Consider the following 144,179-nt stretch of genomic DNA (forward strand, 5'->3'; position numbering starts at 1 on the left):
AACCCCTTCCCAGCCAGTGTCTTTAGTACAATGACAGTGCATATTTTTAGCATTAATCACTGTATTAGTATCTGTTGGAATGCAACATGATTTAATATAATATTTCTGGTATTTCACTTCCTGGTTGATACAGCCATTTAGCTTCAATTGGAATGAAACACATCAAAGCTTTGATGTATTTCATTCCAACTGAGGCTAAATGGCTGTATCAACCAGAAAGTGAAATACCAGAAGTATTATATTTATTCATGTTGCATTCCATCATTTACATCAGTATCACTGGTTCCCACAATGTGTCAGTTAGTGTCAGACTGACTACCGCAATATCGCAGTTCCGCTATAAGTCGCTGATCGATGCCATTACTAGTATATGAAAAAATAATAATTCAAGTATGTATACCATAGCTTGTAGATGCTATAACTTGTGTGCAAACCAATCAATATGCACTTATTAGGATTTTTTTTACCAAAAACATGTAGCAGAATGCATATTGGCCTAAATTTATGAAGTCATTTGATTTTTTTTTATGGCAGAAAGTAAAATATATATATATATATTTTTTTTTTCTAAATTGTCGGCCATTTTTCTTTGTTTGTAGACCAAAAAAAAAGGAGAGGTGATCAAATACCACCAAAAGTAAGCTATATTTATGGGGGAAAAAAATGACATAATTTGGTTACAGTGTTGCATGACCACGCAATTGTCAGTGGTCATGTTGAAGAGGGGTAAATCTTCTAGAGGGCAGGTGGTTAAATGAGCCACCAGTATAAATCATAAATACTCATGCTAAGTGTAAGGTAGATGACAGTTGCTGTACAAAACGCTACATCTGTTTACTGTATATGATCAATATACTTCAAAATACAGCCCTTATTCCCATAGGTTCCAAAAACAACAGTACTACTGTGCATCAATTACAACACATAATTGGATCACAATACACCATACTGTGATACTACTACCCACTGTAATAAATCACATCACTTAAAATACCATCAACTAAATTAAAGTGCTACAGTGCATAAATTGCATTGTTAGTGCCCAATACCTCACCACTTTTGGGTGTCTCCACAGAAACAGAACGACTCTACATCCTGTAGCTCTGCCCCTTGATAGGATCCAATTAACCTACCAGCATGTAGTGCACAGTTTTGTAGGTCATGATTGGATAGTGTTATTGTAATAATGTGAATGCACTTTGTAATATATTTTTATTTAGATATTTTTGCACTTTTTGCAATGTATGCACTGTAATGCCCTATACACATGGTCGGAAATTCAGACGACAAAATCTGATGGATTTTTTTAGACGGATTTTGGCCTAAACTTGTCTTGCATACACATGGTCGCACAAAGTTGTCGGAAAATCCAATCGTTCAGAACAAGGTGACATAAAAACACGTACGACGGGACTATAAAGAGGGCAGTAGCCAATAGCTTTTGTCTCATAATTTATTCTGAGCACGCGTGGCACTTTGTCCATCGGAATTGTCTACACACGATCAGAATGTAAACAATTGGATTTTGTTGTCGGAAAATTTTAGATCCAGCTCTCAAACTTTGTGTGTTGGAAATTCAGATCGAAAAAGTCAGATGGAGCCCACACACGATCAGATTTTCCGATAGCACGATCCGATTGCACATTTTCCTTCAGAAAGTCCGACCGTGTGTACAGGGCATTACACTTTTTTTTAGTTGAGTGGATAGTGGTATATGCACTTTGTGATCCAATTATGTGTTGTAATTAATGCACAGAAAAATGGAGAAACCCCCTAGATGTGGGACTTTATAGGTACTACCATATTCGTTAAAATATTTGAACCAGGAATCTAAATCTGGTTCCCCTTGTTGGGGATGTACATCCCACCTCAAACTTCTAGGGACCATGTGTTCAACAATGTACTGCTGTAAAAACACCAGGTCCCACTGTAAATGGAGTTCTGTTGACATGATGTTTTTCAACCTCATAAATAGTCCTCCAATCTCGGTGTTACTACCAGTAGCGATAAACACACCATCAGTATTGGCATTGTGTGTTGCTCGGTACTCAAATATATCCATCTTTAAAAAAAGATCAAAATCAAGGACTGCAGAAATGTTAATCCAATGAAACAGGATAATATATGCAAAAAATGTGACACTGCGCTATCCAAACAGAGCAGCTAACACGCTAAACATGAATATTTTAGCACAAACGTAGTGAAAATTATATATAAAGTGTAGCGCTATATAATAGTGTGTGAATCTGTGCACACATTAAATTAGTGACAAGAAAAAATACAAACAATTTTCCAATATTTCAATGAAGTGAGCTCCAATATTACTGTGTATTAGTGCTTATTGATATAGGTTCTACAATAAATAAAGTGAACAATATATATAGAAAAAAGGAAAACACTCTAAAAATCTAAGCACAGAAAGTCCATTTGTGAGAGTGAAGTCCCAAATATATAGTGAAGATTTGAAGGAGCAATCCAAAAATGGTTCTACCGAACAGTGCCAATACCACCACCTTAACAGATGTAGGCTTACCGGATGCTATTGACCCAAATGAACTTATATTCAAAAGGGTCATATGTGCTTAACACTCTGGTTGTGGAGAACAGACTCCCAGATCTCAAATCAGTCACTCACACCATGGAAATTGCCTTCCTAAGTATACTTGATCTTTACCACTTAAAAGAGATCTCCGACACCAACCAAAGTCCACATAATGCAAAAAGATATGGCCAAAATAGCGTGATACTGTTTAAAATAAAATTTATTAAAAATAGGAACAAACTTACATTTATGTAGTTATTCAAGCGATTATCAATAAAAAATAGGCAGTAGCGGAGTCCTTCCGACTCGTTTCGTCCGCTTGGACTTCATCTGGGGTGTACTACCACTGCTGCCACACTCCATTATATAAGGTACAAGATGTAAATGAGCCAGATTCCATCTCCTTGATTATTTATATTTTTTTGTGATATTGTAACTATGTATTTCTTTGTATAATACATTTTTTACATATTTTCCTACGTATGTGAATATGGTAGTACCTATAAAGTCCCACATCTAGGGGGTTTCTCCATTTTTCTATCTTTCTGGGGATGTGGTACACCTTTATAGCAGATTTTTTCAGATAGCTCTGTTTCATTAATTAATGCACAGTAGCACTTTATTGTAGTTTATGGAACCTATGGGAAAGAGTGCTGTATTTTAAAGTATATTAATAAACTCCCAGAAAGCAGTAAAATGTTTTGGCTGGACTTGCACCTTTACTGACTGTCTATGGCACCAATACTTTCCCCTCAACACTCCTTAAAGGGAATTTTTTAATACTGCAAAATGTAACCCCCTCAGGGTGATCCATGTTCATTGCAAGGATTTAGGCTGGGTTCACACTGGTACGACAAATGCTCCAACATTGGCAGTTCATATCGCATGACATGTGAAAATCCATGTTTCCCTATGGGAGCCGTCTTATCTGGTCCGACACAAGTCAGTCCGACTTTGAAAATGATCCCTGCACTACTTCGGTTCGACTTTGATCCTACTTCAGCCCATTGAATATCACTGAAGTTAGATCAAAGTCAGATGGCTGTCTTGACTGATCTGACTTTGGCATGCAACTTGTGCTCTGATGATCTTGAAGGGGAACTCCATGGCAAATAAAAAAAAAAAACTTCATGGGTTCAATCCCTCGGTCTGGTATGGATTTTAAAGGGAACCCTCACGCCAAAAACCCCAAAATCCATACCAGACCCTTATCCGAGTACACATCCGGGCAGGTCAGGAAAGGGGTGGGGACGAGCGAGCGTCCCCCTCCCGAACCATACCAGGCCACATGCCCTCAACATGGGGGTGGGTTCTTTGGGGCAGGGGGCCCTGCGCCCCCCACCCCAAAGCACCTTGTCCCCATGTTGATTGGGACAAGTGGTCTGCTGGTGGGAGAGGGGGCTTATCAGAATCTGGAAGCCCCCTTCAACAAGGGGGCCCTCTAGAGCCCGGCCCCCCACCCTATGTGAATGAGTATGGGGTACATTGTACCCCTACCCATTCACCTAAAAAAAAGTGTAAAAAATAAAAGCACACAGGGTGTTAATTTATTAAGGCAGCTCCAGAGTCTTTTCTGACTTCTCCCCTCTCTGGGTCTTCTCTGCTGATATCTTCTAGCCCTCTCCACTCTCTCTTCAGTTCTTCTCCCTCTGTCTGCTGTCTTCTGCCGGGCCGTCTCCTGCTGTCTTCACACTCTTTTGCTCGATCTTCTCCGCTGACTTCTCCCTCTGTTCTTCTTCCGATGTTGACTCCATGCTCTCTCCCGCTCTAATGCCAGGTGCGCGGTGTGCCACTACTTATATTGGCATGGGGCGGGATCACCACGTGACGTCATCTGGATGCCCCACCCCTTATGACCTCATCACCCAGGGCATGATGGCCCCGCCCCATGCCAATATAAGTAGTGGCACACCGCGCACCCTGCATTTTCCTCGGTTTCCTATTCTTCCTTTGAACAAGTGGTAGTCAAAATCAGATTCTTTGGCCATGGAGTTTTAATGGCAAAGACTGATATTAAGCCTGCATTTAGATAGCTTCCAGTTTCCCATAGCTCTTATAGTTTCTTAGGTTTTTTCTTTGATTCATTTTTCTTTTATGATATGTGTTTGCCAATGGGTTGTTCACTGTGCTGTTTTTATTTTGAGATATTTTCCACATTTTTACACTGGGTGTTGAATCTGGCTTTGACAATATTATCCACTATTTAGATGATTTTTTGTTCGTTGGTCCGGAAGATTCCCTCATTTGTTTTTATTTGAAACTTTTTTCTTATTATGAGCCATTTGGTGTTCCCATAACAGAGGAGAAAACCATTTTTCCTTTTTCTTCTTTAAAGTTCCTGAGGATTCACATAGACACTGTTTTGTCAGAATTGAATTTGCCCATGAAGAAGATTGTGAAGGCAGATTAGGAGAAAAAAAGTTTTGCTTAACCACTTGCTTACTGGGCACTTAAACCCCCCTCAGTCCCAGACCAATTTTCAGCTTTCAGCGCTGATGCACTTTGAATGACAATTGCGCGGGCATACAACACTGTACCCAAATGAAATTTTTATCATTTTTTCCCCACAAATAGAGCTTTCTTTTGGTGGTATTTAGTTACAGCTCGGAGTTTTATTTTTTTCTAAACAAACAAAAAAAGATGCAAAAAAAAAAAAATCATGTTTTAATAGTTTGTTCTAAAATTTTGCAAACGGGTCATTTTTCTCCTTCATTGAAGTGCGCTGATTAGGCGGCACTGATAGGCTGCATTGGTGGGCACTGATGGGCTGCATTGGTGGGCACTGATGGGCTGCATTGGTGGGCACTGATGGGCTGCACTGGTGGGCACTGATAGGCTGCACTGGTGGGCACTGATAGGCATAGTTAAGGCGGCACTAATAGGCACAGATAAGGCGGCACCGATGGGCACAGATAAGGCGGCACAGATAAGATGGGCACAGATAAGATGGCACGGATGGGTGGCACGGATGGGTGGCACGGTTGGGTGGCACGGATGGGTGGCACGGATGGGTGGCACTGATAGATGGGACTGATGGGCACTGATAGGTGGCACTGATAGGTGGCTCTGATAGGTGGCACTGCTGGGCACTGATGGGCGGCACTGCTGGGCGGCACTGCTGGGCACTGATGGGCGGCACTGGGGTGCAGCACCTTTTAGGCAGATTGTGGGCACTGTGGGTGGCACTGTGGGTGGCACTGCTGGGTGGCACTGTGGGTGGCACTGCTGGGTGGCACTGTGGGCACTGCTGGGTGGCACTGTGGGCACTGCTGGGTGGCACTGACAGGGGCACTAACTTTTATTAAACTGGCACTGCAGGGGGCAGGTGGGCACTGGCAGGGGGCAGGTGAGCGCTTAGATTATTGGCCGTGATCGGGACTGATGTCCCGATCACGGCCGCCGGTGATCGGCTTTTTTTTTTCTCCTCGCGCTGTCAGCGCGAGGAGGAATAATAGCCGATTACCGGCTCCGTTCTATCACATGATCAGCTGTCATTGGCTGACAGCTGATCACGTGATAAGGGGTCGGGATCGACCCCTTTCACGGATCGGTGATCAGGCGAGTCTCATGGACTCGCCGATCACAGAGCGCGCCGCGCGCGCCCCTCAGGGGGCGCGCAGGCCGCTCGTACACGGGACGACGTCAATAGACGTAGTCCCGGAAATTGAGATCCTCGCTGTAGACGTCTTTTTACTATAGCGCGGATCTCAAGTGGTTAAAGAGCTTCAGTCCTTGTTAGGGTATTAGCTTTTGTCTGAATTATGCCTGTTGGCAGGATTTTTTCTAGAAGACTTTATTTAGTGACAACAGTTTTAAAGGTCCCCCTTTTCCCGCATTCGACTAAATAATGACCTTAAGGCAGACGTGCTGATTTGGTCGCAGTTTTTGGATTCTTATAATAGAAGGTCTTTTTTCCAGGAGGAATTTTTTCAGGCAGCAGGTTCAAGGTTTTAAGACAATTTGGCACACCCATTGGTGCTGCGGTGAGTGGCCACCCTCTTAAATATATAGGAAGGCTGTTAGAAATATTTTTTTACTGGAGCTTTTTCCAGTTAAAGCAGCCCTGGAAATTACAGGAACATTTTTCATTAATAAGCGTAATATTATTCAGACAATAAAAGAGTCGTTTTTGCCATTTACTGCCTTTCTCCTAGATCCCCTCCCGTAATTAAACTTCTTCATGAATTAATGTCTTTATGCCTGCCTTTTGAACATTTGGGTAAAAGAGTTATGTACCTGGGATTCAAAATGCTATCGCAGATGCTCGGTCTCAGTTACAGATGGCCTGTTTCTGCACTTTACTTCCCGGGGCAGATCCTTGTGGCTTTCTGTGTCTGGACCATCTGTGGGTGTCGATCTGAATCCATTGGTATCACTGTTAAGAGTTCTGTTACCCTTAAAACATGGGCTGAATATTCAGCTGCATGGAAGAGATGGAGATTTTTCAATGATACTCTGGGTTTTAGATTTGATTCACCTTCTGGGCAATCTATTTTAGCATTTTATGTAGTCTATTTTAGGTGATACATCCTATAGCCAGTGTTGGGCGATTAACTTCAAGTAGAGAGTTCTCAGAGAGCTAATCCAGCCATGTGCAATGTTAAGGGTTTCCTGCCCATGTTTATTTGGTCAGCAAGTACAGCAAAAGAAAAGGCTTCCCACGCAGTGGTAGAAAACATAGTCCCAAAGTAAAAGTCCACCAAACAAAATGTAAGCCTCCTGGCTAATAAATAGACCTGACTTAGTCTACTTCAGTCCTACAGGCATGGTTCCCTCACTGCCTGCTTCCTTCTCTCTCAGCACCTCCACTTATTATACTCAGGTAAGTCAAAATTATAATCCAGGTGGGGGAGCAAGGTGTGGCCAGTGCTTGCTGCCTACAGATCTTTCACTGTCACTCATTTATCTTAAAAACCTCAATATACTGTGTGGTAGATACGTCCCATCTATCACTGACAGGGGCTGCCTGTCACATACCTCCCCCCTCTGTTTGAACCCGTGGTTTCGAACACCGGCTATTAAACAGTGGGTTCTAGAAAGGGCATCTGTGTTTTTCTGGTTACAACCTTCCCTGTGCTCCACTTTAAAAGAGAAATCTTGGAGTGCCAGGAACTAACAGGTAACCCATGCATTACAGTCCTTAGCTTGGGCCATTCATTTTAAGGGAGTATGGTCTGTTATGAGTCGGAAGTGGTGCCTCAGCTAGTAGTACTGTAGAACATCTAAGGCCCACTTAATGGCCAAACACTCTCGCTCCACAATATAATTTACCTTTGCCGTGCTCAGCTTCCGACTCAAATAGACCACCGGTGTTCTTCTCCGACTACCACTTGTGACAAGACAGCCCCCAGACCTATACTTGAGGCATCGGTTTGGACCACAAACTCTTTGTTAAAATCTGGGGCCACCAACACAGGACCTTCAGGTTTTGGAAAGCTGTTTCCGCCTCAGGATTCCACCTAATTGCTACCGAGGAGCTTTTGCCTTTGGTGAGGTCAGTTAAGGGTGCTGCCATTGTGGAAAAGTTTGGGATGAACCTCCAAAAATAATACACAATCATGTCTTGGAAAGTTCTCACTTGTTTCCTGGTGGCCGGAGCAGGCCAGTCTTTAATGACTTCTACCTTATGGACCTGGGGTTTGATTAGGCCCTGCCCTATGGTATATCACAGATACCGGGCCTCTTCTAACCCTATGGCACACTTCTTTGAGTTTGCGGTCAAGCCGGCATTTCTGATGGAGTTTTGACAGCCTGGACTCTGGGTAGGTGACTGTCCCAATCTGTGCTCCAGATAATGATGTGGGCTAAGGATCTCATCCATCATCTGCTGGAATGTAGCAGGAGCTCCATTTAGCCCAAAAGGCATCCGCACACACTGCTATAATCCCTCAGGTGTTGCAAACGCGTTTTTTTTTTCTTTTGCTTCCTCTGTCAGGGGAACCTGCCAATACCCTCTAGTAAGATCAAAAGTGGTTATGTACCTGGCGGGGCCCAAATTCTCCACTAATTCATATGGGATATGTATCAAACTTTGACACCTCATTTAGCTTATGGAAGTCATTGCAAAATCTTAAGGACCCATCTGATTAGGGAACCAAGACTATAGGACTACACCACTCACTTTTGGACTTCTCTATCACCCCAAGGTCCTCTGGTCCTCTGGTCCTTCCTGCCTGTCTGCTGGCCTCTGGAATACAATAAGGCTGAAGGCACACTCATTGGTGTCAGTGACAAATGTCATTTTTTAATACATTTGTGCAACCGGGCAAGTCTGAGAAGAATCCAAGAAAAAAACCAAGCTTACTTACCAGGGTGCTCTGGTGAGGCTCTATGGCTTACGCATGCATTTGCAAATGCGTGCAGACTAAACCCCTGCTTTTAACACCTACTGCTAGACTCAGGTATCTGAACCTCACTGGCAATTTGATCAAAGGGAATCTCAATTTACAGGCAAAGGCATCAGTGGGCTACAGTAATGGGGCATAGGGGCTGCCCTTTGACACTCTGGGCATAACTCACAATAGTTTTTGTCAGGAAAGGTTCCCTCCGCTGGTAATATCAATCATTTGGCATGCAGTACTGCAATCCACCAGCAGGTGTCTCCTGCTGGAATTATGTCATCTTTGGTCCTCAGTACTGGTGTCCACCAGCGGAGGGATCCTGGCAGTATGGAGCAGGTATTGCCTTCTGCAGTCAGGCGTCACATGACTGACAGCAGCCATTATAAATACCCGGCAGGTGCACACACACCTCGCCTTGGTATTGTTCCTTGTGCCCTGACCTGCTGCTTGCGATCCTGATTCTGTACCTATTCCTGTGCCCTGAACCTGTGACCCGTGGTTCTTATCCTGTTTCCCTGTCCTGGTCCCTACCCTGTCCCACCTGTTACCATTATCCCTGTCCTGCAGTCTGATCCGTCCATCCTCTCCCTGTCCTGTGTTCCACACCCCATTTGCTGATCTCCCGTGTATGACCTTGGCCTGGCTTGTGACTCTGATTCTGGACTGCCCTTGTTTATCTGCTGATCTCCCTGTGTATGACCCTGGCCTGCCTATCGTTTATGGTCCTTGCATTTCCCATTTATTGTACATATCTGTCTGTTGTTGTTTGGGGGTCTTTGTTGGTTGGTTTATTGCACTGTGTGGTTGTGTGGTTGTATTTATATTATTCACTTTCTTTAATAAATCATATTTCACTTATACACGTTTGGGTTTCCTCTGTTGCAGTCCACACAGTTCTGGTCTTATCTGATACTTAATAGCATGTATCCCAGGCCAAAAGAAACACTGTACAATATGTTCTTTGGTCTTTTCATAGGGGATACACAGGGGATGTGTATGGGCCAGGTTCAGCACTGTCCTCCTATAGGGGCCAGGCAGCATGAGATGTTCCACAACCTCACTCTTAAAGGGGTTGTAAAGGTAAGGTAAATGTTTTTTCACCTTAATGCATTCTATGCATTAGGGTGAAAAAACATCTGACGGTGCCTGCACCCCCAGCCCCCCCGTTTTACTTACCTGACTCCTCGAAAGTCCCGCGGTTGTCCCCCGACGTCCTTTCCACCGTTCAGCCTGGCCGCTGATTGGCTGGAGTGGCTGGATGGAAAGCAGCGCAGCCATTGGCTTGCGCTGCTGTCAATCACATCCACTGACGCGGAGCGCCGGGGGGTCCGGGGCCATGTGATACAGCGAGCGGCTATAGTCGCTGGCTGTATCACGGGAGTGCGCCCACAGATGCTTATCACCATGCGAGGGAGCTCGCATGAACGTGAGAAGCACCTGCGGGTGGAAGCCGAGACAGCCGCTAAGGGACCCCAGAAGAGCAGGTTCGGGGCCACTCTGTGCAAAACAAGCTGCACAGTGGAGGTAAGTATAACATGTTTGTTTTAAAAAAAAAATCACTTTACAATCCCTTTAATTTTGTCAACCTGATACAACATGTCATGGTTAACATACAGGGAATTAGTAGACCAGACTGTGTGGACTGCACAGAGAAAACCCAGAACAATATAGGTGAATAATAATGGTGCTTATTATATAAATACATTTATTATATATTATTATTATAGGTGACAAGTAAGTGAAAACCAAGCACAAGACCCACAAACAACAAATAATATGTACAATAAATGGGAAGTACCGGAATCGTAAACAAAAGCCAGGCCAAGGTCATACACAGGGAGATCAGCAGATGGGTAAGGAGGGGAAACCAATAGGACAGGGAGAGGGTGGATGGATGGGCTGCAGAGCAGAGATCCAAGGCAAACAGGAGACAGGAGGGACAGGTCCAGGATGGGCTTGGGATAGGGATTGGGAGAGATCAGGTCGGGTCAGATGCAGGCTCAGGGTCAGAATACAGGCAACAAGGTCAGGGCACAGGGAGAGAGATACCAAGGCAAGCATGTGAGGGCTTGCCGGGTATTTATGAGACTGCAGTAATTGTCTTCATGTAACACCTGAGCGCAGGAAGTGTTGTCTGCTCCATACTGCCAGGATCCATCCACTGGTGGACACCAGTACTGCGGCCCAATGATGACATAACACCAGCAGGGAAAGTTTCCCCTGACAGTTACAAACTGCTAGGAGACACCTGCTGGTGGACCTCAGTACTGCACGCCAAATGATGGATCTTACCAGCAGATGGACCCTTTCCTGACACCCGGGGCCCCATTGTTTACCATAACATTTTTCTAGGCTTGTATAAGAGTAGGATCTTGTAACTGGGCAGTCCTGAAGTTGTCCTGAGAATCCTCTATCTCAGCCCCCCTGGGCAACTCTAGGATCTCAGGGGTCACCTCCGGTTCACCCACACAGACTTCTAGGGGATCAGGTTAAATAGGTTAAATAGAAATCACTATCTGATTTTTGGCAGACAGAAAAAAAGCAATGCATGTGTGCACTAATGCAGCTGGTTGCCACATATGTTGTGTGGGAACTAACCTGTATTATAGTATTGAGTACATGCAATCTGTGTGTGGACCGTCTCCTCCAAACGCTGGGGATCATTGGTAGATCTTCAGACGTTTGGGATTTCTATGGATATACCAAATTAGGCACAATTAGCTGCAGGTGCCAAGCAGTCTCTCACCCCCATCGCTGGATGCGCTGACCTCATGGTGGTGCACGTGACACCCTCTGCGTTCTGGAAGGCAGAAACCCTGGCCACAGACGTCACTTCCACCACAACGGCGAGATGTAGTGACATCACGGGCACGCGAGATATCAGACATCCCAAAAGTGATCCAGGACGCTGCCAACAAGGGGTAGCTCCACCCTGCAGGCGGAAAGGCAAATTCCACCCGCCTATGGGAGCATAAGGAGAGCGATGAGCGCCCCCCCCCCCCCCCCCCCGCTGGGTAAGCACTTAGGCTGGAATCACCACAAGGAGAAGCAGGACAGCCTGAAAACACGGGAGTCTTAAAAACATTATAAGGAACACAAACAAATGAAATCAAACTTTTTGTGCAAGGCAACAATAAATTACATATGTCTTCATAACAATATACCAAAACAGGCAAGTTACCTGTAATTAGATAATCAATTGGTTGTATTCATAGCTATACAGCAATATTAGTGTTTATCTATTTTGAAAAAAAATGCAATGCATTATATTAAAAACAATAATTATACTAGGCTAGGCTAGGCCTATAATAAAAGAAAATGGGAAACTACGACAGATAACTCTGTTGTAGTATAACTTTTTCACTGGGTCTTGCCTGATGAGAAGCCCTTTAGAAAGGGTGCAAAGGAAATGGAATTATTCAGGCCTGGAGGCATAGTAGCCTGGAGTCTGAAGATCCACCTTAGCTCGAACTGGAGCAAGATCTTATTCCAGTATTATTCTCCCATGGAGTGTGTGGGGCACGCATGTATGTGATCATCTGACAGACTTTTAGAAGAACACTGATCAGGAGATTGTCCATTTACACCCTTCATTGGTAACTATACATCATAAATTCTACTTTTCCTTGTGAACACAATGGATTTAGTTTGGGTATATTTTTTGTGTTAACATATATAAACAATGCATACGTATTTTTTGACAGCAAATTAATCCCCTGAGGAAGACTTTGACCACACACGTTGAAACGTGTTGGAAATTTGCATACCAGATGTATGACCAAATATCATGTACTGTTCTATGGTTATACATTGTTGTAGAATTTTGAATGGTGTCATATATCTCCAACCAGAGCTCATATTTTAAATGTTTATGTGCCTATGCTATGTTGCCATTTTTCAAATAAAAATGTTTTAAAATTATTTTCTCAATGAATGGAATTCCACTGGGGAGACTTTCCCATATTGAGAACAGGGTACCTTTTAATACAAGTACATGGTACAGCAGGGACATATCAGAAATATTAAATGCTGGGGTAACAAACACTTTAAGTTTGTGATACTGACCTAGCTTTGGTTGGCTTTATTTTTTGGTTTGTCCTTCGGCTTGGAGCAAAATGATTGCAAGTCTTCAATAACAATTTTTCACAATAAAACCATTTACTAAATGTTCCATTTTGTTCTTTTGATATCGGTCGTCTCCATTTCCTGCATTTCTAAAAGAGGGCACTAGTTTCTGACAACACTGCCAATTTGGCTGTTGATACTTGTGTCATGGAGTGCCAGTAGCTAAGCAGCATGTGGCTATAAATAAATCCATTATGTTAAATAATTTATTACATTTCTTTTGGTCAGCAGTGCTGGAGAATACTTGCTGCACCCCAGTATAATAAATTGGCCTTTAAAGAAGCTGTGGGTTGCCCAGTTACAGCAGGATGCTAACCCCTGGCCTAATGCATAGAATTTATTGTGTAGTCTGGTACAACCTAATTCCTAACCACAGTTTTTCGGTGTGACTATTCTATTTTATGAAGCATTTAAGGAAAATATGCTAATGAACAATACCGAAATACCAGACTTATCTGCTATTATTAAGATGGCACAATTGTTATTCTCATTCCTGACATTATAGTATGACACATGCATAAACCATTCAGACATTAATTTATATTTAACCAGAAAAACCCACAGCGAAGCAAAGGATGGCTGGCTATTTATATGTTCAAATACGCATCTTACAAAAAGGGAAATTCCCAAGTTAAAGTGAAACTATTCTAAATGGTTTTTAGTAGAGCAAGGGTGGAGCCCTATTAAAATATTACAGTAGTGCCCACATTATGGAGGATTTTATGTCTCTCCATGTTTACTGGGTGTCTGAAATGCCATATATAACTGTAATGATATATTATCATCCATTTAAACTAAGCCTAATTAATCAACTGTAAATTAAACACTGCAGTATCAGAACATAATTTTGTGCATCCCAATTTAAACAAAACAAAGACATTTGTGTTCATACTATTAAACTTTATGAATGTCACCCCCCCCCCCCCTTATATTCCACTTTGATAAAATCAAGCAAAATGGTGGCCACTTACCTCATCACTACGTGACCATCCAGGCACTTGTGGAGGACTGAGTACAAAGGGAGTACTCTCCTGGGCTCTTCAAGTCCTGATATTCATTGAACCTGAGGAAACTCAGCCAACCTACCAGTTAACAGGAGGGGGGGACAGAGGGGGAGTAGAGTGGTTAAAATTCCAACAATAAACCAGAACTCTGTGTTTACTGGAATTTTGTTTGAGCCAACTTGGTTTAAATGATTGACTACTGTGACAGAACAGTCTGGCTGTTGGGAAGGTGTACTACAGTGTATTAGCCTGTGCTGCATACAGTAGACTGTGCTGTCTTCCTGGTCGAGTCTTACCTTTGGTCACTTCAGAGCCAAGAGCTTTCCAAACACCCAGTGGGATACCACCTTCAAAAGGTGACTGGCCATGGGGGGAGAGTCTGTCCCACATCCCTTTTTTTACAAATTAAGCATGGAAATGAACAGTGTAATTCTGGAACTTGTTCTAAACAAGGCAGTTACTGTATTTCCAGTGTGCTCCCACCAACAGGATAAAATGATACTGCCCAAATGGTAAAGTTTATTTCTACTTCTCTTCCATTTTTATTTGATAGCACATAGCCAATATCTCTGCATGTAAATTTCAATGCATCAGCCGTCTAGGCATATTACATATAAAAATACCGTATTTATCAGTGAATAACACACACCCTAATTTTAAGAGGGACGTTTCAGGATAAAAACATATTTTTTAACTAAACAACTTCAAATTAAAATAAGGGTCAGTGCCCATCAATGCAGCCTGTTTAGTGCCCATGTGCAGCCTCATCTCCCATAAATGTGGCCTGAACAATGCCCACCTGCAGCCTCAATGCAGCCTGATCAATGCCCATCCATCTGCAGCCCATCTCATCAATGCAGCCTGATCAATGCCCCTTTTAGCCTCAATGCTCATCTGCAGCCTCACCATCGATGCAGCCTGGACAGTGCAGGAAATCACTGAGCTGTCATCGCCTGTTTACTCGGCTCTCACACACACACACAATCCTGCCTCCACCATCGGCATTGGACCAGCTCCTGTGATAAAACACTGGTCCAATGCCAGTGGCAGGACTGTGTGTGATGTGGGAGCTGAGTGGGAGCCGAGTTAGAGCCAAGTAAACAGGAGGCTCGTGAATTCCGGCAGCGTTCACCCCCCTCCTTCCCCTCCGAGGTACGCTGTCAGCGTTTAACCCACACCCGTGATTTGCCCCCTATTTTCATTGGGAAAAGGTGTGTGTTATACGCTGGTAAATAAGTTAGCCTCCTGAGTACTATACAAAGAATTTTCAACTCCTAAAGAGACTTTTGTATTGTATTACCAAGTGCCTGGATGCTTGGTTGTAAGTTTGATGAGATTGCATTGTGTGGCTTCGCCCTCGTGTTCTCTGTAATTGTAGTGGTTGGCTGACAGAGAATGAGATGGCCAAGCTGATTGCATGCAGATTAGTGCCCATGTGTGGAAGCTATTTTAACTTCCATAGACAGGGGCAGGTTATATTGCCACCATCATGGATCTGTGTGTATGTTTTTGTGTGTGGTCAGTCAGCTGACACACTTCTGGTGTGTTATAGTGCCTTCAGGGCGTGCATATGTCCTCCTGATGGCCTAGTTAGTCTTGTCTATTTGCTGCATGTTACGCACGTGTGCTGCATTGTGGCCTTTCAGCTTTGGTGGCTTGCGTGAGTAAGCATGGGCCTGTGCGTGTTCCTGTGCATCCATTAGCATACGTGCACTAGTGTGCACTGGCATGAATCTCTGATACTGAGCTTGCACAAAGGCTTTGGAGGGTGGTTATATGTCGATCAGTGCTGTATCTCCTTGCTAGGTTTCTTGTGTGTTAGATTGCTGTTGTTTCTGCTTTACCTATTGCTAACCCTAGTTACCTGACTCCCGCCCATTGCCAACTATACCCATTCCTGTCACTCTTCTACTTCAACCTCTGCATGGATTCTAACTACTCTCTTGCCTGTCACCTGACTTGATCTCTGCTTGGACAACAACCATTGATCTTCCACTTTATCATACCCTGCCACCACAACATAGCCATTCTGTTCCTGCAACCCCTTGGCAGGGAGAGCCTGAAGGCCACTACCTGGTATCAGTTTGCACGAAATAGCACGAGGCCACTAATGTCACCAGTCCATCCCTCCTTGTAGGGTGTTCTATTGAAAACCAAGTTGTAACTTAAAATCCAGTCTTTGGATGAGCCCATGGCACCTGCAAGGGGTGTCAAACATGACGAGGTGGTGGAAGTCTATCCAGACTCATACGTCTGGTGTGTATGTAGTGGAAACGGTACTGCACAAAAGATTCCAGCTCACAAGATAGCTTGGTAAATCTCAAAAGTGTGTAGGAATCTCCCACCTGCTACACAACCCCTAGAGTGCCCCAGATGTGTACTAAACTAACATTTTGCCAACTACATATTGAGTAGTCTTGCTCTAGTGTTGTCTGATGGTATTACAGAATGTGATCACAGCTTTTCCTGCATGTATTGGTGGTCAGGGACAGTGCTGTTAAACCCCCTGCATTGGTGGTCAGTGGCAGTACTGAGCTAACCCCTGCATGCTGCTGCAATGCTGGTCAGTGGCAGTGCTGTTAACCCCCCCTGAATTGGTAGTCAGTGGCAGTGCTGGTAACCCCCCCCCCCCCCGCATGGTGGTCAGTGCCAGTGCTGAGTTAACTCCTACAGGCCCCCGCAATGATGGTCAGTGGCAGCGCTGTTAACCCCCCCCCCCCCCCCCGCATTGGTGGTTGGAGCCAATGCTGTTAACCCCCTTCCTATATTGGTGGTTTGTGGCAATGCTGTTAATCCTCTTCTTCCTGTTGTATTGGTAACCAATGCTTACTTAGCTGATCACACACATCTGTGCCCCTGCATTGGCATTAGTAGAAACAATAGTTTCTACTCATAGCAGAGGGGAGACATTTGACAGATAAGTATACATGCAGGAGGCATGTATATCCTTTTAGATAACCAATATTGCAGTCATTTAGAAAGGATGCGAGTTTGTTTACATCCACTTTAAGGATTCCTTTAATTTTATATTAGTAAAGTTTGATGAGCAAACTGGCCTATATTAGGCTCATAAACTTCCTTACAGACTGAATGGAGAGAACCTGAACAATGGTAAATATTAAATAAAATGCTCTGTGCAATAAACTAGCCTCAGTTTCCTATAAACCTGTCCTTGTTTCAAGTAACAGTTCCGCTGGAGAAGGTGACACTTGTTACAAAGTAAGCTACTTTCAGCCAGAGGATTATGTCAGGCCAACTTTAACAAGCTTAAACTCTTCTGCAGAAAATGCTGCAAGATGATCTCTAAGATGGTCTCTACGTAAATACACGTAAATTAAAATCACTGTACATTTATAAATGGCATATTGTATTTATCAGGCAAAACAGTTCATACTCATTCTGCCCTATATAAAGAAGAGGTTAACACCGATCACAACACAGATGTACACAGAAAGTTATAAACATCTGGATTTTTCAAACTATTCCTTTATCTTCAGTTATAGGCCCAAATTGTGTTTTTTTTGTATTTGTCATTCTTCTAAATTCTTTACAACAAAGCCAAATTTTACACGGCTTGTCAGGTTACCTAAAACTCACATGGAAACTAAATCTAAAATTAAATCTAAATCTAAAATTAATAAAAACACCTATTAGTAAAGTACGGTAAATTACCTAACAAAATACAAAAAATAATTCTATGGTGTATTAGAAAATGAGCCTAATGCCGCGTACACATGACCGGACTTTCTGGCAGACTAGGTCCGATGGTCTTTCCGAGGATTTCCAACAGACTTTCCAAACTAACGGACTCGGCCACACACTAACGGACAAAGTCCATTCCTTTTGAACGTGATGATGTAAGACGGGACTAAAAAAGGAAGTTCAATAGCCATTAGCCAATAGCTTCCCTTGTGTCGTATTTGTTCTGTCGGACCAGCATACAGACAAACAGTTTTCCTGATAGGAACTGAGTCTGTCGGACAAATTTGAAACATGTTCTTTTTCTAAGTCAGTCTCATTTTTTTTTAATGAAAAACGATTGGATTAGCCCACACACGATCGGATTGTCCGACGGAGTAATTCTGTCGAACCTAATCTGCCAGAAAGTCTGGCCGTGTGTACACGGCATAATATTCATATTTTCTCTTTACAATGTTTCCTACCAAATCATTCATTGATATGTTCTTATTTGAAGCATGATCTAATTGCACATTCTGATTTTGCTAAATATAATGACAGTTTGGTATAAATAATAATTAGATAATGTTAGCTTAGACTAATTCCCATTGTGCAGATTTTTTCTGATTAAATATGACCAGCTGTTTTCCTACACTGTTATTATATTTTACCAGTTAATGTAAAGAGTACTAAAAAAAAAATACAGAGATGCAGAAAGGATTTTAACATTTCATGCTGTTCTGATTATTTTAAACCCTTAAACTGAAGAAATATATATATTTTTCACACCACTTGAAGACTGGCATATTAAGCACCCAATCCTGTCCAGGCTTTTTTTCAAATTTCAGCACTGTCATAATTTAAGTGACAATGTACCCAATCAAATGTTACATCTTTTTTGGGACAAGATAGAGCTTTCTTTTGGTGGTATTTAATCATCCCCGGAGGACACTGATGATCACAGATTGAGGTAAAGAGCCAATCAGCCACGTGATCAGCTGTGTCCAATCACAGCTGATCATGGATGTAAATAGAAGCTGGTGATTGCCACTGTCATGCTGAGAGCATGAGGAGAAGAGAGCCGATAGCCAGCTTCTCTAAAAGGGACAGCTACAATGATAATCAGGGCACTGATTATCAATGTCTTTATTATCAATGCAGTCAGAACAGTGGCCACCAGTGCTGCCAATCAGTGCCCATCAGTGCTGCACATCAGTACCCACCAGTGCCACCTACCAATGCCGGCTCCCAGTGCCAATCAGTGCTGTCTATCTTTGCCGCCTCATCAGTGCCCATCAATGCCACTTCATTAGTGCCCATCGGTGGAACCTGTCAGCGCACATCAGTGAAGAAGAAAAATTACCTGTTTTCAAAATTTCATAACAAACTATGAAAAGCTTTTTGGTTTTGTTTCAAAAATTTCAATCTTTATTTAGCAAAAAAAAAACAGTGGTTATTAAATACCACCAAAAGAAAGTTCTATTTGTGTGAAAAAAATTATCAAACTTTAGATGGGTATAGCGTTGCATGACCGTGCAATCGTCAATTTAAAATGTGACAGAGCTGAAAGCTGAAAATTGTGCTGGTCAGGAAGGGGGTAAAAGTGCCCAGTAGGCAAGTGGTAAAAGAAGAGCTGCTTTAAAAGAATTCTAAATTTGTCTGTATAAAGTGAAATACTTCACAAAATCCAAACAGGCATTGATTTCACCAAGTTCAAACATATTAGTAGTGACACAACTGAGCACGCACAGACTATGAAACCAAAAATGTGCCTTCACTCTGTTGTTTTTTGGGATGTGCTATAATTAATTTGTGGACTTACTGGTATCCCCTCTGGTTTATAAAGTCATAAACTATAAATGAAAAATTGAGATGCCTTTTTTCACACCACAGCTGTGCGGTCACGTGGTCCCCCTCCCCTTTCCTTTCCTGATCTAAAGAGAGCTGCAGGAGGGGCAGAGATTCCCTCTGACATGAGCCAGCCAGTCAGCAGAGGGAGATCACATGACCACACAGCAATGGTGTGAGAAGGTATTTAGCATTATCATTTAAAAAAAAAAACACACCCACTGTAGTTTCTGACTTTAAAAAACCAGAGGAGATACAAGTCTTCTGCAAAATATTGTAGCGGAATAGTGGCGGTGAGGAGATCAGGTCTCACACTGACTAAGAAAAGACAGGCAGGCAGGGAGAGAGGGGGAGAGGGGAGAGATTCAGAACACACAGCAGGATGAAGTAGGCATGTAGACTAACCACGGGATCATGGATCAGCAGGCGTCAGCAGGAAAGCACCGCTATTTTTAGCGGTGCTTATCAGCCGATAGCGGGACGCTTTTAACCCCCCCTAGCAGCCGAAAAAGGGTTAAAAGCTCCCGCAAATCATTTTGTGGGCGCTTCGGCAGGGCTGGCTATTGATTACAATGGCAGGGGCATTTTACTGCTCCCGCAACGCCCCAAAGATGCTGCTTGCAGGACTTTTTTTTCCAAAAAAAAAAGTTTTGAAATGATTTATTTTTGTCTCATTTTTTTTTTTAGTAAGAGGCATGATGGATTTTTTGAAGTTGTATTTTTTTTTGCAACTTTTTTTGGGAAAATTCACAAAGTTGTCATTTTAATACATTATTTCTCATCCACAGCATGGGCATACTTATAATTACACACCAAAACACATTATTCTACTTGTTTTTTCTAGACTTTTTACTGCGTAGATGCATAGCAGTGATCAAAATCCAAGAAGCACATTTAGATTTTCAAGGGGCATAAATGATGCATCTGATTTCCTGAATATCTATTACATTTCTTGAGGCCCTGAAGTTCCAGAAGAGGAGAATTGCCCCCAAAATGACCTCATTTTGCAAGGTAGACCCTCAAATGTTTTTAATTAGAGGCATGGTGAGGCCAATAAAAATAAATGATCTTCCTTAACACTGCCTTATCACAACAAACAGTAAAGCACATGCATACCTTAAAAAGTAACTTCACTTTTCTCTGGGTGATCAATGTACAGTATATTGCCATGATTTTAGCATACTTTGTTCCTACTTGTTTCTGCTATCTGTATGTTTGATTATGTCAAAGTGAATCTGAATTGAAGTACAGTTTTCATTATTAAGCGGCTGATGCACTTGCAGTGTTCTAATGAGTAAAGTTAAAGTGCCAATATACCTTTAGAAGTAATTAACCCTTTGGGGGTATCTCACCAAAAATACATTCTGGTTGCAGATGATGCCTAAAATCGGACTTGTATCTTAGTGCAGAGTTCTAGGAAAATCAATGAGCCAATCATACAAGCAGGAAAGGCCATTTCTGGGCAAGATCTGTACACCTAACGTGTACAGATGGCCTCCAGGTTTCCATATTGCATAGAATTTTACAGAAAAAGGTATACTTTTAAAATAAATTTAAAGTACAATATGACTTGTGTAGCAATTGTATATGTTAACCACTTAAGGACCGCCGCATGCCAATGTACGTCATCACAATGGCATGTACAGGCACAAGCACGTACATGTACGTGCTTGCCTTCCAGCGGGTGGGCGGTCCGTTTCCCTTCAGGAGTGATCCGGGATGAGGGGATGGCCGTTGGTTTCTGGCCATCCCCTCTCGATCGCTCCTGGCGAATGAGAAGCTTCCTCCCACTGTGTATAGTAAACACAGGCAGGGAGGAAGTGATGTCATTCTCCTCGGGGCGGTCTTATTGACCGGACTACGAGGAGAAGTGAAAGTGTGCACCAACACTACACTGACATGTAGGCACACACAGGCACACAAAGTTAGTTAACCCTTTCACCCCCTTTTGCCAGTGTCACTAAGTGATCATTTTTCTGATCGCTGCATTAGTGTCACTAGTGTCGCTAGGTAGCTAGTTATTTTTTAGGTTCACTGCCAGGTTTTTATAGCGCTAGGTACCCCCATATACTACCCAATAATGGTTTTAACCCCCTGATTGCCCCTAGTTAACCCTTTCACCAGCGATCACAGTATAAGTGTCACTGGTGACGCTGATTAGCCAGTTAGTTATTTAGGTTCCCCGTCAGGTTTTTATATAGCGCCAGGGAGCTCCATATACTACCTAATAAAAATTTGAACCCCCTGATTTCCCCTAGAGTTAACCCTTTCACCAGTGATCACTGTATAAGTGTTACGGGGGACTCTGGTTAGTTTGCTTTTTATAGCATCAGGGCACCCACCATTTATTACCCAATAAAGGTTTAACCCGCTGATCACCCGGCGGGTGATATCAATTAGGTTTTAGGGTCAGGGTCTGCGTCGCCCCAGGCAGCGCTAGGTTAGTGCCAGTACCGCTAACACCCACACGCAAAGCATAAACCTACCGTAGTGGTATAGAATCTGAACAGATTAATATCTGACTGATCAGATCTATACTAGCGTCCCCAGCAGTTTTGGGTTCCAAAAAAACGCATTGTTAGCAGGATCAGCCCAGATACCTGCTAGCACCTGCGTTTTGCCCCTCCGCCCAGCCCAGCCAAGTGCAGTATCGATCGATCACTGTCACTTACAAAACACTAAACACATAACTGCAGCGATCGCAGAGTCAGGCCTGATCCATGCGATCACTAACAGTTTTTTTGGTAGCGTTTTATATTTAAATCCGCAAGGCAGTGCTTGGTTTTCGGGGTCCCGTATGTGGCTAGGCTCCCAAAAAGTCCCCCACATGTGGTATCCCCGTACTTGGGAGAATCAGCAGAATTTATTTTGGGGTGTAATTTGACTTATGCCCATAGCATGTGTGAGCAATATATCATTTAGTGACAACTTTGTGCAAAAAAATTTTTTTTTAATATTCCTGCAACTTTTAGCAAAATATAAAACATTTCATGGACTCAACATGCCTCTCAGTAAATAGCTTGTGGTGTCTACTTTCCAAAATGGGGTCATTTGGGGGGGTTTTGTGCTATTTTATGGCCTTCAAAACTGTGATAGGTAGTGAGGAGTGAAATCAAAAATTTGCACCCTTAGAAACCCTGAAGGCAATAATTGGTTTTCGGGGTGCCGTACGCAGCTAGACTCCCAAAAAGTCCCACATATGTGGTATCCTCGTACTCAGGAGAAGCAGCAGAATATATTTTGGGGTGCAATTCCACATATAACTATGGCATGTGTGAGCAATATATCATTTAGTGACAACTTTTTGTAAACTTTTTTTTTTGTGTCATTATTCAATCACTTGGGACAAAAAAAAAATTCAATGGGCTCAACATGCCCCTCAGCAATTTCCTTGGGGTGTCTACTTTCCAAAATGGGGTCATTTGGGGGGGTTTTGTGTTATTTTGGCATTTTATGGCCTTCGAAACTGTGATAGGTAGTGAGGAGTGAAATCAAAAATTTGCACCCTTAGAAATCCTGAAGGCAGTGATTGATTTTCGGGGTGCCGTACGCGGCTAAACTCCCAAAAAGTCCCACATATGTGGGATCCCCGTACTCAGGAGAAGCAGCAGAATATATTTTGGGGTGCAATTCCACATATAACTATGGCATGTGTGAGCAATATATCATTTAGTGACAACTTTTTGTAAACTTTTTTTTTTTTGTCATTATTCAATCACTTGGGACAAAAAAAAATATTCAATTTGCTCAACATGCCCCTCAGCAATTTCCGTGGGGTGTCTATTTTCCAAAATGGGGTAATTTGTGGGGGGTTTGTACTGCCCTGCCATTTTAGCACCTCAAGAAATGAGATAGGCAGTCGTAAATTAAAAGCTGTGTAAATTCCAGAAAATGTACTCTAGTTTGTAGACGCTATAACTTTTGCGCAAACCAATAAATATACGCTTATTGACATTTTTTTTTACTAAAGACATGTGGCTGAATAAATTTTGCCCTAAATGTATGAGTAAAATTGAGTTTATTCGATTTTTCTTATAACAAAAAGTAGAAAATATCTTTTTTTCTCAAAATTTTCGGTCTTTTTCCATTTATATCGCAAAAAATAAAAATCGCAGAGGCAATCAAATACCATCAAAAGAAAGCTCTATTTGTGGGAAGAAAAGGACGCAAATTTAGTTTGGGTGCATGACCGCGCAATCACCAGTTAAAGCAGTGCAGTGCGAAATTGTAAAAAGACCTCTGGTCCCTAGGCTGAAAATTGGTCCGGGGCTGAAGTGGTTAATTTATCCCCCCCCCCCCCCCCAGCTCATTCCATCGGTCTCCTCATGCATCCCTAATTTACTGACAGAGATAGCATAGGATGTCACACCACTTCCTCAAATTCAATCTATCCAAAATTGAGCTCATAATATTTTCATCCCAAGTGCCCCTTCCACTGACCTTTATGTCAAGATTGACGGTACAATTATCAGTCTGTCCCCACATGCCAGGGTGCTAGGTGTAATTGTGGACTCTGAACTCTCTCTTTGGCCCCACATCTATTCACTGTCCAAATCTTGCAACCTCAACCTCCAAATCATCTGCAAATATGCCCCTTCTAAACCAATGACACCACAAAGCTTTTATTTCACTCCCTGATTATTTCTCACCTTGACTACTGCAACTCCATCCTCATTGGATTACCCTTAAATAGGTTACTCTGACTTCAGTCCATCATTAATGCTTGTTGCCAGACCCATCTACCTTACCAACTGTTCAATGTCTGTTACTCCTCTCTGCCAATCCCTCCACTGGCTTCTGCTCACCCAACAAATACAATTCGAAATACTAACAACTTACAAAGCTATCTACAACTCTACCACTCCCTCCCATTGCTAACCTAGTCTGAAAATACCAGCAAAATCTTTCATTCCTCCCAAGGCCTTCTTCTGTCTAGCTCCATTGTCATCTCCTCCCATGCTCACCTCCTGGACTTCTCCAGAGCCTCTACCATCCTCTGGAACTCCCTACCCAATCTATCTCCTACTCTGTCCACTTTTAGGTGATACCTGAAAAGCTTTCTTTTTAGAGACGCCTATCCTGTTTCCACCTAACAACTGCACTTTTTTTTTCCTCCATCAGTCCTTACCCTACAGTTATTACTGTTTGTATTACTAGGGCCTTCCTTTTAGATTCCTATTGTAATTAGGGATGCACCGAATGGGTTTTTTGGTGCCGAAACCGATACCGAAAATGAAAAATGCACTAGGACGAAAACCGAAACCGATACCGAAACAGCACCGATACCGAAAATGACTGTTGTAAAAAAATATTTTTATACAGGAGGTGGTCAGAGACTGGGGACATGGTACAGGAGGTGGTCAGAGACTGGGGACATGGTACAGGAGATGGTCAGAGACTGGGGACATGGTATAGGAGGTGGTCAGAGACTGGGGACATGGTACAGGAGATGGTCAGAGACTGGGGACATGGTACAGGAGGTGGTCAGAGACTGGGGACATGGTACAGGAGGTGGTCAGAGACTGGGGACATGGTACAGGAGGTGGTCAGAGACTGGGGACATGGTACAGGAGGTGGTCAGAGACTGGGGACATGGTACAGGAGGTGGTCAGAGACTGGGGACATGGTACAGGAGGTGGTCAGAGACTGGGGACATGGTACAGGAGGTGGTCAGAGACTGGGGACATGGTACAGGAGATGGTCAGAGACTGGGGACATGGTACAGGAGGTGGTCAGAGACTGGGGACACGGTACAGGAGGTGGTCAGAGACTGGGGACACGGTACAGGAGATGGTCAGAGACTGGGGACACGGTACAGGAGGTGGTCAGAGACTGGGGACACGGTACAGGAGGTGGTCAGAGACTGGGGACACGGTACAGGAGGTGGTCAGAGACTGGGGACACGGTACAGGAGATGGTCAGAGACTGGGAACACGGTACAGGAGATGGTCAGAGACTGGGGACACGGTACAGGAGATGGTCAGAGACTGGGGACACGGTACAGGAGATGGTCAGAGACTGGGGACACGGTACAGGAGGTGGTCAGAGACTGGGGACACGGTACAGGAGGTGGTCAGAGACTGGGGACACGGTACAGGAGGTGGTCAGAGACTGGGGACACGGTACAGGAGGTGGTCAGAGACTGGGGACACGGTACAGGAGGTGGTCAGAGACTGGAGACATGGTACAGGAGGTGGTCAGAGACTGGGGACATGGTACAGGAGATGGTCATAGACTGGGGACATGGTACAGGAGGTGGTCAGAGACTGGGGACATGGTACAGGAGGTGGTCAGAGACTGGGGACATGGTACAGGAGATGGTCAGAGACTGGGGACATGGTACAGGAGGTGGTCAGAGACTGGGGACATGGTACAGGAGGTGGTCAGAGACTGGGGACATGGTACAGGAGGTGGTCAGAGACTGGGGACATGGTACAGGAGGTGGTCAGAGACTGGGGACATGGTACAGGAGGTGGTCAGAGACTGGGGACATGGTACAGGAGGTGGTCAGAGACTGGGGACATGGTACAGGAGATGGTCAGAGACTGGGGACATGGTACAGGAGGTGGTCAGAGACTGGGGACATGGTACAGGAGGTGGTCAGAGACTGGGGACATGGTACAGGAGATGGTCAGAGACTAGGGACATGGTACAGGAGGTGGTCAGAGACTGGGGACACGGTACAGGAGGTGGTCAGAGACTGGGGACACGGTACAGGAGGTGGTCAGAGACTGGGGACACGGTACAGGAGGTGGTCAGAGACTGGGGACACGGTACAGGAGGTGGTCAGAGACTGGAGACATGGTACAGGAGGTGGTCAGAGACTGGGGACATGGTACAGGAGATGGTCATAGACTGGGGACATGGTACAGGAGGTGGTCAGAGACTGGGGACATGGTACAGGAGGTGGTCAGAGACTGGGGACATGGTACAGGAGATGGTCAGAGACTGGGGACATGGTACAGGAGGTGGTCAGAGACTGGGGACATGGTACAGGAGGTGGTCAGAGACTGGGGACATGGTACAGGAGGTGGTCAGAGACTGGGGACATGGTACAGGAGGTGGTCAGAGACTGGGGACATGGTACAGGAGGTGGTCAGAGACTGGGGACATGGTACAGGAGGTGGTCAGAGACTGGGGACATGGTACAGGAGGTGGTCAGAGACTGGGGACATGGTACAGGAGATGGTCAGAGACTGGGGACATGGTACAGGAGGTGGTCAGAGACTGGGGACATGGTACAGGAGGTGGTCAGAGACTGGGGACATGGTACAGGAGATGGTCAGAGACTAGGGACATGGTACAGGAGGTGGTCAGAGACTGGGGACACGGTACAGGAGGTGGTCAGAGACTGGGGACACGGTACAGGAGGTGGTCAGAGACTGGGAACACGGTACAGGAGATGGTCAGAGACTGGGGACACGGTACAGGAGATGGTCAGAGACTGGGGACACGGTACAGGAGATGGTCAGAGACTGGGGACACGGTACAGGAGATGGTCAGAGACTGGAGACACGGTAAAGGAGATGGTCAGACTGGGGACACGGTACAGGAGATGGTCAGACTGGGGACACGGTATAGGAGATGGTCAGAGACAGAGGACGTAGTACAGGAGATGGTCAGAGACTGGGGACATGGTACAGGAGGTGGTCAGAGACTGCATGCATGGTACAGGAGGTGGTCAGAGACTGGGGACACGGTACAGGAGATGGTCAGAGACTGGGGGCACGGTACAGGAGATGGTCAGAGACTGGGGACACGGTACAGGAGATGGTCAGACTGGGGACACGGTATAGGAGATGGTCAGAGACAGAGGACGTGGTACAGGAGATGGTCAGAGACTGGGGACATGGTACAGAAGATGGTCAGACTGGGGACATGGTACAGGAGATGGTCAGAGACAGAGCACGTGGTACAGGAGGCATCCCCCAATTGCAGCCAGTGTGCCCCATTGCAGCTTGTGTGCCATTTTGCAGCCAGCCTGTGCACTGTGTGCAGGGAAGAGAGCCGCCTCCGCCGCCTGTTTGATAACAGCGCCGGGAACATCACAGCTTTCATTTCAATAGCTGTGTGTTCCCGGCCGCGCGCCGTCACATGCAGCCCCTCCCCCTTGTCCGGGCACTTTGATAGACAGATCATCCGTCCAATCCTGCGGATGATCTGTCTATCTAAGTGCCCGGACAAGGGGGAGGGGCTGTGTGTGATGGCGCGCGGCCGGGAACACACAGCTATTGAAATGAAAGCTGTGATGTTCCCCGCACTGTGATCAAACAGGCGGTGGAGGTGGCTCTCCTGCGCTATACACCCCCCATGATGGGCGTCATCAGGGGCGGGGGCGGAGCCCCGTCCCCCACCCAGGCCACGCCCCATTTTCGGCTCCATTATCGGCCGTTTTTCTCTTTCGGCAAATTGCTGAAAAGGGCATTTTCGGCCGATATGTTTCGGCGGCCGAAATTTCGGTGCATCACTAATTGTAATAAACTGTATTGTAACTGAACTGTATGCTCTCATGTTATAAAGCGCTGAAAAAATTGTTGACGCAATATAAATCCTGTATAATAATAAACATATGCTATTTTTGTGATTTTTTTTTTTCCATGAAAGTGGAGTCACCCTTTAATTTTATAGCTACCCTCATAAACAAAAAAAAAAAAGTAACACACCACTAAAAGGTCAGAGAGTGCTGTTTGCCCCTGGATTATATTGAAAAACAACACAGGGGGGACCACATGCGGTCGGTCATTATGGCGACCATGGCGAACAAACGGAGGGCTGGGTGGGGCCCGCCTGTGGCAATTTGGAAGCTGACACAGCTGGGTAACAATCAGGTATATATTATATATACTCCACCCTTAGGGAGGATAATTTATCGCTCCCGTTATAGGAGATTATACTTACTGACTTCTTGCTACGCAAAGGGTAAGTCACCTCTTTGATTTCACAGGCACTTTAGCCTATACCATAGATTATTATGCTCACTATTGCCTATTTATATTTATCCACAGACTAAGGCCTCCTGTGCCCCATCGGATTATATAGGAGCGCAGGGTGGGAGTCCTTAGGACCCCTAAGGCTGGGACTATAAGTTTTATTTTTTCACGCTTAATACTTTCCGGCCTATCTTTCAAGGAATTCTCATTCACTTGGAAGACGTATATAGGTAATATTTCTTCCACTTTAATAATTTGCACAGCTATGTCTTTTTAGTGTTCACTTATGTATGTGGGTGCTTTTCTTCTTTTTCACTCACTACCTTATTTCCTCACTAAGTGGGATGGTATCAGGGTTTCTTATTTACATTCACTCATTATCACTTCCTCTTCTTTCCCTTACCTCATGCACTTTATTGGATTCACTAGTACACTACCTTTCCCTTCTTTTCGGCACTAATTGTCAGTCTCTAATTACCTTTTCACATATTACTAGGGTGGGGCCCTCTCCACTACTTATGGAGTGGGCAGTACCTAATTAGCTGTTTTGCGTCCTATTCCGCTGCAGGTGCGTCCCATCTGATCCTTGGTTGTTGACACCTATATCCCCCTCCGTGTATCACACTAGAGGTGGATTTATGTATGTGATCCCTCGTAAGCCACACCTCTGGACTCCGTTCCCTTCCCTTCCTTTTTGGTTGGTTACAGCGATAAATGTCAACTTTATGATTCTTGGCACATATATACAGGGTGGGAGAAAAGTGGCTTGGACTACCTGTGTCTCCTAAAGAGGATCTCCACTGTGGACCATATTTTTATCGTCTGTGATGCACATCAATTGGTAATTATATAACATTGTGATGCCATATATATATTTTGCTTACAGCAAACTGTTCTTGGCATATCATGATGAACAATTTTATGTATATCTATTTATAGTTGTTTTTTTCTTCTATAATAGACAAACCTTCTGAAGAAGACCCCTGTGAGGGTCGTAACGCGTCAGAGTCACTTTCTCACTGTGTATACAGGTGTACAGTGTCCATGTGATATAACCATTTTTTGTCTATATATGTACATTCATATTATGTTTTTTATTGCCAAGTGGAGTTCAATTCTTCACTATTGTGTCATTTATTCAATTCTCTTTTTCTATACTAATAAACATTTATATAATAACTAATTCGCTCCATTTTTCTGCTTTCTCAGTAGTTAACTCCTACTGTGCACAAATATACGCTTTTATAGATATTATATTGCTGCCTAAAAACCCCATCCCAGGGGATAGCTTTCTCTTTATAGCTACCCTCATTTACCAGGACTCCATTCAGCTGCTAGGAATAAAGAAAGAGATATCTGTGTCAGTAAGAGATTACTGTGTGTGAGAGGGCTGGACCAATCAACCGACACCAGTCCTGTCACATGGAGTAAGTCACAAGCCCCTCCATAACCAAAGGTCTTTGTGTTTTCTTTGTTGAATAGAGCAGAAGCAAAGGCAAGGTGAGTACATGCTGTTGCCTTCTCATGCATAGAAAAAAAAAATAAGGCTGTCACTACTAATCTTTTCTTCTGAAATGTCTAGTTTTCTGGCTATCATGCTGATCCATTGGCTTCAATATTTTCTAAGTCATTGACCTGGAATAAATAAGCATATCTGGAATTTTGAATTCACTGGTTGTATCCTTGCTCTAGGTAAGTGACTCAAAAAATACAAAATCCAGAGTAAGACAGGCAACTATAATTTTCGGGAACAGGTCATAAATAGTAGCCTTCACATCTTAGTATAATCGACTTTAGCACTGAAATGCATAAAGTAAGTGCAGCCTGCCTAGTCAGTACTTTAGGTATTCATAAAGACATTGCTTCACCTTCCAGAGCACCTAGTCCCTATTGTTGGTAATCTGGTGATCTGTCTGTGATGCTGGAATACACCTGAGGCTGTAAGGATTCTAGTTTATACATCCATGGCTGGCAAGTTCTAGGAGCCCTGTGGACCATAAATGACTTCATGGCCACATTATTGCCAGAGAAGCGTTACTCGGTGTCTCTATCCTACAAATAGTTAGTCTGGCACCAGGTAGGTTGATTGTCCCTTGAGAAAGGATTTTTTGGCCCCTGAAATATTGTACTCTCCTTCTCCCATCTATTCACAAGGGTAATACTCTTGTAGCACATGATTTTTTAAGACATGTTATGGTGGGGTTGCTTGGTGTTGTAAAATAAAAGTATGGGATTTATTTTTTTGTTGGAATCATACCTAGATGTTTGCAGAATTTGTCTAATGCTGCATCTGTCCCCCGCCAGCTCTAACACTGAGAACCAAGCGATCAAACACCACTGATCGGTTCTCAAAGCTCAGTAAACAGAGAACTGGTGAATGCCAGTCACCGGCTCTCTGCTCTGCCCCCCCCTCGCGCTCACTGGAGCACTGGACTGTGGAGGGGGCTGGAGCGGCCAGCTCGGGCTCTCAGCCTCTTGCTGAGAGGCTGAGCCAATCCAGGCATGTGGGCAGATCCTGACCATATGGTTGTGATTCTTCCTGAGCCTGGATCAGCTCTGTGATATCAGCCGACAGCGGGCTTCAGCCCGCTGTCTGCTGAAAATGAGTCACGGGGTGCAGAATGAACTGCACTCCTGTGATCCACAGGAGAAGTACAGCCAAACAAGCTTTGTCTGTAATTTTCCTTTAAGAAAGAACAGATTCTCAGCTGCAGAAGGAAACCAGTGCAGGCATATCTCCATGCACATTACAATGCCCATGCCTCTCTGAATAAGGGAAATGCTGGATGTGTTAGCTTGCACAAAAAATAGAGTACATGTTCCGCACTGGCTTTGGTGCTTAGTGCCCTATGTAAATTAAAGCACTGTGGAAGGAATTTTCTGAGTGGTCATCAACTTGTCCTTGTTTACCTAAGACCTGCTGATTCTGCCTCACTATGTGTGACCCAGCTTTCCTTTTGCTGGACTCGTCTGGACACTGTCTTGTATCTTATCTGCCCAGCTGTTACTGTCCTTGGCTTGTTTCCTGGACTCTGTCTTTGTCTCCTGATCTGGTACCATGTTGTTCCTGTGCCCAGTAATCTTCAACTCCCAGTTCCACTCATCTGGCTGCAACACTGATCTGGCTCGGGCTGCAAACTCTGGCACTTGTGCCACTTTGTGTCCTCATACTCTTTGTCACTATCTTCAGGAGTGTTGGGCAGGATGCAAGAGGTGCCCCCTTAGCTACTCAGCCTTCACCAGGCATGTGGCAGATATTTGCCTTGTCACTTTCTTGCTTTCCCCCTGCGAGGTGCTCACTGATCTATTGTTTTGATGTACTTTGACACATTGCAACCTGTGGATCATTGTATGATAAACACCATCTAAATGTATGATGATGTAAGAGATTTTTATTTACATAAAGAAAATATGCAATTGCATTTATATGGAGTGCTCCCTCATTCAGTATATGATATTACTGGTACAGGAGGATAGACTGGTAAAGTGTTCAAGAACCCAGTTGGTTATTTAAATTTGCATGCTGTGTTACACTTTATGATGTGTGCTGATCTGATACGTTTAACTTTTAGATCTTGATAAATCCAGAGATATAGCCAGCTGAAGATATATGCAGATCTTGACTTTTCCTTCATAGGTTGACCATCCAATTTTCTGTCTAATTTGGTAGAGGGCTTCATTGATCAACAGGGTTCTGCTGGAGCTGAGAGTGGCACTATAGCCAACATTTCCTGTATATAACCTCAGTTGCCTATAACAATACAGACAGCTGCTTATGATCTGCCAATCATTTTGAGCTTTCACTCAAGGTAACTTCAACATCTTCCCCCATGTACTAGATTTGAATATGCAAAGGTTTGTGACAGTTTTACTTTCAAGTTTAAGGGGTGCGGGGAGAGCCAAACCATCATCCCCAATTCTCGAATAATGATCCTATAATTCTATAGGCTCACTTGACCTGTGTGCTTATATATTCAATTTAAATTAAATACTTTGCCCACACCCTGCTTTCCGCTTGAATACCCCCAGCTATATGTAGTGATGACCTCCTGGCTGGACCATTAGGGAACCTCCTGATTCCTTCTTTTCTATTCTCCCAGGCAAACCTTCTCTACCGCTCTCATTGTCCCGTTTCTCTCTTGGCTTTCTCGATATGCTTCAATCAAATCTATCTCTCTTCCTTCTCTTTTTGCTCATTATTCCAGTGAACAGCAACCCCCCCTTGGGCCATTATGCTACACATGATGTCCCCAACATGATTGCTAATCACTGCAACCTTGTTATACCATGTAGCTCTTTTCTGTTGGTGCTCCTTATTGTAATAACGGAATTCCTTCCTATTGTACGCCTCACCCTGACTCTGTACTTGCATTTTTTTTTTTCACTTTACCTTCACTTCTGTACATTTTTCTTGTATTTTCTGTATTTCTTTGAAACATCCAATAAGTTGTTTGTGAAATAAATTCAATAGTTTAGATGTTTTTTTCCCCTCTAGACATGCATATGAAAGAACAGCACCATGCAAACAATAATATCAGTGTTTGTTAATACTTTATATAGCTTGTATCTTTGTTATATATGCATGGGCATAGTCATAGTTCCTCATTACATATAAAAGCTCTGCTTTGTGGTTTGCAGTGCTACATAACACATGTGCTTTACTTTTTATTTTCTCCGTGCAAGTCTATGGATCTGGTCAGAGCCACTAAAAACACCACAATTTCTGGATAAATATGGATAAACAGGCAGGCTGAGCTATTGCAGTGGATCATAATGATCTTTTGACTTTGCTGATAGGCATACTTGCTTTAGGTCTGTTACCAAGGGCTCTTCACACTTGCGTTAAATTTTAAAGCAGCCTAAAAGAGCATTAATGCACCTATACCTATAGGGTTAATGACCATTTAGGACAGGGATATGCAATTAGCGGACCTCCAGCTGTTGCAGAACTGCAAGTCCCATGAGGCATAGCAAGACTCTGATGGCCACAAGCATGACACCCAGAGTCAGAGGCATGATGGGACTTGTAGTTTTGCAACAGCTGGAGGTCCGCTAATTGCATATCCCTGATTTAGGATGTGTTATACAGGTGTTCATGTTGCGTCAGGCTACACTTCTCAATTGCCCTGTGCGTGTTTTTCTTTTTTTTTCTACAAGGGTAAAATGGGACACTTTGTATCTGCACTGTACAGGCACTGTAAGCGCCATAGGCGCATTTTAGATGTGGTTGTGGTGCATTTCAATAGAAGTAAATGGAGGCAGTTGCAAAGCACCAACGCTTGCTAAACTCTGCAGGCAGCATTATTGTTGCCTCGCAGCAAATCTAACACTGCAGTGTGAACACCTCCATCCGCTCCCAATTGTAACAATTTTGAGTGGCACTGATAGGCGTTCAGGAAGCATTAAAAATGCAATCCAACTGACTATTTCCAATGACTGTGTAAAAGAGCCCTAACAATTATTTGAAGCCAGTGGGTCAACAGAAGTATCTGTCAAAATAGAAGCCCCATATTTGATGCTTTGCGACTGCACTGTACATGCACTGTAAGCGCCATAGGCACATTTAAGGTGTGGTTGTGGTGTGTTTCAGAAGTATTAAAAATGGGATCCAATGGGCTATTTTCAATGACTGTGTAAAAGAGCCTTAAAAATTATTTGAAGCCACAGGAGTGTCAGTCAACTAACATTTTAAGGAGGAGGTCACAATGGAAGCCACCATATTTTTATTAAAAAGGTTTCCTTTAAAATATGTATTAAAAAAGAATGCACTATGCTTTGCATTGCTTTCAATTTCAGTTATTCATGATGTATCAAAGAGACAGCATGCATGACAAAACCAGAGCAGGCAGTTTTCATGGAATTTTCATCTATCACAGTAACTGGATCATATGATGAAACACATTGATATATCTATGCAACAACCTCTTTTCTGAATCCCATCATTCCTGTTCCATAACTTGTATGTGAAAAGAGGACTGTACTCCAAATGAAACACAAGAATATGAAGAATAGTTTGGAAATTTTGTTGATAGAAAAGAAAGCAAAGGAAATCTCTAAAACAGTTGGAAATGCAGCATTATTATGCTAAAAAGTGGTTGTACATAAAAAGGTACCTGCGTCCCAATACACTAAAAAGTGTGGCTGAGGCAGAATGGACTTTCATGGTACCACCATAGACATAGCAACACTTTGTAAATAAAATACATTGGTTTTAATCTATACAAACAGTATAACATATTTTATTGTAGATTGTATTGTAGATTCATGCCTAAAAAAAATAAAAATCCTATTTATGACTCTCTCAGAGCTGAACTGATATATGATAATGAGACTTATATTGCCCTCAATCAGATGATGTAATCGTGACAATAATTAGCCAGTTCTTCGCTACATGTTTCGCAGGATTACAGCTTCTTCTTCAAATACTTCTGAAGATGCAGTAATCCTGTGAAACATGTAGGCATGAACTGTTTGTCTACAAGAATTTATACTGTTTGTAAATAAAATATGTTGGTTTTAATCTATACAAAGTGTTGTTACCTTTTAAGACAATGTCAATGCTCAACATAAGGACATATAGAAAATGGAATGCTCAATGGAATGAGTAGAAAAAGGCAAGAGTGGTGACATATTTATTTTCACTTCAGCACAGACAGCAATAACCACACCCCACAGTTTGAAGTCAACTAAACAGCTGCTGAGATGGGTTAACAATCTTGAAAAGCAAATGCTGTAATTCTCCATATTTGTTCAAAGTTATAATATGTAATCAAATGGTAAACATATTTCATAAAAACTATATATTTTTGTATGTTGTGTGCATTTTTTGCTGTATATAGAATTGTTTAGGCACGGTTCCCTGCTCACAGTAGCTTACAGTCTATTTTTTTATGGTGCCAGAGAGATAGATCACAAATCCTTAAAGGTCATCATATATACACTGGAGGAGGGTGATCATCAAAAGTTGGCTAACCATCAAAATATTGTTTATACGTTTACAAATATCCAAATAGGATGCAAAGTTGTGTATCTGCTTGCACTACAAAAAAGCAATTGCCTGGAATTTCCAACCAATTCTCAACTTTTCCCCCAAATAAATATCCAACTTTGATAATAACCATCTAATGTGTAAGAGCATCAAGAACTAAGATTTCTCTGAAACATCACAAAGCCATTATTAGAATGCTGACGTATTTTACAGCTTACCACTGTTAAAACTATAATACAAATTCATAACTCTAAAAACACAAATATACCATAAACTATGCTTTAAATTTGGAATGCAAAAACAAAGGTTTTGATTTACTAAAGGCAAACAGGCTGTTCACTTTGTATGGGAATTTTCCCTTAGCTTAGTGAATGAGGTGAAGCTTTGGTGACTTCCATCATTCAATCATGTGCAAGCACATCCTTGCACGTTAATGTGTATTCTTTGCAAAGTGAATTTTGACCACATTCACTAGGCTAAGGAAAAATTCCGTTGCAAAGTGAAGACTTCCTTCCAAATTGAACAGCTCATAAGCCTTTAGTAAATCAACCACAAAAGTCCAAATATGTGTTTAGGATCTTTTGTCTGGAATTAATGGAAACAAAAGGTTTTCTAAATAAGTTAAGGTTTTCATTATTCACAAAACTGACCCTGGTCCTACCAGCATTGTTGTAAATATGCATGTCTTAATGCAGACCCATGTTTTCTACTCAACTGCAGCTATATCCCCCCATCTGCTGCTCTTTAAAGAGTACCTCTAGACAAACTGATCTTTTTGTTTGTTTGTTTTAGATAGAATGAGGAAGGGTTAGTTGCTATATCCGGTTTTTATTGCTGTCTGGGGTCCCACTGAGGAGATTCTCCCCTCTATCTGTGCTGGGATATCACAGAGAAACAAAGTGAGTGGAAATCCAAAATTTTAGAGTTGTCTCCATAACAAAAGGTAAGGGTACAACTGTTTTGGGGAAGATTGTTTAAGCTGGAATTTCCCTAATTTGTGGAGAATTCCTCTTAACTTCTTGTTGAATATCTGGAACCGGATGTGAAGGAAAATATTCCCACAGACAGCAAAGAAAAAAAGAAAAACACACAATTTGGTTTATAGTTGGCCCTGCACTATGCAATCTGATTGTATAATCTTCTTTAGATCTGCTAACAACTATGTAATATAGGGGTCTGTGAGATTGAATAGAAATTGATTGGATTGTATAGGCTTGTTCTCATATTTCATAATGTTGGTAAATGGCACCCCTTTGACAAATGTTTCCACCATACATCTGAGTTAAATTTTATTCACTGTAACTTTGCTAAAATATGATCTGACATGGGAGGAGTAATCTGAAATACTGCATGCCCAAAAAAATATATATTGTTGCTGTAATTTGTATTGCAAATACAATCTGTGACCACTTTATATGAGAAGGGAAAAATACCTATTTTTACAAGCCAGGACAATAGAGCTCAATGTGCCAGAATTTTGCTGATTCACTTCAGCCCCCATTTATCAAATGTAACATGCATACCACCCATCTAACATAGGCTTGATCATAGCAATTCCTATCATCAAAGTTTGTGTCTGACAGCGCCAATACGTTATATTTATCTTTTTTCTGTATCTCAGAATTCTCTCAAAATGTGTTTCCAGACAAGAGATTCTACATCTGCGTAGCATTAAACTGCTATTAGTTTAACAGGAACATAATATATATCATCCAAATATGTTACATACTAAGTGTTGCTTAACCATTGATGTAAGAGAATTCCTCCAAACAGCATCATATTGTAAACAGTTGAATCCAAATTACACTGGAAAAAAATACACTTTTGTTGTAAACGTTGGGTATTGACTCTTTGAATTACGAAAAAAAAAGCTAATCTATGTTTTAATTTCTAAAAGTATTGCTCCAAATCCTCTCTGAGTCTGGGGGAATGGGGAACTGGTACAGCTGCCTAACATCCTTTTTTTTAATAGATTTTGTGCTGTTCTTTCAGCTGGCTTCCTCCAGCTGTTATGGTCCAGGTAAGCTGACATTCTGAGAACAATATAGGGATCGACATGCTATACAGTATACACTCATTGTTTATGATCCCTGACAGATTTATGGATATGGGTAAATGTCCATACTCAAAATATCTAAACTCTTTTACTTGACTGCCAAGAATCCAGTACTCAGATGCGGGTAATGCTTAGAGAATTTGTGACCTAATTTCTTCCTGGAATTGTATATTTCTACTCCAGCTGTGAAAACTGTGTTCCTTTAACCAGATTATGTTTTTTTTTTCTTAAATTGGATGTGAACATAAAAAAATGTTACTTGTAAGGGTCTGGAAAAATTAAATTACAACATTAAACAAAACCGCAGGGATGAGTGAATCAATTTATGTGCTTCAAAACTCACAGTGAATCCAGCGGTATATTTTCAGTTGTGTTAAAATCAGCAATTCACTTTTTTTTAGCTAATTGATTGACTCGATGTACTGTTTAAATTGATTGAAAGGGCCACTTACTAGTTCACACCTGGCACAGCACAATGGCACATAAATTGTAGGACATCACTTCCCTAATAGGGAAATCAGATAACTTTTACTGCAATTCGGTCAATAAAGCAGGAAATATCAACCCATAACCCCTTTCAGCATTAAAAGTGGTATCTCTGAGGGTGGTAAGTGGATTAGTTTGCTTATGTCAACTAGCATTTGAATCTTAATGTTGGATTTTGAATATCTAGCTGCTAACCATTCATGTCTTTTCTTTCCCACTATGATATGGCATTATACCTTGGAAATGTGCAATGAAAAATGTCCTCTCATGGCTCTGGTACATCAAGAACCATAAAAAGTTATCTCTATAGGAACAAATCCTTTTACGAACTGAATTCAAATGCAATCACGTTGCAATCTGGCAAACAGAGACAAAGAACAAGCACAACACATTTTTACCAACCAACATCAATTTGGTATGGCAGGCCATACAATTGTGGGGTCATTGCCATTGATTTCTATTGATTAAATTGGACCTATACTTAAAATTGGAAACGCGGCTATCTAACAGGGATCAATCACTGCAATTTAATGTGACAAAGCAACCAGTAAGAAGAAAATGTATCTTTAAATTACGATTCCTCATGGCACCAAAGCAGTGCCATTCAGGTGACAAGGTCTAGACACACACTGTTCTTCCAGAGTTTTATTCTATCCACTCCTGTTTCCAATTGATGGATGACACTAAAAGTATCATCCATAGTTGGGTCTAAGAATTGGAAATGCTGGTCAGTGTTAACTTGTTCTTGGCCACCTCACAGTCACACAGTGATGTGGACTACAAGACAATGTGGACTTAAGCAGAAGAACAAGTGCTGGATGCTTACTCTAAATGCTATACCATTCAATCTTCACTTGCACTGTTTGCATTGGGCTGCTTTAAATAGAGATAAGCCATGACTCACATACTTATTTACTTATTTATGTGGAAATAATTTATAAGCACTATCCATATTGGTTGAAAAAAAAACCTGTCAAATATTTTCTGATGATATGTTCAGGACTTATGTACAGTATGGTACCTAGAGACTACCAAAATGGTACTTACTGCTGTGACAAAAATTGTCTCATGACTTCTTATCAAAAAATGTAATTTTCTTTAGACACGGTAAAGATGCTAGTGCTAGAGACCGTGTAATAAAGCAATACATTTAATTTTGTTGGTTTCCTCACAGACTACAAAAAAAAAAAAAAAAAGATGGTGAATGCATACATCTTTAATCCAATATCATACCGAGTAGCAATCAATATCAAATATCAACTCTCATACCATATGAATAAAATAAACTATTTTGATTTATCGCAAACATATGTGTGGATCAGTAGACTGTCCTCACAAAGGTTGTAAGCTGTGTGTGATTGGCTCCTTTGGCAAAACCATTAAGGAATCCCCTGCTTCTAATCAATATATTGAAGGCAATTCCTTTCTTGATACAGCAATTGTAGAGATTCATAAAAGCCTTTGTCATATATATTAGGATAATGCAACCGTAGATAAAAGCTATTACCTTCTGGGCCCTACAGCAGTCCAATTGTTTGGGAAAGTTATAACCGTACCCTTGGCGGCAACAAGAAAAGACTGTTTTGGAAATACAACTGACAAGATTGTTTCAGGATGTTAATTTCAATTACGATAATTAAATGCTTTCTTCTAGGGCTGTTCTCAAACCTATTAATTGTCAAAAGCACATCAAACCCTCCCACTGTAAACACATATCGTGTGATTTTATGTACTTTAGCATAAATATGAAAAAAGTAAAAGCTTGGGGTGCAAAACCCCTGTAAACATGGCATATAAGGGGTACATGGAAGGTGATATGTGCAAATCTAAGTCAAAAGTGCCTATTGTTACACAGATTTTTGTTTAGCTTGTTCTAAAATCTCAGTGCAAGTGGTGATGGATTGTTCCAAAAAAGGAACAAATATTTTTCAATACACAACATTCACTCATTGGCTGATTGGTAGAGACGGTAGTGGCAGGTCTCTTCAGCATGGTATGTGATCCAAAACAGGTAGATGTTTCATCATTCGATTTTCCCAGGAAAAAAATCGAAATCTAAATTAATTGAGGCTCGATTCACATTGGTGCGTTGTCTGACATCACATGTGATTCGCACCGCTGCGATGCAATGTCTGTGTGATGCAAATTCAACCTTACAGATTGTATGGCTGAATTTGCATTACATTCAGACCAAAGTCGTGCAGGACCATTTTTTTTGGTCCACACTAGAATCGTATTGCATGGGTGTTCACACCCATACGATCCAATTCCTGTCCGAAATGACAGTTCGTACTGCGATAAGAGAACCGATCTGGGGGTGCCATTATCTTTGTATTGACAATCCCAGCAGTTTGCATAATGCTGCGTACACATGACCGGACTTTTTGATGGACTTGGTCCGGCGGACTGAATCCGACAGACAATTCGTGTGTGGGCACCGGCGGACTTTTTCTGTTTGTCTGTGTACTAGTCCAACGGACTAAAACCGATGCTAGGGCAGCTATTGGCAACTGGCTATGAACTTCCTTATTCTACGTCATCACGTTCGAATCCGCCAGACTTTTGGAGTGATTGCCTGTGGCCAAGTCCGTTCGTTTGAAAGTCCGGCGGACCTCAGCTGCAAAGTTCGTCGGATTGTCTGCCAGACCAAGTCAGTCGAAAAGTCCGGTCGTGTGTATGCGGCATAAGGCAGTGTGAATTGCCTGCGAGTCAGGTGCGATGCGGGAACTCGCAGTGGATTCGCAGGGTTTCCTGCATAGCACCAATTTGAACTGAGCCTGAAAGTCACCTGAAAAAAATGTGCAAAAATGTATATTATAAAATATGCATCTTTAAAATGTGCTGGTGTGAATGGGCGCTCAATTCAGGGGCATTACAGTTTGCCTCAACCACCATAGCTTAAATTTTTGTGGTGCAGGTGGCAGTTTTTATTCAGGCAAAAATCATTGTAAATACATTGTGACATCTATAAGCCCGTTTATAGAAAATAAACTTTTTAAATTATGCAAATAGAATTAACACTACCTATGTTAAATATGAGCTCAATATGTACTAGCCTAATGTCATTTTTAAAATAGATGCTTTTTGACCTGTTCTACATTACCTTTTATCTACCGAGAAATGATTTAGAACTTCTATCCTGGTTTGAGACACCACATTTATGACTGCTAAGCTTCAGTATATTACATTCTTGTTTTTGGGTTTAGTTATCCTTAATTCACTTGCAAATAAGGCTCTAATGCCCCGTACACACGATCGGGTTTTCTAACAACAAATGTTGGATGTGAGATTGTGGACTGAAAGTCCGACCGTGTGTATGCTCCATCGAACATTTGTTGTCGGACTTTCCTCCAACAAATGTTTGCTAGCAGGTTCTCAAATTTTCTGCCAACAAAACTTTGTTGTCGGAATTTCCGATCATGTGTACACAAGTCCGACGCACAAAAGTTCACGCATGCATGGAATCAAGCAGAAGGAGACGCACTGGTTATTGAACTTCCCTTTTCTCGGCTCGTCGTACGTCTTGTACGTCACCACGCTCCCACATTCATAATTGTTGCCCAAAATTTGTGTGGCTGTGTGTATGCAAGACAAGTTGGAGCCAACAACCTTCGAACAAAATTCCACGATTTTGTTGTCGGAAAGTCCGATCTTGTGTACAGGACATAACATGCCTCTTTCTCTGCATGTTCTGCAATTCTCTCTGCAAGAACACAGACAAATCTAAAGATTATGTGGATCAGTGGTCAAGTTGTCTGAGTCCCTGAAAGTAAACCTACAAAATTTGTCCTGTTAATAGGATTTCATTATAAATTTTAGAACCTTGCTTTTAAACAAAGAAGGAAAAAGTAACCTAACCCAGCTCTTCTTTGGATAGTAGGTATCTTTGTGTGCCTGTACATGTTTTTTTTTTTATCTTCTTACTAAAGTGACCCAGTAGCCTGGGTGCTTTAAAAAGCAATTAGCAGCCATATCCCATCACATCTCCCGTGCCTATCTGCCAGGAATGTGACAGGTAGCATCAATGGCTTATAGGCACAGGTATTTGAAAGTGGCAAGAGAGCTCTACAACCATACACCAGTGCAGTTTTCTAAAGCCTCATACACACAATCTGATTTTCTGCAGATTTTTTCCTTCAGATTTACCATAACCATATAATATGAGGTCAAACTTTAGGAGTTTCAATGTGTATGCAATCAGGCAGGCCCTTGCACTACATGTTTTTTGGTAAATCTGAAGACAAAAATCAGCAGAAAATCTTATAGTGTGTATGGGGCTTAAGAGAGAACTTTTAGGTTTTAGGCAACTGGGGCATTCTGCAAAGAGGCCATAAATGTATCTAGGCACCTGCTACCCAGAGAAGGAGTCTGACTATGGTCCTAGAGCTGGCCATCAATGGGTTGTTTTTTTCAGTCACAGGACTGAGCAAAGAAACCCCCCAAAAAAACAAAAAACAAAACAGATTCCCCCCCATCAACACAAGCAAATCAGATGAAGGAATCCTTTCTGCTGTACTATTGTTTTCTAACAGTGAGGACTCCTCCAAGTGGCTGCAGCTGCGGATCAAATTAAAATTTCCAACATCCCATTTGACAAAAATTGATCCTAAAGCCCCATACATACTATAAGATTTTCTGATGATTTTTGTCTTCAGATTTACCAAAACCATGCATGTAGTGCAAGGGCTAAATTGAAACTCCTAAGGTTGGACCTCATATTATATGGTTTTGGAAAATCTGAAGGAACCAATCAGCAGAAAATCTGATAGTGTGTATGGGGCTTTAGATTGACTTTTGTCGAGCAGGAGTAGTCTAAAAATTTGAAATTGGTGGCTTAAGAGTGCAAAATCTTGTCTGAATTCAAATTTCTTCTGCAGCCTATGTTTTTTTTTTTCTTTGCAATACCCAAGGTAGCCATAGAAACTGGGAAAATGTCTCTGCCTTTGTCCCATAGATCTCCTATATAGCTTTGAGCTCCAATGTTTCCTGCCTCCTCCCCCCTTTCCCCAACATGAGAGTCCCTAAGAGATATACGCAGCCAACTGTACATTCAATGCTCTGGCAACCATTCAAAACATTTTTCTGCTTCTAATAGACTAGCCATTTATCTAAACTGTAATGTTTTAGTTCATTTTCCTTTAGTAGGTATTGACATCTGTTAAAAAGCTGCAACTTTTTCACATATCCTAAAGCTAGTGGAAAACGAAATCTCACCAATGACAAATCTGAGGCAAACATATTAAAGCTGGCTAAACACTGATCAACATTCGAACAGCTCAACAAGGACCGGCTGAATTTTTGTGTGTGGCAATCCCTGCTTGACAGAAGAAAATGTTTTGATCGGCTTCTTTTGAAGAGTTATCCTGGGAAACTTCTCAATCAGCAGCTACAGCCACTTATCATTGTATTCCGACAGTGGCAGTTCACACTATCAGAATACAGTGTCTCGGCAGGTAGAGATTCCTTCTTCAACCTCATTTGTGTGGATGGAGGAAACTGCTAGTTTTTTTCCTTCAGCCTGCTTGCTGAACAAAGAGAAACTAACTGTTTATGGCCAGCTTAAAAGCTGCTCATTCTCTATAGGCACAGAATGCTGAAAGCTGAAGTGCTTGGTAACTGACATATCAATTGTGACTAGAGGAACAGGAAAATCATTTTTTTGGTGTCTCACATGAGTGCCCACTTCAAAAACTTTGGTGGAGTTCTCATTAAAGAGGATATCTGAAGAGGGATAATAATTTGGCTTGGGATTCCCATAAACAGAGATCTGCATAAGCAATGCCATTATCATTGCCTAGGAAAAATATGCAGAAATGTAGCACTGACCCCATGAGTCTACTCAGCAGCTGTCAGACAAGGTACACACAACAGAAACATAACTTTCATTTTTTTTTTTATGGTTCTCTTAAAAAGGCTACGAGACAGACATTCAATGGCTAAATTCCCTTAATTATCAACAGATGATTGCACTGCCCTGACAGTATGACTGATCACTTTGTCTCATACAAATCACACAAACGCTTGTATATGATCCTCCAAGATCCACTACTACTACTATTACAATAGAGAATATAATTAGGAGTGAAACAGCAACTTGTAAAGCTATCAAAATACTACTGCTCTTTAAAGTGTGTTACTACTAAAAAGCGTGGTAAGAGGTGTACAAGCTCAAAGAGTGATCTCAAGCACAACACAAGTGGCAAAATAGTTCTTAACATCTACTACATTAACACATTGATTTTACTCACCAAATTTAAGAGATAACAAAATTACACCATAGGTAAACATAGAGTGAGCCAGGGAGGAGTATAGAAAGCATCACAAGCCACTGTATATTTCCATTAAAAAACACACGCACACACATACACAACATTGAATACAAAAACGTTTCTTTCATAACACCATTGTGCGAAAAAGAACCTATGTATCATGAAAGAACACAAAACATGTCTAACTTCCCTTTGTTTGTGTAGCATAGTACAGATATCACAATTACACAATATCCTAGCTCACAACAAGAAATCTCCCAAAGAAGGGAACTAATGTTGGCAATTTCAATTTCAAATGATGACTGCAAGAAATGTCATCACATCTTCTGCAATAAATACACATTTTATTTTCCCCCAAATGCCTACAATAAAACAAAGTGTGATCAAAAAGAGTTGTGAGCCCTTAACCTTTCACCTTTTTTTTAAAGTACTGCTTTGTAATCTAAAGGACATACAGTACTGCACAGCAAACTGGAATGTACACATTACAAAAGAGGTACCAGAGGCAAAAAGAGGTACCACTTGTTCCTCTCTTATAAAGTTAGCCTATTAAAACAAATTTATTACAAAAATAGATGTCTCGACTTAAACCCAAAAAAGTCGAAGTTTCAATAAATAAATAGAATTTCAATGCCCACAGCATAAAAGGAAAATAACTCAAAAGGCAGTTGGAATAAGCTAAGGGAACTCAAAGCTATTTTTCTTAATACTCAAGTTATTCCCTCTCATTCTATGGGCATTTACGTCTCAATTGCAAATTGAATACAATGTGCAATGTCCACATAGCTTTTTATATACATACACATTTCCATTCTAGCAAAAATACAATGACATTTATATTTAGAAAATAAATATATAGCATGAAAACGTATCCCATTTCAGAGTGTTTAAAACTATTCCAGATAAAATTGGAATAGGTGTAGGTCAGGGGAACCTAACATTTTCTGGGTAGTAATTATACTCATGTGTTTTAAATACTGCTATCTATAAATTAATTAAAATATGAGAAAATATACCATATAAAACTACACGAATCTAGAATTTCTACAATGCTCAATGAAATGGAATGGTGTTGCAATGGATGTTCTTTGGCCTGACCCACGTTTTAAAATTCCCTGTTTTAATTAACTGATCTATGCACTCTGGATTAAAGCATAGGTTTGTGTTATGTGCACTTGCACAAATACTAGAATCTGTCTGCATACATTTTAGAAGTAAACATTTATATTACAAACGTTCTTTCAGTACTTTAAAATAGAATTTTGATCTCAAACTCATGTGCTTAAACCCACATTTTACTCACAGACAGAAAAATAACAATATGGTCCCCTGTTTTCTAAATTAAATAAACATTAAATAAATTGATTGGCAAGTAATACACATCACTTAAGTATACAAAATACATTTAGTGCAATATCCAGAAAGCTTAAGACCAAAAAAATACTCAGTGTCTTGCTTAGGACTGATAGCAATAAATAAAATATAGGTTTCAGTCTAAGCGCTATCTATTATCCCAATAACTTTCAAATTCATTTCTGAAAAGCATTCATTATTATGCTTGGAAAAAAATATCTGGTTTCTCTTTGTTGTATAACAACATGTAAGTGCATTAGCACTTATCTCTATTTAACCATCCAGACATGCATTTAAATCATAATTACATACACCCAGTCCATTTTTTTTATTTCATAGCATGTCACTGTGTTACTTTTTGCCAAACTTTTTATTACTCATATCTGCTGGTATTAGTGAAGGTATGATATACATTTGCCTGAAATGGGGTTTAATGTTACCATTGTCATGAGTCAAATTATGATTTGCCAATGACCTATATACCATATCTTTGTTATAGACTCACAGATGTGAGGATTTTGCAGAATATTGGTATGGCTGTTTTACATTTGTGCAACCAAAAGTTTAGAGTGCATGTTAACCATTTTCAAATGAATGCTTTAAAAGAAAATTAAAACATAATCATAAAACTTCACTGCACTACAAAACCAGGCAGTTCTTAAAAGTGAATTTCTCTGGTAATGTACGCTGCTTTTTCAAAATACCTTATAGCTGATTTGAACCTAACAAAAACGTTGTGGCACTGCACAATAAAATTAAGTTTGCATAAGCAATAACTCCATTTACATTCCACATTTCCAGTCAAACCCAGGCTTCAAAGAAGTGGACTTGATATTGTTTTTCAAAAACCAAACAAGAAATGGCTTATTGATCGCCCTAATAAACCTTATTTATATCCCTTTTTATTCTTGTATAGAGTTCAGAGTTGCTCTGTTTGTAAAGAAACACATCCAAACAGGTCCAGCAGGTTAAAGTCTGGGTGGAAGGGAGGGGTTGTCTAAGCTCATTCTTACAGGTTTAATGTCACTCTATTATTGAAAAATGATTGTAATCCTTTGATTATTTTGCTGCTTATCGCAAACATACCCTTGCAACAGATTGTAGGTCTCCTTTTTTCATAAAATTCCATGCTAGAAGAAAAATAAAATCATTCAGTACACAGTAAACTTGGTGACAACTCTTTAGTGGCCCTTGAGGTTGCAGACCAGAGGATAAATCAACATAAAGCCTTGTCGTAAGGCATATGCATCTGCTGTGTGCAATTCTAGTATTCCATCAAAATGACTTCACTTGCTAGTGACCACATTTTTCATCTCAATCATCCTGCCTTGGGAAAAGAAACAAAAATAGAACAAGGCAAGTTATCCAGATTAAGGAAATTCTGTAACCCACTCTTCACAAGACTAGCTCCGCTGTTACTGCTTGAGTATATCTCTGGCATTGGTAGAATATTTTTTTTTTTTTAATTTCTCCTCAACTTTTTCAGCAGCTTGAGCTGTCATCAGCTTTTGAACCAGGTGAAGCCTTGGCCACAGCTATCTGGCAGCCATTAGTGACATGGCTCATGACTTTATGCTTGAGCTGAGACACTTGCTCTCTCAGGAGACTGGCAGTAGAGGCTAAGTCAGAGTTCTGAGACTTTAGCATTTTAACTTTCTCTTCAAGACGTGCAATACGTTCTAGTTTCCTCTTCCGGCACTTAGAGGCAGCAATTCGGTTTCTCAACCTTTTCCTTTCTGCTTTGATCCTCTCTTGAGTCTCTAGGTCGATTGGTGAAAGTGAAGGCGGTGTGTTTGCATCACCGCCGCCAGCTGCAGAAGCCCCAGACTGTGATACATCAGGTACTGTTTGTGGTTCATCCAGAGGACCTCTTACTGTATGTAAGCGATTGAGTCCAGGAAAGTGAAGTTGTACTGTGGGTGTGGCACTGGCAGAACTACCAGTATAGGATGCAGGAGGAGGTGGCTGTGGGAGTGGAGGACTAAGCTGCGTGGCAGCTGCTGTAGGGTTGAAGTTGCTAAGATTGGTGTAGACTGGCACCTCTCCAGCTGGGTGTAATGAGCGAGATGGGTAAGGTGGGGAACATGTGGCAAGAGCAGATGGAGAAATTGGTGCTCCCAGGAGCTGATTTTGTTTGTGTAGGTCTGCTAATGCTTTAACAAAGCCATCTGCAAAGCCCTCTTGCTCTTGCGTGATCATTTGTTGGTTGCGGTACAGAAAGGGATGTGAAACTGCGGTAGCTGGCACATTTGTACCCTGCTGTGAAAGGGCATTAGGAGCAAGACTGGGATTGTTGCTAAATGTAGCTGTTAGGCCAGAGCCGGCAGCTTGAATTAAAAGGTGCTCTAGTTCTGGTGGAGAAAGTTTAAGTAAACTCAATGCAGCCGAAGAAGCTGAGGGAAGTAGAGACACATCGGTTCCAGTGTTACCGGTGTTATTGTTAGCTGTACTGTTGCCAGCTGCCAACACTATGGCACCACCTTCAGAAGCTGGTACTGGACTGAGGTTATTCCCAACCACAACTTCACGACTGCCCCCGGCAGAATCGGACAGTCTACCGCTCCCAGTTTGCATTAATTTCAGTGCATCAGTGCCTCGAGTTATCACCTCAGAGAAACCATCAGGGATGACAGGTGGGGGAACTGAAGCTGTTGCAACAACACCCAGGCCTTTCTTTTTTAGGTGAGTAGCTTGAATTATTATGTTAGCACTCATCAATTTATGTTCTGGAGTATAGGGGACAGCAGTTTCTGGTCCACTAGTTTGGTGATTTGTTGGGGGCTCCCCAGGAGAACTTCCACTGTATCCTGAAATCTGGGCAAAATCTTGCAAATTTAGAGTATCCTCATGATAAAATGGGGGCTCCATTTTTACATGGTCGGTGGTAGTGCTGGTCATCATCATTCTTTTACCTCCTTATAGGCAGGAGGCTTTTAGCAATATAGAAATTATATTTTGCAACAATACTTTATTATTTTTTTACTTTCCTGACTCAATATCCATTTACAATCCAGTAGCTGTTCAAAGATAAGGAAATGGTGGGTTGCAACTGCAACAGAGGAAACCTTGCAAAACAAGATACTCCGTAATGAATAACGTTGGCAATGGCATACAAATGAGTGACTCCAGAAGCTGATCCTTTGACTATCTGGAACAACCTATGAAAGAGAAATATAGACTGTATTATATGCAGTGTATATAAGAATAATGTGTCAACACAAAGCAGAATGTTATTAACATGGTAACATGTAGATGCTCCCAGGAAGACAACAGTTTAGAATTGAATAGAATCTGACAGCTTCTTAGCTACTAATATTATATATTTATAATAGCATAAAGGCAGATGACAACATTGTAAAATTGTGCATAACTTCTGTACATACGAAATTGGATGTGTGTGTGCTCAAGTGTAAAACACAACACCACAAAAGGTTTCTGGCACACTTTTAAACTAGCCAGCAAAAACCCAACTAAACAGTTTAACCACTCACGTTAAAAAAGTTTTTGTTGCGTATATTTGCAAATACATGCAGAAGCCACAATGCTGTGTCAAGACACCTCTGATAAGTGTGTGGTCCGTAACGCTAAACTGAGTTCCCAGCTGTGGGACATATATAGCAAGCTCAAACAGAGAGCAGGCTGCAGGTAGCCATTTCCACCTTTTAAGGTACAGCAAAACACCAGAAGCCAAGACATAGACTTTGCATGGCAGTCAAATACTTTCAGTGTGTGTCTGCCTCCAATCTGAAAAAGAAACAATGGCAGCCACTGTGATCTATTTGAAACTAGCAAAAAAGGGAAGGGTGCACATAACCACAAAACAATTACAAAAGCAGCTTGTTTACCCCTTTTCTTCCAATGTATGTCTGTTTTCTAAATGCACTAATCCACTATGTGATACCAAATACAGTAATGAATGTGGTCCCAACTAGAGCCATACTTGCAGCCAAATATGAGCTAGTAAAGAGCATCCAATTGGAGTCCAGTTTTCAGTCATCAACAGGCAAGTGATTGCTGACTGGTTGGCAGTTTAGGCTGGTAAAAATGTGATGGATACTTACCGTACATGCTGCTGCAAGGTGTTATAGGAAGGCGGGTGGCAAAGGGATGGCTAGCTAAGGCTTGCTACTGCAGAGTGCTGTTTTAGGAAGGCACTGAGAATCTTCCCCTGGGCTATCAACATAATGAGCGTTGCTAGGTGTCCATTTATACTGCCGCTTCTACTTGTATAGAGTTTATACCATCACACTACTCAGATGAAAGGCATTGATCTTTTGAGGTATTCTTTAAACATTCCATACATGCATCAAATAAGGCTGCTGCTATCACCTTGGAATGCTCTCTTTATATTTCCCAAGAAAAAGAATGCATCTCAGTATTTTACTTTAGATAACTATTAAAAAGACATAACTGAAAGATGCTACATTTTGTGCATTTGCTTTGCATATTTTATATTTAATGTCTAAAGAAAAAATAATCTTTAAAGAGAACCTGTAATAGCGGCTTGTTACTCTTTATATAGCACGTTAAAGTGGTTGTAAAGGCAGAAGGTTTTTTATCTCGATGGATTCTATGCTTTATGCATAGCCCTCCTTAGCCCCCCTAATACTTACCTGACCTCATCTTGATCCAGTAATGCTGCATGAGAGACTCAGCTGTCCGGGACTTTCCCTCCTTATTGGCTAAGACACACAGTGGGTCCATTGGCTCCTGCTGCTGTCAATCAAAGTCAGTGAGCCAATGAGGAGAAAGAGGGGGTGGGGCAGAACCACAACTGTGTCTGAATGGACACATGGAGTTGCGGCTCTGCTTGGGTGCCCAGTAGGAAGCTGCTTGCTGCAGGGGCACTTGGCAGGAGGGAGGGGCCAGGAGCTCTGAAGAGGGATCCAGGCTGCTCTGTGCAAAATCACTGCAACAGAGCAGGTAAGGAGAATATGTTTGTTATTTTTAAATAAATAAAAAAAAGTAGACTTTAGTATCACTTTAAGTTGGAAGTGAATCAAATTAATACATTTCTGATATAGTAAAAAATGACAGTACAACTAAAAATAAAAACTTGTATAATTAAAGTGCAGTCCTTTGGCTCCAGGACAATGATTGTGTCTAGGCTGAAAGGTACAATGTAGGATAATGATATCACCTTTCTGCTGCAGGCTTAAGATTTTAACGCAAGAGGAAGCAGGGGGCTGATCTATGTAATACAACAATGCTCAGAACAGATGTCTGCATAGGTACCAAAATTAGACTGGCGAGGAGATCGACTTGTACTACAATTAGTCTGCCAATGTCCACCATATAGGAAAGAAAACTTGGTGCATCAACTGCACAGTAAACGAGGCAGACTAGTATGTATATGAAAAGCAAATTTTTTTTATTGACACCATAAAAGCATTAAACAATACAAAAAAAGTACAAATTTTATTATATTATTATACTGCTACTAGGGATATGGAGGGGTCCTGTTATGGTACTTGATTCCTCCTCCTCTTTCGTTACGCACATTTCCTTATGTTTTCTCTCCTTTCATCACTGAAAAAGGACACAAGTCCATCTAATTCAACCATAAAGAAGAAAAAATATCATACAATCCCATATACACAATCCTATTCCTATAGTTGATCCAAAGGAAGGCGAAAAACCCCAGCAAAGCATGATTCAATTTACTACAGCAAGGGAAAAAATTCCTTCATCATCCCCCGAGAGGCAATTGGATTTTCCCTGGATCAATTTTACCTATAAATGTTAGTACCCAGTTATATTATGTACATTTAAGAAAGAATCCAGGCCTTTCTTAACGCAATCTACTGAGCTGGACAGAACCACCTCTGGATTTTCACAGCTCCTAGTGTGAAAAAACCTTTCTGTATTTGGAGATGAAATCTCTTTTCCTCTAGGCCTAAAGAGTGCCCCCTTGTCCTCTGTCTTGACCTTAAAGTGAATAAGGGCTTTTTCACACAGATATGTCCGTCTTTCATTTACCCGTTAATGGATGAAAAACTGACATACATGTATTCCTATGGGATAGCGGATGTCAGCGAATGATCATCCGCTGACATCCAATGACATCCGTCTCCGCTATGCTTCATTTATCATGGCTTAAGATACGTGGTAAGCAGTTTGGGGGGATGGGGGATTGGGTGGCATGGTGAGACTTGTAGCACACCCATATGTGAATTAGGCCTCATGCACACAGGATCTTAAAGCGGGAGTCCACCGGGACTCCGCGTTTTTTGTTTTTTTTTTAAAAGCCAGCAGCTACAAATACTGCAGCTGCTGACTTTTAAATAGTGACACTTACCTGTCCAGCGCGCCCGCGATGTCGGCACCCGAAGCCGATTGCTCGCTCGTCTATCGGGTCCTGCCGCCGCCATCTTGGGTATGGGAATCAGGAAATGGAGCCTTTCGGCTTCATTTCCCGGTTCCCTACTGCGCATGCGCGAGCCGCGCAATCCGGACGGTCCCCGCTGCCTCTGGGAGCTGTGTGTTTCCCAGCAGGCAGCGGGGCACTTGCTGAAGGGGGTGGGCGCTTGCGGAAAGGGGCGTAACGTACGCCCCTTTCCGCAGAGAGCTAGCCCGGAAGTGGGTGCAGTTACCTGGATTATCCAGGTAACTGCACCCCCCTCCCCCCTGAAAGGTGCCGATTGTGGCGCCGGAGGGGGGGGGGATTCCGATGAGCGGAGGTCCATTTTAGGGTGGACCTCCGCTTTAAAAAAAGTCTAAAAATGTATTATATTGTACCTGAACACAGAAGATAACGTGATGGGGAGTTTATTGGCTGTAGAAAAAAAAACATCTGAAGCCAAAAACAGCAGCTGTAAAAATGTCAAAAAACGTCCTGTGTGCATGAGGTCTTAGCATTCTGACCTTTGTAGGCTGGTCCCTAACCCTATCCCTAAATTCACTGCCTAATGGAAAACAAGGGCATCATTCAGGTAGAAGCAGAGTCAGATGCATGGTAAGCAGTTAAGGGGAATGGGGGTGAGGTGGCATGGTGAGACTTGTAGTACACGCTTACGTCACTATTAGCATCCTGATACTTGTAGTGCACCCACTAGTAACATGCCAAGACGTGTATTCCACATACGGGTTACAAATAGTATACCTAATTTTTTCAGGTTAACTTTGTCTACTTTTCCTATGCAGTGAAAAAAAAATTGTGATGCGTTGGACATCCATAAGGGATCGCTTCAGGCGTGAATTGAATGATGAAGCAGAACAAAATAGAAGTGGTGCAGCAACGAGTCAAAAAAGAAGAAGCCCTTTCTATGAAATGTTAGGGTTTTTAAGAACTGTTATGGACTTAAGACTGTAAGTAAATAACTCAATACCTTTTTGCTCCCCAAAATTAAATTAGTTGACCAAGTATACCAAATTATAAACTCATTTGGAACAGTAATGGCACACATGGCTCTATGTATTGTAATAAATCAACTGTGCTGTCCTGTAATCCATCGATCAACATATCTTTTACAGTACAAACACCAAGATTTCTGAGACAGAAGAGGAGGTGAATATAGTGCAAGCGGCAGAGGAAGAGATACCAGCAGAGCATGGTGGCGAACAACCCGCGTCATCCCAACCATCCCCAAATCAAGGTTTATCAAGAATAATCACCCAGGAAAGACAACGTGTGCCTGTAAAAATCCCATACAAAATGCCCCATTTTAAAATGTTTAAATTGATAAATGTTCTAAAAAAAATTCTCCCTTAACAGAATCATTCTGTTCACATCACAATGGCAAGAAGTAGACAATGCGGAGGACAATCCAGGCCAGACATGGACAGAGCAATGTTAAAGTTTATGGAAGACATGAGGGCAATGAAGGAGGGGTGACACAAGGAATCCTTTTGCTGGCCCCTCAAATCAGGATGCAGTTTTCCTAAGGAGCCTGTACCACCAACTAGCACAGGTCCCCACGCATCAAAAAGTGGAGGTGCAAATGTCCCTATTCAATTACACTGTTGTGTGTGTAAGGGCCGCAATTTCTGGTGACCCCATGCTGCTGCTCATAAGTGAGCAACAACGTCCCTACTAGGGTTATGCACTGGACCCTGCTCCACTAAACCTATCATCACAGAAGATGTATCAGCATCATTATCCTCCAAGTATTACCCCCCCCCATCAGCAACATCAACCAACCACCAGTGTCCACAATGTATTGACCCCACCTCAAGTGGCGCCTCTTATGCCCCGTACACACGAGCGGACTTTTCAACATCCAAAGTCCGAAGGACCGAGTCCGTCAGACTATCCGATCGTGTGTGGGCTGCAACGGACTTTTGATTCGCCAAAGTCTGACGGACTTTAGAAATGAAGCATGCTTCAAATTTTCCCGAAGGAACTCCGCCGGACCCGGTCCCCTTCGAAAACTCCGCTCGTGTGTATGCTACTCCGACGGACTAAAACCGACGCTAGGGCAGCTATTGGCTACTGGCTATGAACTTCCTTATTCGAGTCAGGTCGTACGTCATCACGTTCGAATCCGTCTGAGTTTAGTGTGATCGTGTGTGGCCAAGTCCGTTCGGCCGAAAAGTCTGTCAGAACTCCGTCGGAACTCCGTCGGAACTCCGGCGGAACTCCTTTGGAAGTCTGTCGGACATAAGTCCTCTCGTGTGTACGGGGCATTAGCCAGCCTATCTCCAGTTCATATGAGGCATCCAGGTCTCAGATGCACTCCTTTGCTAGTTCATCCCAATCCACCAATCTATATTCCAATTCTCCCAAAGAGCCTTATTACCAGGATCTTTAAAATAGCACTGTGTATTGCATGAGGGGGGGGGGGGGGTAATAAGTATTATACCCATGCTGAAACCATAACATTTTATTTTTTTGCAAAAGTTGACAATCACAGAGGTCAGACATTTCTTGTAGTTGGCCACCAAGTTTGCACACATCTCAGAAAGGATTTTGGCCCACTCTTTTTCTCAGATCCTCTCCAAGTCAATGTTTCGAGGCTGACATTTGGTAATTAGGAAGTATAGAGGAGACGTTGCTGGAAGTGGCAGCAGAGGAGCCACTATTAGAAAAAGTTCTTTGGATCGCTGAACGAGGGATATGTTTATGGGAACGCTGCCATTCATGATTTGTATACAAGGCTTTTGATTAAGCTTCCATCTGGTATGCATATTCACTTCTTGGTGATGGGCACTTGTTTGCTGTTTTGAGTGGATTCACCGTGGTGTCCTGGAAAGAATTGTGACAGAGGACTTCTTTATGAACTGTTTGCTTTTTCTTTTTAATTTGATGAATTACAATTTATGTTATTTTATTCACTTATTTTGTATGTAAAGTGATTTAAAAAAAAATATTTTTATTTATTATACTATTATATTTTTTATCGTGTAGGTAGTATATTTTGGTTTTTGGCGCAGCTTTTGACATTTTTTCTAGTATGCTTGACTAAGACCACAGGACACGGTTGCAATAATCCATGTCCTTAGTCTGCTTGTCTGAAAATGTGAGGGGTTTACTCAATTTTGTGAGATACTAAAAGTAATTTTCGGTAGGTCCAATTGGAAGACTGTTCTGAACTCCCATCTCTGCCTCTGGCTCTTGATCTGTTATCCTCTGACCATGCTTCCCCACTCCTCTTCTGTTCCTGAAATGTGGGAATGGTATACATGTGTGCTTTTCAAAGGAGTCTATATTCAGACTATTTTGTTCAACTGATTTAATTTTGTGGACTTTATTTGTTTTGGTCTTAAGTCCATCACTTTTCTAAAATTTACAAAAAGGGGCTTTAAGTTAGTGAGAATCGCTCCTGCAACAGCTTAATGTTTGAGCTCCTGCCTATAGAGTCAGTGTGATCTTTTTTTGAGATATATATTGTGGTCACTTATTTTCTATGACATGAATAAAAAAATATTTGACTGTATGGAAAACTGCATTTTATTTTTATACTCTCTATACACTACATATAAAATTTTGAGACACAGTAGATGATGGATTATATAAGCAGCCATTAGCAATGTTGGCACTGCTTAAACATGAGCATACTGCCATGGAACCTTTCCAACAGGGGACACAAAATGGTCTGCAAACTGGTCACGCAGAGCAAGGACAGAGTTGCTTGGGTGCAGTCCACAAAGATTGACAGAGGGCAAATGGATTTTATCTTCCTCTTCCATGCTGATGTCTTCCTTCTCACGAATTATGTTGTGCAGCACACATCATGCTTGGATAACACCTTCAGCATTGGTCAGTTTCAGTTGTAAGGCGCTGTGGAATATACGCCATTTGCTACTTAGTATGCCCAATGTGCATTCAATGTACCTCTTTGCTCTACTGAGTCAGTAGTTGAAGATTCTCTTTTTGCTTTTTGTTGTTTAAATTATGTTTTGCATATGGCCTTAAAAGGTGCCTTGAGAGCGCAAAAGCCTCATCAGCCATGAGGCATATCAGGTCCAGATGTTCCAGCAAGTGGTTTGTCAGCCAGTAAGTTCATCCTGCCCTCTAGAAGTATTCTCCTCATTCTGGATGCCCTGAACACTCAGGAGTCAGCAGTACTGCCATACACACCAATATCCACTGCAACAAATTTATAGTTGCTATCACGGATTGCCAGCAGAACCAAGGAAAAATATTTTTGGTAGTTGTAATAGCTTGAACCAGATCCAGGAGGCATTGTAATTCAAATGTGTTTGCCATCCAAGGTTCCAATGCAGTCTGGGAATTGTGCGTTCTTCAGGAATCCACCTGTGATTTCTAATCACATTTGTATGTCAGGAACTGGCATCACAAGCGGACTTAGCTCCTCCCATATAGCCTTGCAGGTGTCATGTACAATTTCTGATATTGCTGCTAAACCCAGCAAAAATTAAACTGCAAAAGGTGGAGGTTTGACCCATGGCAAGAAACCTAAGATGAATATAACAAATGTTAGACTAGACTGTACACAATGGTATATGTTCATGAGCTCTATACATCCAATACCAGGGGAGGGGGAGAGGAGCAAGGCAATGGGAGGACGAATAACTGGACTGCGGGACAAGTAATTGGTTGTAGAGGTCGACCGATATATCGGCCGGCCGATATATCGGCCGATATTTGCAGTTTTTTAAATAATCGGCATCGGCCGATTGTGCTGATAAAAAGCCGATTTAGAACTACAGCGGGACTTTGAAATGACTTCTGTATAGAAGTCAGTGTGAGTTGCCTGAGTCGTCATAGCAACACTTTCCTCCTCTCTGGGCAGATTGCCAAGAAAATAACTAAATGATACAATGTTTACACTTGAATGAATGAAGTCATCTCAGTGTGTAGAAGTTTTCAGTTTAACCATTTAAAGACTAAATCTTTTCTGACACTTGTTGCTTACAAGTAAAAATCCTGTATTTTCTGCCAGAAAATCACTTAGACCCCCCAAAAATTATATATATTTTTTTAGTAGAGATCCTAGGGAATAAAATAGCGGTTGTTGCAATATTTTATGTCACACAGTATTTGCGCAGAGGTCTTTCAAATGCATTTTTTGGGGAAAAAAATACACTATTTAAAAATAAAATAAAAACAGTAAAGTTAGCCCATTTTTTTTTTGTTCCAAAAGTTTTGACTACCTGTTTTTATTTAATACATAGGTTTTTTTTTTTTTTTTATCTAAATCATACATACAAGTAAACTGATTGGAGGTTTATTTTGTTTAATAAATGTTTAAATGTAAGAAATTTTCTGTATCACTTATGAAGGCTGCTTTCACACTGGAGCGTTGATGGTAAAACACAAGTTTTAGCGGCTCTTTACCATCATTTTAGCGGTGTTATTTGGCTGCTAGTGGGGCACATATAACCCAGCTAGCGGCCAAGGAAGAGGTTAAATGCGCCCATGAAGCACTGCTGCCAAATCGCATTGCATGCGCTTCGGCAGTGGTGCCCATTCATATCAATGGGCAGGAGTGGTGGAGGAGCAGTATACACCACTCCAAAAGTGCTGCTTGCAGGACTTTTTTTTAACATCCTGCCAGCGCATCGCCTCAGTGTGAAAGCACTCTGTCTTTCACACAGACTGCAGGGGAGCCATTTTGCAGGCACTTTACAGGCGCTATTTTTAGTCGAAAAGCGCCTGAAAAACGCCCCAATGGGAAAGGTGTGTTAGATCAAGGGGGATTAAAAAAAAATAATAATAAATAAAAAAGGAAAAAAATAAATAAATAAAATAAAAATCGGCCTAACATATCGGCCCAAAAAAATCGGCATCATATATCGGCTATCGGCTGCCATGATTTCTAAATATCGGCATCGGCATCGGCCAGAGAAAAACCCATATCGGTCGACCTCTAATTGGTTGTTTATTAAAAGTCAGCAGCTACACTTTTTGTAGCTGCTGACTTTTAATAGGGTGGAACTCTGCTTTAAGGGGGATTTAGGTGGCAGTTGAGAGGGGTCTAGGTGAGTGGCGGGGGGGGGAGGGGGGGTATGTATATGCCTGGGTAAATATCCAAGGCTTTGACTATTGGCTCAGGGTAGTAAGGGGGCTCATAATCTAAAATGAACAACAGCAACAACAAGGCTGGTGTACCTGGGAGTAAGTGGGAGATGCTCCACAGAGGGCATGCAACATCTCATGTTTGTGTCCAAATGATGCAGACATGGTTAAAGTTTTTCATCAAACGTGGGGATAGTCCTCCTGGTAAAATTGTAGAATTTTGGTGGGTATCTTCGCAAATCGGCAAAATGCAGAGCAACGAAACCCTCATAGGGCCTCTTTAGCAGCAAGAGATGTGCCCAATAGGTGTGACGTTTTTGCTGCAATCTTCTCCTCCTCCAACTCTCCACTCTCCTCGCATACTCCATAAGGACAACACATGGCTTCCCAAAATCGGGTAGAAAACATCGCTACAAATGCTGCAAATGCACAGAGACAGCTAACAGTACATAAAAAAATATGTCTGCACACTATCACTGGGACCACAAAGCAGCATGGAAAACACAATGCATGCTGGGGAATGACAAAAGTCTCATGGGAGATTTGGAAAAAAAAAAAGGGATGAAAAAAGGATGAAAAACTGATGAGAAACTGACGAAAAAGCAATAGAAAAAGATGAAAAATGGACGTCAGTTAAAAAACCCAGATGTCTGCTGATGGAAAAACAGATATTCGCGGCTGTAAAACGGACATTCGCAGACCTGAAAACAATTTTGACATCCGCATCCGTTTTTTCACTCAAAAAAAGGAACTGAACTGAACTGAACGGAAAGAAAAAAAGGAACGTCCATGTGAAAGAGCCCTAACTCAACACAAATTCAGTATATGGACCGCTATGTATTTTTTACATGTTGATTATATCCCCCTTAATCTCCTTTTCTCAAGACTGAATACATTCTGTTCCTCTTATCTTTCCTCATAGCTGAGCTCATCCATGCCTTTGCACTTTCTCCAGTTCCCCAATATCCTTTTTGTGAACCGGTGCCCAAAACTGAACTGCATATTCCAGATGAGGTCTTACTAATGATTTGTACAGGGGAAATAATGATATCTCTCTCTCTGGAGTCCAAACCTCTCTTAATACAAGAAAGGACTTTGCTCGCTTTGGAAACCACAGCTTGGCATTGTATGCCATTATTAAGCTTATGATCTACCAAAACCCCCCAGATCCTTCTCCACTATGGATCACCCCAGTTTTACTCCCCCTAGTAAGTATGATGTATGCATATTCTTAGCCCCCAAGTGCATAACTTTACATTTATCTATATTAAACCTCATCTGCCACAGTTGCCCACTTATGGACTGCACACCGTCTTTTTACATCACTACTTTGAAGAGGAATATCATTGTTGTGGCAGCAGGTAGCTGCCATAACCCTGGTATCCTCTTCTTCAGCGGGCGGTCCGCTTCAAGATAAAAGTGGTCTCTGCGGCGCATTCACCCCCCCTCCCGCCACTCTCCGGTGTCCTCTGCCGCTTACCGGCACGTCCGTTCCCTAGCTTGGCATGGAGGCAAGTGAGGGGAAGATGGCCCCCACCCATCTCCATATCATTGCAGGGCGGAAGTGACATCAAAACATCACTTCCGCCCATAGCTCTTAAAAGGGACATTTTTTTTTCAAAATGAATTGACATTAAATTATTATTATTTTTTATTGCATTTTAGTCTAAATATGACATCTGAGGTCTTTTTGACCCCAGATCTCATATTTAAAAGGTCCTGTCATGCTTTTTATCTATTACAAGGGATGTGACATGTTGGGTATCAATTTACTGGGCGTAACATCTCATCTTTCACAATATAAATATATGGGATAATTTTACTGTTGTCTTATTTTTTAATTCAAAAATGTGAATTCTTTCCAAAAAATGTTTGCTTGTAAGACCGCTGCGCAAATATGGTGTGACAAAAAGTATTGCAACGACCGCCATTTTATTCTCTAGTGTGTTAGAAAAAAAATACATAATGTTTGGGGGTTCTAAGTAATTTTCTAGCAAAAAAAAAAGGTTTTTAACTTGTAAACACCAAATCTCAGAAAGAGGTTCGGTCCTTAAATGGTTAAACAGTGCATTGAGGTCGGCGTGTAAATTGGAGACATCCTGTAAGGACGTTATTCCACTGCATATCTCTGTGTCATCTGCAAAGACAGAAATTGTACTTTTAATCCTAGACCCTATATAATTTATAAAGATATTAAAAAGTAAGGGTCTCAACACTGACCCTTGGGGTATACCCCTGATAACCTTAGATCATTCAAAGTAAGAATCATTAACCGCTCTCTGAATTCAGTCTTCTTCTATCCATTTAAAAAATGATATTTCGAAGCCTTTACCTCATACATGAGCCGTGTGTGGGGAACTGTGTCAAATGCTTTTGCAAAATCCAAGTATACCATGTTCCCTGCCACCCCTCTGTCCAAGGTTTTACTTACCTCTTCATAAAAAGAAATCAGATTTGTTTGACAACTTCGGTCTTTCATGAATTCATGCTGTCTGTTGCTTAAAATATTTTTTTCCAGCGAGAACTCGTCTATATGTGGTCTTTTATTAAACTCTCCAGTATCTTCCTGACTATAGAAGTTAAACTAACAGGTCTATAGTTACTTGGTAAAGACTTTGACCCCTTTTTAAATATGGGAACCAAATTGGCCTACGCCAATCCAGTGGTATTATTATGGTCATTAAAGAGTCCCTAAATATTAGATACAAATCTGCACATATCTTTAATGAAAAACTTCTTTGATAATTATAGTTCAGCATCTATATGACTTGTTCAATGAATTACAGAGTTTGCGACTGAGTGATGCCTCTATCGTGGCTTTTGCCCTGTCCTGGTCCTTGTGTATGCGAGTCTGACCCTATCTTGGCAATCCCTGAGTCTTTCCACCATGGAGCTTATGTGCGTACCATCATTCTTGCAGGAACCACTATACTATGTAATACTATGATGTTACACATTCTTATTTAAACAAATTCTTTTGTAAGTATACCCCCTTTTTTTCGCAGCCTATGTAATGTAATAGCTAAAAGATTAGTATTATACCAATATTGTTAGCAATATGCTTCACAAATGGTACAACATGTTTTTTATTCATTTAATGTAATTTATGTTTTAGAAGAAGTGTTGCACATATGAATAACCTCTGAAGAAGGACTTATATTAGTCTGAAACATGTCAGGTTTCTATGCAAATCTCCATGGTAGCTAGCTCAAAATGTTGTATGGGTAGCTCTTTGTATGCCATGTTCCTGTGTTGTTTATGGGTATCAGATGCCATCTTAATATTTGTATGTTTTTTGTATTGTTTAATGCTTTTATGATGTCGTTTAAAAAAACGTTTTCTATATACATACTAGTCTGCCTCTAAAGTCCATAACGAGTTTACTGTCCATTTGATCCACCACGTTTTCCTTCCTATTCTGCATAGGTACCAGGATTTCAATAAATCTGACATCTGAGGAGAAAGATTTTAGTTCAGGAAGTAAAAGCTGACCTTGGGTGATACCAGAACAAAGATGCAAGTGGCCTTCTGGGAAAATAATTATGAAGACATAGTCAGGAGGAACACTGTGGTCACTAAGGCCCCTTTTACACATGCGGAACGTATGTCCATATTTCATCCATGCGTTTGCGGATGAAATACGGACATACATGCATCCCTATGGGATAGCGGGTGTCTGTGGATAAACATCCGCAGAAACCCAATATGGTCCGTCTCCGCTATGGTACGATTCTGCAGACGGAGGAAAATACTATTATTCTATCCATCTGCAGAGCAGATCGGATGAACGCGGACAGACAGTCCGTGTTCATCCGATCCCCCATAGAGGAGAGCAGAGATCTGACAGGGCGGTCCCTGCACTGTGTGCAGGGACTGCCCTGTCATCCACCGGCTCAGCGGGGATAAACGGAGCGATCCTCGCTGAGCAAGCAGATCATCACGGGATGGATCATTACGGATCCGTCCCGTGTGAAAGGGGCCTTAGAGGTAGTAAGTGTCACACATTATCTAGATTGTAGTGAAAACTGCCATAAAAATTATCTTCTGCTAAGCCATCCTTTTAACCATTTGACCCCGGAAGATTTACCCCCCGTCATGAGCAGGCCATTCTTTACGATTTACGCATTGTGTTACTTCAACTGACAATTGCGCAGTCATGCAACGCTGTACACACATAAAATTTATGTCATTTTTTCCCCACAAATAGAGCTTTCCTTTGGTGGTATTTGATCACCAATGCATTTTTTATTTTTTTCTTCATTTTTTTATTTTTTCATAAATGTAGACCAATAGGTATTCTTCTACATGTTTTTGGTAAAAAAAATCATCAATCAATCATGCTATAAGCATATATGGATTGGTTTATGCGAACGTTATAGTGTCTGCAAACTATGGGATATCTTTATGGATTTTTTATGTAAAAATCAGGGGCCACGTAATAAAGCAGCAACAAATGTTTAGGCTCCATGCACACTGGAGCTCATAAACTGCAGTTTAATGGAGTTTGGATGTTTTTTTTAAAAACCCATAAACTCCACTCTATGTTAGCACATGGACATTTTTTAGCTTTAATGAGCAGTGGAGTTTATGGGCTTTTTTCTGAACGCCAGAAATTTGTCGTTTTTTGGCAGTGAAAAAATGCATTTTGAACGCAAACGCTCATAAACATGCGTTAATTAATGTTCGGCGTTCTATTTTTTCAATGCATTGTGGGAGTTTGGAATGCACTGTGGGATTTTTGGAGTGTCCTCTGTGTACTTTTATTAAAAACGCTCATAAACGCTAGTAGAAAACGCTGTTAAAAGCAGGTTTTTCAACCAGCATTTTCTGCCAGCAATCTGGCGTCCAGAAAAAGCTTTTTTGAGCTTTCCTGTGCATGGAGCCTTACAGTGTTTTTGTTTGCTTCACAAATTAGCAGGCATTTAAATGAACGAATGGGGAAAAGCATATCTGAGAAGCAAGCCTGGTCAGATAACCCGTTGAAGTCATGTGTCCAGGCTCTATATCAATTATGAAGCACTCATATCCCGTGAACAGGACACTACAGACTTCACACCATGACCTATATTTTATGAATGGAATGTGGAATGCAGGCACAGTGTGGAGTCAATACTGTGGTGTTCATCTGGGAGCAGATAGAATAAACATAGGGGGTTATTTACGAAAGGCAAATACACTTTGCACTGCAAGTGCACTTGGATGTGCAGTCACTCTAAATCTAAGGGGTAGGTCTGAAATTAGTGGAAGCTCTGCTGATTTTATCATCCAATCATGTGCAAGCTAAAATGCTGTTTTTTATTTTCCTTGCATGTCCCCCTCGGATCTACAGCGACTTTACTTCCAAGTGCACTTGCAGTGCAAAGTGGATTTTCCTTTAGTAAATAACCCCCATAGTGCCCCTAGTGCATTTTATACCTATTTATTGTTTACTTCAGCTACGAAATTGCAATTTGAAATAACATATAAACATTTAACTTTTTTAGTTTTTAGTTACTGACTAATTAGGTAATACAGTTTCATACGGTACATGTATCAGAAGTATAGCCACAACAGGTACACTGATATAAAAGTGGTCGAGCAGGTTTTTTTTCTTCCCCTCCCTTACTCTCTCCCACACACACACAGACAAGCTAACAAAATTACTTTCTGTAAAACAAACCCACAAAATATTTCCCTGCACCAAACCATGCAGTTATGAGCCAAATCACAGACCTTGCTTTCTTTCACCCATAACACAGATGATTTCTAAAACTACTAGAAGACAAATCAATTTTGTAGGTTTCCCAGAGGGTACCGAGGATTTAAAACTACCATCCTCGCTTGAAAATGGCTTAACCACTTGAGCTTCAGAAGGTTTACCCCCCTCCTTTATGACCAGGCCATTTTTTTCCAATAGGGCACAGCGTTATGTTAACTCACAATTGCGCGGTCATGCGATGCTGTACACAAATAAAATGAATGTATTTTTTTCCCACAGATAGCGGCTTCTTTTTGTGATATTTGATCTGCATTTTTTTTGCGCTATATAAAAAAAAAAAAGACCAACAATTTTGAAGAAAAAAAATAAAAAAATTTTACGTTTTGCTATAAAACATTCCTAAAAAAATGTAAAAAAATCGAATTTCTGTATAAATTTAGGCCAATATGTATTCTGCTACATGTTTTTGATTAAAAAAAAAATCCCAACAAGCGTATATTGATTGGTTTGAATGGAATTTAACTTTTTTTTTTTTTACTAGTAAAGGCGGCATTCAGCGACTTATAGCAGGACTGCGACATTGCGGTGGACAAATGGGACACTAAGTGACACTTTTGATACTTTTTTGGGAATCAGTGACACCACTACAGCAATACAATTAGTTCTAAAAAAATATGCACGGTCACTGTACTAATGTCACTGGCAGGGAAGGGGTTAACATCTAGGGCGATCAAAGGATTTAATGTGTTTCTAGGGAGTGCTTTCTAACTGTGGGATGACAGAGATCCGTGTTCCTGCTTAGCAGAAACACAGGATCTCTGTCTTCCCTACTAACAGAATTGGCGAGCTGCCCTGTTTACATAGGCAGATCGTCGTTCTGCCTCCGTCCGATTGGCAGGTCCCAGCGGACATCCGGTCCGCCGGGCCCGCCGATTGGCTCCCGTTCTGTCTAATCACAGCAGGTCGCCAGCAGCACACGTAATCACCCGGAAATGTAAAATCACGTACCTGTACGTGATTTTGTACAGAGAAGCCGCCACCGTGCAGTATATGTATGTGGGGCAGTAGGCAAGAGGTTAAAAAAGTCACTGTGTAAATAGGCCTCATGCACACTGGACATTACAAAAACGGCAGTAGCTTTAGCTGTAGAATGCTGCATTAAAAACTTGAGTTTTGCTGCATTTTTCTATTCGCGTTTTTTTAGCAAAACTATACTTCCACAAAAGCTTATGGCTCAAAAAAGCTGAATTGCTGCGTTTTTCAGCACTTAGAGTGTCTTTACAGCTGAAAAACTCATCTTCAGACCCATTAGTTCTGGGTTTTATTTCCAGACAGAAAATGCCTGGACACATAGGATAACATGCTGGGGAATTTACTGGCTGCAGAAAAAATGCCAGAAGCAAAAAACAGCAGCTGTAAAACCTCCAGTGTGCATGAAGCCCTAATGGTGTCCCAAAGAACACATACGGTGCCCACCAGGATTTTTCCCCTTGAAGCACCAACTAGAACTTCCATACCCAAAATAAATAAAGTCTTATCATCCCGACAAGAGCCAGACTGGCTAGTGACTTTGTTCTTAAACAGACCATTGCAAGGTTTCCCTATTTATAGGCCCATCACCCCACATGCAAAAATGCATAAAAGAGGTGACTTCACTCATCCTTCCCATGATCTTCTGGAAGCCATGGATCCCAAATATTGGGAAAATGCATTCCAGCCCTCTGCACTGTGCTGGAGCACATACTCATGTGATTTGGAGCCCTCAGCATTCTAATAATCCCATGGGAAATCCAAGTGACATCACCATGCGAACCAGTAGGAAGCTGTGATTTAAAGTGGTATTAAACCCAAAACCAAAAATGTAATATATTGCAGCTTACCAATCATTAGATGCGGTGGCTGCATCAGTTTTCTTTTGGCTTTTATCCCTCTGTTTTCACCTGGTGATCTGGCCAGTAACACACCTCCTGTATTAGTGAAACGCAACTCCAGTGGAATGAGCACAGGAGGCGCAGCGGACCGCAGTATTGTCAGGCTAGGGGGAGGGGAGTGTTAAATGTATTAGCAGATTTAGAACCACTAACAAATTAAGCCAAACTTCAGCTCACACTTCATAATCAGTTACAGCAAATATTTTTTTCCTCCTTTTGTGATAAAAGTTTTGCATGAATAAATAAAATCTGATCATTTTAATCGCCCCCTGTCAGTGTTAAGTGGTTTGTCTCATCCATGTAAACAGATAAATTCTGCTAGAGAGTTTGTGCTGTGGAAAAACAATAACGACTTGCTGGCTGGATTACCAGGTGACAATTGTTTCCTTTTTTAGGCTTGCTTTCTTCTAATACAGCCATCACATCTGAGTGTTGCCTATGGACAGTTTTAAGCAGTGTAAGGTTTTGCCATTTTACTGGTGCACAACATTTTAAAGAGGGATTCCACCTGCAAAAAAAATATTAAAAGCCAGCAGCTATAAATACTACAACTGCTGACTTTTAATAAATAGACACTCACCTGTCCCAGGGTCCAGCGATGTCAGCAGCCGAGACCGATCGATTGCTCGGGTCTCGGCTGCTGCCGCCGCCATTCTAGGTGAGGGAATCAGGAAGTGAAGCGTTGCGGCTTCACTTCCCGGTTCCCTACTGCGCATGTGCGAGTTGCGCAGCGCACTAGGAGTGGTCCGTGCTGTCTCTGGGACCCGTGTGTGTCCCAGCAGACAGCACAGCAGGACAGGAAACGGCATAGATTCCCGTGGGAGTCTATGCCCGGAAGTGGGTGCAAATACCTGTCCCCCTGTACCCCTCCCCCTGAAAGGTGCCAAATGTGACACCGGAGGGGGGAAGGTTCCGATTAGCGGAAGTTCCACTTTAGGGTGGAACCCCGCTTTAAGTCTTGATCAAATGAAATGGAATCAGTATATACTTCTTTTTTTCTGAGAGATAAGTGATTTGAAGTGGTCATGGTGGTGGGAGTCATTATGTGCAGTGTTTCTGCTTTAAACAGGTGGGGGGGGGGGGGCTAAGAGAGAGAGGTGGGGCTGAGAGAGATAGCGGACTGACAGACAGGGGGAGCTGACAGAAAGAGGGTGGTTGAGAGAGAGGGGGGCTGAGAGAGAGAGAGCAAGGACAAAAAGGGTGGCTGAGAGAGAGGGGGGATGTCATAGAAGGGGGGGCTAAGCGAGAGAGAGGCCTGACAGAGAGAGAGGGGGACTGACAGAGAGAGAGGAGATATGAGGGGGGGGCTGACACAGAGAAGAGAGAGAAAGACCCCTAGCCCTGTCCCTATTCACAGTCCCTTCTCTGCCCCCCCATCCCAGTCTGTATCTGCAGGTAGGTCTGTATCAGTGTATGATGCAGGAGGGCACAGCACAGGGGAAAGATAAGTGGGCACAGCACAGGGGGGTACAGAACAGGGGGAGGGTAAGTGGTCAGAGCACAGGGGGAGGGTAAGTGGGCACAGTACAGGAAGCAGGAGGGCACAGCACAGGGGAAGGGTAAGTGGGCACAGTAGAGGAAGCAGGAGGGCACAGCACAGGGGGAGGGTAAATGGGCACAGTACAGGGGTGAGCAGGAGGGCAGAAGGGAGGAAGAATGGCCCTTACATCAGAGTATTCACTGGGAGGCAGGAGGGACTGCATAGATGAATGGATCAGGCTGCAGGGCTAGTTGGGTTTCATAATTCCCACCCACACATCTCCTTCTGGTAGGCAGAACACACTGTCTAGGAGTGTGGGTGGGGCAGACACAGGAGGAGAGGACAGGGAGGAGGAGTAGAAGCAGCTCTCTCTGCTCTCCTGTCTGACTGTGCAAGCAGCAGGGAGGTGGGGGGAAGTGTCAGCGCTGGCTCTGCTGAGCGGCTCTCCTGAGATCGGCCCTGCAGCCGGGATATCGCACAGCAGTTACAGGTGTCAGGGAGCTGCAGCCGGAATTTGGGAGACTAACGCATCTTGCGGGAGACTTGGGATGTCTGCTATGCTATTTACTCAGCTTTGTCTTTTACATTTTACGTGAATTATATTGTGTTTGTGTTCACTAAAATCTACTAGAAAAAAAAATAGCTTTACACTTAACCACTTCAGCCCCGAAAGATTTGGCTGCTCAATGACCAGGCCATTTTTTGCGATTATGGCGCTTTGCCGCTTTAACTGACAATTAAGTGGTCGTGTGACGCCGTACCCAAACAAAATTGATGTCCTTTTTTTCCCACAAACAGAGCTTTCTTTTGGTGGTATTTGATCACTTTTTATTGTCTGCGATGTAAACAAACGAAGAGCGTCAATTAAAAAAAACAAAAAAACAATATCTTTTACTTGTTGCTATAATAAATATCCCATTTAAAATAAAATATATATTTTTTTTCCTATTTATGTAATCTTCTACATATTTTTGGTAAAAAAAACAAACAAAAAAAAATGCAATAAGCGTATATTGATTGGACACTTTTGACACATTTTTGGGACCATTGACCATTACACAGCGATCAGTGCTATTTATAAAATGCGCTGATTACTGTATAAATGTCACTGGCAGGGAAGGGGTTAACACTAGAGGGCAATCAAGGGGTTAACTGTGTTCCCTAGGTGTCTTCTAACTGTGAGGGGGTGGGGCTGACAAGAGACGGAGAGAGATCGGTGTTCATACTTGGTATGAACACACGATCTGTCTCCTCTCCCCTGAGAGAACTAGGATTTGTGTGTTTACACACACAGATCCCGGTTCCCTCTCTGTCACGAGCGATCACGGGTGCCTGGCGGTCATGGCACCCGCCGGGCACTCGCAACGGCTCTGGGCATATGCTGCGGGTGCGTGCATGCCTCCTAAAGTGCCTTTAAGGGCCAACGTACAGTTTCGGTGACTCACTCAGGGGAGCCAACCTGCCGCAGTGTAACTGCGGTGGCTGGTTGGGAACCGATTAAAGGTATACGTTTAAAAAAACTGTTCCAAAAATATCGTACAACATAAAAAATTGCAACTGCAAGTTCACTGCTTTCAGAAGGTATATAATGTTTTAAATAATTTTCAGGCCTAAAACTTACATTTTAGCCTGTGTTCTGGGCATCTCTTCCTGAACGCATAGGGCCCTAAACACGAGTAACATTCGATATAGTGTTCTGCTTTGCCTTGCAGCAACGTATTTTAGCCTACTATAGACTGACAGGCTGCAGTCAGTAGGGCTGGATGCTGCACTTGTGCCTCTTGGCTACCCTTATAGGCTGGACGCACAGGGGCCTCAGTAATGTAGCCTGGTCTAGGACATGCCCTAGCTCATGTGCCATGCCTGTGCTCTCCCCAGCTGTAAGCATGTACACAAGACTGCTGCAGGATGCTAACATGCAGTCATATTTCGAAAATTTGTGCTAGTTTTTTTTTTGTAAAAATAAATTTAATGAATAGATAAACCAAACAAAATGAGTATTTTTTATACCCTGCCTGGAGTTCAGCTTTAGGGAAAGTACCGACGTCAATAATATAATTTAAGAAAAACGGCAGGCTATAATGCGATAACATGGTTCTGATGTAATGCAATTTACAGTCAGGGGTAAGTAAGAAAATTTAGAAATACCCTATGGGCATAATAGCTGTTGTTCTTACTCATATAGTTATGCATTTGTATGTTTGTTAGTGTAAGTTGGTTTCAAATCTGCTTTCAAGATGAGACAGTATAATTTCCAGCTTTTATTTTTTTGTAATATCATAACTTACAAGGCTTTTTTTTTTTTCAGTATTGCACGGTGACCATTGTATTGTTCTATTCAGTTTTATATAACTGCTTGTCATAGTTCAATTACAGTATGATTTACAATTTGTAAAGCACTTTTAGAGCATTTGATTACCTGGAAATGTATTTAGCCAGATACCAAAATGTGTATGCTTTGTGTTAAAATCTGAACACAATGTATGGAATCTAGTGCTCTTCTACCAATAGCAACACTATACAGCGGTTAGTGCAGTAGTATGCTTAAAGTTGAACTCCAGGCACAGGCAATTTTGTAAACTACAAAGTGTATTAAAGTTACCTGTGGGCAGGAGAGTTAACAGGGCTGATCGTTCCTATTTGTGTGCTGAAATTCATTAATTTGTATGTGCCATATACTTCCAGCACTGCGACTCTCATACAGGAAATCAATCCCATTGTTGGATTTGAATGGTTCAAAGAATACACTGCGCTCTGTAAATGGACAAAGAAGGGGGGGGGGGGGGGGTGGTAAATGAAAGGATCACTTCCTGGTATGAGAGCCGCAACGATTAAAAGTACCGTATTTCACATACAATAATAATGTATTTATCAAATCTCTCTTGTGATGCCTGCAAGAGAGATCTGTGGGATTTAGAGCCAACCAAACAATGGTTCTGTGTAATCATGGATCTTCCTTTCAGGCAACGGCCACATGATCGGTGCTCTGGATTATATGACCAGCTAACAGACATGACCGTATTCCTGGTTTCACAGCAGGTACATTATTAACCTTTCCTACCTACATTTACGTATACAGTAGCATAAGGATTAACCACATTCAGACGATAAATCACATCCAAGATGGCAGGTGCCAGGCAACAGTCTCTAGGCTTTTGGGTGTCTACACAAGGGGGCTGTTATTTAAATAAAATATGTTAAAGGCACATATAATCTTTGGGGAAGATTCTTGTTGAAATGAAAGATCTAGCAACAAGGTTTCTTCAAAGAGACTGTTGCGCAAAGGATTGGCACCTTCAGAGTGGCTTCAGTGAAGCCGATTTCTCAAGGATTCCTGAAGCCAGAAAAACTTGAATGAAATATCTGCTAACAACACTCCACAATGCTCAAATTCCCAGTGCAGATTATATGGATGGAGATATTTTATTCATGTTATGCTTGTACAAAGCCCCACTCACTTACTTCACTATGTTTTGGCTGGTGAACATTCCAAGAGATGTAAATTGGTGTTCTTGTTGAATCTTAAAGCGGAAATAAACCTTTTGATTTAACAGTTTCAGAAAACATGTGGGGATTGCTAAGAGCCGGTTCACACAGGGGATGACCTGGGATCCAACTTCAAGTCGCCCCAAGTTGCCCCAAGTCACGCGGTTGAGAAAATCAATGGAAGTGAATGGAGCCGTCTTAATGCACACTACTGAAGTCGCTCCGACTTCAGAAAAGATTCCTGTACGACTTCAATTTAACTTCTAGGGAACTTGTACCCATTGATTTCAATTGAAGTTGCCTCCAAGTCGGATCCCCTGTCTTTACTGAAGCAACTTTCCAGGAAGTAAAAATTGTTTTCTAGGCAAACCCCTGCCTCCCACAGAGCTGATTATTATGTGATTGGCCACTGGCAATGTCCCCTGTCCTGGAGGCAACTTCAAGTTGCCTTGTAAGTTGCCTCAAGTCGTGCTGTGATTCATACTCAAGTCGTGTCCAAGTTGCCTCTCAAAGTCGTGCTGGAAGTCGTGTTGCACCTGTGTGAACCAGCTCTAACAGTCACATTGGCTTGTACTGTAAATCAAACTGTCAAACCATCCAATGGCTGGCGTCATAACTGATCACATGTGCAGCATCATGGCAGTTGAAGATTAAACAGAGGCCAAGATGGCAGCTTCCTTGGCTGAAAAGGATAGGAGGATTTACTTCCACTTGAAACTGGCAGATAGAGTAGGGTGTGCACCTGGCTTAGCAGTACAACTCACTGGGGCTACTGGGTGTGCAGAAAGCAAGAGGTATGGGTTGGAAGGAGTGAAGATCTCCAGGTAAGACGGGGTACACCAAAATCTCTGTGCCCAGTTAAGTGCAAGGGGATATTTACAATCAACTGTAAGGATTGATGGCAACGAGTGACAGCTCACCATTAAATCTGCATTCTCAGCTTGACCTTGTGCACTATTCATGCTTATCTTTGCCAGTTGTTTCTTCTTTCAAAAGGACTGTTCCATATTCTGAAGATTTACCCCTGGACAATTTTCTCCAGAACACATTGTTGCAATGTTAAAATTGCTGTTTAAGGCTGGGATGACACCACAGCATGGAGCAGCTCACAGTAGGGTCTAGTGCATACCCGTTCACTGTTTCAGGTCCAATTTCAGTCCGAAATTTTTGGTTGAATTTGGACCTGAAATGGACCAGAAGACACACAGGACTCCTGTGCAATTTGCACCGGAGCTGTTCCGGAGATGTGCGAGCCAGCTCTATAGAGCCAGACACAATCTCCTGACATGGGAATTGGATGCCGGTTAACCCGCATCCAATTCCCAATAGTGTGAACCCAGCTTTAAGGACAGGGTTGATTAGGACATGCTCAATTTGCAAAGTAAATTTCATTTAACTTAAATGAGGTAAAGCCAAGAATACCCAATTATGTGCAAGGAAAAAAAAAAAGGAAACCGGATTTTTGTTCACACTTGATTAGATGATTAAAGATAGCACAGTTTTACCCTACCAAACATTTTAAAAATTCACTTGCCAAGACTACATTTACATTTTAGTTGTGGTTTGGGGCAGCTGCCGGAAAGAATCAGTAGGTTCTTGCTGGCGGTTTTAAATGCTGCCCGCACAAAACAGTTGCTGCTGTCAGATTTGTACTCTGTACAAATCAATGGCAGGAGCCACTGCTGTTTGCATGTATCCATTCATCTGAACGGTTACACGTGGAGAGGGACCAACCGTTGACACAGCCAATGTGCGCCCAGGGTCCGTGTTTCTGCAGGGTTTTGGCTACACACAATGTTGCTGCACCCGGAAGCAGCTTCTAGCAGCCTCTGAGCGCAGTAAACTATCCACCACTAGACTGCTGTGTGAATGTAGTCAAAGTATTTTTCGGACCATAAGACGCACCTTTTTCCCCCAGAAATATGGGGGAAAATGTGCCTGCATCTTATGGTGCGAATATACGATTGGCACTACCCCCGCCACGCTCCGGAGCGCTCCGTGGCCTCGGCCTTAGGAAAGGCAGCGGCTTCGGTCTAGTCCGGAGCGGTGGCCATTTTGGTGCACCCGGCGGTTTGCAATGCGATCGCTCCTTCAAATGACGGAGCGATCGGTTGTAAACACACCGGCGCCATGATGACGTTGGTTCCTCTCCCCCTTCTGTGTACAGATCTGTACACAGAGGGGAGAGATTGGATGGCAGCAGTGCTGTGGGCTGCATCTGTAGTGCCCATAGCGCTGCTCTGTGACAAGTGCAGTCACAGCCATCCCTCCATTCCCTGCCAATATTCTGCAATTCCCTGCCAATACTCTGCAATACCCTGCCATACCCTGCCAATACTCTGTCATACCCTGCCAATACTCTGCCATACCCTGCCAATACTCTGCCATACCCTGCTAATACTCTGCAATACCCTGCCAATACTTTCTATGGTAATGGTCACTCTGCATTTTCTATGGTAATGGTCACTCTGCATTTTCTATGGTAATGGTCACTCTGCATTTCATGGGCACTGGAAAATATTTTAGTACACCATTTGGTTCAGAATATTATTTTTTCTTGTTTTCAACCTCTAAAACCTAGGTGCGTCTTATGGTCAGGTGCGTCTTATGGAGCGAAAAATACAGCCTATACACTATATCCACCCCAGTGTGTTTGCTACTACACACCAGTACACTCTGGAACCTACAGGCCAGTATGCATAGTCCAGGCGTCTCCACTCTGTACGATGTTGTATACACTGTACTGCACACTGATTCAGTCTGATGTGCTGTGGTGTACACTCCTTAATGAACACACTTCACTCAACACATTCTACACGACATACTCTGTACACTATATACTATTCTCTGCTCCACTCTCTACACTATAGAGTGCATTCTTTACTGCACACCACTCTGTACATACTGTAGTGCTATTCTTACTATACAGCACGCCATTTAGCACTGCACAGTTTAATATACATTCAGTACTCGATGTGGTGTTCGATGTTTATACATTCTGCTGTGTGTTGAACAAAATACCCCCCCCCCCCAGACTCACTACATCAGCCTTTCGGGGGAATCAGGGCTCGGGGAATACCTGCTTTATCTTACCACTACCACCCCTTGGTGGATAGTGAGAAGAATGCCCCCCTTTATTATAGTGTTCAAAACGCGGCCTTTATAGACAGCTAAAAAGATCAATGGCTTCATGCAGTTGGCTCTGCCAAATGGCGTTGACCCCACAACTATGCAGGCACCATCAGATGAAAGATCAGTTAGCCAAAGCTCAAGGAACCCCATAGCAACCTCTGGAGGAACCTTGGTTAAGACTGGTACACTAGATAGTAGAGCGCCTTCATTTTTACTGACCCTTCTTTGCCCAATTGACACACTTTTCCTGCTAAATAATGACAGGATTCTGTATAATCATTACAGGTATCATTCATGGGCAGTTATCAACCTACAATATTTTTGTGACAGTGGTCCATTAAGTAGAACAATGTGCATAGATATGTGCAAAGGGTAGTAAACTATAACAACCAATCAGCTTTCACTGTCATGTAAGCAAACCAAGTCAAGGTAACATCTGGTAGCTATGAGTCAAAGCCCTTTGTACACAACCACTGAACGTTTTCCTTATTAACCACTTGCTTACTGGGTAACTAAACCTCCCTCCTGCCCAGACTATTTTTCAGCTTTTATCGCTGTCACTCTTTGAATGACAATTGAGCGGTCATACAACACTGTACCCAAATTAAATTTTTATCTTTTTTCCCCACAAATAGAGCTTTCTTTTGGTGGTATTTGATCACCTCTGGGTCTTTTTTTTTTTTTTTTTTAAATGTAAAAATACAGATTAACCACTACAGCCCCGGACCAATAAACACCTTAAGGACCAGAGGTCTTTTTCCAATTTTGCACTGCGCTGCTTTAACTGGTAATTGCGCGGTCATGCAATATTGCACCCAAACGAAATTTGCGTCCTTTTCTTCCCACAAATAGAGCTTTCTTTTGATGGTATTTGATTGCCTCTGCGATTTTTATTTTTTGCGATATAAATGGAAAAAGAGCGAAAATTTTGAAAAAAAAAGATATTTTCTTCTTTTTGTTATAAGAAAAATCGAATAAACTAAATTTTAGTCATACATTGAGGGCAAAATTTATTCAGCCACATATCTTTAGTAAAAAAAATGTCAATAAGCATATATTTTTTGGTTTGCGCAAAAGTTATAGCGTCTACAAACTAGAGTACATTTTCTGGAATTTACACAGCTTTTAATTTATGACTGCCTATCTCATTTCTTGAGGTGCTAAAATGGCAGGGCAGTACAAACCCCCCCAAATGACCCCATTTTGGAAAGTAGACACCCCAAGGAAATTGCTGATGGGTATGTTGAGCCCATTGAATATTTATTTTTTTTATCCTAAGGGATTGAATAATGACAAAAAAAAAAAAAAAAATTTACAAAAAGTTGTCACTAAATGATATATTGCTCACACATGCCATGGTTATATGTGGAATTGCACCCCAAAATATATTCCGCTACTTCTCCCGAGTATGGGGATACCACATGTGTGGGACTTTTTGGGAGTCTAGTCGCGCACGGCACCCCGAAAACCAATCACCACCTTCAGGATTTCTAAGGGTGCAAATTTTTGATTTCACTCCTCACTACCTATCACAGTTTCGAAGGCCATAAAATGCCAAAATAGCACAAAACCCCCCAAAATTACCCCATTTTGGAAAGTAGACACCCCAAGCTATTTTCTGAGAGGCATGTTGAGTCCATGGAATATTTTATATTTTGCCACAAGTTGCGGGAATATTACAAACTTTTTTTTTTTTTGCACAAAGTTGTCACTAAATGATATATTGCTCACACATGCTATGGGCATAAGTCAAATTACACCCCAAAATAAATTCTGCTGCTTCTCCCGAGTACGGGGATACCACATGTGGGGGACTTTTTGGGAGCCTAGCCACGTACGGGACCCCGAAAACCAAGCACTGCCTTCCGGATTTAAATATAAAATGCTACCAAAAAAACTGTTAGCGATCGCAGGGATCAGGCCTGACTCTGCGATCGCTGCAGTTATGTGTTTTGTAAGTGAAAGTGATCGATCGATACTGCACTTGGGTGGGCTGGGCAGAGGGGCAAAACGCAGGTGCTAGCAGGTATCTGGGCTGATCCCGCTAACAATGCGTTTTTTTGGAACCCTGAACTGCTGGGGACGCTAGTATAGATCTGATCAGATCAGATATTGATCTGTTCAGATTCTATACCACTACAGGAGGTTTATGCTTTGCGTGTGGGTGTTAGCGGTACTGGCACTAACCTAGCGCTGCCTGGGACGACGCAGACCCTGACCCTAAAACCTAACTGATATCACCCGCCGGGTGATCAGGGGGTTAAACCTTTATTGGGTAATAAATGGTGGGTGCCCTGATGCTATAAAAAGCAATAACCAGAGTCACCCGTAACACTTATACGGTGATCAGTGGTGAAAGGGTTAACTAGGGGCAATCAGGGGGTTCAAATTTTTATTAGGTAGTATATGGGGGTCCCTGGCGCTATATAAAAACCTGACGGGGAACCTAAATAACTAACTGGCTAACCAGCGTCACCAGTGACACTTATACTGTGATCGCTGGTGAAAGGGTTAACTAGGGGCAATCAGGGGGTTAAAACCATTATTGGGTAGTATATGGGGGTACCTAACGCTATAAAAACCTGGCAGTGAACCTAAAAAAATAACTAGCTACCTAACGACACTAGTGACACTAATGCAGCGATCAGAAAAACGATCGCTTAGTGACACTGGCAAAAGGGGGTGAAAGGGTTAACTAGGGGCAATCAGGGGGTTAAAACCATTATTGGGTAGTATATCGGGGTACCTAGTGCTATAAAAACCTGGCGGTGAACCTAAAAAAAAAACTAGCTACCTAGCGACACTAATGCAGCGATCAGAAAAATGATCGCTTAGTGACACTGGCAAAAGGGGGTGAAAGGGTTAACTAGGGGCAATCAGGGGGTTAAAACCATTATTGGGTAGTATATCAGGGTACCTAGCGCTATAAAAACCTGGCGGTGAACCTAAAAAAATAACTAGCTACCTAGCGACACTAATGCAGCGATCAGAAAAATGATCGCTTAGTGACAGTGGCAAAAGGGGGTGAAAGGGTTAACTAGGGGCAATCAAGGGGTTAAAACCATTATTGGGTAGTATATCGGGGTACCTAGCGCTATAAAAACCTGGCGGTGAACCTAAAGAAATAACTAGCTACCTAGCGACAGTAGCGACACTAATGCAGCGATCAGAAAAATGATCGCTTAGTGACAGTGGCAAAAGGGGGTGAAAGGGTTAACTAGGGGCAATCAGGGGGTTAAAACCATTATTGGGTAGTATATCGGGGTACCTAGCGCTATAAAAACCTGGCGGTGAACCTAAAAAAATAACTAGCTACCTAGCGACAGTAGAGACACTAATGCAGCGATCAGAAAAATGATCGCTTAGTGACACTGGCAAAAGGGGGTGAAAGGGTTAACTAGGGGCAATCAGGGGGTTAAAACCATTATTGGGTAGTATATCGGGGTACCTAGCGCTATAAAAACCAGGCGGTGAACCTAAAAAAATAACTAGCTACCTAGCGACAGTAGCAAAACTAATGCAGCGATCAGAAAAATGATCGCTTAGTGACACTGGCAAAAGGGGGTGAAAGGGTTAACTAGGGGCAATCAGGGGGTTAAAACCATTATTGGGTAGTATATCGGGGTACCTAGCGATATAAAAACCTGGCGGTGAACCTAAAAAAATAACTAGCTACCTAGCGACAGTAGCGACACTGATGCAGCGATCAGAAAAATGAACGCTTAGTGACACTGGCAAAAGGGGGTGAAAGGGTTAACTCTAGGGGCAATCAGGGAGTTAAATCTTTATTGGGGGGTGATAGGGGGCTACCCTGGACCTAACACTAACTGCCCTGACAGTTTTAACTGTTACAACTGACACTGAATGCAGTGATCAGTAAAGAAATGATCAATGCAATCAGTGACACTGTGACTGGGGGGGAGGGGGGGTCGATCGGTCAAAAAGACCGCCCCGAGGAGAATGACATCACTTCCTCCTTCCTGTGTAAATAATACACAGTGGGAGGAAGCTTGTCATTGGCCAGGAGCGATCCAGAGGGGGTGGCCAGAAACCAACGGCCATCCCCTCATCACGGATCGCTCCTGGATCCGATCGGACCCCCCACCCGCTGGAAGGCAGGCACGTACATGTACGTGCTTGTGCCTGCCTGTGCCATTGTGATGACGTACAATGGCAATACGGTGGTCCTTAAGTGGTTAAAAAACAAAACAAAACCGTTTTATATTTTGTTAATACATTTTGCAAACAGGTAATTTTTCTCCTTGATTTTTTTCTCCTTGATTGATGAACGCTGATGAGGCTACACTGATGGGCACTGATAGGTTACACTGATGGGCACTGATAAGGCGGCACTGATAAGATGGCATTGATGGGCACTATTAGGCAGCACTGGTGGGCACTGATGAGGTGGCACTGGTGGGCAATAGGTGGCATTGGTGGGCACTGAGACGTGGCACTGATGGGCATTGATAGGTGGCCCTGAAGGGCACTAATAAGTGGCACTGATAGGCGGCACTGATAGGTGGCACTGATAGGCATTGATGGGTGGCAGTGATGGGCATTGATGGGTGGTAGTGATGTGCACCGATCGGCACTCTTCCTCTTCATGACCGATGTTCCTTCAACAGAAGCCAGTTATCGACTTTCATTTCTCCTCACACTGTCAGCATGAGAAGAAAAAAAACTATTACCGATCTTCTGTTTACATCACATGATCAGCTGTCATTGGCTGACAGCTGATCACATGGTAAGGGGCCGGGATAGAACCCTTACTCCGATCTGTAATCACCCCAGGTCTCATTGACTCGTGATCACAGCACACGCTGCACACGCCCTGTTGGGGGCATGTGGGAAGCGTGCAAAGGGGGGGACGTCTATTGGCAAAGTAGATCCGTGCTATAGCCGTCATTCAGGTATAGTGCGGATCTGAAGGGGTTAAACCAACACACAATGCATTTATGCGATTACATTGGTATGCTCTGCTATGGTTTCTTTATCTTTCCAGTTCTTTTTCTGGCAGATATGCAATAGGAATGCCCATGTTTGTATTTAGTAAATTTAGCTACTCAGGGCCTGACTAACCTCTTTCATTTGCTATGGTATGTTAAGTATCTCCACTAGTGACGTTAGCCTGCATTTCCTGAAGCTGCTCCCGATGATGGTAACTGTACTCTGTAAACCTAACTCTGGTTGCCTCTTTTAAACCAATAGCTACATTGTCAACATTTGCATTTTCCTTTTTTGTAAATATATATATATATATATATATATATATATATATATATATATTATACACACACACACACACACACACACACACACACACACACACACACACACACACACACACACACACACACAGTATCTCACAAAGGTGAGTACACCCCTCACATTTTTGTAAAGTGAGTACACCCAAGTGAAAATATCCGAATTGGGCCCAATTAGCCATTTGTCATGTCATGTGACTCGTTAGTGTTACAAGGTCTCAGGTGTGAATGGGGAGCAGGTGTGTTAAAGTTAGTGTTATCGCTCTCACTCTCTCATATTGGTCACTGGAAGTTCAACATGGCACCTTATGGCAAAGAATTCTCTGAGCATCTGAAAAAAATTATTGTTGCTCTACATAAAGATGGCGAGTCTTGGCACCCCAGATATTTTGGAACTACATTTCCCCATGATGCATTGCAGAGTGCATGAGCATCATGGGAAATGTAGTTCCAAAACATCTGGGGTGCCAAGGTTCACCACCACTGGCCTAGGCTATAAGAAGTTTGCCAAGACCCTGAAACTGAGCTGCAGCATGGTGGCCAAGATCATACAGCAGTTTAACAGGACAGGTTCTCACCATGGTCGACCAAAGAAGTTGAGTGCACATGCTCAGAGTCTCATCCAGAGGTTGTCTTTGAGAAATAGACGTATGAGTGCTGCCAGCATTGCTGCAGAGGTTGAAGGGGTGGGGTGGGGGGGTCATACTGTCAGTGCTCAGACCATATGCCGCACACTGCATCACATTGGTCTGCATGGCTGTCATCCCAGAAAGAAGTCTATTTTAAAGATGATACACAAGAAAGCCAGTAAACAGTTTGCTCAAGACAAGGAGACTAAGGACATGGATTCATGAAACCATGTCCTGTGGTCGGATGACACTAAGATAAACGTATTTGGTTGAGATGGTGTCAAGCATGTGTAGTTGCAACCAGGTGAGGAGTACAAAGACAACTGTGTTTTGCTTACAGTCAAGAATGGTGGTGGGAGTGGGTCTGGGGCTGCATGAGTGCTGCCAGCACTGGTGAGCTACAGTTCATTATTGAGGGATCCATGGATGTCAACATGTGCTGTCACATACTGAAGCAGAACATGATCCCCTCCCTTCGGAAACTGAGGCCGCAGGGCAGTATTCCAACATGATAACAACCCCAAACACACCTCCAAGATGACCACTGCCTTGCTAAAGAAGCTGAGGGTAAAGGTGATGGACTGGTCAAGCATGTCTCCAGACCTAAACCCTATTGAGTATCTGTGGGGCATCCTCAAACGGAAGGTGGGGGAGGGCAAGGTCTCTAACATCCACCAGCTTTGTGATGTCGTCATGGAGGAGTGGAAGAGGAATCCAGTGGAAACCCGTGAAGCTCTGGTGAACTCCATGAGGGTTGAGGCAGTAACAAAATGGTGGCCACACAAAATGTTGACAATATGGCCCCAATTTGGACAGTTTCACTTAGGGGTGTAGTTTCACTGTTATACAAGCTGTACACTCACTACTCTATATTGTAGTAAAGTGTAATTTCTTCAGTGTTGTCACATGAAAATATATAATAAAATATTTACAAAAATCTGAGGGGTGTGCTCACTTTTGTGAGATAATGTGTGTGTATATATGTATATATATAATATTTATTTTATTATGTATAAAAAAAAATCAGTTTTTATATACTATATATAATATACATTTTAACCAGTAGGATATTTAAATTTTAAATATTATACTATTTAAACAATGTATGGAGAGGTCATACAGCAAATACAAGCAATTTCTGTTGCATACTAACCAGTCCTTTCTATAAAAGTTTGTCCTTGTTTATGCAATTTAGAATTGCTATGACAATAATACATGGAATGCCACTATGTTGCTAAGGAACAGTTGAGTTAGGCAATATATATACTTATAGTTTTAAGTGCATTGATGCCGTGTTACAGGGTGGCATGCTTAGGTGCAATGAAAGCACACTATATTGTGTTTGATAAAATTCACACCATTGCTATGGTTAATAAAATACCTATAATACACATTTGAAAAAAAAAAGACAGCACAAGTAATTTTCAGCTCCTTTGATATCCATTGACTTCCCCATGTTTACATAAGATTCAGTCTTAAGTTACAATGCTGCTAAGTTTCATAAGTGCACTCAATGAGTATGCTGTGGGATAAACATGCTTACTTCATTGCAGCACATGCCATTCTTAAGTACTTGCCAACCAGGCCAATTCTGACACTTCTCTCATTTATGTTTTTCCACTAGAAAATGACTATATATTTTTAGCAGAGACCCTGGAGAATAAAATGGCAATCGTTGCAATTTTTTATGTCACACAGTATTTGCGCAGCGTTTTTTAAAATGCAATTTTTTGGGAAAAAATACACTTTAATGAATATATATATATATATATATATATATATATATATATATATATATATATATATATATATATATATATATATATAACCAATTTTTTTTGTAAAATATGAAAGATAATGTTACGCTGAGTAAATAGATATCCAAAATGTTATGCTTTAAAATTGCGTGGATGGCAGCAAACTACGATACTTAAAAATCTCCATAGGCGATTGTTTAAAAATGTCTACAGGTTACCAGTTTAGAGTTACAGATGAAATCCAGTGCTAGAATTATTGCTCTTGCTCTGACGTTCCCTGTGATACCTCACATCTGTGGTTTGAACACTGTTTACTTATGTGGGTGTGGCCTACGTATGCATTTACCACTCCATACAAACACAAGGGTGCTTTAAAAAACATATTTTTTTATGTATTTTAGTACTGTTTTTATTTTTACACTTTTCCTTAAAAAATAAATGAGTTAGATCCCTTGTGATAGAAATAAGCTGTGACAGGTCCTTTTTATGGAGAGATCTGGGGTCAATAAGAACCCAAATCTCTCCTCTACAATGTAAAGCATTAGATCAAAAAAAAACAAAAGCAAACAAGAAAACATTGATCTAGTGCTTAAAAAATAAAAAAGGCCTCGTTTACATTTGGCTGGAACCGGAAGGGGCGTTGCTCCGATCCTCCTAGACCACAGAGATGAGCGGAGGCCATCTTTCCTCCGCTGCATTGGTTGCCAGTCGCTGCATTGGTTGTTGGGGCTAGCAATCATCCTGGTAAGAGAGCCACCAGGAAGTGCTGCTTCCAAGGTGAATCTGCTGCTCGGACCACTTTTATTGGTTATAGATCAGCTGAAGAAAACAATACTGGGGCTATGGCATATTGCATATGCTCCGGTATTCCAATTCCAACCTAGTACACGTTTTGTCTATGTCCCAGTTGCCAAGTGGTTGAAGCCTTGAACACAGCCATTATGAGGTGTGGGCATACCATTTTCCAGGAATAAGCATCCTGTTGTCTTTTAATTCAAATTTTCATTGGTAGTTTTAATATTTAGGGGACAGATGTGCTAAGTAGTCCTGGGGCATTACTAGACCCTGGAACCCACAGCACATACTACAGATCTTTTACTGAAGGCCCTGGGTCTCCTTTGCAATAATTATTGCTGTCATCCATGAAGGATCCTGTAATCAAATATACTTTGATCTTTGGCTGTGAGCTAACCGCCATCAAGTTTTTCTTTAGAATGTTAGGTAAACAATTAAAGCCTGCACTGTGAGGGTTAACGGCCCTTTCAGTCTAGGGTAGATTGCCCTGGCAGTGGACTGTCCCTCAGTGCCACCATGTCCAAGGCAAAACTATGCACTAGGGATGCATCAATATTTCGAAAATTATCAGGCGAAAATAGGGTTTTCAACGTTTTGCCGACAGAAAAAAAGACGATAATGGGTGCTGCAAGAAATGTGGAATTTTACTGCGCATTTTTCATAAGTTATGTGACTCAAAAAACGCACCAAAAATCCAACACATTTTTGCTGACTTTTCAATCCATTTCAAAGGGGAGGTGCGTTTTTGGTGTTTTTTTTTAACCCTGCATTGGACCAGTGTGAAGACGTACATAGAACTTAAAGAGATGCATTTTTCATGAGCTTTTCTTGCTTTTTTTTTTGCTTTTTTTAACGCAAAAGCGCTTCACAAACTGCTCAGTGTGAAAGCAGGCTATGGGCCGAAAATAATCTCATATTCAATTAAATTCATAATATTATTGAAAACTCAATTATAATACAATTATATATATATATATAAGTATATATTTTAATAAAAAACTGTCCATTTCGGTTTTGGTTTTTGGCCAAGTGCATGCTGAATTTTCGGTTTTGGTCCAGAATTTTTGGTTAGATGTTAGACCACTGAAGCATGGGGGGGAGAAGATGCCACAGGGATTGGTCTAGCTTACAGGGGTCTCCAAGCTATGGCCTTCCAGCTGTTCAGGAACTACAATACCCATCATGCCTAGTCCTGTCTGTGAATGGCAGAGTTTTACAATGTCTCATGGGACGTGTAGTTCCGCAAAAACTGGAGGGCCATAGTTTGGAGATCCCTGGTCTAGCAGCATAGAGGAGCAGAGGATTGGGTGAGTTAGTCTTCTTTTCTAGACCTTAATGATCAAAAAAACCCTTGCAGTGTGGGGGCAACCCCACTGTAAGGGGTTTCAGATTTTCCAGGGTTGAACTTTAGGTAAATTAGAGAATCCGTTTTTTTTGTCTAACACACCCCATTTAAATCTAGGTGCCCAAGGGTTCCCGGGTCTTTTAGGTCCCTAATAACACTCCTGAATTTTTCCATCAGAAGCATGTCTGTGTTCGGTGTAACATTTGCATGGTTTGGTTACAAAGCAACAGAAGCAAAGCCTTGGGTAGAGGAGCTGAAGGCTCTACGGAAAGATACATGTGCTATTGTCAAACTAAAAATACATGTACTGTTTGCTGTACGGCTTTTTCCAAGTTTAACTCTCTATGCTCTGAGCTCTATGACAGTATCTGTGCCCACAGCATTGTGCTCATTTACTTTCTCAATTAGGTTTTGGTCAATAAAAGTCACTGGATTAACACTGGTGAATGGACAGTCTGTGTTGGATCAAACACTTTTTCCGAATGATAGAACATCAATTGCAGTATAAAGCTATACATGTATAGCAAGCATTATCCAATACCCTTAGTGGTAAAGTTATAACAATCTAGTTTATTATAGAGCGAGGTGGTCTTTTCTGTCCCTGTCCATATCAATCTATCACTGATCTCCACACCTACCTGTGGCCTGCAAGCATGCATGTACCCGAAGCAAAGAAGGATGTGATACATCTGCTGTATATCTCTATGGAGGCGGCAAGTAAGGATTCAGTGCGAGAAGCGAAGGATAGAATTTCTACGTGATACAGCTCTTCGCAAGCTGCCAGCTCAGACAAGATTTTCTTGTCTGACTGTAATAACAGGCATGTATTCACATGTATTATGTGACCACAGCCTTTTTGTGTTCTGGAACGAGCTGTAATCCCATCTCCAAAAACTGGCAGGAAAATGTACTGCGTTAAGCTTTATATTTTAAAGATGCTGACTAGGCAACTGACGGTGCAGAACCTTTTTGAATAAAATGGTTTTAATACAAAGTTAACTCCACAGAAAATGCTTTGGAAGTTCTTCGGGAGGAATGTGGGGCTTTGTCTTACGAGCAGGCAGATCGTAGATTGCCACGGACGTTTGTAGTGAATTAGGAAAAAGTTCAATGGTGGTTTTGACCTTAATCGGTAACGGCAAACCATACTAGCCTTTTGTAAGTGCCAGCGGAAGAGTATAAAACTCGTAAAAAGAGCATTCACCGGAAAGAAATGAAAGACATTGAAATTATTATTCCTAAAGCAACAGAAGGCTGCAGCTTCAGCTGACGCTGAAAGTTTAACTATGACGGCCATCCACCGACAGGCATGGAGAGAGACATTTTTATTATTAATATTATTATACAAGATTTATAGAGCGCTAACAGTTTGTGCAGCGCTAGAAAATTATTTTTAGGAAGCTGTTCTGTAAACGTGAAAGTGTACTTTTAGTTTTTTTTTTTTGTTTTTTTTTCATATAACTATTAAATAAATGCACTGGTACATAAAAATCACAATGCATGCAGCCATGTCTTCTCATTAATAAATATCTGCTTATGCTTTATTTTACCATTCCTGCATTTTTATATCGTTTTTGTGACATTTTTATCTTTTAGCAGTATTTGTATTATTTAATAATACGGTCATAATACCTGACATATTTATATCAGTAAGCATTTAATAAAAAAAATAAATGTTCAAGTCTTTGAGCATCAGAGCTGACTCATCTAATTACACTTTAGACATCTAAACTGAAAAAAACTAAAATAAACTAAAAGCTTACCAGCCCTCAGATGTGATTTCTGCATTCTTTTCCTTCCAAGTAAATTTTCTTCAAAAATACCTGTTGATCTTGCCAGAATTCCAATGCCTTGGTAACTTTCTGTGCACCGACCTTATATCTTATACAATCAGCTTTCCAAGCTATCATATTGGCACTACAGAACCCCTCCTCCTCATGTAACAGAGATCAGAATGGGGGGGGGGGGGGGTGGGAATGTTTATAGTCCAAATCAGGATGGTGATAACGCTGCTCCTCTGCAGAGTAGAATGGAGTGAGTGTTGTCACCCTAGAACCGAAAGGGTGTTACTGGGAGGATCAGCAGTTAAAAAGTAGGGAGAGAACGATATCAATGCAGCCACCATATGTAAGGTATGGTAAGCTATAAAAAAAAAGGGCACTACAGAACACCTCCTCCCAGTGTAACAAAGATGAGAATGGGGGGGGATAGTTTATAGTCCAAATCAGGAGAGTAGCCTAGGGTGACAATGCTTCTCCTCTGAAGATACAGTAGAATGGAGTGAGTGTTGTCACCCTAGAACAGAAAGGGGGTTACTGGCAGTGTCAGGAGGTAAAAAGTAGAGAGAAAAGAAAATGAATGCAGCCACCATATCTAAGGGATGGTAAGTTATTAAAGATAATAATAATTATAATAATAATAATAATAATAAATAATATTATTATTTCTAACATATATATATATATATATATATATATATACACACACACACATACATTTTTATGACATTATTTCTATAACTATGTATTATTTCTTTAAATATGATTGATATATATATATATATATATATATATATATATATATATATATATATATATATATATATATAGTTATTAAACTATTACTAAATATGTAATAATATTCACTATATATATATATATATATATATATATTAGATTATGAAAATAAATGGTTGCAGCCATAATACCTAAAGTCTGGTAAGCTGCAAAATAAACATATTATATATATTATATATATATATATATATATATATATATATATATATATATATACACATATACATATATATTTATGTAATAAAAAAATGTATTTGTATATTATCATTACTATATATATTTCATATCATATATGTATTATAATATATATATATATAAGTTTGCATACCCTTTGAGAGTTGCTGATGTTATTTGGAGTGACTTTGCTCCACTTGTATTATGTTGTTGAAGTGACTGTCATTGAGCCGGTGACAGCTCCCAGTGGCGGCCATTGACCAGCAGGGGGAGCTAGGTGTGAAGTGGACCTTTGTGCAGAAAGTAAAGTGTTACTCTCTATGGAGCTCAGCACTGGCCAATGTGAAATGTGTGCCCCGTTATCGTCCCCCCGTATACATGAAGACATACCTGTGTGGGTATTGGCGGAGGTCATGTCCGTGCCCCTGTATGTGCAGGGTATGCAGTCACACATGAGGGTATGCAGTAAGGACAGAGCTCTCCATGCAGACATGTGAGTGTTGATGGTTGGTGGTGCCGTGTCTCCTCCTGGTACCCAGCTGTATGATGGGTGTCTTCCTGCTGTCAGTATGGCTCCCGATCCAGCTCCTGCTCACACTGTCCTGCATTTCTCCTGCCAGCCCCTGATTTGTTGATAGTGCAGCCTTTCTCTGTCGCCACATCCTGTTGATGATTCAGCCTGTGATCCTCCCTCCCCCTTCCTTTTCATCACATCGCTCTTCCTTCGTATATATGTATGTCCCCCGTACTGCTGCAATGTCCACATCTGCTAGGACATTGTGATCAGCACATTGTACTGCTGCAGCCAGGGATCACATGGGTCTGATACAGGATCAGGGTGGCACCTACAGGGATATGTCCAGGATCTGATGAATGGATCAAAAACTGAAGCAGCTGTGCATGGCAACCAATCAGCATCTAGCTTCAGCTTGTTGAATTTACCTTTTGCAAACGAAAGCTAGAAGCTAATTGGCTGCCATGCACTGTTGTTCTAGATTGTGGCTGCTCCAGTTTTGCCACATTCTTGGGTGTGGCATTTACTACAGACTCTTTCAGACAGGGGTCAGTAAAAACAGGTGGCTGGGCTGCCAGCCTCCCACTCAAAATGCTTAAAGGAGAAGTCCAGCCTGAGCTCGTTAGACCGGGCTTCTTCTACAAGTCACCGGATTGCAATTCGTTTTGGACTCCTATGACCTGTTTTCAGCAGAGAGATTTCTGAAGTCCCCTCTCTGCTGACGTCATGAGGATCAATCCAGGCACCCCGTCGTGACAATAAAGTTGGGATCCACCAGGTGGACTCCACCTGGACTGATGGCAGTCTCAGCAAGACACAGAGACTGAGACGGCAGCCCCTCATCCCTCCACAGCTCAGCGCTCCAATGAACACTTGGGGGGGGGGGGGGGGCAGAGCAGAGAGATGCTGATTGACAGTCAGCAGGTCTCTGCTCAGGGATCTGTGAGAACCGAACCATCGGTGGTGTTCAATCGCTCCTTTTTCAATGCTGGGGTACAGATGCAGCCAGATAGATCCATCTAGGTAAGTATAAATGGGCCAACCCCCCCCCCCCCCCCCCCAATTCCTCTCTTTAACCACTTGAGATCCGCACTACAGCCGAATGATGGCTACAGCACGGACCTGCATTGCTATTGATGTCATCCAGTGCATGAGTGGCCTGCGTGTCCCCTGAAGGGCACACGCGGCGCACTCTGTGATCACCGAGTCTATGAGTCTCGCTGTATCACAGATTGGAGTAAGGAGTCGATCCCGACCCCTTACCACATGATCAGCTGTCAGCCAATGACAGCTGAGCATGTGATGTCAACACAGCCAGTAATTGGCTATTTTAAAGAGCCAATCACCAGCGGCAGTGAGAGGGACATCAGTCCAGATCACTGCAAGCTGCAGACAGCTCCTCAGTGCCCACCTATGACCCCTACAAGTGCACCTAGCAGTAGGCAACAGTGCTGCCTACCAGTGCCCACAATCAGTGCCTGAAGAACAGTGCTGCACACCAGTGCCACCTATCAGTGCCATCTATCAGTGCCACCCATCAGGGCCGATCAGTGGCATCTTATCAGTGGCCATCAGTGCCACCTTTTCTGTGCCCATCAGTACTGACTTATCTGTCCTAATAAGTGCCACCTTATCTGTGCCTATCAGTGCTGCCTTAACTCTGCCTATTAGTGCCCATCAGTGCAACATATCAGTGCCCACCAGTGCCGTCTCATCAGCACATATCAATGAAGCAGAAAAATTACCTGTTTGCTAAATTTTATAACAAACTATTAAACATGATTTTTTATTTTTTTTAAATCCATCCTTTTTTGTTTGTTTAGCAAAAAATAAAAACCTAAGCTGTGATTAATACCACTAAAAGAAAGCTCTATTTGTGGGAAAAAAATTATAAACATTTCATTTGGGTACAGTGTTGTATGACTGCACAATTGTCATTCAAAGTGCGTCAGCGCCGAAAGCTGAAAATTGGTTTGGGCAGGAGGGAGTTTAAGTGCTCAGTAAGCAAGTGGTTAAAAAGCTTAGTACACACAATGAGATTATTGGACAAATGATCATCCATTTTTTTTTTTTTTTTGCATGCTAGTCTTCATATTAAAACCAAAATGATTACTAAAGTACCAAAATTCTCATACGACAGAATAAAAAATTAGGATGGAAGTGCTGTTTTGTATTGTATTTTTGGATGAAAACTGTCCTGATTAAACACAAATCGTACAACCTGTAGTTAACATAAAAAAGCTAGGTTTACGACCTCTTTAAGCTTTGGCAATAAAACCTGGAAGCTCATTGGTTTCTATGCAGAAGTGAGCCTGATTTTGCACGCTATAGTTTTAGTAAATAAACCCCATTGGTTTTGCTCACAACTAAACTGTCAAACCATCCAATGACTGGTGTCATAGCTGATCACATGTGCAGCATCACGGCAGTTGCAGATCAAACAGAGGCAAAGATAGCAGCTTCCTTGGCTGAAAAGTATAGGAGGGTTTACTGTAGTTCTGCTTTAAAAATAAAAGGCATTTTTAGGAGATGGCAATAGCACCTCCTGAACACCTATCAGATGCTGCTACCCTGCCCTATGAAAAGCAATCCATGCAATATGTTCCACTTCTGCAGCCACTCGCCGATTCCCCTCCCCCATTGTGACAGCAGGCCGGGGATTTTCTCTGCCCACATGGCTGCATCATGGGAGAACTACAAGTGCAGACAACCTTTGCAGCTGATGGTTTGTAGTTCTCAATGAACTTCCAAGGAGCTAGCACATCTCCCAATTTTTTGAGATGGGAACACCTATTAGCAAAAGTATGTAGGCATAGGACACACCCCTTTAAAGGAGAAATATACAAAAAAAAGAGTGGAACTTCAGTCAATTTTTCAACTTTGCATCTCTTAAATCCTCTGCCCTTGTTGTTTTAACTTTTGATAGTAAAATATTTTTTTCTAACAGTAAATACCTTATACAGCCCACTTCCTGTTTCTTGTCTTGTCATTAGCCTAGGCTTATGACATCATGCACAGCTCTCACTCTTGTGAGAGTTTGCCATGAAGGGAGGGGGGATGATTCATAAGAGGGCCAATGAAAGATGCAGAGCTGAAGGTGTGCCTATGTGTGTCTGTGTAAATCCTGGAAGTGAACATGCAGCAGCTTCAGCTGCCCACAGTTAAATGGCTGCAGCCAGACTCAGTGGAGGGAGATTTCTGCAGCATATTTGGCAAGTACAGAATCACAGTATATATAAAATAATGTGCAAAGTGGTTGGAGGGACCCTTCATAATGGCAAAGATGTTTTTATTACAAATTATGTAAGCAGACTGCAGTTCCTCTTTAACCACTTCCCGACCAGCACACGACGATGTACGTCGACAGAATGGCACGGGCAGGCATATTGGCGTACAGGTACGTCCAATATTCAATGCCGCCCTGCCATCGGGAGCGCGCCGCCGGCGGCGCACTCCCGCGCTGGTCGGGACCCCCGTGAGTCCGGTCGCGGGACCCGCGGACTAGATCGCCGCGGGCATCCCCGCGATCGTCTCACGGAGCGGCCGAATGGAGGAAATGCCAAGTAAACAGCATTTCTCCATTCTGCCTAGCAACTAGTGACGCTGATCTCTGCTCCATGTGATTGGAGCAGAGATCAGTGTTCACTAAATGAAAGCCCAACCCCCCCACAGTTAGTAACACACCCCTAGGAACACTTAACCCCTACACTGCCACCCACTGGTTAACCCCTTCACTGCCAGTGTCATTTACACAGGAATCACTGCATTTATATAGCAGTGATTACTGTATAAATGACAATGGTCCCAAAAATGTGTCAAAAATGTCCGATGGGTCCCCCACAATGTCGCAGTCACAATAAAAATCGCTGATCGCCGCCATTACTAGTAAAAGAAAAATAATAAAAAATTATTAATAAAAATGCTATAAAACTATCCCTATTTTGTAAACGCTATAACTTTTGCGCAAACCAATCAATAATCGCTTATTGCGATTTTTTTTTACCAAAAATATGTAGAAGAATACGTATCGGCCTAAACTGAGGGAAAAAAATGTTTTTTTATATATTTTTGGGGGATATTTATTATAACAAAAAGTAAAAAATAATTGTCGCTCTATTTTTGTTTATAGCGCAAAAAATAAAAACCGCAGAGGTGATCAAATACCACCAAAAGAAAGCTCTATTTGTGGGAAAAAAAGGACGTCAATTTTGTTTGGGAGCCACGTCGCACGACCGCGCAATTGTCAGTTAAAGCGACGCAGTGCCGAATCGCAAAAAGTGGTCTGGTCTTTGACCAGCAAATTGGTCCGGTCTGAAAGTGGTTAACCAGTTGCTGCCCACCCCGCCTTCAAATGACGCAGCGGCGATCGCAGTCGCGCCGTTTTGTTAGGACACGGCGCGACCTCGATCTCTTTAAAGAGCCGGGTGTCCAATCACAGCCGGTCACATGTAAACACGGAAATGCCTGTAATTGGCGCTCCTTGCCTCACACTGACAGAGTGTGTGGCGAGGAGAGCCGATCAGTGGCATCTCCTCACAGGGGGCAACAAAACATGTAATCAGAGCACTGATCATCTCAGCTGCTTTCGTTTTGATCCAATTCCCAGATCCTTGGTCATTTCCTATAGATGCCATCCTGATTGGTTACAGGTTTGTTACTATGCATCGCTGCTCCAGATTCTGACTGTTCCAGTTTTAGTAAATTCCCCCCAATCATTATCAGGGCTGTCCAGTTGTATGGTTGCCGTGTTGTGTTATTTGGGCTGTTTGTGGGTGATAAAGAGTCTGTGGCTGACTGCTCTCCCTCTTCTGCTCTGTCCTATCCACTATATCACAGGAGGCCACCACTAGGTTTCAGTACCATTACCTCAAGCTGTCCAATAAAAATGCTGCAGTGGAGGCACACCTCTCACTGCAGTGTCATAGAAGGAGGAATGTGTCTAAAAGACAAATACTCCCTTCCAGCCCAGCCCTCTTAACTAAAAGGAAAAAACATGGGTTTATGGGTAGAAGATTTACCCACCATTCCATGTTTTTCTCACACAGTTAAAGAGGAAGTAAAGCCTTACTAAACATAAAAATAAAAATAGACCCTGCAAGGCAAAGGCATAATGAGCTAGTATGCATAGCATACTTACCTGAGATGGAAGCCCCCAAAGCGACCCTTGTCGTCCTCCTTCCAACGCCGCCATGGTACCCGGAGTGACTTCTGGGTATCGTGGCTCCGGTGCTGTGTCTGGCCAGAGCCGCGATGACATCACCCCCACGCATGCGCACGGGAGCTGCCGCTAACGGCATGATTGCTGTTAGCAGCGGCATGTATAGTGTGCTGGCGTGACCCTGTCTACGGCATATGCAAATATCTCCTAAACCGTGTAGGTTTAGGAGATATTTCTTGGACCTACAGGTAAGCCTTAATCTAGGCTTACATGTAGGTCAAAGTGGTCTGTAAGGGATTACAATCAATTTAAGAGGGAGAATGAGAATCTGCTGCTGCTGAAAAGGTACAAGCTAAATCATATATCATTATGCTATATATTAAAAGATAATAATTAATTATTATCTATTTACTGTGAAATTACTGGTTGGAAGTTATAACTTCAAACTTCAGTAATTTGTCCATTAAGCCACCTGCTTGAGTACAGCTTTTGAAAATAAATTAAATTACCTTAAAAACAATATATACTAATTATTTGTATATTACTTATGGTAATTAACCCCTTGCCGCCCGCCAGTTCTGACACTTCTCTCCTACATGTAAAAATCATAATTGTTTTTGCTAGAAAATTACTCAGAACCCCCAAACATTATACACATTGTTTTAGCGGACACCTAGGGAATAAAATGGTGATCATTGCAACTTTTTATGTTACACGGTATTTGCGCAGCAGATTTTCAAACACATTTTTCTTTTGAAAAAAAAAAGCCACTAAAGTTAGTCCAATTTTTTTTTATACCATGAAAGATGATGTTACGCCAAGTAAATAGATCCCTAACATGTCGCTTTAAAATTGCGCACACTTGTGGAATGGCGCCAAACTTCAGTAGTTAAAAATCCCCATAGGGGATGCTTTAGACATTTTTACAGGTTACATGTTTAGAGTTACAAAGGAGGTCTAGTGCTAGAATTATTGCTCTCGCTGTAACGTTCATGCCACATGTAACCTGTGTGTATCTGGCTCTGATAATAGCCAGTGCCTCACCAGTCACTGACCTCACCGTGCATCCCCGTGATACACGACAATGACACTTAGGGGTTGATTTACTAAAACTGGAATGTGCAAAATCTAGTGCATGGTAGCCAATCAGCTTCTGACTACAGCTTGTTCAATTACACTTTGATGATAAAACCTGGATCAATGAACAAAGTCAACCTGGCTGCATTTGTTTTCATTTTTTAGGCGTGTTCTCCCTTTGTTTTCACTCGGTGATCTGACCGTTAAGTTTGTTATTTTTCAACTTTTTTAACAGACCAAGCTGTCTTATGACATGACTGGGAAGGATTCTACTGTTGAAGCCCTGGGATCCCAAAATTAGAAAAACTGTTGCTGTAACTACGTAAAATGTTTTTGTCAAGTCCATCTAAATCTGCTAGTGCATCTAAAGCCCCATACACACTATCAGTTTTTCTGCTGAGTTTTTCCTTCAGATTTACCAAATCCATATAATATGAGGTCAAACCTTAGGAGTTTCAATTTGTATGCAAGCAGGCAGGCCCTTGCACTACATGGTTTTGGTAAACCTGAAGGAAAAACTCAGCAGAAAAACTGATAGTGTGTATGGGGCTTAACATAACCTTCTCATCAGATTGACAATGTTGTTGTCCAAAAGGTGTCATTGGTGCTCCTCCATCCAGAGTGGAGACACACTAATGCCGCGTACACACAAGCGAATTATCCGGCGTACTTAGTCCGGCAAACAATCCAGCGGATAGTCTGGCGGACTTTCTACCGAACGGACTTGGCCACACACTGATGAACGTATTGTCCGCTGAAACCCAAGTACGTCGGGAAGATTGGAGTGCAAAAATACTTTCTTAGTCCGCTGGACTTCACGATGGAAAAGTCCGCTGAAGCCCACACACGATCGAATTGTCCGCTGAAATGCGTTTCAGCGGACTAAGTACGCCGGACAATCTGATCGTGTGTACGCGGCATTAGATAAAAAGTGTGCTACTTGTCAAATCACCAGGTCAAAATTAATAGAAAAAGAGAGTAAAAATTAACATTGTAGCCACCACATTTATAGATAATAAGCCATACACTACACATACAGTATTCAAGGAGACATCGAAAATCTAAATAGACACCTAGTGATTTAAGCTGGTCTTTCACATCTCAAAGATTCCACTATCCACACTACTCAGTATGGATGTACAAGTTTCTACAAATCTGCTGCTTTTGTAGCTTGACAACTGTCCTCGTCTTATTGGGTGCAGTTTATGCTGACATTTTCTGCCCAGGTCCTTACATTTTTCAATTGAAGGATGTAAGACAGGAGAGTGGCAACAGAACTACCCACTGTTGGAAATTTGACAGGTTTCTCAGGAACTTCCCTGAGAGCAATAAAAAAGATCAGGGAAATGGATTGGTTTACTAACTGAGCAAAGTGAATGTTAATAAATTAGGTGTTATGGTCAATTTGAATACCCAATAATGTGTGAATATAAATTATAAAACAGGCTTTTTGCTAGGACATGATTGGGTTTACTAACATTGAATTTGCAAAATGATTCTATACTTTGTAAACCAACCCGAATACGTAGAATACCTGACGTCTATGTTAGCACCTGATGCTGCAAAAACACTTCAGAAACTGGACTGAAGAAGAGGCAATGGGGAAGATTAACCAGAGTGCCACGGACCTACATCATGGGGTTCTTTGGGGGGGGGGGGCAATTGGGGTCCAGGTAGCTGATCCCAGAGTTGGGTTTTACCATGTAACCCTTATGTTGTAAGTTGCCCCCCCCCAGTCCCCCACCAGTCTTATACTCACTTTTTCCCGATCCAGCGAGAGATCACCCACAAAGCCAATGAGCCACGCACTGTTTTGCTACCATTATTAGGCATCTTGCTGAAAGAGTTTGAGAAGTCTTGAGACATGGTTGCTATTTATTTGTAATGTTTTTTTTTTTATCAAACTCAAACTCTGATTTGCAAAGTGTAGATGGGAACAGTGCAATCTTGAGACCGTTTTAGATTTCCGTAGAATAAATATTTGAACAGTGTCCAGTGCTAGTGGTTCTTTTTTGTTATGCCAGAATCTGCTTCTAAATTCATACATCTCCCCCTGAGAGAAAGCAACACTTAGTGAACAATCAGTAACACATTTATCATTTATTCTTGGACTTCCAAGGGAGTATTACATAAGTCATGGCTATGCCCTATCTTTGATGGCCAATGCAGCATTTAAAGTGATATTAAAGGCTCATTTGTTTTCCTGTAAAAAAAACAAACATGTTTTACTTACCTGCTCTGATGCAATGGATTTGCACAGAGCAGCCCGGATCCTCTTCTTCTCAGGTCCCGGGCCCTCCCTTCTGTTCAGTGCCCCCACAGCAAAGCAGCTTGCTATGGTGGCACCCGGGCTGTGTGACAGCTTCCTATGTCTATGCAGACACAGAGCGCCAACCCGGCCCCATCCCCTCTCTCCTCTGATTGGCTAGCTGACTTTAATTGACAGCAGCAGGAGCCAATAGCGTCGCTGCTGTGTCTCAGCCAATCAAGAAGGAGAATCTCTGATGGCTGAAACACTCGTGGACATCGCTGGACAGAGAGAGCCTCAGGCAAGTATTAGGGGGGCTTCTGCACACAGAAGGCTTTTTATCTTAATGCATAGAATGCATTCAATTAAAAAAACTTCTGCCTTAACAACCCCTTTAACTTTTTTTACTGCCAGAGCAATTTTTTCTTTTTGTTTTGTGCATACATAATTAAAATCCATATTTTGAACCCCCAAACATTATATATTTTCTGAGAGCAGAGAGTGAGCCTGTGGAATGAAATGCTGCTAGTTGTAAATTGTTATGTGTTGTGATATTTACTGTTTATTAGGGATGGGTAAATGGTCCGGCTCGAGCATTAGTTTGGGCCGAACTTTCGTGGTGCGGTTGTTCAACAAACATCCGTTTCTTCATCCCCCCCGAACCGACTACAATGCATTGCAGCACTGAACAGTGCATTGCAAGCCCTGATTGGCTGAAGCATTGAAAGCTTCAGCCAATCAGGGCAAAAAGCACTGTCAGAGTCATGATTGGACACTGCTATCATGACTTTATCCAATCACGGCTCATTCCCGCTCACATTATAAAAGTATTCTTTCAATGGCAGCCATTTTCAGTGTGATTTTGGCGTGGAGAGAGATAGAACAGGGCTCTGTTCAGTGCTATTAGTTAGTGTGCTATACTGTGCTATTTTGCTTCAATTGTCAGTGTAGAATATTAGTTTAGTGTCAGTCTAGGGATAGTTCTAGTGTAGTGAAGAGGACCATCCTTCAGCTTTGCATAGTGTGCAGCTAGAGTAGAGACAGCTCAGATAGGTTCACTGTAGTGTAGTGAGACCGTGTCATTCATACATACATTAGTGTAGAGTAGGGACAGCTCATATAGTTTCAGTGTAGTGTAGTGAGACTGTGTCAGTAATCTTGACATTAATGTATAGCTAGAGTAGGGACAGTTCAGATAGCGCCAGTGTAGTTACGGTGGAACACCGTCTATTTGATTGCATTACTGCCAGTTTAACACCATTTACTTCTGTGTGCATTACTGCCAGTTTAGCGCTATATAGTTCTGTGTGCGTTACTGCCAGTTTAACGCCATATAGTTCTGTTTGCTTTACTGCCAGTTTAACGCCATATAGTTTAGTGTATGCATCGAGTGTGTCTGTGTAGTGTGAGTACTCAAATTAAAGTGTACCAAACACCTCTTTACATTGATTAAAGTGCATCTACGTACAGATTTCAACTTCTACTTTACATTTGCTTTCAAGCACTGCCCCCTCCCTCCCAATAATGTCTAGGATGACAACAAGGAGAGGCAGACGTTCCCTTGGCACTGTAAGGGTGCCAGCAACAAATGTGTCCACAGGCAAAGGTGGAAGTGATGGTCAGTCCTCAGGCAGGGCATCATTTCCTCTGTTTAGTGAGTTTGCCCATGCTATCCAGCCACAACATGCAGAGGAGGTGGTGGACTGGCTTACTAAACCTTCCTCATCCTCTGTCATGCAAGCAGAGACAAGTGTACAGTCCCCTGCAGTTGCTAGAGTGGATAAACCTGCCTCCTTGTCCAAATCTATTCCTGCCATAGTCCCAAAATCAACCATTGAGGAGTCAGCTGAGTTATTTGACCACAGCGTCAGCCACTTGGTCCTTAATGATGCTCAGCCATTACTGGATTCAGTTGTTGGTTCTGAGGTTGAGGATGACAGGAACATGAGCCTAGAGAGAGGGAGGAACACTGGTAGACAAATTGGCATTCATGTTTCCCAAGCCACAGCATATTGCCAAGTTGTCTCCAGTGGTAATGATGAAGATGGAGGAGATGGAGATGATGATGATGAGGTCACTGATGCCACTTGGGTGCCAGATAGAGCAGAGGGGGAAACTGAAGGTAAAGCGGCACAACCCCAAGGAGGCCGACATCAAGAAAGAGTAGAGAGCAGCCACCTTATTCCATTACATTCTGCAGCTGTTATCTCCCGGCCCACTCCCCAAAGCTCAGCTGTCTAGGCCCTTTTCAGCACATCTGCAGCAGATCGCACTGTTGCTATCTGCAAACTGTGTCTCAGACACATCAAACACCAACCATTTGGGTACCACATGCCTAAAAAGGCATTTAACGTCCAACCACTCAGCCCATTGACAAGAGCACCTAAAAGCCGCACAAAAGGGGCACAAATCTGTCCCCCCTCCTCCTCCTCCTTACTCATTTCAGTCTGCCCCTGCTATACCGAGTCATTACCTCTCTGCAGCCTCCACTGACAGGGATGATGGTATAGCACAGGGTGTCCCAGGTCCTAGCACCACATCTTCCAGCAGCACACCACCAGCTGTAGACTGTACCCGACAAATTTCTCTGCCCCATCTGCTGCAGCAGAAAAAAAAATACAGTCCCTGCCACCCACATGCCCAGCGTCTAAATGCAGGCTTGTCAAGGCTGTTGGCTCTTCAACTTCTGCCTTTCGGCCTGATGGATTCTGCCCCTTCTGTGAGTTCCCATTAGCTACTACTTTTCACATAAGGCCATTACATCTCTCTACCATCACGTGGAAGGGAATGTTCTGGCATTGATGGGCAAGGCAGTCAGCCATAAAATCCACCTTACTGCTGACACGTGGTCCAGCAAGCATGGGCAGGGATGATATATTTAGTTCACAGCACACTGGGTAACGCTGCTTGCAATTCGAAAGGATGCAGGACAGGGCTCAGTGCTGCAGCTTGTTGTGCCCCACGTCTCCATACAGCTGGTGGTGATGATGCCAGACCTGTAAGCTCTACCCCCTCCTCTTTCTCCTCTGCCAACTCCATGCCCTCCTCTGCAGAATTTTTCTATGAACATCAGGTACCCCCTAAGCGTTCAAAGGGCTATTCATGAGTCAGGCTAAAAGGTGCCATTCAGTGCTTCAGCTGGTGTGTTTAGGGGACAGGAACTACACCGGAGCAGAGATTCTTGTAGCACTGCAGGGACAGTCCCAGAGGTGGTTCACGCCACGCCAGTTGGAGCCAGGAATGGTGGTGTGCAAGATGTTCTAAAGCTGGCCAGAAGAGTCTGTAGCCATTTCAGGTGGTCATACACAGCCAGTGCTCGGTTGGCTGAAATTCAGGGGGAATTCCGCCTGATATGTGACATGCGCACCGGGTGGAATTCGACTTTGGCAATGCTGCAGTGGCTACACATGCAGCAGAGGGTCATCAAAGAGTACCTGTGTGAGTACAGCACAACGAAAGTCTCAGGTCACCTCAGCTTTTTTTCCCCACGCCAATGGCTGATCATTAAGGATGCATGCACTGTATTGTCACCATTTGAGGAGGCCACCAGGATGGTGAGCCGTAACAGTCCATGCATTAGTGACACAATCCCTGTTGTGTTCATGTTAGAGCAGACTCTGCATGGCATTATGGACAAGGCACTGGAGGCAGAGCAGCAGGAGGTAGAGGAGGATTTCCTTTCCTCTCAAGGCCCGCTTTATCCAGAAACCATCATTCCTATGTCACAGAACACACAGGAGGAGGGAGGGGAGGAGGATGAGGATTCTGGCACTTTCATAGGATTCAAAGAAGAGGAAGACATGCGTCAGTCTAAAAGTAGTACGTGGCTGGAAGGAGGATGTCCGAGATGCTGTCATCCTGAGTGACCCCCCAGAGTCTACTTCTCAAGCCTCCGCAAATTTGAGGAGCATGGCCAACCTCATGTTTATGCCACATATTCTTTTTTTTTTTTTTAACAGGTAAGTTTTTATTTATCACCATTAAATGAATTAAACAAACATTAGTACAATACAACAGTGCATCGTACAACACAACATAACACAGTGTTCAGTATCCAGTCGGTTAATCAAACTTACAGATCAGCTGATAAGGGTCAAAAGGTAGAGGGGAGGAAACATGGTAAAAGGAAAAAGGAAGGAGAGGAAGAAGTGGGGGGGGGGGGGGGGAAGAAATCAGAGGCCAAGCCTCCAGATACAGCTCATAGAAATAGACAAACCACATCAATTCTGCATTTCACTCGTAGCATTCAGTAGTGATCAATTAAATACAAGAGAACATCCCAGATCCTACAACCACCCATCCCACGGTTGACCCATCTACACTCCCACCCAAGATCCCCAAATCTTGTCAAATTTAGACGGGCACTTCCGACTCATGTAAGTCAACTTATATAGTGGAAGAGCGGAGTCAATCAACCCTTTCCATTGAGAAATCCCAGGGGGGTCCGCCTTCTTCCAGTTAAGAAGAATAGTCTTCCTGGCATAAAATGCCGCATAAAATACAAACAGTTGTCTATGCGTACCCACCACCACTCCATCACACACCCCCAACAGCAGGACCACAGGGTCCATCCCCACCGAGAGGCCCCCCACCGAATTCAGAACCCCCACCACCTCCCTCCAGAAGGTCTGAATAACTGAACATTCCCACACTACATGCATAAATGTCCCAACCTCCACACCACATTTCGGACATCTATCGGAGCTTAGTGGGTATATTCTCGAAAGTCTCTGTGGAGTGTAGTAAGCCCTATGTAGAAACTTCAGCTGAATGAATCTATCGCGCGCAGAGATCATCCGGGGGATATAGTTCTGGATGCCTTCCTGCCAGTCCTCCTCATTCAGTGATGGAAGATCAGACCTCCATTTGCGAAAAAGCGCAGACTCTGCTACGGGTTCCGAAGCGGAGAGCCGGAGGTACAAGGAGGAGAGGACACGATCAGCATATTTGGAGATAAGGAACTTTTCAATCTGGTGCGAGCAGACCGAGATTGGGGCAGGGAATTGGGCCCGCGCCGCATGGCGCAGCTGCAGGTATCGAAAAAACATCTTATTCGGCAACCCGAAATCCCTCTTAAGGGTATCAAAATTTAGGAGGACCCCCCTAGGCATAATCTGCTGTATGGTTGTGATGCCATATTTGGCCCACAGGGCAGGATCCGGGATAGAGTTGAAATGGCGCAGCTGCGGGTTGCCCCACAACGGCGTATGGGGTGAGACCTCCAGAGGATCGTTAAGTTTCCTCGACACCTGCATCCACACACGCACCGTCGTCGCCATATTCGACGTGACCGTAGGGTGAGCTTTAGGGCCCCTAAATACCAAATTACTAAGCGCAGCATAAGACCCCAGAATGGCCGCCTCTAGGTTAACCGACGGATTGGACCTCGATTGCACAAACCACCACCTCACTGTCACCAGCACCGCCGCCCAGTAGTATTGTTTCAGGCATGGCAAGGCCAGTCCCCCAGCCGAAAGAGGCAGCTGAAGGGCCCGCCTCCCCACCCTGGGCACCGCTCCAGCCCAAATAAACGTGTTGATCACCCGATCCGCCCTGAGGAAGAAGGAATTCGGGATCGGGGTAGGGGTGTTTCGAAAGACATACAAAAACTTTGGCAAAAAGGTCATCTTCAGGAGGTTGATTCTACCCACCGGTGATAAGGGCAAAGATTTCCACACTTGGCACCTGACAGTCAGGTCGTCCAAGATAGGGTACACGTTGTCAACTAGGTATTGCTTGGGATCTCCTCTCACTAGAATTCCCAAGTAACGGAACCCCTGCACAAATTTCAGTGGCGTTGGCGTGACTTCATCACGGGGGTCTTGAGAGAGTGAGAACAACAAGGATTTATCCCAGTTAATCCTAACTCCCGAGAAGGAAGCAAATTCCTCCATGATACACAGGGCCCTCTGTAAGGAGGCAGATGCATCAGGTAGGTAAAGCAGTGCGTCGTCCGCATAAAGCGAAATTTTCTCTCTAAGGGGGCCCACCCGCAGCCCCACAAACTCCTCCGACGCCCTTAAAAGTATGGCCAGGGGCTCTACTGCCAGCGCAAAGAGGCCAGGGGACAGAGGGCACCCCTGCCTCGTGCCTCTACCCAACACAAACTCCTCCGACACCGCACCATTGGTGCGAATTCTGGCCACGGGGTGGTTATAAAGCAGCCGAATCCAGGAGATAAATTTGGGGCCAAAGTGAAAGCGCTCTAAAACTCCCCAGAGAAATTGCCATTCTACAGAGTCGAACGCTTTTTCCGCGTCTAGCGACGCCACTACTCCTTGTCCCCGACCCACCTTAGCCCTAGAAATGTGGGTATAGAGGCGTCTAATGTTAATGTCAGTGCCCTTGCCCGGCATAAAGCCCGTTTGATCACCATGAACCAGGGTCAAGATAACGGAGTTAAGCCGATTTGCCAAAATCTTTGTCACTATTTTTGCGTCAACATTAAGCAGAGAAATTGGGCGATAGGAGGAGCAATAGTCAGGGTCCTTATTTGGTTTAGGGATAACGACTATCACCGCCTCGGACATAGTGGGCGGCAGACTCCCCTCTGCTAGCATAGTACGGAGTAGGGCGTGAAAGCGCGGCGCAAGTGTGTCAGCGTGCATCTTATAAAACTCTGCCGGTAGGCCATCTGGGCCCGGAGTTTTCGAACCCTTGAGGGAGGCAATAGCCGCCTGAACCTCTTCAAGAGAGATCGGGGCCTCCAGGCGGGTACGGTCACCATCAGAGAGCTGCGGAAAGTCCACCCGGTCTAAAAAGTGACCAAGGGCTGCCAGAGTAAAAACCTCCCTAGGAGCATAAAGGGCCTTGTAATATTGTACAAATCGAGCGTTAATTTGAGAAGGGTCTGAGAACACCTCATCGTGTTCCCCTCTGATCCTGGCGATATGCGCCACAGAAGCCCTCTCCCTAGCCAACCAGGCCAAGAGTCTACCCGTTTTTTCCCCCTGTTCAAAAATGCGTTGTGATTGGGCCAACAAGATCTTTCTACTACCCTCTGTCCTGAGCAAAGCGATCTCTCTGTGTACCGACTGCAAGGCAGTATAGGAGGCTCCGCCACCCCCCAGCGTGTAAGCTCTCTCAAGCTCCTGCGCCTTCTTCTCCGCCTCCGCCAGTGCCAACCTAGAATGCTTCCGGGCCTTGGAAATGGCAGACTGATATTGACCTCTGGCGTAGGCCTTAAAAGCGTCCCATAGCACCGAGGACGTCGCGGTGCCGGCATTTACCCCCCAGTAAGCTCCCAACTCCCCCTCCACCTCCGGGGCAACCCGCTCGTCCGTCACCCAATAACCAGAAAGTCGCCACATGGCTGGTCCCAGAGTAGGGCCCACCTCAAGCCGCAGCAGCATGGGAGCGTGATCTGATATACCCCTAGGTAAGATTTCCACATTGACCGTGCGGGGCAGTAGCAAAGCGTCTGCCAACAGCAGGTCAATCCTTGAAAAAGAAGCATAAGTGGCAGAATGACACGTGTATTGTTTATCAGTAGGATGCTTCCACCGCCAGATATCAGTGAGCCCGTAGAGATCCATCCAGGTCATAAGCGGGGAGCTCTGACCCGCCCCCCCCCCCCCGAAACCTATCCAGAGAGGGGTTCGGGGTCATATTAAGGTCACCTGCCAACAATATAGCAGCACCTGGGTACAATGCCATGATAGGGGTCAACTTGTTGAGGAGCTCCATGGTAGCCGGCGGTGGAACATAGACACCCATCACCAGCATCTCCAATCCATTACACATGGCATGGATCACCACATACCTGCCACCCGGATCTAAGTGGAGATCTAGGAGGTTAAACTGAAGAGATCTGTGCACCAGAACACTGACCCCCCTGGCATACACCGAGTAAGTAGAATGATAATATGCCCCAACCCAGGGTTTCTTGAGGGCCAGCGTCTTCCCACCCGTCAGATGAGTCTCCTGTAGTATGCAGATCTGCGGGGAGTACTGCTTGAGAAATGTGAATACCAGGGAACGTTTGAGCCTCGAGTTTAGGCCTTGCACGTTCCAGGACAGAATGGTTAGAGGAGCCATAGAGTCATCTCACAGAAAAAGACGCGGCCTCCCGGAAACCACCACCCAAGACCCAGGAGACCACCTGATATTCCACAAGTCCGAACCCCCCCACCCCCCCCCAGAGACCCCCACCCCCCACAGTAGTAAATAGATATTCCCAAAATTCCTCCCTTAACACTGTAGACCTATAGCAAAAATCTGACCTCAGCAATGCACATAGAGACAAAGAATAATACATATAAAAGAATTTCCTGAACACCGTACCCAATGATCAACGTAACTTCTGGGTATCGATAGAATAGTCCGGGAAGATCATCAGTCGCGCCCCCTCATAGGTAAGGGCCTCCACCTTGCGTGCCTCCCGTAGCACCAAATCTCGGTCCAGAAAGTGGAGTAGGCGAAGGATGAAGGTGCGTGGAGGAGCCCCCGGAATAGTCCGGACGGCAGGCATTCTATGTGCCCTCTCCACCGTGAAGAAACTTGAAAAAGGTGCCTGGGGTAGGAGTGTGCGAAGTAGATTTTCTGTGAAGGTGTGGGGGTCTGCTCCTTCCGCCCCCTCAGGCAGTCCCACAATGCGAAGGTTATTCCTTCGATTCCTGTTCTCAGAATCTTCTGCCCTGCTTTCCAGTATCTTCACCCTGGTCTGCAGCGTTCTGAGTGTCCCGGAGTGGTCTCGCAGCACATCCTCAGAGTCACCCACCCGCCGCTCCGCTTCAGTCAGCCGGGCGCGGAACGAATCCATATCTCTGCGGATAAGGCTTATATTGAGTTGCACCGACTCGATCTTGCCCGTCAGGATGGATTGGCAGGTGGTGATAGCCTGCATCAGCGCCGTAAAATTCGACTGCTCTGAGAGCACAGGGTCCGAATCTTCCGACGGAGACGCCATGCTGGCCGCAGGCTTCGGGTCCGGAGACAGGCCGGAGTTGGGCCTCGGCTTTGATTTGGCCGATGCAGGGGTCCTACGGCAACCGGAATTGCCCCTACCTTTGGTCATCCCCTCCCGGGACCGTGCGCACCGGATTAGGCTGCTCCACGAGCGGTATCTGCAGGGCTAAGGGTCGTTTGCAGCAAGTGCGTCCGCTCAGTCGGCCATCTTGGACACGCCCCCCATGCCACATATTCTTGGGTCATTTCACAGGCTTTGAAAGGAGAAGGATGATTACTGGTTGGCAAGCCTCCCTGGCCACCATTATAAGGAGAAGGTCGCAGAACTCATCCCGTCCCCACAGAGAGTGCAGAAGATAAAATCTCCTGAAGCTGCATTAAAGAAGATTTTATTGAACATTTTTCCTGACTCCAGTAGGTTACAGTATCATGGAAAACTTAGTTTTGAGTCTTCTGTTGGTCAAGAGAGGAGCATCGGAGACCTAAGTGAGGCATTTCAGAATTTGTTTAGTCGTTGCCACCCAGGGCTGTCAGCTTCCACATCCCATCGGCAGCGTCTGCATCACATGGTGGACGATTTCCTCGGGGCCAATACAGAGATGGAGAGCTTTCCAGATGACTTACTGAGAATAGAACACTTACTCATGAGAATAGACCACTGGGCAGAACTTGCCCAGTATGCTATTGAGTTGTTGGGCTGCCCTGCATCCAGCTTGCTTTCAGAACGGCATTCAGTGCTGCAGGAGGTTTTGTTATTGATCATAGAAGGCGTCTGTCCACAGACTCTGTGTGCCGTTTGACTTTGATAAAAATAATCAGTCCTGGCTCACCAGCTATGAAGCCCGTGGTGCCGATGTCACTGATTAAGTCTTTTTGGGATGTGAAATTTCTGCAGGACTTCAAGGCTGCCTAGCTTTGCTGGTGTTTAATAATTTTATCTGGAAGAATGTTTTTGGTATGGGTTTCATGGGCACAATTAACACCCAAAGACCAATATGTCAGCACCTGTTTGACAGGTGTATATAATTGCAATTTTTTTTGCCTTCATCAAGATCACCTCTATAGGGTTGCAGTGGGAAGGCGCTCAGTTTGACAGGTGAATATATTTGCAATTTTTTACAGCAAGGCCCAATTCTTGCTTTCATCAAGAGTACCTCTATAGGGTTATGGTGGGAAGGTGCCACCGACACCCAAAGACCAATTTTTCTGCTCGGGGTTACCGCTTTTAGTAGTGAAAATACTGCTAAGGACCCCATCCTATGTGCCAACTATAGGCCTATTGCGCTATTGAACGCGGACCTGAAAATTTTTACAAAACTCCTATCCTTACGGCTCAATGCGGTCCTCCCGTCCCTCGTACATAAAGATCAGGTGGGGTTTGTCCCCCTTCGTCAGGCGGGTGATAACCCCAGGAAGGTTATAGATTTGGTCGACGTGGCGAATAGGGGGGGCATCCCATCTCTGCTCCTGAGTCTGGATGCGGAAAAATCCTTCGATAGACTGGGGTGGCCCTTCCTGTTCGCCCCGCTGACACACATGGGGCTGAGGGGACCATTCCTGCAAGCTATACAGCACCTTTACTCTAACCCGACCTCGCAGGTTAAGACCCCCTTTGCTACCTCTTCGACCTTCTCTGTTTCTAATGGCACACGCCAGGGATGTCCCCTATCGCCCTTATTGTTTGCACTATGCGTGGAACCCCTGGCGGCGTCCATTAGGCGGAACCGGGATATCAGGGGCATCCCGGTCGGGGACAGGGAATTCAAGGTTGCACTGTTCGTGGACGATGTGATCCTTACCCTGACCCAGCCTCGGATCTCCCTGCCCAACTTACACAAGGAGCTCGATCGCTACAGTGCCCTATCGGGTTATAAAATCAACGCCTCAAAATCAGAAGCCCTCCCAGTAAACATTCCACCCCTGGAGGTGGATCATCTACGATCCGCTTTCCCATATCATTGGAAAACCTCCTCATTGAAATATCTGGGGATACATATTACCCCGACATTGCCTTCCCTATACCAGGCAAACTTCCCGCCCCTGTATGGCACCATCAGGCAGCTACTTTACCGGTGGCGGAAACATCAGCTTTCCCTCTTTGGTAGGATAGCGTCGGTGAAACTCCTTTACCTTTTCCAGACCCTTCCTATCCCCATATCTTACCATCATCTGAAAAAATTGCAAGCGGACCTGCTCAATTTTGTGTGGAACTACAAACGCCATAGAATACCTCGTTCTGTCATGACAGCCTCCCGCTCTGACGGGGGTCTGGCGTTTCCGGACCTCATTAAGTACTATCAAGCAGCCCAGCTCCGCGCAGTGACCTCCTGGTTCACCCAGCGGTCGTACAATAGATGGACGGAAATCGAGAAACTTTGGCTGGCCCCGGCTCATCCTAATAGCATGCTCTGGAGCGCGGCAGCTTCGATCCCTCGGGCCCAACTATTGGGAACTATGTCAAACCTGCAGGGCCTATGGCGTAAGCTCTCTAAGGTCCATGAGTTATCCTCGGATAAGTCGCTCCTGACGTCCTTTCTATATCATCCTAAAGTGCCAGATAGCCTGACATACCCAATGTCACATCCGTGGTCGTCCCGGAATCTTTTCCACCTGGGCACCCTGGTGGACCCTAGGTCGCGGAGACTGCTGTCTTATGCCGACCTTCAATCTAAATTTGACCTCCCACGACAGAGTTTTATAGTTATTTACAGATACGACATTACGCCCAGACCATATCTTCTGACCTGCGTTTTTCCCCGCCCTCCGCATTTGAGACTGTGATCCTAGCGGGCATAGCCCAAAGGGGATTGATATCTGCCATCTATAAAATAATCAACGCTCCCCCTAAAGCTTTGAAAGGCAACCATACCTATATGCACAAGTGGGAGGAGGCATTGGGTGAGGAGATCACGGAGGAGCAGTGGCAACTGATATGGTCCCAGGCCTCGAAAAGCTCTATGTGCACACTCTACCGGGAGAATGCGTATAAAATTTTATTCTTTTGGTATATAACCCCGGACGTTTTACACGCCATCTACCCCACCTCCTCCGACAGATGCTGGAGATGCCTGGCCCACAGGGGAACACTGTTCCACATCTTCTGGCAATGCCCCCTCGTGGTTTCCTTTTGGGAAGAGGTCCAGCGCCTCTTGGCTACTGTCCTAGATCAGCAGGTGACACTGAACCCCAAGACTTTCCTGCTGGGCATCCCCTTTCCTAAATTGACAAAGTCCCGAAAGAAACTGTCAAGACATATCCTGACAGCGGCGAGGTGTCTAATTGCCCTAAACTGGAAAAAAGTACAACCTCCCACCCTCGGCGCGCTCCATACTAGAATTAGGGACGTGGAATTGATGGAGAGGATGACCGCCAGGATACAGGACCGGATAGAGGCTCATGATGTGGTTTGGAGCCCATGGAATCTTCGGGAGGACCAGCTGTGATTCGCTGCAGAGACCACACACGGTGCTTACCCCCCCTCTTCCTTCACCCACCCTCACCCTTATCTCTCGTCCCCCTTCTATTTCCTAAATGTCCTCTCTCCTTTTTCTTATCCCTTCTATCGTCTACCCTCTCGCTTTTGATCTTCCCTCTTTCTTCTTCTTCACTTAACTTCTATCTCCTTTTCTTTTCCTTCTTGAATCTCCAATCTCCTCTGTTCTTGTTTCCATGTGCTCTATGGTTCCTTTAGAAAGATGCTTTGATAACAGCAACTAGTGTGAGCAACCAGAAGTATTTGTAGATATGAGTATATAGCTAATGGGATATCTCGCTGGCAAATATGAAGGTGGGCGCTATACTTCTGTATCCAGTGTTGGCCCGGCTGATCGAGGAGGAGTCTTTTTGGCCAGGTCTATACCTGTTCCAGAGGGCTCCCTATGGGTCGATGGGCGGAAGGCCCTATAGTTTGCTCATTTTCTTTCTTGTGGAACTAATCTGATGTAATACGGCATGATGTGTAATGCATTGTTGGAAACAATAAAAAGTTAATTGATAAAAAAAGAAAATACTGCTAAGGAGGTATTTTTTTACTTAATTTTTTTTTCTGTTAGTTCATTGTCTCTCTACATTGCTGATCTCTGTCTGTAAAGCTGGCCATCCATGAATCATTTTTTTTTCCAGTGGGCTGATCAAAAAATCTTAATGGGTTTCCCCATCCACACTGTGTTATTGTATTTTGACAGCACTGTCAAAATACACTGATCAGTGCTGAAACCAATTGGCTACAGTGTCGATTAAACAACAAACTGCCTGCTGAACCGGCCAAATTTGGATCCATCTATGGGCAGCATAAAGTGTAGCTAAAGCAGTGTTTCTCAATTCCAGTCCTCATGGCCCACTAACAGGTCATGTTTTCAGGATTTCCCTCAGATGAAACAGCTGGGGTAATTACTAAGGCAGTGAAACTGATCAAATCACCTGTGCAAAATAATGGAAAGCCTGAAAACATGACCTGTTAGTGGGCCATGAGGACTGGAATTGAGAAACACTGAGCTAAAGGCAATTTTTTTTCTTTTTGAAGAGTAGTAAAACTGATAAAAAACAGTAGTTGTACAGCATCAGACTACATTTCCAACATCATTACGTCAAAACCGAAGAAACTAAGGAGACAAAAAGCATATATATTTTTTTCAGGTATTCAAGTTGGTATTTTATTCCATTTAATAAAACAAGGGTTCACCTGTTTTGGCTATTGTTTTTGATCTTCACCCCACCCCCCTCTGACTAACAGCTTGAATAAATAAATGTTTGTAGTTAAAATTGATATTGAACAATAATATTGTTTGAAATCATTTTTCATTGCAAGACCATGGAAATGTCTGTAATAAGCTTTCATTAGTGTTCTGTAAATACCATACTTTAAAGTCCATCTAAACCCAAGAAAACCAAATGTACTGTATTGCAGCTTACCAGTCCACACACGCAGCCCGTTGGCATCCAAAATCCTTACACAAAACTCTTTTACTTCTACGAATGTTACTCCATGCTTGAAAAAATGCCTGTGACAGCTCAAAAAGTCATCTTTATGAAGGATTTCTAACTGTATTCTGACTTGTGATGGACAGAATAAAATAGTTTCATGGACCTTTTAGGGAAGTCCTCAGTGCAGATCATCTTGTGAAGCATAAACTTAGATGTAGGGGCTGCATTCATGTCCTAGGATGACAATGCACACTGTACTTTTTCTATCCTCAACTCCATGTCATAGGGGAGAGGTGTTCAGTAGTTCACCAGACAGGGCTTATAATACTGAGATCTCAGTGCAGCAAAATTAGGCAGCACAGAAATTGAGATGTTCAATGGATTTGTGGAATGCTAACAGGTATTTTGAAACTAAAGATCCATATCCTGGTGGTCTATCTTTGTAAATCAAGCCTCGTGTCTGTGACACGGTTATTGATATTTTATAATTGATGAGGTCAACATTCAACATCCAAAGATAAAGATAAAGCCAAATTGGAACACATAAATCACAAATGAAAACATGCCACTTTACAAAATATGCACTTTTGTAAAGCTTCTTTTTAAGGAAAACAAGCCCCTTGGTTTGGTATTGTTTTTGGGCACACAGCTCCCTACTCCCTGGTACAAAGCTGCCAGTACCTTAAAGTATGTGTCATCCCTGGCAGAAACATTCTTCATCAATCTATAGGTCAGCCTGTAGATTATGTGAATTCCATGGGCCCTACTGTCTCAGTACAGAATAATCGATGTGCAGAATCTAATGCAGAGAATGTAGACTGTATTGCATATTTGCAGCAGGCAGGGGGCAGAAGAGCAATACTGGATGAACACAACAGAGGATGTTTGCACCCTGATGACATATAGAATATAAGGTATTTATACTTTCTGAGCAATCTGACAAACATAGTTTTTAGGTCACTTTAACATTTAAGATGTTTTTTTGTCTTGTAACAGGTGACACACTTAATCATGTCAAGCTTTCCTGTCTGACATTTTAATATGGCAAACTATTGATATAATTGAGTGGTGCGATTTTTTAAAACAGTGTCAAACAAAATATTGTCTATAATCTAACTGAGGTATTGATGTGAATATAATGTATTGATAATTTGGTAATAAAGATAATTTCAGTAACAATTATTTTCCTATCTTCTTTCAGTAAGGTCATTTCCGTGAACACTTTTTTTTGTTAGTCAAAGAAATATTATTTACCCTATGTATTACATTAAGACATTGCACAGGTAAGCAACATGGCAACAATAAGGACCTATGACAAAAGGTTTCAGCCTTGTATCCATTGCACTGATAAAGCATGCAACAATAAGGGTCTATGTCAATAGGTTTTGGCCCCTGTACACACGGTCGGAGATTTCGACAATCAAAATCGGATTTTGTCCGTCGGATCTTGTCCGAAACTGTTGCATACACACGGTCGGACAAAATTGTCGAAAAATCCGATCTTTCAGAACGTGATGACGTAATTTCGTTACGATGGGACTACATTAAGGCTAGTAGCCAATAGCTTTGATGTAGGAATTTGATCTGAGCATGTGTGGCACTTGGTCCAATCAAAATTCTCTACATATGATCAGAGTATGTCCGATCGGCCCAGTTGGTCGGGAAATATTTCCAACAAGTTGGAAAATTGGGTCCGACGGATATTCCGACGGAATCAGTCCAATGCATACCACACACAGTCGGATTATCCGACAACACGGTCCGATAGGACACATTCCGACGGATTCTCCGACCGTGTTTACAAGGGCTTAGACTTGTATCCATTGCAATGATAAAGCAACATGGCAACAATAAGATTCTTTAGACTTAGACCTTCATTGTTGCAATGTTGCTTTATCAGTGCACTGGATACTAGGGTTGGGCGAACGGTTCAGCCCGAGCATAATTTCAGGCCGAACTTTGGTTTTTAGACGTTCGGCGAACACCAAACAATATGTGGTGTTTGTGGCAAATTCGAAAGCCGCAGAACACTTTTAAAGTCTATGGGACACGAACATGAAAAATCAAAAGTGCTAATTTTAAAGGTTTATATGCAAGTTGTCATAAAAAGCGTTTGGGGACCCGGGTCCTGTCCCAGGGGACATGTATCAATACAAAAAAACTGAGATTTTAATAATGCTTAAAGTGAAATAATAAAAATGAAATATTCCTTTAAATATTATGCCTGGGGGTTTTCTATAGTATGTCTGTAAAGTGGCGTAGTTTTCCTGTATGTAGAACAGTACCATAGCAAAATGACATTTCTAAAGGAAAAACGTAATTTAAAAATAATCGCAGCTTTAATTAATTGTCAGTTCTCGGCAATACAGATAAAACTAATTTTTAAATATCGTGCCCCCCAGGCTCATCCTTACTGGATACAAGTCTGAAGCCTGTTGACATAGATTCTCATTGTTGCAATGTTGCTGTTTCATTGGAATGGATACATGTCAACAGGCTTCAGACTCGTATCCATTGCACTGGTAAAGCAACATGGCAACAATAAGGGTCTATGTCAATGGGCTTTAGGCCTGTGTCTATTGCACTATTAAAGCAACATTAAGATCCTATGGGATTGTACACCCCATTAACACCCATCATACCATAAAAACATACCAAAATAATAAAATAAACATACAACAAGGATAGTTACATATAGTTACATAGTTAGTAGGGTTGAATAAAGACACAAGTCCATCAAGTTCAACCTGAGTGAGTGTCTACAATTGTCCCTATCGCTGTACATTGCACACTCACATTGGTCCCTACCCTCAAGGAGCCCACAATGGATGGTGGAAATTTTTAGGCCGCGGTCCCTTTATTGGGTTTTAAAAAAAATTCAATTATGAAATTAACTTTAACCTTTAATACCAAACAGAACCGCTGTTAACCATTAACAGATCAGCATGCTTAGTCACTAAGACTCAAGCAGCAAAAGCTTATATCAACCAAATAACAGCGTACCAACCACTGTCCACACACAAAGTGGGTGACATTACCCCCACATAAAGGTGGACTGCCACGAGGGGAAATAACTAAGGGGAGGGAGGGTGGGAGAGCAGGTCAAAAGATCCAGAAGGAAGGCTAGGGAGGATCCAGAGGTGAGTCCAGCTGACAGACCTGAGGTAAATGCTGACTCCGCCCAGTGACAGGAGAGGATATAATTTAAAGGTTACACTCATTGGCTGGATGTTTCCCCCCAAAATATTTGTCACCAATCCAGTGCTCAGCAGCTGAGGTAAATCTTCCTAGCAACAGCAGGCAGCTTACCACCTGAAACACAAAACAGAAAGAACCAGCAAAGCAATAATAGAGAGACATGTACTTAATTATCATAGCCCTCTATTAAGAGTCAAATTTATTTAAAAACAAATGGGTGCAAGGCAGCGTCGTGAGGATGCACAGGAGTGGCAGAGCGCATTCTGTGAAGAGAGCTGTGTGGTAGCTGTGAGAGGTTGTGAGAGGCAGAGACACGCTCATGCATGAGATAAGGAAATCACCAGTCAGTCACAGCAAAGGAGAAAAAACAGACACCTATTTCTCTGTGTGTCCATTTTTATTGTACTGAAAAAAGATAAGAGAATTGCTTAGAGCTGGATTAGCTCATCGTGGCAAGACTGGGCACAAATAAAATGACATTCTCTGCTGTACCAGGTATGAGTCTTAATTTTTTTTTAAATTGGGGTGACAATCCCATGGGGCCACTTCTCTATTTTTTTCTTTCATGGCTCTGATATGTCAGTAGTTTTAGGCTTGTGTCTATTGCACTGGTAAACCTACATGGCAACAATAAGTGTCTCTGGCAATGGGATTGTGCCCATTCTAATGGTAAAGCAACATAGCAACATTAAAAGCCTATGTCAAGGGGTTTAAGCTTGTATCCATTGCACATGTAAAGCAACATAGCAATGATAAGAGCCTCTGACAACAAGATTTAAACTTGTGTCAATTGCACTGGTAAAGCAAAATGGCAACAATAAGGGCCTATGTCAACAGGCTTTAGGCATGTGTCCATTGTACTGGTAAAGCAACATGAAGATCCTATGTCAATGATTTTAGGCTTGTGTCTATTGCACTAGTAAAGCCACATGGCAACAATAAGGGACTCTGTCAACAGATTTTAGGCTTGTGCCCATTCTACTGGTAAAGCAACATGTCAACATTAAGAGCATATGTCAACAGGCTTTAAGCCTAGTACACACTAGTATTTCCTTTTTGGTTCAAACCAAGAAAAAAACGGACAACTCAGCCCTTGTACTAACTATCTGACATTGGTACAGCGATCGCCCCTGCTGTACTTTTGTGTTCTGACAGGGGAACGGCTCCTCCACCACGAGACTCCAGTCAGCGATCTGAGCCATTGGCTGAGAGCACTGAGCAGGAGCCTATCGGCAGGCCCTTTTTGGTCATGCCCTTTCTACAGAAGCTGTCCTAACAGCCAGCTTCTGTCGGGACCAACGGGCTGAATGTTGGCTGGTTTCTATTGAACTGACCAATGCCGTCCAACATTTGGCCCATGTGTACTAGGCTTTAGCCTTGTGCCCATTGCACTGGTAAAGCAAAATGGCAACAATAAGGGCCTCTGTCAAATGGTAAAGTGACATGGTAGCACTGAGCGCCAGTATTAATGGGCTTTGTTTTTATGTTGATGGGAGTAGTTTAAGCTTAGTTTGAGACACTTCTGATATTTTTCAGAATTCATTGTTTCATTGCCTATAACATTATCTGTGGAGGAGGTAAAGAATTCTGTGACTGATCAGTCTTTCAGACTTTCTAAATGGAGGAGTAGGGAGAGGAGGACAGGTACCCTTCACATATGTTTTCTGTTGATATCAACATAGAGACTCAAGGTTATTAGCTTCCCTGGTAGAAGTTCAGAGACAAGACATAACAATTAGTCAAATATACCTTGTTCAACACTTCTGAGCAAGCCAAGCAACTAGTTCTACTGACATGGGAACCATGAAATGTAACCTTTTCAGTAGACAGCAAGGGCATCCATGAAAGAAACACTGCAGTGCATTACAGAGTACAAGAGGAAAATGTATGTAATTTGTCTCACGTACGCAGTGGATTAAAAAACTCAAGTCAATGAACGTTAACTGCAATACAAGTGCTGTGAATCCAGCCTCATTGTTAGAACTTGGTTCAAACATTATGGAGAACTCCAGCATGCCATTTATGTATGCCAAGAAAAAGGGATGGGCGAACGGTTCAGCCTGAGCATAAGTTTGGGCCGAACATTCTTTATTAGGTTGTTTGGCGAACAACCAACCACAATGCATTGCGGTGCTGAACAGTGCATTGCAAGCCCTGATTGGCTGAAGCAGTGAATGCTTCAGCCAATCAGGGAACAGAGCACTGTCAGAGTCATGATTGGACACTGTTATCAAGACTTTATCCAATCATGGCTCATTCCCGCCCCACAGTATTAAAGTATTCTTTCAATGGCAGCCATTTTCAGTGTGATTTCAGCATGGAGAGAGCTAGAACAGGGCTCTGTTCGGTGCTATCAGTTAGTTAGTGTGCTATACTGTGCTATTTTGCTTCAATTGTCAGTGTAGAATATTAGTTTAGCGTCAGTCTAGGGATAGTGTAGTGAGGGGGACTATCATTCAGCTTTGCATAGTGTGCAGCTAGAGTAGGGACAGCTCAGATAGTTTCACTGTAGTGTAGTGAGACCGTGTCATTCATACATACATTAGTATGGAGTAGGGACAGTTCATATAGTTTCAGTGTAGTGTAGTGAGACCGTGTCAGTAATCTTGACATTAGTGTATAGCTAGAGTAGGGACAGTTCAGATAGCGTCAGTGTAGTGATGGTTGAACACCATCTATTTGATTTCATTACTTCCAGTTTAATGTCATTTACTGCTATGTGCGTTACTGCCAGTTTAATGCCATTTACTTCTGTGCACATTACTGCCAGTTTATCACTATTTATTTCTGTGTGCGTTACCTCCAGTTTAACACCATATAATTTTGCATGCGTTACTGCCAGTTTAAAGCCATATAGTTTTGTGCTTAACTGACAGTTTAATGCCATATAGTTCTGTGTGCGTTACTGCCAGTTTAACACCATATTGTTTTGTGTGCGTTACTGCCAGTTTAACGTCATATAGTTTTGCATGAGTTACTGCTAGTTTAACGCCATATCATTTTGCGTGCGTTACTGCCAGTTTAATGCCACATATTTTTTGCGTTACTGCCAGTTTAACACCATACCGTTTTGTGCAATACTGCCAGTTTAACGGCATATAGTTCTGTGTGCATTACTGCCAGTTTAACGCCATATAGTTTTGCTTGCATTACTGCCAGTTTAACGCCATATAGTTTTATGTGCATTACTGCCAGTTTAACGCCATATAGTTGTGTGCGTCACCGTACGTTTGGCGCATTATATTGCAGTATATTATAGTGTATCCGTGGAGTCAAATTAAATTGCACCAAACACATCTTTACATTGATTAAAGTGCATCTATGTATAGATTCCAACTTCTTCCTTATATTTGCTTATAAGCACCACCGCCTCCCTCTCAATAATGTCTGGTGTTTAGTGAGTTTGCCCATGCTACCCAGCCACAGCATGCAGAGGAGGTGGTGGACTGGCTTACTAAACCTTCCTCATCCTCCTAATCCTCTGTCACACAAGTAGAGACAAGTGTGCAGTCCCCAGCAGTTGCCAGAGTGAATAAACCTGCCTCCTTGTCCACATCTATTCCTGCCATAGCCCCAACATCAGCCATTGAGGAGTCAGCTGAGTTATTTGACCACAGCATCAGCTACTTGGTCCTTGATGAGGCCCAGCCATTACTGGATTCAGATGTTGGTACTGAGGTTGAGGATGACAGGAACATGAGCCTAGAGAAAGGGAGGAACACTGGTAGACAAATTGGCATTCATGTTCCCCAAGTTGCATCATATTGTCAAGTTGTTTCCAGTGGTAATGATGAAGATGGAGCAGATGGAGATGATGAGGTCACTGATGTGACTTGGGTGGCAGATAGAGCAGAGAAGGAAACTGAAGGTGAGGCAACACAACCACAAGGAGGCTTACATCAAGAAAGAGTAGAGAGCAGCCACCTTTTTCCATCACATTCTGCAGCTGTTAACTCCCCAAAGCTCAGCTGTCTAGGCCTTTTTCAGCACATCTGCAGTAGATCACACTGTTGCTATCTGCAAACTGTTTCTCAGACACATCATACGTGGCAAAAACACCAACCATTTGGGTATCACATGCCTAACAAGGCATTTAACGTCCAACCACTCAGCCCATTGACAAGATTACCTAAAAGCCACACAAACGAGGCACAAATCTGTCCCTCCTTCTCCTCCTCCTTACCCATTTCAATCTGCCCCTGTGATACTGAGTCGTTACCTTTCAGCAGCCTCCACTGACAGGGATGATGATATATCATAGGGTGTCCCAGGTCTTAGCAGCACATCTGCCAGCAGCACACCACCAGCTGTAGACTGTAGCCGACAAATTTCTCTGCCCCATCTGCTGCAGCGGGGAAAAACATACAGTCCCTGCCACCCACATGCTCAGTGTCTGAAGGCAAGCTTGTCAAAGCTGTTGGCTCTCCAACTTCTGCCTTTCAGCCTGGTGGATTCTGCCCCCTTCTGTAAATTAGCAAAATGTGCTGTACCACAATGGCAGGTTCCCAGTCGCTACTACTTTTCACGTAAGTCCGTCTCTCTTCCATCTTTCTACCATCACATGGAAGGGAATGTTCCGACATCCTTGGGCAAGGCAGTCAGCTGTAAAATCCACCTTACTGCTGACACGTGGTCCAGCAAGCAGGGACAATATATTTCATTCACAGAACACTGGGTAACGCTGCTTGCAACTCGAAAGGATGCAGGACAGGGCTCTGTGCTGCAGCTTGTTGTGTCCCCAAGTCTCCTTACAGCTGGTGGTGATGATGCAAGACCTGTGAGCTCTACCCCCTCCTCCTCCTCCTCCTCCGCCACCTCCATGCTCTCCTCTGCAGAATTGTCCTATGAACATCAGGTACCCCCTACGCGTTCAAAGGGCTATTCCCAGAGCCAAACTAAAAGGTGCCATGCAGTGCTTCAGCTGGTGTGTTTAGGGGACAGGAACCACACCAGAACAGAGATTCTTGCAGCTCTGCAGGGACAGGCCCAGAGGTGGTTCACACCACGCCAGCTGGAGCCAGGAATTGTGGTGTCCGATAATGGCTCAAACCTCCTGTCCGCCCCTTAGACAGGGAAAGTGTCTGGCACATGTCCTCAATTTGGTGGTGCAGAGTTTCCTAAGTACGTACCCAGAATTGCAAGATGTACTAAAACAGGCCAGAAGAGTCTGTAGCCATTTCAGGTGGTTATACACTCGGTTGGCTGAAATTCAGTGGAAATTCCACCTGTCCATAAACCGCCTGATTTGTGACATGCCCACCAGGTGGAACTCAGCTTTGGGAATGGTGCAGCGGCTATACATGCAGCAGAGGGCCGTCAGCGAGTATCTGTGCCAGTACTACATGACGTGAGGCTCAGGCCACCTCGGCTTTTTTTCCCCATGCCTCCATGCTCTCCTCTGCAGAATTGTCCTATGAACATCAGGTACCCCCTACGCGTTCAAAGGGCTATTCCCAGAGCCAAACTAAAAGGTGCCATGCAGTGCTTCAGCTGGTGTGTTTAGGGGACAGGAACCACACCAGAACAGAGATTCTTGCAGCTCTGCAGGGACAGGCCCAGAGGTGGTTCACACCACGCCAGCTGGAGCCAGGAATTGTGGTGTCCGATAATGGCTCAAACCTCCTGTCCGCCCCTTAGACAGGGAAAGTGTCTGGCACATGTCCTCAATTTGGTGGTGCAGAGTTTCCTAAGTACGTACCCAGAATTGCAAGATGTACTAAAACAGGCCAGAAGAGTCTGTAGCCATTTCAGGTGGTTATACACTCGGTTGGCTGAAATTCAGTGGAAATTCCACCTGTCCATAAACCGCCTGATTTGTGACATGCCCACCAGGTGGAACTCAGCTTTGGGAATGGTGCAGCGGCTATACATGCAGCAGAGGGCCGTCAGCGAGTATCTGTGCCAGTACTACATGACGTGAGGCTCAGGCCACCTCGGCTTTTTTTCCCCATGCCGATGGCCGATCATTAAGGATGCATGCACTGTATTGTCACCATTTGAGGGGGCCACAAGGATGGTGAGCAGTGACAGTGCATGCATCAGTGACACAATCCATGTTGTGTTCCTGCTGGAGCAGACTCTGAGTGGCATTATGGACAGGGCACTGGAGACAGAGCAGCAGGAGGAAGAGGAGGACTTCCTTTCCTCTCAAGGCCCACTTTATCCAGACACCATCATTCCTATGTGACAGAACACACAGGAGGAGGAAGGGGAGGAGGATGAGGAGGAGGATTCTGGCACTTTCATAGGCTTCGAACAAGAGGAAGACATGCATCAATCTGTAAGCGATGGCTTTCCAACCCTAGGACCCTTCGGAGTAGTACGTGGCTAGGAGGAGGAATTTCCAGATGCTGTCATTGCTGTCATCCTAAATGACCCAGAGGAGTCTGCTTCTTAAGCCTCAGCAAATTTGGGGCGCATGGGCAACCTCATGCTTCAAAGCCTGCGAAAGTGTCAGAAACCATGAACCAGACCGAGACAGAAGTACAGTAATATCACACTTGTTTATTAATAAAAATAAAAAGGTAAATAGAGTAAGCGTAGTCAATGCATAGCCACAGTAACCAGATCGGGTATTCAGCCAAGCCAGAGTTCAGTAACCAGATCGGGTAATCAGCCAAGCCAGAGTTCAGTAACCAGATCGGGTAATCAGCCAGGCCAGAAGTCAGGGATCCAAGTAGAAGAACAGCAAGCAGGATAAGGGGCCAGAAGGAATGTCAGAAAAGCCAGTCTTTAAACAGGAACGCAGTAGATGGTTTCTTGTGATGTGACCAAGGCAAAGGCAGGAATGAAGTGAGCTGGAAATCTTTAAGTAGGTGGGACTGACAAGCAGATCCACAAAAGCTTGTTAACTGTGGAGAGAGATGAGTTCTGGCAATTAGCTGACAGCTGAGAGGCCAGCTCAGAGAAAGAAGGGCTGAGCCAGCCCTGACAGGACCCAAGAATACGTGGCATAAAGGAGAAGGATGATTATTGGTTGGCAACCCTCCTTGACCACCGTTATAAGGGGAAGGTCTCAGAACTCATCTCGTCCCCACAGAGAGTGCAGAAGATGAAATCTCTTGAGGACACGCTAAAGAGGATTTTATTGAACATTTTCCTGACTCCAGTAGGTTAGAGTGTCATGGAAAACTTAGTTTTGAGTCTCCTGTTGGTCAAGAGAGGAGCGTTGGAGAAGGTGTCCGCCTAAGTGAGGCATTTTGGAATTTTTTTAGTCATCGCCGCCCAGGGCTGACAGCTTCCACATGCCATTGGCAGCGTCTTCATCACATGGTGGGTTGACAGCACCCAAGGCAAGACATGTAATTTACGCCCCTAACCCATGGATATTTAGCGCTCCCTGAGTCCCTTCCACTTAGGATTTACCACTCTTTCTTTTTGTTCTCCTTTCTTTCCCTTTTTGTCTCTTGCTATCCTTATTTCTTGTTTTTTCCCCCATCCCTCTCTCGCAGTATTTTTTGTTCTTTCTCTTATTCTTTCTTTCTCTTTTTCTTTGTTCCTCCCCCTCTTTTCCTCTCCCTTCCATGTATTCTCTATATTTATTCCTTCTCTTATTCCTTGGTGGGGGGGTGGGGGAAATGGGATGACTGGCAGTGCTGGCAGGGAGTTGGGATGAGTGGCAGTGCTGGTGGGGGGTGGGATTAGTGGCAGTGCTGGGGGGTGTTCTGATCAGCCAACTTAGGTGCTCTTGATCAAAGTCATATGCTCATCTGAGAACTGGGGACTATTAATGGCAAATATAATCACAGGTAGTGTTACTCACTGTGGCTCTGGCATCACTGTGTCTCCGAACTTGTGGTGTCTCACAGCAGTGACACCTATGCCGAAATCAGGAGATAGGGTCTCCTTCAGCCCCTCCCACTTCATATTCCTCACAAGTCAGCTGACCTCTAGTCTCTGCCCCCCAGCCATGCCGTGATATGAAGGGGCACCTGTAAAGAGGTTGAATGGGCAGCCATGGGCTCCAGGAACAGCCCAGCTGGGCGGCCACAGACTCCAGGGACAGCCCTTTTGGGCGGCCACGAAAAGGCTGGGAGAGCGGTACAGGTTTAAGGAACAGCCCAGGATTCGGTGACCCCTGGCAAATCGTCATTCGACCCCCAGGTTGAGAACCACTGCTAAATAGGGTTATGGGGGGAAAGCGCCCCCCACACCCAAAGAGTAAATTTTCTGCACCTGTCTGACAAGTGCATATCATTGCAATTTTTTACAGCAAGGCCAACTCTTGCTTTCATCAAGATTACTGTATTTATCGGCGTATAGCACGAGTAGGCGTATAACACGCACCCCAAGTTTAGGAGGGAATTTTAAACAAAAAAACTCTTAGGAAGGAAGTTTAAGGAAAAAAACTTGTGTCATTGCAGCCTGGTGTCATTGCAGCCTTGTTATTTAAATTAGGTGCCGATCTCTGCTGATTGCAAGAGGAGAGGAACCAAGCGCCACCGACATACACAAAGCCGAGTGTACTTTGCTAGGCTTGGCTCCTCTTGCAGTCCCGCCCAGTCCTACCTATGATGGGCATAACACAGGTCCAATAGCGGGACTGGGCGGGACTGTGAGCGGAACCAAGTGCCGCCAAAATACACATAGCTGAGTGTACTCGGCTAGGATCAGCTCCGCTCACAGTCACGCCCAGTCCCTGTGTTTTGTCCATCATAGGGTGGGACTGGCGTGACTGTGAGCGGAGCTGAGCCTAGCCGAGTACACTCGGCTATGTGTATTTTGGCGGCGCTCGCTCCTCCGCTCACAATCAGCGTGGGATCGGCGTATAACACGCACCCACGATTTTCCCCTGTTTTTAACCTCCCTGGCGGTATGATTATTTCAGATTTTAGATGCTGAAAGCCGTACAATTATTTTGCATGAAAATTTGGCGTTTTATATTGTAGGCCTGTAATTCTTAGGAATAACTCACTTAAATCTGTCCAAACCAGAATCTAGCAGACATCCCGCGTATGATAAAGTTTGAAAAATGAAATCATAAATTATAATATAATAAAAAACTATAAATAATTATACCAAATAACAATATAATAATAAAAAATATTCAATAATGTAATCGAATCAAAAACACTGAAATTTGCTCAGTTGCAGAATTGTCACTGTGATTTATTTTCAGTATTTGATGACGGATCTCCCCACAAATCGCTATCGCTCAATTCTGCGAATGATTCCAATTTATTATCGCTATTTTCTACCTGGTCTAAAACCATTTTTGATGTAAAGGGCCAGTTTTGGTTGCTATAGACAATCTCCAGTTTCCAGGCATAAAGAACAGTTTTTATAATATAAAACTACATGCAGAGCACTGAGCAGACAACGAGGGACAAAGGGGATGTGAAATAATTACATACAGCAATGTAATCTGTAAGATTACATTATCCACTTCGCGCCCACGCTATAGCCAAAAGACGGCTACAGCGCAGACGCTACCTGCTGGGAGGGCGTCCCTGGATGTCCTCCTGTTTACTTCCGCAATTCTCGCTGCTGAGAGCGCGCATCTGGGAAGTTCTGTGCTGGCCGTGTCCCTTGAACACAGCCAATCACAGATCGCTGGCATCTGTCATCAGTGCCACGTATAAGTGCCATCTGTCATCAGTGCCACATCAGTGCCACGTGTCATTAGTGCCACATAGTGCCATCTGTCATCAGTGTCATATCAGTGTCACGTGTCATCAGTGCCTCATATTAGTGCTATCTGTCATCAGTGCCACGTATCAGTGCCATCTGTCATCAGTGCCACCTGTCAGTGTCACATGCCATCTTTTATTAGTGTCACGTGTCATCAATGCCATGTATCAGTGTCACGTGTCATCAGTGCCACATATTAGTGCCATCTGTCATCAGTACCACGCATTAGTGCATCTGTCATCAGTGCCACATATTAGTGCCATCTGTCATCAGTGTCACATGTCAACAGTGCCCCATATTAGTGGCATCTGTCATCAGTGCCACATCAGTGTCACATGTCATCAGTGCCACGTATCAGTGCCTTCTGTCATCAGTGCCACATCAGTGCCATGTGTCATTGTCCTGGTGCTCCAGGGTTTTCAAAAGTGTAATAGGTAGTCAACAATTTAGATGTGTAATTTATGCTCCTAGAACACGTGATGGCACTCCCTGCCTGTTGGGCCTCTCTAAGTGGCCAAGCTGTGGAAAAGTCCCACACATGTGGTATTGTAATACTCAGAAGGAGTAGCAAAATTTATTTTGGGGTGTCATTTGTGGCATACACATGCCATGTGAGAGAAATAACCTATTACATTGACAATTTTGTGGAAAAAAAATAAATAAAAATAAATAACAAATCTTAATTTTGCAAAGAATTGTGGGAAAAAATGACTACATCAAAAAGCTCACCATGCCTCTTACTAAATACCTTTTTTGAAAGTATACCTCTACTTTCAAAAAAGGGGTCATTTGGGGGGTATTTGTACATTGCTGGCTTGTTCGGGTCACAAGAAATTAGATAGGCCACCAGTACATCAGGTGTGATCAATTTTGTATGATTCGCACCACAGCTTGTAGACTCTCTAACTTTTTAACCACCTCGCGCCCGCCCTATAACCGAATGACGGCCGTAGAGCAGGCGCGTTCGTCCGGGTGGTCGTCCCTGGACGTCCTGATGTTTACTTCCGCAATGCGCGCCGCCGCGGGCGCGCATCGCGGAAGTTCTGTGTTCGCCGTGTCCCCCGGGGACAGGCAAACACAGATCGCTGTAAACGGCCAATCACAGCGGCCGTTTACAGCGTGATCGGCGTGTCCAATGGGAGATGATCTCATATGTAAACATATGTAAACATATGAGATCATCTCTCAGCGCCGCTCTCCCTCCTCACACAGACAGTGTGAGAGGGGAGAGATGAACGGCTGCAGCCGTTCTGCCTCGAGTGTAAAAAAAAAAAAAAAAAAAGTAAAAAAGAAATAAAAGTGCCATCCTCCCCCAGCAGTGCCATCCTCCCCCAGCAGTGCCATCCACACCAGTGCTACCTGCCCCCAGTGCCATCCACCCCAGTGCTACCTGCCCCCAGTGCCATCCACCCCAGTGATACCTGCCCCCAGTGCCACCTGCCCCCAGTGCCATTTGTCCCCAGTGCCATCTGTCATCAGTGCCACGTATAAGTGCCATCTGTCATCAGTGCCACGTGTCATCAGTGCCACATAGTGCCATCTGTCATCAGTGTCACGTATTAGTGCCATTTGTCATCAGTGCCACCTGTCAGTGTCACGTGCCATCTGTTGTCAGTGTCACGTGTCATCAATGCCACTTATCAGTGCCATCTGTCATCAGTGTCACGCGTCATCGGTGCCATGTATTAGTGGCATCTGTCATCGGTGGCATGTATTAGTGCCACGTATTAGTGCCATCTGTCATCAGTGCCACGTATTAGTGCCACGTGTCTTCAGTGCCACATATTAGTGCCACGTGTCATCAGTGCCACGTATAAGTGCCACGTGTCATCAGTGCCACATATTAGTGCCATCTGTCATCAGTGCCACATATTAGTGCCATCTGTCATCAGTGCCACGTGTCATCAGTGGCACGTATAAGTGTCATCATTGCCACGTATCAGTGCCATCTGTCATCAGTGTCACGTGTCATTGTCCTGGTGCTTCAAAAGTGTAATAAATGGTCAACAAGTTAGATGTGTAATTTATGTTCCTAGAACACACGATGGCGCTCCCTGCATGTTGGGCCTCTCTATGTGGCCAGGCTGTGAAAAAGTCCCACACATGTGGTATTGTATTACTCAGGAGGAGTAGCAGAATTTTTTGGGGGGTGTCATTTGTGGTATACACATGCCACGTGAGAGAAATAACCTATTACAATGACAATTTTGCGGAGAAAAAAAAAATGAAAAATCTTAATTTTGCAAAGAATTGTGGGAAAAAAATGACAACATCAAAAAGCTCACCATGCCTCTTACTAAATACCTTGGAATGTCTACTTTCCAAAAAGGGGTCATTTGGGGGGTATTTGTACTTTCCTGACTTGTTCGGGTCACAAGAAGCGAGATAGGCCACCAGTACATCAGATGTGATCAATTTTGTGCGATTCGCACCACAGCTTGTAGACTCTCTAACTTTCACAAAGACCAAATAATATCCACTAATTTGGGTTATTTTTACCAAAGATATGTAGCAGTATAAATTGTGGCCAAAATTTATGAAGAAAAATTAATAATTTGCATAATTCTGTCACAGAAACAAAGAAATATGCGTTTTTTTTCAAAATTTTCGGTCTTTTTTCATTTATAGCGCAAAAAATAAAAACCCCAGAGGTGATCAAATACCACCAAAAGAAAGCTCTATTTGTGGGAAAAAAAGGACAAAAAATTCATTTGGGTACAGTGTTGCATGACTGAGTAATTGTCATTCAAATTGTGAGAGCACCGAAAGCTGAAAATTGGTCTGGGCAGAATGGTGTTTAAGTGCCCAGTAAGCAAGTGGTTAATAAAGACCAAATAATATCCACCAATAATTTGGGTTATGTTTACAAAAGATATGTAGCAGTATTAATTGTGGCCAAAATGTATAAAGAAAAATTAATAATTTGCATAATTTTACCACAGAAGCAAAGAAAATGCATTTTTTTCCAAAATTTTCGGTCTTTTTTCATTTATAGCGCAAAAAATAAAAAACCCAGAGGTGATCAAATACCACCAAAAGAAAGCTCTATTTGTGGGGGAAAAAAGGACAACAAATTCATTTGGGTACAGTGTTGCATGACTGAGTAATTGTCATTCAAAGTGTGAGAGCACCAAAAGCTGAAAATTGGTCTGGGCAGGAGGGGGGTTTAAGTGCCCAGTAGGCAAGTGGTTATACTGTATGCAATGTGTGTGTTTTAATTTTTGAATTTGGCGCCATTCTCCGTCCCCGTGCGTCGCAACGCTCGCAGAGAAGGGAGCTCGGAGATGTGTTAGATCGAGCGGAGGGCGGCTCACTCGTACAGCGGGGGGACATCGCTGGATCCAGGGGACAAGGTAAGTAAGCTCTTCCGGGATCCAGCGATGCGGTCCCGAGTCTGGCTCGGGGTTACCGCTAATGGTACTAAATTTTCACCCCGAGCCAGGGGAAAAAAGTGTGTGTTATATGCCGATAAATATGGTACCTCTATAGGGTTACGGTGGGAAGGCACCACCGACACCCAAAAAACAATTTTTACACACCAGTTAATTCTATCCACAGTCAAAGTGACACCAGAATGAGCAAAATAAAGGCAGCATGCAGGGAAAATGTCATTTTTTTGGCTTTATAAATGCAATTATTGCTGCAGAAGATTCTAGACATGGTACAGATCTGCCACTTTACAGGTAGACTAAGCGCTTGTACACACGGTCGGGCATTCCGATGGACAATGTCCGATAGGACCGTGTTGTCGGATATTCCGACCGTGTGTGGTCTCCATCGGACTGTTTCCGTTGGAGTATCCGACGGACCAAGTTTTCCAACTTGGCTATAAAATTTTCCGACAACGTGCTCCGATCGGACATAGTCCGATCATGTGTAGCCTACTCCGACGGACAAGGTGCCACGCATGCTCACAATCAAATTCGGACACGGAAGCACTCGCTCAGGTAAAACTACCGCTCGTATCGATATAGCACATTCGTCACGCTGCAATGTTAAAAATTCTCTCATGCAGCACATTCTCTTGTTCTTTACAATGCTGCAAGAATGAACTTGTTTTGATGGTCATAGTCACACACACTTCTCCCGAACGTATTTCTTTATTCTTTTTACTCATTTCAGCAATACAATATTTTAAATCGTCACATCTACCCAATCTTTTTTGTTGTTTTTATTTTGTTTTTATTTTGTGGTTATTTTTTTTAATCAACATCTCCTTTTTTGACAGTTTGCTCTTCTTTGCATTTTTTTGGGTGTGTTTTGTGTGTCAACTTACCACAACATTATTATCTTTTTTAAATTTTGTTTTTCTTTTTTAATCTACAGGAGGTTGTTTGGTGTTGGTGCCCCTTGTTATTAATTTCACTTTGTATTTTTGAAATGTACCTGCCTGCTCACAAATAAACTGTCCTTATTGAAGTAAAACACATACGCAAGTATTTCTTCAAACAAAAAAAACCTTTATTTAGGTGTCAAACAACTAAAGAGGAAGGCAGCGCTGGAGAAACTTGTCAATTTGGCAAAGCCTTTGGCCCCCAGGGCAGACATGAACTAATTAGAAAATGCAAAATTGGTGGCCTGAGGAGTACATATCTCAGGGAGAGAAGTCTGGTCCAGAAGTCCTAGAGATCAGGAAGAGCAGATGCCATCTATGTCCCCAGGATGTGTTTCTTCAAGAGGCTGCATCTTCTGTCAGACCAGACTAAACCCAGGCCATCACTCTCTCATCTTCCTTGGGCACTTCCCTCCAGGCTTCCTTCCAGGCTGTGGCTCGGCTCCTGTAGTTGTGACAGGAGCAGGAGGAGGAGGGCGATGGTCGACCTCCCGGCTGCCACTTGCCACAGCCTCCCCCTGGCTGAGGTCTTCCTGTGTATGAAAATGGGACATATTTTTAGTTTTTTGCTCATCAATCACACAATTTTGTGCTCATGAATGTTACAAATTGAATGTTACCAAATAGAACAGACTATCATTCTGAGCCCAGCATTTTTCATTCTTGTCCCAAACATTTTTGGTCACTACTGTCTATTGAGATGTAAACCACTTTGTTAAATCACAACTTACTGATCAATAATAACATCTAGTTAACATCATCAAATGTACGACAAGAAATATGTTCAACAATGCTATACCTGTCTCAAGCTGGGCCCCTCCACATGTTGCTGCCTGGAAGGCCCAGGTTGGACATTGGAAGCCTCAGCTGGGGGTGAAGGAAGCCTTGAAAGAAGACGGTCGAGTGATGGCCTGGGTTCCCCCTGGTCTACCAGAAAATGCAGCCTCTCATAATACAACATCCTGGGGTAATAAATGGCATCTGGATCTCCTGATCTCAGGGAATCCTGGTGCTTCTTTCGCTCCCTGAGATATGTACTCTTCATGGCACCAGTTTTGGCCATCACATAGGTCATGTCTGCCGTGGGGACCATGATCTTCACCAAAGCAAGAAGTTTCTCCAGCGCTGCCTTCCTTTTTCTTCGGTCATTATAAAAGGGGTTGTTCACCTGCCACAGGCAGGGAAGCTCCCTGAACAGTTCAATAAATAGCCCCATAAAATTTGAGGTTTTGAAGGGATCCATCTTGTCTGCAAGACACAACACAAGACAAACCCTAATAATAATAATTCCATGCTAAACCCTCCTAATCTTGTCCCAACATAGGCCTATATAGAAGCAGTATAGGCTAGTAATGTATCAAGTTAACAATTGTACCTTCGTTTGTGCAATCAGCACGTCAGCTCCTCACTCTGTTCACAGATCGTACGTACGACACACGCGTGTTGCGTTTTATATACAGTGCGCATGCGTGAAACTCCGCCCGCCCCTGATGTTCTTTCTAGACTATTCCCCGCCCCTTCTCTTTCGGCGCAGTGGGGAGAGCACATGGCGGAGAGAACGCAGGTGCGCAATCAGAGTTCCACTAACGAGCAGGAGGGGGAGGAAAGCCCGGAGCCTGAAACGTCCCAATCCTGGAGGAGAAGATTTAAGGCCTCAAATATGTCTTTTGGAGAGATGTTGGAGATGGTGGACATATTGAAGAGGACCAAAATGATGGGAAGTATGGACCTTACCCAAACCCAAATATCAGAAAGGCCAAGATAATGACTAAAGTTGTGAAGAGTCTTCAGAAGAATTTTGGGGTACGACGATCCAAGGATCAACTGAGAAAACGCTGGTCAGACCTGAAACTGAGGGAGCATGATCAGTACAGAAGGATCAAGCGTGTTCTTCAAAAAAGTAAGTAGTTGTCGTGTGTTCATATGATTATTCTTGTTTGCATACTGCTCCATGTGCTTTGATTTAATGTTGTAAATGGCCACTTTCAAGTTCATGGGTTCAATCGTTCGTAATAAACATTGTTCGTTAGCCCACTCCCAAAACGATGTTTTCCCAAATTACACTTCACTACATTTCTTCACACTGCAGGTAAGTATTCCAGCTTTAGAAAGTGTCCAAAATAATGTTCTCACCTTTGAACTCGGCCAAAAAACACAATTGTACGACACTTCCAAGCAATGTTTCATATTCATATTTCTGCCCTCTGTGTGCTAAGTATTCCTTTTTTACATTCTCTTATGCCGCGTACACACGGTCAAACTGTTTGACGTACTTAGTCCGTCATACAATCCGACGGACAATCCGGCGTACTTTCCACTGAACGGACTTGACCACACACGGATACACAAACAGTCCGACGAAAGCTTGCGCGATGACGTACAGCACGTACGACGGGACTAGAAATAGGAAGTCCAAGACACAGCAAAGCCCTGTAAATCCTTTCTGGGCATGCGCCATTCTTAGTCCGTCGGACTAGCATACTGACGACTGTATTGTCCGCTGAAACCAAAGTACGACGGACAGATTTTTGGAAAAACCGAAATTCTTAGTACTCCGGACTGCACGCTGAAAAAGTCCACTGAAGCCCACACACGAGCGGATTGTCCGCTGAAATGTGTTTCAACGGACTAAGTACGTCAAACAGTTCGACCGTGTGTATGCGGCATTAGGGGAGAGAAGACTCTGGAAGTCTGAGGACACCAGGGACCCCACACCTCCCAAAGAAAACGAAATTCCAACACCAGAAGCAGAGGAGCAGGAGGAGGAGGAAGGAGAGATTGTTGAAGTTGGACAAATTGTCACCACAACAGGTGAGTGTCAGAGACCACAGCTTACGGTAAGCTAATCAATGTATGTCATCATATTTATAATACATGGTGTGTTTATTTATTTTTTAAGCGATGTGGAAGAAGAATCACATTTTACCAGTGAAAGTGCCCAGATCCTGATTGGGGAGATAATGTGGTGCAATCGCGATTTAGAAATTATACAGAAAAAATGAATAAAATAAAATGAAGAACATCATTGATGTTTTGGGGAGAGTTTGAAACACCCCAAATTAGCTCATGTTTTTTTGATTTTGAACAAACAACTTTTGTATTTTACTAAAAGCCAAATTTGGAAGATGCACACAGTGTGTCAACATGTGGTATCTGCCATCATGGGGGATCAATATACGTGTTTTGTGGAAAGTGGCTAAGATGAAAGGGTTGCACCCCCAAAACATGTACATTGATCCCCCATGATGGGAGATAGCACATGTTGACACATTGTGTGCATCTTCCAAATTTGGCTTTTCCAGGGGTGACACCCCATCTGATGAAGGCAATATCAGCCCAGTTTGTACATATTCATGTCTGATATTGTCTTCACTTTTCAAAGTTGAACTTTGTAAGTTCCTGTGTTCTGTATGTTTTTTTTTCATACATGCCTGTTTACACAAAAACGCCAAGTTACAAAAAAATTTACGAAAATAATATTTTCGATACACCCAATATGTTGGTTTGTTGTAAAACCCTTTTCTAAACGAACATATGAATGTGCTTTGATTAAAAAGTTAAATTATCAACAGTGTGTGGCTTCCTTTATCAATGCGCAAAAGCAGTATTTGGAGTAAAATTGTTGGTTTCTGTGACAATGGGTGTTATTTACTAAAGGCAAATCCACTTTGCACTCCAAGTGCAGTTTCAGGTGCACTTTTGCAGTGCACTTGTAGTGCATAGTGAATGTGCCTTTAGTAAATAACACCCACAGTGATGTGTAAATTTCCCCAATCACGCCATTTTCCTGACCCCACATATTTCTGCCATGGTGCTGAAAATGAGCAATATTTTTGTCAGTAATGCACTACATACATTAGCAACAAAAACAAGGTGTGTGTGTAGCAGACCCACAACATAATAAGATTATCTGAAGAAGAGACTGTCACCTCATCTCGCTCAGAACTTGGGTTTGCACTGTTGTAGAAAAAGGCCCAACAAAAAAAAGCAAAAAGACCTAGGAGACACCTAAAACCAAAACCAAGCCAAGCAGTAATTGAAAACAAAGATTATTGTAGTTTCAAAGCAAAATTTATTTAAAAAATGCCTCTCAGACATTGTCTGCCATATCAATGGCCCCCCTACCCACAAAATACTTCTTGTATTGGGTTCTGACCTCACGGGTGCTTTGGGGGGGCAAGCCAGGATGAGCAGCTTCAAGGGACATGAGATTGTCATTTTCAGGCAAGTCTGCATCTGGGCCAACTGAGACCACATAGTTTGCTGAATGTCTTTTCAAGAAATTGTGCAGAACACAGCAGGCAAGCACAATGCGATTGAGTTTATATTCCGCCATGTGGATTGGCGTCAAAAATAGGCGGAACTGGCTGACCAGTATTCCAAAAGTGTTCTCCATGACTCTTCTGGCTCTGGCCAGCCGGAAATTAAACATCCTCTGATCTGGGGTCAGGGTCCTCATCGGGAAAGGCTGCATCAGATGGTTTGCCAGGGCAAACGCCTCATCCGCGATGAATACAAACGGGAGTCCTTCTACATTCTCCTCTGGGGGTGGCAAGCCCAGACTGCCACTCTGGAGACACCAGTAGAATTCCGTCCGTGAGAACACTCCACCATCCGACATCCGGCCATTTTTCCCCACGTCCACATACAGGAAGTCATAGGTCGCTAACACCACCGCCAACATCACAATACTATTAAACCCCTTGTAATTATAATAGTAGGACCCCGAGTTGGGGGGGTGGGACGATGCAGACGTGTTTCCCATCAATTGCACCTCCACAATTGGGAAAGTCCCAATGGCTGGCAAAGTGGGAGGCCACAGTCTGCCATTCCTGCGGCGTTGAAGGAAACTGTGGAGTGAAACAAGAAAATAAATTAGTAATTTGGCACATCAACATTGCAAGCAGATTAGACACCAACATTTTGGGCCAAGATCAGTATAACATTTTGTGAAATGAGTATTTAAAGCCTAAAGTATAAGGTCCCCTTATCACAGTCATCACCCCCCCACCCCCCCCCCCTCTGATGGGCCCTTGCAAAAAATGAGGGGGGGGATGTTTTGGACAGGTAACCCTCTCCACATGATTGAGAGCTGAATGCATAAATAATGTGTGATACTTTGGGCAGCCCCTCCTTACTTATACTATTTTCAGCCCACCGGACAGGTAAGAAGTGTCATACCAAAACCAAACAAAATGGAAGCACATTTTGACATTCTGCTATTACCTATCAAGATAATAATAGGAGAGAAAAAAACTAGAAACTGTATCATTTGAAAGTATTGAGGCAGGCCCTTGCACTACATGCTTTGGTGAATTTGTCCATAAATGTGACCAGAAAAAAGGTAGGTAGAGTGTGTATTGTGTTTGGCAAAGTGAGCAGATAGAGGATTGCTATCAGCTGACCTAGCAGTTGGGGGGAGGGGGGTTCCTAATGAGTTTGGGCCAACCAAAAAAAAAAAAAAAAAAGGGCACTCTGCATAAATGTAAGCACACGCATAACATTTGTAGATATTTTAGGGGGTGTTTAGGGGAAAGCAATACTATGGAGCTGACAAAAGACATTGGTAAGTGACTAGACTATAGGTTTATGGGCCCAGAAGAGCATGGTGGGGAAGTTAGTGAAGGCAAATATGTATGAAGGACATAAAAGGAACTTGAAAAGCTTCCAGCATGCATGAGGACAAAGGGGCACAGAATATCAATTAGAGCATATTGCAATCATGGTAATTAAGGAATGAGGAAAGAAATCCGAAACATTAGCAAACATTAAATACATAGAATGTGATGTTAAATGATAAAACTTACCTTCCTATAGTCCTTCTGCAGGACCTGAATGATGGCAGAACAGGTCTCTGGAATAATGATCCCCAGAGCCTGGGGGGAGATGCCTGTAGAGAACTTGAGGTCCTGAAGGCTTCTCCCTGTCGCCAAGTAGCGCAATGTGGCTACGAGCCTCTGCTCCGGAGTGATGGCTTGCCGCATGCAGGTATCCTGCCTGGTGATATAAGGGGACAGCAAAGCCAGCAGACGGTGAAAAACAGGGTCCGTCATCCGGAGATAATTTCTGAAATCATCAGGATTATTCTCTCGGATCTCACGGAACAAAGGCATGTGCAAGAACTGGTCACGCTGGCGCAACCAATTCTTGGTCCACAAACGCCTCCTCGCCCTGTTCATGGACCAGGCTTGTGTGGAAGCTAAAAGCCCAACACCAAGCCCCTGCACAGCACAAACTCTACGATGAGTACGTACACGAAACATGGTTTAAAACGGTCGGCTGGTCAGAACGGACAACAGAAAGCACCGATAAACAACAATGCCTGAAAGAACGACCTGAAAAGCAGAAGCAAGCAGACAATAAGCAATGTAAATCAAAGCGTACTATACCAAGATATAGTCCACAATGAGAAACAAATGCTTACTGACTACACGCACTGATAATTAGATACGCACAGACAAGCACAAACTGAAGAGCAGTACCAAACTGAAGCACAAATCTGAAAAGCGTGTCTCTCACCAAACTTCTACTAACACGCGATAAACACGAGATCATCAGAAGGAGCCCAAAGGGTGCCGGAAGTGGTGCTGAACTTCCTTTTTCTAGTCCCGTCGTACGCGGATTACGTTCTTGGCAACCGGAACTTCCGACAACTTAGTCCGACCGTGTGTATGCAACACCATTTCCGGACCTCTTCCGGACTAAATCTTTGGTTGCCGGAATGTCCGACTGTGTGTACAAGGGCTTAGAGGACCCCCCAGGTACTATATTGGAAGGAATTTTTCATTTTTATGCTTTCACTTTAAAAATCAAAAAAATCACTTCTCATTTAAAAATTACATTTTTTACAAACTTTTATTGATACATGTTCCCCAGGGCAGGACCCGGACCCCATAACCATTGTATACCCAATTACTTGCATATAAGCCTTCAAAAGGGACACTTTTGATTTTTGGCTTTTGGGTCCCATTGACTTTAATGGGGTTTGTTATTCAGGTCCGTACTTTCGTTGTGTTCGAAATTTCTAGTGCGAACCGAACAGTGGTCTGTTCAGCCCATCCCTACCAAAAACCCTGTTAGAAAGGATGACTCCTCCGAGCAGAACACAGCCAGCAACCTGTTTGTCTATTTGTTCTAAAAACCATTATCGCTGATATACTGTAGAAAGTGATGGGAAATCAAAAATGTTATAGCAGCTCATGGAGGTGAGAGGAAATATGCCAATTGGGACACTTGTTCTGATAACAACTAACCGGCAGGTAAATTCGCTTGTGCCTCTGAGACAGAAAATGAAGGGACAAAGACAAAATAATTAACATAACAAACAAGAAAAAAGTGGCTTTTGATATGTATATTTGAAATTAATGTAAACATTACCAGAAACATCAGCATGTAATTTTGCTTGGCTAATTGGGTTCATAGCTATAGAGGTAAAGCTGAAGTCTAGGTACAAACATCATTATTTACATATATTCCTTAACCACTTCACACAAAATCACGTACCTGTACGTCATTTGCTTGAAGTGGTTATACTGTTTTTTAGAGCTAGAGGTCAGCTATCTCATGATAACAACCAATGCGGCTTAAAAAACGCTTGCCCATTATCACCAGGCACGGGAGGGGGCATCCTCCTCCCGCTGCCTTTCGCCGCTTTGCCCTGGTCTCCCATCCCACCGGGAGATTGGAGCAACCATCTGGCAGTATTCCAAAAGGCTGATTTTGGTGTTTTGAATACGTTGAAGTAATTCTTCCATAAAGAGTACCTGTCACTGCCTATTACTGTCACAAGGGATGTTTACATTCCTTGTGACAATAATAAAAGTGGTCAGATTTTTTTTTTTAAGGCATAGTGTTCAATAAAAAAAAAAAAGATAAAATAAATAAGAAAAAAAAAAACTTTAAAGCACCCCCTGTCCCCGTGAGCTATCACATACATAAGTCGCACCCGCAAATGTGAACAGTGTTCACAACACACATGTGAGGTATTGCCGCAATCATTAGAGCGAGAGCTATAATTCTAGCAAAAGACCTCCTCTGTAACTCTAAACAGGTAAAAAAATGTAAAGCGTTTCCTATGGAGATTTTTAAGTTCCCTAGTTTATTGCCATTCATTGAGTGTGTGCAATTTTAAAACTTGTAAGCAACAAGTTCCAGAAATAGGCAGGGACCAGAAGTGGTTAAAGAAGTGGTATAGCAAAAGCTTTTTTGGCTGTACTTCTCCTATGAACCACAGGAGTGCAGTTCGCTCTGCACTCCCATGACCCATTTTCAGCCTACAGTGGGCTAAAGCCTGTTGTTGGCTGAAGTCACTGAGCCAATCTAGGCTCTAAAACGATCCGACCATATGGTCAGGATTCACCCAGATGCCTAGACCGGCAGCTGGCTCAGCCTCTCAGGGAGCTGCTGAGAACCTGAGCCAGCCCCTCCTGCCCCTTCACAGCGTAGTACTCCAGTAAGTGCTGGAGGGGCAGAGCAGAGAACTTGTAACTGACAGTCCACACCTCTCTGCAGCCTGAGGACCGAGAGCTGAGTGATCAGTGCTGTTTGATCGCTCAGTTCTCAGTCTGGAGCCAGCAGGGAACAGATGCAGCATCAGGCCGATGCTGCATCCACCTAGGTGAGTGTAATTTTTTTTTCATGATTTGCAAACATACTTTTTCAAGTGGTATTAAACCAAAAACTAAAAATGTAATATATTGCAGCTTACCAATCATTAAGTGTGGTGGCTGCATTCGTTTTATTTTTTAATGCTGAACCCCAGTGGCCAGTATCACACCAGTATCACACCTCCTGTATTAGAGTGCCCCCACTCTGGACCAAGGAGAACAGGGGGCACAGCAGGCAGCAGCATTGTTAATGTGGGGGGAGGGGGTGTTAGATGTACTAGCAGATTTAGATTCACTAACACACTAAAGTAAAACTCCAGTTAACATTTTATAAGCAGCAATGATAAATAAATAGTGTGCCTAGATACTTCATTAGAAAATAATAATTACATAGTCGGTATCCTCATCCTCATAGGTTGTGTTAAAGGAACAAATGTAGGGAAGGGGCTTATACATGGAACACTCCAACCATGGACTAGCCAAACATCCCCCAGTGGAATTAAGGACTATCTTGATACCCAGAAAGATGCAACTAATATATTAAAAATCGCTTTTATTAGAAAAGAAAAAACATAATTTTAAAAACAATTGTTGACAAACGGCATAATTACAGCACATAGTTGTACAATTAAATAATACCCATTTTTCTAATATGAAGAAATTCAGGGTACAGTGACTGATATCCAAGTTGATCGTATATTTCAACTAGTTTCACGACTTAATGTCGCTTCTTCAGGAAAATCTTGGTACAAGTCTACAATTAAATACATATCGTCAACATTAATATAGTTAACATCACAGAATCTCATTTATAGGAGTATTTTTTATATATAAATAAACACCGTTAAAGCTACAGAACATGTGGCTCACCGCCGGGAAATCCAAAGTGCGGACCAAAAATAGGGCACGGGTGGCTCCCACCAATTGGGGTTAACCACCCTCGGGGCGGACACGGGAGGTTGAATAAACAAAGCCAATTACAGAAAAAAGATAGCAAAACCAATGTCATTGTTCTCAATATAATATAATATATTGAGAACAATGACATTGGTTTTGCTATCTTTTTTCTGTAGTTGGCTTTGTTTATTCAACCTCCCGTGTCCGCCCCAAGGGTGGTTAACCCCAGTTGGTGGGAGCCACCCGTGCCCTATTTTTGGTCCGCACTTTGGATATCAGTCACTGTACCCTGAATTTCTTCATATTAGAAAAATGGGTATTATTTAATTGTACAACTATGTGCTGTAATTATGCCGTTTGTCAACAATTGTTTTTAAAATTATGTTTTTTCTTTTCTAATAAAAGCGATTTTTAATATATTAGTTGTATCTTTCTGGGTATCAAGATAGTCCTTAATTCCACTGGGGGATGTTTGGCTAGTCCATGGTTGGAGTGTTCCATGTATAGGCCCCTTCCCTACATTTGTTCCTTTATAAGCAGCAATGTTTTTATTTTATTTTAGGATAAAACTTTTGTAGGAATAAATAAAATAAATTTTTTGTCAGCACCCCTGTCAATTGTATATGGTTTGTCTCATTCTTGTAAACCAATACATTTGCAGGAAAGCTTGTTCTTTTGAAAAGCATCAGACTTACTGGCTGGATCACCAGATGAAAATTAAAGAAAAAAAGAAAGCCAAAAGAAAACAAACGCAGCCATCACATCGAATAATTGGTAAGCTTAAATCTAAGGATAAATGTTTCTTTTGGGTTTAATATTGCTTTAATAGCGACAAAGGATATAAATCAACTTTGTTCACACCAAATACTTTTGTAAACCCAGATATTATCTTGTAAGTGTAGCAGTCACATCATCACAGTGCTCACCAAGATTCAACCAAAAACATACAAGTCTCTTGTATTTAGAAAATGTTTGCTTTTTCCAGAGTTTAGCTTTAAAGGGTAACTCCACTTTTGTGGGGAAAAAAGAATAGCAAATAAAAAAAAAAGAATATAGCGTATACAGTTGCGACACAAGTCATATTGTAATTGAATGTTATAGAAAGTGACCTTTCCTTTTAAATCTGTAGCCACTGTAATTTTCTAAAAATGCAATATCGCTACCTGGAGTTTTTCTGTACACAGAATATGTACAGCACACCCCCCAGAAGCATAATTTCCTGCTTGTGTGATTGGGCTCATTGATTTTCCCAGAATTCTGCACTAAGATATGTCAGATTTCAGGCATCTCCTGCAACAAAAATTACATTTTTGGTGAGATACTCCCATTAGGAAATCACATCTAAAGGGATGCAGACCCAGCAGCTTCCCTCATTAGTGCAATGCAGGTGTACAGCTGATTGATAATTATAAAACTACTCCCATCAGGCTCACTTTCCCACATGGACACAGGCAAACACACAGGGATTTCTTCAGAATAACAAAAGGTAGGGATCTGCAACATAGTTTGTTAAAATCCTTGTACATAGATCACCCAGAGGGGAATGTTTTTGTCTCAATAAAAGTGGAGTTACTCTTTAATGTACAATGTGAAGAAGGTGCAAGATCTGTTTTAATATGTCAAATGATTGATTTTACCACTGAATTACTGTGGGTGTAATTTGTTCATTTTTGTAGATGTTTTTACGTCACTCGTTTTGCCCACAAAAATGATTACTGACAAATTTACAGATTAGATAAGGTATATGCTCCTTGAAGGGTTGTTGAAAGGAAGCCTACATACTAATTAACACGAAAACAGATAGGGATCAACAGACCAGTTTCCTAATTTACGTCAGGGTACACTTATTGTATATATTAATTGATTTTTGGAGTAATTGTACAGTCATATCAAGAGTTATTCATTCAACATTTTTTCATTCTGCAGATTCAGGTATTTCATTTTTATTAACAAGAAAAATATATTTTTCTTTTTTGGTGTAACAATTATCATATTTCACATTGAACATGATTCATGGTGTTAAACATTTTTAATGTTAAACAGAACATATACGAAAAGCATTTAAAATGTATATCAATGCCATTATAGCACTGTTCACTATTCCCAGCAACTGAAATCATATAAGACATTGTAATCATCATTTTTAATTGTAATATTCAATGGCAGTTTATACAGATTCCATTGAGATGCATTTTAACAAATATGAGTAGATATTTCCTATTTTTACTTTGAGAGTACAGTGATGTTTATGATAGTCCTTTTGCCCCTGATTCTTCTTGAAATACTCCCATGGTGGGTATACAAATAGTGCTAAATAGTTGAGGGGGGAAAAAAGAGGAACATTATTCATGTAGCGCAAATAAATGGGTTATTTTGGGCCATGCAACAACTTATACTTAACTTACTTTTGCTCTTCTCCTTCATTGACCCAAAAAGAAATACTTGCTGCTTCCAGAAATGAGGGGGCAAGTATGCAATGATGTCAAATAGGGGCAGCAAAGATCATGAGGCATGTTGTCCACAAAAGCTGAGTGGCAAATTGAGTATCATCCTAAGAATTACGAACATTTTATAGAAATTAAATCAACAAAAATCTTGTGTGTAAGAACTCTTTCAACTCAACAGGTCTATTGAATTCTATTACAATAGACAAGTCGTTTAAATTGAATCAGTGGGCCTGAAAACGATTCTTTTATGAAACTTCTATAAAAACTATTCAGCTTCAGAAATTGCCATTGACAATTCTGCAGTAACATTACTTAGCAGACCATTGATAACCTGAAATCTGCTCATGAGGCCTAGCATGCATCCTATCATAGCACATTTATACAGACCAAAGTTATAAAACCTATTTGGCTATATTCTAGCAGCTCAAGTGATAAACACTTTAGACCAGATAAATCCTCAGGGATATCTAATAACATGTGTGTCCTGAAGGAGCTGTGTCCTGGGACCTGTGATGTTTCCCAGATGATTGCCTAGAGGGAGGGGGGAGAGCTGATCTCCCTTCCTGCGCTGAAGGAAGTGACGTCAGGAGCCCAGGCGCAGAAGGAGGCAGATTATGAGGGACCTCTTAGCAACAGGCATTAAAGAGGTTTTCTGGGGTAAAACAAAACCTCAAACTTTTAAATCCACTCTCTGTCTCCCACGAAGCTGGGAAAATATTTGGGTTTAGGTCTCCCAAATATTTCTGCTTACTATCATGCTGCACACCTTGTACATTTACAAAAATATCATGCAATCAAATAAATTCCTTTATGGGTAACAATTGAGTCTATTGACTGTGACCCTATTTCAGTATCTACCATGTTATGGTTAAAATCAACTGATCGCTCTTTTATTCACAATTCTATCACAAAAAATTCTTTATCCATCTAGGACAGATTCAAAACTTCTCTTGGTCTTAAATCTCCACATTTACCTCTCCTTTCTATTCTTAAAAATCCTGCTTTTTACCCTGCTTGTATCACTCCTAATTCTTTCAAAGCATGAAATACAGCCAATTTATCCCATTTATATAATTTGGTATCTTCCTCCTTCATACATTCTTTTCCTACTGTGTGTGATACATTTGGTCTTCCTTAATCGGAACTGTTCTGATACTTGCAAAGCAAGACATTTTTCCAACCTTATCTCAACAGATGTCGCGTTTGAACGCATATGTATTTATGACCCTCATGCTAGGGGACTTGTTTTGTTTCTCTATAAGAAAATTTTAGCTAGTACTAACACTGGCTCACCCTCATATGTCTCCAAATGGGAACTAGACCTTAATCGCTCAATTAATGCTACTGAATTGTCTAGCATATGGTCCGCCACTAAGTCTGCTTCTTCTAATGTTGCTGCAAAGATGATGAACCACTGGGTCGGCGCTGAAGGGTCGGGTCCCTTGCTTTCTGGCCCAGATTGTGAGACAACACTGGCTCCCCTTTCCCACTGGGGGGGGGGGGCGGTTAGTACTTCCCCAATGTAATTAGGTGGGAGTGATAGGTAGCGACGGTGGAGCCTGATGGTAAGGGCTCTCACTAAGCTCTCGGAACTTCACACCTTTCTGCCTGGGGTGGGGGCTGCTGTGGTCTGGGTTGTTGGCCAGGGTTGTAACGAAAAGCCAGTGGTGAATGTGCCCCTGAATTGGCAGTTCAGGGGTGCTGTATATTCACTGAGATTTATCACTTTCCTTATTGCAGAGATGCCTTTCTTCAGCAGGGACAGGGAAGCTGGTTAGAGTTGATGGAAAGATGGATGAAGCCAATTGCAGAGCATTCTTAAAAGAAAACCTGTTGAAGTCTGCAAAAGACTTGAGATTGGGGCAGAGGTTCACCTTCCAGCAGGACAACGATCCTAAACATACAGCCAGAGATACAATGGAATGGTTTAGATCAAAGAATATTCATGTGCTAGAATGACCAGTCAAAGTCCAGACTTAAATCCAATTGAGAATCTGTGGCAAGACTTGAAAATTGCTGTTCACAGACGCTCTCCATCCAATCTGACAGAGATCGAGCTATTTTGCAAAGAAGAATGGGCAAAAATGTCACTCTCTAGATGTGCAAAGCTGGTTGAGACATACCCAAAAAAGACTTACAGCGAAAGCTGGTTTTACAAAGTATTGACTCGGGGGGGGTATATAAATACACGCAACACTTTTCAGATATTTATTTGTAAAAAAAATGTAAAACCATTTGTAATTGTATTTCCATTTTACAATTATGTGCCACTTTGTGTTGGTCTTTCACATATAATCCCAATAAAATAAATTAAGCTTTCAGTTGTAACATGACCAAATATGAAAAATTTCAAGGGGTATGAATATTCTTTCAAGGCGCTGTATGTTCAGATTCACCCAGCAGAATTACAAAACTACAAATGAGGGGCCACAGTGCAACCATAATGTCAGTGAATTGGAAACTGTTGTAGGGAAAGCTGCCAAAATTAATAGAGAGAGATTATGTTCAGTTAAAGGAAGTTGACTTTCATTCTGATTGATAGCCCGTTGCTGCCTTTTATTGTTATTATTAGTCGGGGGTTCTTGTCTTTTGTTTTATTTTGCGATTGATTTGAGGTCAGCAGTCACTTTAAATAGTTGTCCCATGCAATACCAACCTTTTTTTTTTTTTTTTTGCTGCAAGACTTCCCTTTAACAAAAGTGGACTTTTGTTTTAGCGATGGTGTAGTGGAGGTTTCATTTTTTCACAGTTTCTTTTTTCTTAATATAAGTTGTTGTTGGTGGGATATATTAGGCAGCAAGTAAACATTTTGTCCATGAGGTTTATGTGGTGAAAGCAAAAAAATGGGCATCACAGTTAGTTGTGTAGGGGGCTGCATTGCCACAGAATGGTCAGGGGGACTATGCTGATCTGGGTACGCAAACAAAGGCGCCTACTATGGGCATGTGAGCACCAGAACTAGACCATGGGACAATGGAAGAAGGTGGCCTGGTCTGATGAATCATGTTTTCTTTTACTTCCTGTGGATGGCTGGGTGAATTTGTGTCACTTACCTGGGGGAGTGATGGCACCAAGATGCAGTATGGAAGAAGGCAAGTTGGCAGAGGCAGTGTGATGGTTTGGGCAATGGTCTGCTGGAAAACATTGTAAACATGTGGATGTTACATTGACACAAACCACCTACCTAAATATTGTTGCTGATCAAGTACACCCCTTCATGAAAATGGTATTTCCTGATGGCAGTGGCTTCTTTCAGCAGGATAATGCTCATTGCCACACTGCAAAAATGGTTCAAGATTGGTTTGAGAAACCGAGCAACAATTCATTGAGCATCTGTGGGATGTGCTGGAAAAACAAGTCTGATCCATGAAGGTCCCACCTTGCAACTCACAGGACTTAAAGGATCTTCTACTGATGGCTTAGTGGAAGATATCACAGCATACCTTCAGAGGTCTAGTGGCATCCATGTTGTGATGGGTCAGGGTTGTTTTGGTGGCAAAAGGAGGGCCTACTCAATAATAAGTGGATCATCATAATGTTATGACTGATCGGTGTATTACTCACATTTGATGCATCCTCATATCCACAAAAATAAAATAAAAGTTAGGCCAATAATCCTAAATAAAGCTGTTCTGCTGCTGGCCAAATTTACACTTCTGTATCGTCTGTGATTTCTTAAAGGATAAGTTCATATATTTATTTATATCAGCTCCCCTATGTACCAATATACCGTTAATGTCCTTTTTCAGAAATAAAAAAAGCTTTCTATTTATCCTACACACCCTTTAACTCTATGTCCAGCAGGGTGTATTAAAAAAAGTCTCCATTACTTCCTGGACAGACCTGGGTATGTAACAGAGTAAGGAGTTTACCATCTGACCTCAGTAATAGACACCCTGCATTTGCCCTCCCCTTTCCAGCAGATGCACATTTTCTAAATGCAATCAGTGAATACTGTTCTCACTAAATACATAGCCATAGATCGTTCATTTGGCAGAGTGTGCGGGAGCTGAGCGATCAAGTAACAGCCTATTTGGATAGAGCTGCAATATTGACATATGCCCTGGGTTCTGTAGGGCCCACCATACACTTTATAATCTTATTGTACAATCTACTTTAGATCTACCATGAACTCTGTAGTACACGGGCCTGCCTGATTGGATACAGAGTGATTGGATAGATAGATTTGAAGTGCCCTTCTAGTATATAGTTTTGGTAAATCCAAAGGATTGTACAGAGATTGTACAATCAGATTGTATAGTGTATGGCCACCTTTATACAGCTAAAATTAAGTAGTTGTGCTTTTGGTGGCATTAATTGTTAACAGCGCACCAAACACAGAAGAAAGCATTGCCATGTGAAAAAATGTGCGAGAACGCAGCGCAGTGCACAGTAAGAAATATACAACCCGCAACACACCAAAAAGTTCTATGAGGTATTTTTCCCTATTCATGCCAAAGAACATGCGCTCCCACTACGCTAAGTGTGAATGGGGCCTGAAAGTGAAATTGGTGTGTTTACACAAGAACAACGAGGCTCCATTCACATCTGTGTGTTTCTGAATGCATGGCAAACCACACTGAAAATGCACTGAAATACACTGAAACTTTGCCTTGAAAACATGCTGCAAATGCACCAAAAAGCATGGTAAAAAATGCAGCATGCTCCACTCTAAAAAAAAAAATCTGGAGCTTCTTTGGAGAAATCGTTGCATGCAGTGAATGGGTTGCCCTATGCACGATGAGCGGAAAAGTTTAAAAACACCCTAAAAAAAAACACATGCAGGAATGTAAGTTCCGCTATGCAGAGATGTGAACGGAGCTTGACATCCACACCCTCTTATGTACTTGTATAAAGTACCTCATACACTATGCAATCTGATTGTACAATCTTTGTATAATTTCCTTTAGATTTACCAAAACTATGGTAAAGGAGGACCCACCTAGCTATCCACTCACCTTGTATCCAATCAGGCAGGTCCTTGCACTATATCAGCAGTGTCCCCGCAGGCCACATGCAGCCCCAGAAAATTTAACATGTGGCCCGGGCCCATCTGGAGGGACACTGGGGATGCCATGCAAACAGAAGCTGTGGTCGTTTATATTGACAAGCCAGCGAAATGCATATCTGGAGGGATGCTGAGATGCCATGCAAGGGCTAAGATGTTCTGAAAATCAAAGAAAGCTTTTATTTTTCTGCAACTGAGGTACATTAATGGTATATTGGTACATAGGGGAGCTGGATTTTAGAAAAAAAGGTGAACTTAGCCTTTAAGGAGGCACTTCACTATTAGTTTCTTATAGATCCCCTCCGCAATAAAAATACTCCCATGGGAAGCAAACCCAGCATTGTGCTCCCTTAATCCTGCATCACACTCCGACGATACTACCACCTTCTCTATTTAACGTTATTGGGAGCTGGCTGTCTTTTCCTCCTTCCTGCAGCCCCCTCTAACTGTAGGTTTTCCCTCCTCCTGCTTCAGGTCCAATCTTCTCCAGCCACAGGTCTTCCCTCCTCCAGCTGCAAATCTGCAATCCCCCCAGCTGAAGGTCAACCCTTTTCCAGCCACGGTTCTTCCCTCCTCCAGTTGCAGGTCTGCCATCCCCCAGCAGCAGGTCAACCCTTCTCCACCCACATGTCATCCTTCCTCCAGCTGCAGGTCTGCCATCCCCCAACAGCAGGTCAACTCTTCTCCAGCCACAGGTCTGTCCTCCTCTAGTCTCATATCCATCCTCTTCAAGTCACAGGTCCATTCTCCAGCTGCAGTATGGAAGTCGTGTCTCCTGGTAGATATGTGATTTGCAAATACCGGGAGGCTTCTCAAGGAGAGACATGTCATTCTTGCCTAGGTGAGAATGGAGGTAGGTGAGCAACCTGGAATATGAATGACAAAACAGTAAATAAACAAAACAAAAGATCTGGAGAGTTGC

At 42.8% G+C, this 144,179-nt stretch overlaps 1 protein-coding gene across 1 annotated transcript; it reads right to left on the reverse strand.

Moving 5' to 3' along the window:
• Window positions 1–35,084: 35,084 nt before the first annotated feature.
• Window positions 35,085–87,173, reverse strand: LOC143974234 (transcription factor Jun-like). Its single transcript, XM_077475402.1, has 2 exons — window positions 86,702–87,173; window positions 35,085–48,778 (listed from the first exon to the last, which is right to left on the reverse strand). Exon 2 carries the CDS (start codon window positions 48,522–48,524, stop codon window positions 47,103–47,105), a length of 1,422 nt encoding a protein of 473 aa, XP_077331528.1. The 5' UTR covers window positions 48,525–48,778; window positions 86,702–87,173; the 3' UTR covers window positions 35,085–47,102.
• Window positions 87,174–144,179: the final 57,006 nt, after the last annotated feature.

This window comes from Lithobates pipiens, unplaced genomic scaffold (assembly GCF_037356315.1).
Source record: "Lithobates pipiens isolate NorthernLeopardFrog02 unplaced genomic scaffold, aLitPip1_a1.2 Scaffold_13, whole genome shotgun sequence".
In the NCBI taxonomy this organism is placed as follows: Eukaryota; Metazoa; Chordata; class Amphibia; order Anura; family Ranidae; genus Lithobates; species Lithobates pipiens.

Bases quoted from the DNA above. Each gene is read 5' to 3' on its own strand.
- LOC143974234 (XM_077475402.1), bottom strand. From the start codon at position 48,524: ATGATGATGACCAGCACTACCACCGACCATGTAAAAATGGAGCCCCCA.